Source organism: Mus caroli, unplaced genomic scaffold (assembly GCF_978045245.1).
Source record: "Mus caroli unplaced genomic scaffold, Mus_caroli_1 scaffold_1, whole genome shotgun sequence".
NCBI lineage: Eukaryota > Metazoa > Chordata > Mammalia > Rodentia > Muridae > Mus > Mus caroli.
In genome coordinates this window covers 36,587,309-36,725,177 of record NW_028227256.1, presented here as the reverse complement: position 1 = coordinate 36,725,177, position 137,869 = coordinate 36,587,309, and the positions used below count along the sequence as shown (strand labels likewise).

The 137,869-nt window shown below is 46.2% G+C and overlaps 1 protein-coding gene across 1 annotated transcript; it reads left to right on the top strand.

Moving 5' to 3' along the window:
• Window positions 1-66,772: 66,772 nt before the first annotated feature.
• On the top strand, window positions 66,773-123,677 carry Rfx8 (regulatory factor X8). The gene is made up of 15 exons (XM_021168120.2): window positions 66,773-66,864; window positions 69,506-69,629; window positions 76,244-76,305; window positions 77,431-77,517; window positions 92,903-92,966; window positions 98,462-98,572; window positions 100,184-100,261; window positions 103,188-103,301; window positions 105,010-105,160; window positions 105,768-105,826; window positions 107,765-107,921; window positions 110,030-110,124; window positions 115,942-116,056; window positions 118,288-118,604; window positions 123,362-123,677. The coding sequence occupies exons 1-15, from the start codon at window positions 66,800-66,802 to the stop codon at window positions 123,554-123,556; spliced, it is 1,794 nt and encodes a 597-aa protein (XP_021023779.1). The 5' UTR covers window positions 66,773-66,799; the 3' UTR covers window positions 123,557-123,677.
• Window positions 123,678-137,869: the final 14,192 nt, after the last annotated feature.

Sequence of the window (137,869 nt, the reverse complement as noted above, 5' to 3'; positions counted from 1 at the left end):
CTCACCATGTACAAAACTCAACTCCAAATGGATAAGGAACCATAACCTAAGACCTGATAGCCCAAATCTGATACAGCAGAAAGTGGGAGATTCAACATATAAGCACAGGAAATGAGTTTCTGAACAGAATCCCAGTAAGTACAGAAAGTAAGACCAACAGTTGACAAATGGCACCTCATGAGATTACAAAGCTTCTGTATAGCAAAGGACACTGCCTTAGTTAGGATTTTACTACTGTAACCAGACACCATGACCAAGGCAACTCTTATAAAGGACATTTAATGGGGGCTGGCTTACAGGTTCAGAGGTTCAATCCATTATCATAAAGGTGGGAGCACAGCAGCATCAAGGCAGGCAGGGTCCAGGCAGAGCTAAGAGTTCTACATCTTGATCTGAAAGCTGCTAGCAGAATACTGACTTCCAGATAGCTAGGATGAGGGTCTTAAAGCCCATACCCACAGTGACACACCTACTCCAAAAAGGCCACACCTTCTAATAGCACCACTCCCTGGGCCGAGCATATACAAACCATCAGAGACAACATCATCTGAATGTAGAGTCAGCCCACAGAATGGGAAAAAAATCTTTACCAGCTATTCATGTAGGAAGCAGCCAATCTTGGTGGCCCAGACTCAGAATGACAGATTTGACAAGTCCTCCCTCATGTGGGTGCTAGCCTCGACTCTCACAGTATGTCACTAAATTGGAGTATCTATAAGAACCAGAGGAAGAAGCGCGGGGATGGAGGGGAGAGGAGGCAGGTAGTTAAGAGGGTAGGGTGGGCCGGGTCTGCACTGGGTCCCCTGTGTTCATATTATGGCTTCCAGTTCAGTGGTTTTTTGGGATTCCTGAGCACGTGGATAAGTGGGTATCTAACTCTTGTGCCTTCTCCTGGGTTCTTTTCCTTCTGTTGGCTTGTCTCACCCAAGTTTTATCTTACATTTTGTTTTGTTTTGTTTTTTAATGTATGAGTGAATGAAGGGTAAATGTTAACAACTGAACTGTCATTTATACCTGCTGGGAGAGGAGAAGTCAGTTTTTTCCAATAGTGACATTGGGTAGTTCAACCACTTCGGGGCAGACCTCATGTTCAGGAGTAGCTGACTAACATATAATGGCCTCCATGACTTTTGGGTGCTTTAATTTGGCTACAGTTTGGTGTTTTTGTTGTTTTCTTTTCCTTTTTGGGGTGTGTGTGTTATATTTTGTTTTCTGAGTTGGAAGGATTTTGTTGTTCTTTGGGCTTTTGGTTTGTTTGTTTTTGAGAAAAAACTTGAGGTTGGATGGGTAGGAAAGAGAAGAGAATCTGAAAGTACTTGGAGGGGAATATAAAAATATGTTTAAATTTAACAATTTTTCAAAACAATAAAATATATAAGTATAAGTATTAGGAAAAAAAGGAAGCAAGCCAAAACAGAGGGCTGGAGAGAAGGCTCAGAGGAGGAGAACTGGCTGTTCATCTAGATGACCCAGGTTCCGGTCCCACTACCCACGATGCAGCCAACTACCATCTGTAACTCCAGGTGTAGAGATCCAACACCCTCTCCTGGCTTCCATTTAGGCAACATGTGCACACAGTGTGCAGACATATATGCAGGCAAACTGATCCTACACATAAAATAAAAATAAGTCCTTAAAATTATTGAGTCCATACTCAAATTTACCTTCTCATAGTAAACCTGCCCGGCTGCTATCTCCTGTCAGTTCCCACAAATGTCAGAGTCGTTAATTTTACTGTTACAGCTTCGCCTCAGAATAAAAAGAAAAAGGAAAATTTTCTTTGCCTGTCAATGCTGAAACATTTGCTTGACTCCAAAGCATATCCTGGTTAGTTTGAGTAAAAAAATCACAGTGCTTTGCTTTGATACCAAATAGATACATGATCATCAATGAATTCAATCAATGTAATGTAAATAAAAAGAGGAGAAAAAAACATTTAGTTGGTAGTTCTCTCAGGCTGATACTTATTTTACATTTCCCAGAATAAACATTTAAAGTTAATTTCATTATGCTATTGATTCAGCCCTGGATTGTTGGTGCTGCACCATCAAGTCAGAGGGAAATAGGTGCACCAGCCTGGTGTAATGCAGATTACAAGTGGAAAGAATTGTTGTGTTAGGTCCCTGGGAGGCACGTTCTGGCGCAATCAATAGAGCTGTAAAAACAAGAAAGTCCTCTGTTCTTAAAGATACACTAAAGGCACCCAGCATCCAGGAGCATCAGAAGGCTTTGTGTGCTGCTATTTACTATGAAGTAACAGCCTGTGGTGAGGACAGCTCACTGTGTGAGCAGAGGGGAAAGACACTATCAGGTGTTCTGTTCCTACGCCTTTATCTGGGTCAAGGGTAATGTTTTTCCTCAAGGAAAACTGGTTTAATGGTTCCAATTTTGAAGCACACCCTGCTGTAAGCTACTCTAAAACAAAATATTTGGTTGATTGGTTGGTTGGTTGGTTGGTTTGTAACGAAGAAAAGTAAAAAGAGCATAAAGCCTTCTCTACTGTCTGTATTTAGCATGAAGGCTCTGATCTTCTCCTATGTCTAAGGTCAAGTCTCTTTCATCAGTGTTTATTATCTTCCTCACTTCAGACTGCATTTCCTGCCTAGAAACAGTGTGTCAGGAGTTACTGTTAAAACTGCACACTGAACTTTCAAAGCTGCATGCAGGAAATGAGAGCCTAGGACAGGAGCCCAGGTCAGGAGCCCAGGACAAGAGCCCAAGGTGGTGATGTCCCATTGATCATAGCTTCATCAGCGCTTATCCAAATTTCCCCTCCCCTGCTGTCCACCTTCTCTTCTCCGTGTCGCAGGTGTGTGATAGTGAGTAGCCTCCAGAAAATGAGCCAATTCTGAGAGTGCCTGTATTCATAACTTACTAAGCTCCCCAACACAGCCACATATTCACGTAGACGTACATGATCCCGCAATGTACATGATCCTTCTTTATCTGGTAATTGACACTCCCATCTGTCCAGGGCACACTTCTTTCCTTCTGAATCTGGACCTAGCTGAATAGCAAGTGATGGAACCAACCACATGGAAGTTGACGTGACAGCTTTTCTGATACAAGCTAGGTAGCATGGAGGAGCAGCCTTCATTGGCTCGGCAACACACTCTCCACTGTTTCTTCCTACATCCAAATCTAGATCAGAAATACCTAGAATAACTCCATGTATGCAAGGGCTGAATTAAAAGGAGAAGGTGAACAGAGCACTAGGTTCATCGCTCTGAGCTTCCTGGCTGCAGATACAATTTCACCAGCTGTCTCAGGTTGTTGCTTCTTGACCTCCCTGCCACGATACACTGCAACCTAGAACTGAGCGCCATCCTTCTCTGAGTTCCTTCTGTTGGGTATTCTATCACAGTAAGGACATAAATAACAAATACACAAAATTAGTACCAGAAGTGGGGTTGTTACTGTTGCTTGTTGTTCTTGTCCAGATCTGCATTGAGACCAAAGGGACATATTTTAAAAAGAAGAACTTTAGCAAGGAAATAAGTGACTGAGTTGAAAATTGTGAACAAAGAAAGTTCAGGTGACAATGCACCTGTAACTGTCACAGAAGCCCACTCTCCTCATTGAGATAAGGCGCCCGGAGGGCGAGACCTGTCCTATCTGAAGGACTCTAACTTGTCAAAATACAAATTCATTTTCAAGCAAAGGGCCTGAACTAAAACTGTCACAGAGGGACTTCCCTGCTCTAAAAACAACTGCCTAAGAAATGGTTGCTCCCGGTTTAGCCACAAAGGCACACAGAGAGTGTTACAGCTGTGGTCTGAGGGTGCCAGTGGCAGTGGAACTAGGCTGTACCATTCATGTGGTCCTGGATTGGTGGCTATGAAAGAGGCAACACTGAGGAGGTCATGGAGCCTTGTATCACAGTTCCAAAATACTGCTAGGTGTAGAAAAGTCAAAGCATCTAAAAGCAGGCCTTGAAAGGATCACCATGGAGGAGGTTTCTGGGAATACTTCTGAGGATTAATTATCTAGATCCATTAGCCTTGATGCATCCATGGGGGACTATCTTTGTTAAGTTAACTGAAGTGGGTGCACGCACCTTGACTGTAGACAGCACCATCCTATGGGCTGGGGTCCTGGGCTGGGTTTAAGGAAGAAACTGATCTAAGCCCTGAATTCACCTGTGCTTGCTGACTGTGGACACCACGGGACCAGCCACCATAAACCAGCATTTGCAGGACTTGCCCACCACAAAGCATGGTTACCTTAAACTGTGAGCAAAACCCAAAGCTTCCTTCCTTAAGCTGGTTTTGTGTTTTATCACAGCAATACAAGTAACTGATATATCGGGCACACAGAGAAGCAAGAAAATACGGCCCACAGAGAATAGTCAATAAGTAAATGGAAACCTATGTAGAAGTGGCATCGATGGCAGAATTACTACACCAACACATCAAAACACGTACAGTTGTGTTCTGTATGCTTTAAAACCTAGAGGGATGACCACACAGAGTAAGTGCAGGCAGAAGTGAAACCTCTAGAAACAGAGACTCCAGTATCTGAGATGAAAAACACACAAGATCAGATTAACCATGGTTAGACTCTGGAAACCATCAGTGAACTGATGACACAAGCACTGGAAACCATCCAATGGAAAAAAAAGGAGTCTCGAGACTGGAAAAGATTATGAATCCTAGGAAAATGTAAAACAACCTAACACACATGTGATTGCTCTAAATGTGATCCCAAGACAGGGAGGTTGTCTGAGATGGGGCTGGGGAGACCACCGTGGGCTAGGAGCACTGACTGCTCTTGCATGGGACTCAAGCTTGGTTCTTAGCACCCACGTGTTGGCTCAGTGCTGTCTGTAAGCTGTAGGATATCTATCTCTACTGGCCTTTGTGGGCACTGTGTGTGTGTGTGTGTGTGTAGACAGAACACACAAAAATAAAAAAGAATATTTGAAAAAACAATGAGCAAATATTTTGCATATGACACAGACTAAATCACATGTGAACCCCAAGCGCAAGAAACATTGACTAAGCTCCACCGGTTCTTGCCTTAATCTGATTGCTATCATCCATGGGTAGAGGAATAATATAAATCACACAGCAGAGAATATACTCTGTACAAAGAAATCAAGATAGACCTCGCCTGTTCTGTTGGAAATGAGGAAGTGGGAAAACAACAGAGACATCATGAGAAGGGAAAAAGTCAGTCTATAGAAGCTCCAACTCCACCGAGTATCTTACTAAGCAAAGCTGAAATAAAATGGTTTGCAGGCAAAGAAGCTGGAAAAAAACGGTCACCAGCAAGCCCACATTGCAAGCAACTATAAAATACATTCTTATGTAGAGGGGAAAGAGTATAGGCTGGAAACCTGGAAATATTAACTAAGTGGCTAAATAGTTGCCATTTTAATCTCCTTAGGAGATGATTGCCCTTATAGAGACAAAGTAACATGCTATGGAATCAATCATCTGTGTGAAAATATTTGACAGCAGAAGCCCAAGAACTGAGGAACAAAAGCACACTGTAGTTCTCACACTACAAATTAAATATCATAACACCCCTTGAAGTTAGAGCTTGATATGAGAAGTCATCAAGACTCGGCATGAAACAAGCCACAGCCAGTTAGCTAACGGTGGGATTTTAATTCTTTTAATTAAAAAGTGTGTTGTTGTTATTGCACATGTGAGCGTGTATGTGTGTATTGGAGAAGGGTGTGTCCGACGGTGTCTGTGAAGTCAGGGGATAACTGTGTGAAGTCCGTTCTTTATCCGTGTGGGCTCCAAGGAATAGAGTCGGGACTCCAGGCTTATACAGGAAGTACCATTACCCATCCTCTATGGCCTTACGTTGGAATTATTGTGAAATGTTGGATTGATCCAAAGAGAGGCAGAAACAATACCCAAAAACAGATGTTGTGAGTAAAAGCAGGTAGCCAAACTGTACACTTACACACATACAGGTCACCAATCCCACCACATGTGCATGATGTAAACAGTTCCCTTAAAAGACAAAGATTTTCAGACTGTACATTTAAAAACCAACTCTACCGCTCTGAAATGTGCTCTGAAATCTTTTAACCCTCAAAATCCCGACAGCGTCTTAGTAAGGTACGTTAAGTTACTTCCTCCTTGTCCAAAGTAGTTCCTTCTCTGTCCAGCGAGCTTACGTTGCCAGAAGCTGTCGCGGTGCTAGTTTTAAAGACGCTCTGGGTGGATTACTCAGAAATGACTCCTCCAACTGAGATGAGTGTTAGGTTAACATTTTCATCTAATTTGTTTCCACATTTTGACCTCTGACCCCTGACCCCTCTCCCAGCCCAGCTCTTATCCAATACATCATGAGAGTTGGGTGAAAGTTGAGGGGAACAAAGCACTGTAGTGTGGAGGACTTATGCTTCTTTGAACCCATCAGACTCAGTCCATGTACAGCTGCCTGTGTTTGCCAGCTAAGGCTCTTCTAAGAAAATTTACCAGTTGCTCAGAGTTAAGGATGTCTTGCCTGTGATCATGGACCCCTCTTCTGATAACGTCTTAAAATGCATTTACAGCTAGTACCCAGCTCTAAATAACCCTGAGCAACAGTAAATCATTGCCCGTTGGAGTCTGTGGAAACCTTAAGTTCCCCAAACATCACTACTCAGATGCCAAACGACAGCCATCAGGTCACAAGCAAAACAAAACATAAGCATAGTTTTTACCATCCATACACAACACTGCTGGCACCAAATGTGTTTTTGCTTACAATTCATGCAGTTCTATTTGTATTGGCACAGATCCAACAGGCGCAGGGATTAATCCCACCACACCGTTCATCCTTCCTTTAGATATCAGCTGCAAATTCATGTACCTAGGCTTCTGAATCACCAACTACAACTCATATTTGATATAACTTATATCGGATCACAGCTCCTCTCCATATTTGATAATTTGGTAGACTGGCCCACAGAGCAGAGGCAAACACCTTAACTGGAGTACTTGTTTGTTGTAAAAGGATCCAACCCAGGAGCCGACAGACGCAAGAGTTGCTTTCAGGAGGAAGAGGAAGAGGAAGAGGAAGAGGAGGCAGGTATGGAGCTTCATGCTGTCTCCAGGTACAGCCCCATCCTCATGACAAGTGAGGCGTTCCCTAACCCAACCTCATGACAAGTGAGGTGCTCCCTAACCCATCCTCATGACAAGTGAGGTGCTCCCTAACCCATTCTCATGACAAGTGAGGTGTTCCCTAACCCATCCTCATGACAAGTGAGGTGCTCCCTAACCTCTTGACCTAGAGATATTATATAAAACCTGCATTTTGTAGTCACTGACAATCCCTAAATCTTCAGCTTCTCTCCTGTTCCTGGAATGAGGCAGTGCTGAAAGTTCCAATCTTCAAATCATAGCTGAGACTATCTGGGGACCAGTCCCTCTATAAGAGACCACTAAGCATCACCTCGTTAGAACATATTCCTGTCACTTGGGAAATCCCAAGGGCTTTAGAGTCAGAAACACAGTCAAATCCAGAAAACCTTTGACATCTCTCATATCCACCTTGGACAACAGTTGTTTGGTTGGTCCAAACCCAGAAGAGTAATGTCAGGACAGAAGCCATTCACTCCTGTAGATGAAAAAAGATACTCACTGGTGTTTTTTCAGAGACCAAATACTAGAACAAAAGATACTTTATCACTTAGGGGAAAAGATGCCCTATATTGACCTTTGGCTTACACACACACACACACACACGTGCATACACACGTGTACATAGACACAGACAAACACACAGAGAGCAAGAAACTTAGGAAATTACAGAAGTTTTCAAAGCTCTATGCTAGAAACCAAATGATAGAGATTTGGATATTATACACACATGCATGTACACATAACATGTGTGTGTTGTTGGATCATAGCTTTTTGTGTTAGACAGGCCCTGAGCTAAACATAACTCCCTATACTCACCAGTACGGCCAGTAGTTGAAAGAGCCAAGTGTCAGGATCAGCTTGCCCAGGCCACCACAGCATCTTTCAAGTGTTGCCTGAATGTTGTGTTCTGCCTCCCTACTGGCCAGGTCCTTGTCCCTAAAATGGGCCTCTTATAACCATGGGAGCCTCAGTCCAACCAGCTTTTCTCAGACTGTTTCTGGAGCCTTCCTTCTCAAGGACACAGGACTGTTCCTGGTATGTCACAGTAACCTGTGTGCTCAAAGTGCTGGATACTGATGGGCGTTCACTACAGCAGCGAGTGCTTCTATCTTGCCTCTGTTCTTCCGTGTTTAGACTTAGAACTAAGTACCTGCTTTCCAAGACGAAACAAGAAAGGTCAAAGGCAGAGTGTGAGCAGGAATTGTCTTCTGATGTCTTTCTAACTTGTACACAATTAGTGTCAAACAGGCACCCATACTCTGTCCGTGTGTGACACAAGATGTGAAGGTCAGCCAGAGTGCTTCTCACTTATGAGAGATGGGGCAAAGCAGCCCATGACAATGTAAAAAGTCAGCTTTGGAAAAAGACTGCAGGTCAGAATTGTGGCTCTCATCTCACTGTGACCCTGGTACAGAAAATAGCAGAGAGAATCAAGAGTCATGTCCAGCCATCGCTTAGTGTTCGTGTATCTACACAGCTCCTGAAAAGCTTCCTCAACTCCGACACAGGGAGCGGTGTATACAAAGTGAAGTTACTTTAATACCCTATCTTCACCTCTGTCCACCCTCACAGTAAATTGATAAATAAGCAAAGAAACAGGAAGAAATTAATTGGAGTCAGAATGCTAAGTTTGCAATTTCAAATTCACAAATACCTAAAGCCAGTTTCAAGCTCATGAAGCAGAAACTGGTCTGACTGAAGTTGAAACAGACAACTCTGCAAACTCGTTTATATTTTACTATCTCCTCCCAAGAACTAGAAGGACTCACCACACAGGGGAGCTTAACTGACAAGTAGGTTACGCCATGGAATGTACATTCTCTTGAAAAGCATATGGAACATTCACTAATTAGACCAGTTGTTAGGCCATGAAACAAGTCCCCAAATATCAAAACAGAGAAACTGAATAAAGGGCATGTTCTGACCTCATCAGAACTAATAACCAATGAGAAGAAAGGAATCCGGGAAACCCCATTATATCTGAAAAATGTAAAAACCTACTTCCATATAGCCTATAGGTCAACGAAGAAACCAAAGGGGAAGTTAGAGAATGTGCCCCGAGCAGCCCACGTACGTCTGTGGAATGCAGACAAACAGCCCTCACATGAACCTTTCCACCACTACATAGCTATGCCAGGAAAAATGAAAACTCTCAGACAAATAAACCAAGCTTCCACATTAGAAGGATATAAGGTGATTAATATGAACCGAAAGAAAGTAAGAAAATCAAGGAATAGAGGCGAGAAGAGATATTAATACAACATGAAACAGAAGAACCACAGAGAAAGCCGGGCGTGGTGGCGCACGCCTTTAATCCCAGCACTCGGGAGGCAGAGGCAGGCGGATTTCTGAGTTCGAGGCCAGCCTGGTCTACAAAGTGAGTTCCAGGACAGCCAGAGCTACACAGAGAAACCCTGTCTCGAAAAACCACAAAAAAAAAAAAAAAAGAACCACAGAGAAACGTAGTCAAGGAAACTACAATTGGTTTATTGGTGTTTTGGGGGGAAAAAAAAACCTAAATTCAGAAACCTTAGCAAGACTGATGGATAAAAAGAGAGAAAGAACAAATTTCCAAAATCATGAATCAAAAAGAGAATGTCATCACTAATATTATAGAAATTAGAAGGATAGGGAGGGCTATGAATGATTTTATATCAGTTAACTGAATGACTTAAATAAATGGAGGAATTCTCATAAAGACAAGAGTACAATTTAACTTAGATATAGGGCTTCTTCAGACAGAGCAAAGGGCTGATATGTTCAATCCATGACCAAAGGGGCTTGGCGAGCTAGGACAACTGATAATGTTTACAACCTTCCAAAAAGAAATCTCATTATCTAATGGTCTCGCTGTAGAATTATATTAATTAAAGGAATATCTATGTTTCACACACTCTTCAGAAAATATCAGGGACATACCTCCCAATTCATTCTATGAGGTCAATCTTACCCCAACAAAGATGTTTCAAGAAAATGTCTAACACTCTAAAGTACATAGACACATAGATCTTTAACATTGACAAACTGAATCCAGAAATGTATAAAAGAGTTGAAACACTAAGCCCAAATGGGATTTATTTGGGGATGAAGGTTTAATATCTGAAAATCATAACTCTAGTATAATGCAAAATAAAGGACAAGCTCTAAATGATTACCTCAAAAGTTGGTGAAGAAAAATAACACAAAATCTCTCATTTGACCAAAATAATCTTCTCTCAATAAATTAAAAAATTGCTGCGGATCCTCAACAATTACCTAACGACCACCTGAGACTAGTCCAAAGCCTGTGAAAACATGACTATCTACCTCCTAAAATCAAGAGCAGGGCAAGACAGTCCAACTTGCTACTTACTCAGGAGGCAGAGATGATCAGATCTCTGAGTTTGAGGCCAGCCTGGTCTACAGAGAGTGTTCCAGGATAGCCAGGGCTACACAGAGAAACCATGTATCAAATAGCTAATTATAAACAAAGAAGCAAAGAAACAAATAAAATCGTGCTTTAGGATGCTTGGGGGTTAGGAGTATTTGCTCTGCAAGCATGAGGACTTAGGTTTGAATCCCCAGTGGCCATCTAAGAAGCTGATCATGGCTGCACATGCCTGTGGGCTGAGCATTTGGGGAGATGGAGATGAACTGGCAAGCTCTCAGTTGGTGAAAGACCCTGACTTCACACAATAAGTAGAAGGACAGAGGAAGACAACTGACCTCTCCCTCCAGCCTCCATATGCTCATGATGTGTTGGCCCATCTGCACACTCCTGTGCATGCACGCCCCCACCCCCACCCCACACAATCACGTTTTAGTCACTAGAATGGGAAGAGCCAAACAATATCAACAAAAAGTTACATTCATCTAGATTCTTATATGCAGAGGATGGATCACAAACCAAAGGAAAACACCTGATAGAACCCATGCCATAGATGTATCTCAGCAATTGTGTGCTAAAACAGAGTGAAAGAAACCAGACACAAATGGCCATATTTTACACAATTTAACAATTCGTGCCAGGTTTCCAGAAAATGTGAGCGCATATGTGGAGTTCCCGGGGTTGGGGAACATAAGTTACAGTAAGGAGGGACTATCAGGTTAGCGGGCATATTCTCAAACTGAGCTGGGCTGGTAGCCACACGACTCCATGTATTCATTTTTAAAAAGTTATTGAACAGAACCTTTGCGTTGAGTCCATTTAAAGCTCTGGAGCTGTTTAACAATAGGAATATGGAAACCTAAAATTTAATGAAAACTTATTTGGCCCTACATTGCTGTTGCAGAAGGTGGTTGAGTTGGAAAGATCATGGGATCTTGGTGGGCAGCTGGCCTTGAAGTTTGGTCTTCTGTACCTGATGGTATTTAAAGAAATGAATATGCAGGGGGTGCTGCTTATAGCAAGTCACTTCTTGCTCTGCTTTCTCCTGCACACGCCACTTCTCCTTTCAGAAAGTCTCTTGACTCAAGAGAGCAGTCATTAATTGGCTCAGCCCAGGTAAAAGGAGCAGGCAGAAGGAGCAAACAGTAGACAGATGCCCCCTGAATAAGTCTGGTTTTCTTTGTCAGCAAACAACAAAGGGAAAAGTAAAACACTAACACCTTTTGACTCTTACACACTGGCTACTGAAATGCGTAGGTAAAACATCATGCAGGACTGAGGGAGGGGCTAGCAGGCAGGGTCTGCAGGAGAAGAGGGCAGGTTTTCCTTTTTCCCATCAGATCTCTACTTATGTTGGAGTCTCAGTAAACTTAAAGTCAGTGTTAGCATTGAGAGACGTGACTAGGCCGACTTAAGCAGAGTAAACATTCTATAGTAGTAAGATAAGAACATGCACCATGTTGTGTTCAGAAGAAAGGCTTCTACCGAACAGCAAAGATGCAAGGGAAACTGATGGAGGAGACAGTCTACAGCAATGCCAGCAAATGTTTCTGTGTGAATAGGCAGACGGCTAATGGCTTAGGTCCTACAGGCCAAGTGCATCCCTGTGCCCAAGACACCTATGAACTAATAAACTGTAGAAACACTCAGCTCTGGTGGAATGAGTTCAGACTGAACAAAAAATAGCCCAAGGACCAGGGCCAGCATTTATAAGATAGTACTGGAGAAAATAGTTTAAAGTAGTGTCAATTGTAGAGGGTTGGTAAGTAGAGTAACAACCCTAAATGATCAATAAATTAGCATGAATACAGGTAATACAACAGTGTGGGGATCATGTGGCATGAATAGGAGATGAGCTTGGTAGTTCTTAAAGAGGAGGAAAATACAAGAGAAATATGAACAATATGATACTGCACACTCTTTAGCTTGCAAACAAAGCACAAAGCAAAAAACAAAAAAACAAAAAAACAAAAAAACAAAAAAAAAAGATTAGTTTGAAAAAAATGTCTCAGAGGTGATGGATCAAGTTCAACTGATCTGCAACCACTATATTAAGTTCTTAAGCACAAGAAACCAAACTTTGCATCCATAAGGAGGAAATGTAAGAGAACGATTGTGTCAGTATGCAAATCATGTGCTTATATAAAAGCACAGCATGAACCATAAGAGAAAGTGACTAATTAGGCTCTATTAATGTGGCAATATTTCTTCATTAAAAGATGCCACAGGAATGAAGGAGCCTGTCACAAGCCTAAAGCAAACATGTGCAGATAGATACACAGTCATCAAGGACTTACAGTCAGGAACCAGTGTATAAAGAATTCATACAACAGAAAATAAGATAGGCCTAATAGAGAAGAGGACAGTGGATAACACAGCCTGTTCACAGAAAAGGAGACGAAGTGACCAAAATAATAATAATAATAATAACAACAACAACAATAATAATAGGAGGAGGGAGAGGAAGAAGAGGAAGAGGAAGAAAAGAGGAAGAAGAGGAGGAAGAGGGGAAAGAAGTGGAAGAAGAGAAGGAGGAGGAAGAAGAAGACAGGAAGAAGAGGGGGAGAGGGGGAGAAGAGGAAGAAGACAATAGGAAGAGGAGAGAAGGAGGAAGATGAGGAAAGGAGAAGGAGGAGGAGGAGGAGAAGGGAAAATAACGATGACCACCTTCATTATTTATCCCACAAATAGTAGAAATTTGGGTCATAGCAAGATGACAACGTGGTTCCAGTCGTCTGGTGACCTAGGTTTGGTTTCTCTTGCTATGAGAAACATAATAACCAAAAGCAGCTTGGGAATAAGAGAGTTTATTCCATTTTATACTTCTAGGTGGAACTTGAGTCAGGAGCATGAAGAAGCCACGGAGTGGAGGGGCTAACTGGTTTTCTCACTGGCATGCTGTGATGGTTTGTATATCCTTGGACCAGGGAGTGGCACCATCTGTAGGTGTGGCCTTGTTGGAATAGGTGTGACCTGGTTGGAATGGGTGTGTCACTGTGGGTGTGAGCATAAGATCCTCACCCTAGTTGCCTGGAAGTCAGTCTTCCACTAGCAGCCTTTGGATGAAGATGTAGAACTCTCAGCTCTGACTGTGCCTTGCCTGCCTATACTGCCATGCTCCCACCTTGAAGATAATGGACTGAACCTCTGAACCTGTAAGCCAGCCCCAATTAAATGTTGTTTTTTATAAGACTTGCCTTGGTCATGGTGTCTGTTCACAGCAGTAAAACCCTAAGACACATGCTTCCAGGCTTGTGCTCTGCTGGCTTTCCTATACAACCCAGATCCACCTGCTAGGCAGGCATAGTGCAGGTGCTGCCCACAGTGGGCCGAGCCCTCCTGTACCAATTAGGGATCAAGGCAAAGCTCCACAGACAGAGAAGGGACTGAGCTAATTGAAGCAATTTCTCAGCTGAGGTTCCCTCTGCCTCGGTAATTCTACGTTGTATCAAGTTGACAACAGGAAGTAGCCGCTAGAATGTGGAGCGCTCAGAACACATGCAGGCTGCTCTGAGCTCCCGTGAGGAGATAAACTGGTAGAGTCTTTTGAAAGAAAAAAACCCAACTATGACAAAGACCCTCAAATCCCATGCTTGGGTATTGGCTACAGAAACATTTGGAGGTACCAGATTGGTTAGTTTCCCTGTCAATCAGCAAAACAAGTCACAAGAGCTCAAGAGGAGGAAGGGTCTCTGTAGTTCACGGTCTTGTAGGGTGGTTCAGCCTGTTGATCACTTGGTCCCACATGATGCTTGATGCATCGTGGGAGGTTGTAGCATGTGGGAGAGTTGTTGAGAAAATGGCTGACCACGAAGCAAAGAACAAGGCAGTGGCTAGGAACCCCATGACCTACTTCCTTCAGCTAGGACCCATCTCCTTAAGTTCCTACAAATAGCGCCGCCAGCCGAGGAACTACTTGTTCAAAACCTGAGCCTCTGTTGGGTATTCAATATCTACTCCATGGTACACTTGCAAACTTCTCAGTGGAAAGATACAATAACGATTTTAACAGCAATGTCTACAGCAGCAAACACTTAGAACCACCGAAATATCCTTTGTCCATACAAGATTTGGGATGTTACCCCAATGGAACACTATTCAGCAGTAAAAGCAGCTTATTGAAGGATTGAACAGGGTAAATAGGATATATCATTATAAGACAGGACTGTCTTAGTTAGGGTTTCTATTGCTGTGATGAAACACCATGGACTAAAAGCAAGCAGGGGAGAAAAGGGTTCATTTGGCTTATACTTCTTTCTATATTGCTGTTCATGATCGAAGGAAATCAAGACAGGAACTCAAACTGGGCAGGATTCTGCAGGCAGGACATGATGTAAAGGCCGTGGAGGGGTGCTGCTCACTGGCTTGCTCCCCCTGCTTTCTTATAGAACCCATGAACACCAGCAATGGGCTGGCCCCATCAATCATTGATTAAGAAAATGCCCTCCAGCTGGGTCTTATTGAGGCATGTTTTCAATTAAGGTTCCTTTCTTTATGATAACTCTAGCTTGTGTGTCAAATTGACACAAACTAGCTATCACAGAGGACAAATACATTTCCACAGCAAGGATATATGACAGTCTGCAAGCGTGGTGACCCAGAAACTGGTCTCAGTCCAAGAGACTGGATCCCTTAGAACCTAAGGGATCAATGTTAGAGGCAAAGGGCTTGGATTCTCCCGGGACAGTCACTAGTTCATGCCCACGTGCAAAGGCTCAAGACTCTAGAGTCAGATGTCCATGTCTTGCATGCAACAGCAGCAAGCAACAAGAAGCCTACCCTGCACCTGTGGGGTGTGCACATGTAGAAAGGACACCTGGCAAGGGAGCAGAGGCTGCTCATGGGTCACATGAGGCCACTGGGAAGGGTGCAGATGAACAGTTTGAAAGCGATTCACTGGGTGCTGGGCACATGAGTGTGTGCTTTCTTAATAGTTGAGGTCTGGGCGCATGGCGTAGCATCTGCGTCCACTCATCCAACTGAGAGTAAGTACTATGGGGAAATGTGTTCATGTTGAACATGCACCCACCTGTTCTTCCTGTCATTCTTTAATAACGCAGTACAACAATGACATGGAGCTTCTGCCGTATCTGTTCATATAAGTCATCCAAAGATGACCTACAGTTTACAGGATGGTGAACTCAGGCTATGTATCACATGATACAAAGGACTTTAGCATCTGTGCATTTCAATATCTGCAAGAGACCTAAAAGTGACTCTTTATGGGACTGTGGTAAGGTTATAGATTATGTATAACATATGTAGTATTTACATCAATGATATTTTATGTTTTAAATCAAAGTATTGAGCAGAAGGAATGCAGTAAGATTTTTATCTTACTTAATGCAGTTAAGTAAGATAAAAATGTTACTTAAATGCAGTAAGAAATTTAAGTAACTCTCCAAAGTGTGGGCACACACACACAACATGCACAACACACACACACAACACATGCACAAACCATGCACAACAGATACACACACAAAACAATACACATATATACAAATATATATGTGGCCTCCCTTCCCCCAGCCTGGAACCTGCTTGCTCAAGGGTGGAGCTACAGGCTCATTCGTCCTGCCACGCCCACTGCTGGAACCTGCCTTTGCTGCCTGGAGGCACACACGTGTTCGTCCTGCTACTGGACCCTGAGTTACTTGGCGGGATATTGGGTTCCCTCCCCCTTCTTTTATAACTGAGTGTCTGGAAATAGTAAAATTGAGCTTTGATCAGGATGTTGTCTTAGCTCCATTGTTTCTTCCACCCCGTCTAGATTCCTCTCTTTTCAGCGAACTGCCATTCTCAGTTGAACCGTTCGTGTTGTGGACTGCGGTCAGGCCGCAACAGTTGGCGCCAGAACTGGGACCTGAAGAATGGCAGAGGGATGCTAAGAGAAACGACTGCTGTGTGGAGCTCCACAAGAAAGGAAAGGATCTTCATATCGGAGGAGCATCGGAGCAACGGACAGGTACACATGCTAGCGCTAGCCTAAAATTTCAGTTTTGTAAAGTGTTGCTGAGGATGCGGTAGGATACGAATCAAGTTTGAATCAGTGCTGACCCAACACTGTTTCTGCTTGGGGTCAGTAGTTCGTTAATCGGAACTAGATACGGAGACAGGCAGTGTGCCGCAGCTTTTTAGAAAGCTGCTTAGGTGGAAGAAGGAAGGGTTCAAAGTAAGAAATCTTTTAGATAAGATAGATAGCTGTTGTCCATGGTTCAAAGAAGAAGAAACGATAGATTGTGGAACCTGGGAGAAAGTTGGTGAGGCCCTGAAGCGAGTTAGAGTTTGAGATTAAGCTTCAGAGGCTGAGTCTCTTAAGATATTTCTAGTTTAGATAATGATTAATGTGGTTCCTATCCTAAATAGTAAAATTTAAGATAAGATATAAAGCAATGCCTCTTTATTAAAGCATTAAAGCTTGCTTTAATAGGTATTCATAGGTATTAATTGATATCCAAACTTTGTAATATGATAGTAATGCTTCTAATATTGATTTTAACAGTGATAAATTGTTTTAAACATAGGTTTTGCTTTCCCAAAGTTGTAGGTATTATCCTAACCTTGCACAAAAACTTAAAAATTATGGTTAAAACTGCCATTGTTCCATTGACTGCAGCTTGCAGTTTGATTGCAAATTTAAGATTAATGCTCAGATTAAAAAGTATTTTACCTTTGAGTCAATACAGGGCTCTGGGCAACCCCAGAGCGGCTTGTGGCCTTTTCTTTTGTTTTGCAAACAATGCCTAAAAAAGTTTTTCCCTGTGTTCAAGAAAATTTCTTTTTAACAGTGTTACAGATTTATTCAGATGTTTAAAATAATGCTTAAATTCAAAGATTTTTGCTTCTAGTAAACTGGTAATCACTAGAAAATTTTGCCTCTATGTATGGCTAATATAGCTTTACATTATGTAAGAAAAATGTTTATTGTTTCTGCTTCTTTACAAGAAGCCAAAAGTTTTAATCTTTCAGTATATATTGTTTCCTAAGTGGAAAGTATTTTATTAACTAATACTTCTCAAGGGAAGTTTACCTTAAATCCTTGCTTGTCATTTTTCCAGTTTAGACTAGCTTCTAGCCTTTTAACTTTATGGCAATAGTACATCAGAGACTGTATATTCAGACTTAGTAAAATTAGTCATTTAATAGAGTCATAATGATTTTTCACTCTTCTTCAGTGTGACCAGCCATTCTAACTCAATCTTAGACTGGTCTAATATTCAGTTCAATTATTAGAGATTCCTATATTCTAAATTACCTAGCAAAGTTAATTCAGAGCATTTCCCCCAAGGTCACCAAAGGCTCATCTTGCCTTCACCTTATTTGTCCTAAACTTTTTGCAAACTGACATTAAAGGTCAGTCTGCAGCGAAACGCCGCTGGCACCCAGTTACTTCTAATTTGAGATTAGCTTTAGTTTTACAATTTGCATCTAAATAAAGTACCTTGACTTCTCCAAACAGAAAATTTACATTGCTACACTCTTATTGTTTAGAATTCTTCCTTTTCTCAAGCAGGTCAATCTACATTCTCCGGTTCTCCGCCCCTAAGAGCAAACAGGTAGTACTGCTAATCTCCCTTCCAAGGACATCCCAGCATGTGGCTTTTCAGTCTAAGATAAGATTTAGATTTACCAGGAGAGCTAGGGAAGTAGAAATTTCATATATATTTACAGAGATTAGTTCTTATTTTGATAGAGATGGGCTTAGTCCCTTAGCTGGCCTCTGGCTTTTCACCCTTGCTGTTACTGCAAGGTGTCCTTAGTTCCTCAGGCTAGGGAATAACAGAGATGAAGAGGAAAGACCTTCAGCTCCTATTTTAACCAAATTAGTGATGTTAATACTGACATAATTTTTGTCTAGGCCTTGCTAAATCTGAGGTTGACAAGTCTCATATAGAGACCGCGCATAAACTCAGAACTGCGCTACTGATTCATAATCATATGAATACAGTATGGGTACCGCTTGGCGCAGGAGATTACTGCGGAGGGAAGGTCCAGCTTGACCGTTTCTGAGTTCCCTGTGCGACACACCTGATTTGAAAGAGGTTGGTATCTGACTCCAGCTAAAAACCAAAAATACTTAAGGCTCTGCCTCCCCTCCCCAAAAGATACCAAGAGCCACAGATGTGAGTTGTTATAATGCTCATGGGAGGAATCAGGTCAATGTCCACCCAAGTCAAGGTTAAAGGCCCACTCATCTATGGATGAAAAGAATCATTTGATCACCTCTGTTAAGCATTGCCTATTTAAACTTAATTAATAGGGGGGAGAGAGGTTGGAGACCTTGCTGTCGTAAGGGCAGGCCCTTCACTGCCTCCCACCCAAATAAAAAAAAGCCAACTGGCCTTGTACTAAAGAGCTGGTCTTGCCCCTTCTCACTGTTTCCCCTGCCTGTCACCCAAAAATTGCAGAGGATTATCAGCTCAGTGTTATTCTAAATTTGTTTAGTTAAACTCAGCCAAGGTTCCAACGCCCTACTTAAAATGCAAACAGGTAGCTACCTATTCAGCACTAATTAGCATTATAAAGTCAGAGCCTACAGCCCAGCGCTGCTATTCCATCAGTGCTTTAAAGACAGTCTTAGCCAGATACAGTTTACCATTAGAAAAGTTAGGGAATCCCACGGAAACAGGTTTTTTCTTTAGCCCTAAGAACTCAGGCAGAACTATTGAACATAGATAATTTTTCTGCCTCAGGCCACCCCCTTTTTTATTTTTGTTTTGTTAACTAATGGGAGGAAATGTGGCCTCCCTTCCCCCAGCCTGGAACCTGCTTGCTCAAGGGTGGAGCTACCGGCTCATTCGTCCTGCCACGCCCACTGCTGGAACCTGCCTTTGCTGCCTGGAGGCACACACGTGTTCGTCCTGCTACTGGACCCTGAGTTACTTGGCGGGATATTGGGTTCCCTCCCCCTTCCTTTATAACTGAGTGTCTGGAAATAGTAAAATTGAGCTTTGATCAGGATGTTGTCTTAGCTCCATTGTTTCTTCCGCCCCGTCTAGATTCCTCTCTTTTCAGTGAACTGCCATTCTCAGTTGAACCATTCGTGTTGTGGACTGCGGGCAGGCCGCAACATATATATACATACAACACACACAACATACACACAACACACATAACACATACAACATACATACAACACACATATATACACATATAATACACATAACATACACACATACAACATACATACAACACACATATACACACATAATACACATAACATACACACTATATATATATATACACATACACACACACATACAACACATACATGTACACGCATATGTCTTAGAATATCTTGGTGAAGTGAATTTCAGACAAAGCACAGATAATTTAAAAATGATGATTTTGATATGGACCCGTCCTTTGGGACATATTGACTAAGCTATACCTTTCAACTCTCAGTTATATGTCTCTATATGGAAATAGCCTAAAAGAACAATGTCTTGGCTGGGAAGTTGCTTGGATTAAGGTGATTGCTATGCAAGCCTGAGGACTGGAGTTCAGGTCCCTAGACACTCTCAGGTACGCTGGTTGCGGTGTGGCAGTTGCCTCCAATCCCAGCCTTTCGAGCAAGCTGGTCAGCGAGAAAAAACTTCCAGATTTGACTGAGAGATCCTGCCTCAGTAAATGAGGAGAAGAATGGTCATCCACAACATATGTGTACACTCCGTACATTGTATCTCCTTTAATCCCTACATCTCTGGAGTCTTGGGGCAGCTCTTCAGTCTTGTAGTTCTGATACTTTCCCCAAACTCAGACAATTGCTAGGATCACACACTAGTGAGTGCTCTCAAAGCCTTGTTCCTCCCCAGTCATTGCCTACCTGACATCTGCCCCACCCCCAGTCTCCACCCAGCCTTTCTAGGTGCCCCCACCTATATACTGCTACAGCCATTCAGTAGGCTTCCTGAGTGTATACTAGCTGTGTACTTGCTGTGCTCCTAGACACACACAATGCTAACCAAGCAGATGGTACATTTCTTCCCATCTCTTCCCAGCTCCAGCCTCAAATCTCTGCTTCTGAGCTCTTGTGGTAAGACACTCAAGAAACACTTGTGGCAGCGCATTGGTCAGCGTTTTCCAAGGGTGCTCTAGAAGGCAGCGATGAACCTGGCTCCTTGTACCATGTGTATTTCAAACACAATGTCCTGTGACTTCCATTGTTCACATTCAAATATTCCAGTTCCTTTTGGCAGAGAGAGAGAGAGAGAGAGAGAGAGATTGAGAGAGAGAGAGAGAATAGATATAAATCTCCCAGCATGGATACCATCTTGGCAGCCTTTGCTCCGGAGCCTCTGCGCATGAACAGCCCAAGTCCATGCAATAGTGTATTTGTAAGTGTTCTACACACAGACCCCTCTTTGTCTCTTAGAAGAGCAGCAAAAGTTCTTTCTGTCCTACAGAATGACAAAAAGACCCACTGACTTCCTTTCAAATGCGTTAACTGCCCAGCTCCCGAGTTTCAGTTCAAGGCCCATGTTTGTGCCTTTAAGCATAAAGTCTCACCGCTAAAGTCTCATACTAACTGGTGTGAACGAATAGCAATTCCAGGAAAGAAGGGATGGAGGTAGCCTGGCACGTCGTGCAGCTCCCCCTCCCCCTCCCCTTCTCCCTCCCACCATGGAACCATCTGTTGACAGGTGGCAGCCTCAGCTGGGACCACACTTGAGATTGGGGGGGGGGGGCAAGCCTAATTTTTTTCCTTGTCTCTGAGGACATGAGATCCTTTTCCTTCTGTCGATATGAAAGTGTAATTAACAGCCAATCATGTTTCCAGACAGGGGCACGGAGGGTACAGCTCCTTCTGAAATTCCAGATAATGGATATGGTGGTACATTTGGTTTTGAGAACCAGCCAGGTACCGCGGTGTGCAGTTCCCATGTCCTTGGCTGCTCCCTCTTTGAAGGACACTTGTGAAGCATTTAAGGTGACAGCCACCCATGGGCAGCCTTGCCGGCCACCTGAGGTGACTAGCTGAATTTAGGAAGCCTACCTTTTCTAGGGGACACACCTAGGTGAGAGTTTAAATGGAATGATTTAGACTATCGACTAGCCATAAAACTGTGGGCCAGTTGTAACTCCAAGAGGCTCGGTTTATCTCCAAAATATCGTGAAAGCCATACCTTGTTATAGGAGAGACTGTACACGCATGTACATAACCATGTATGCAAATATCTACATACAGATGTCCCTGGGTATCCATGACGGATTGGTGTCAGATGACTCACGACACCAGAATTCACAGATGACTGGGTCTTCTCTATAGAACAGAGCAGTGTTTGAATATCGCCCTACCTTGCACATCTGCCTGGATAATTATGTCCAGCTGATGCACAATACCTGCTGTGACATAAATGCTATGGAATCGCTGTCACGCTGACAGGGGCAAGAATGGCAAGGATGTGTCTGTTCAGTACAGGCAAAATGTTTTTCCTCGGTTTTTTGTTGTTTTTAATCAGGGTTGACTGAAGTTGAGGATGCAGAGACTGGATCCGAACACACGTCAGTTTCTAAGGTTAAAGATGGGTTTCCTGGCATCATCAGAGAGTACTCTGGCCAGCTCAGTGTCCCCATGACAGAGTGGTTTTTTGGTTTTTGTTTTTGTTTTGTTTTTTTACTTCACAAAGTCACAGTAGGAGCTGGAGAGTCCACTCTAGGGTAGGGTTCCAGGGACAATTCCCAGCAGAAAGCCATCTGTCAACAGTAACCAAAGAGCTCCTCCTCCCAGGAGCTCCCAGCTGGCAAAGTAACCGCCTGGCCCTCTCCAGACCCAAGGGTCCTGCTTGTGTCGTTTACTGGTGTAGCTTGAACAGTCCATACACCAGAGCCCTGTTACAAGAAAGCCTGGGAAGTGTAGTTTGGGGTAGGTATCAAGGACAGTCCATACACCATCCTCCACATTGAGCTATACAGGCTCTCTGTGGGATAATCCAGCAGTCAGGATCTCAGCCAGTGTAAGGGGCTGGGGGAGAGGGGTACTCAGGGACAAGGAGGGGTGAGCAGGGGCGAGTCCTGGGCTGTGGATGAGGACAGAGCAGCAGGAGATACAAATGGAAAGCAGGCAGTCTCAGGGCAGCTGTAGACAGGGACTACAGGGCCTGGCCCAGAGCTGACTGCTCTCTGGCCTCCTGGGGTCATATAAACAGATAGGCTTTCTCTGCTTGCCAGTCTGCACAGTCATCCCTGGCCTGGCTCTCAATCTGGATCCCAAGCTGCAACTGGTTCCCCCAAACTCTAGCACAGTGGAAAACCTGGACCAGACTCTTGGATCAGATCACAATTCATCCATAGTAAAGTGTATTCCTCCTAGGCTCCTTGGGAGTGTTTTGGTAGTGAGTTTCCAGACCCCAGAAAGTAAGCACCTTCCAGCAAGGATGCTAGCAAGATGGCCTCTAAGACCATTCCTGGCACAGCAAATCCAGGCACTGCTATAAGACCCCAAGTCTTAGGCTCCCAAAAGGGAGGCCCTGGCAGACAGGAAGATGGAAGCCAGAGCAAGGGCGGCCTGTACTCAGGGCCCTGTGGATGAGGCTTGGGCATTGGAGTGAGGAGCATTGCCACCTTCATAGTGAAGTTATGAGGACAGGGAAGTTGCCCTCCCTCTTAGATGACTGGAGCATCATTGCAAATGTGGTTAATGTTCTGAAGCAGCGAATGGTTTCCCGGAGTCACATGACTTAGGCACTGATGGGAGTTGGGGGAATATGTCCACTTTCATATAGGATTTGATTTTCCTATAGGATTAGATACTTTGAAAATTATGAGTCAGGCTCAAAACTGGTTGAGACCTTAAAAGCAAGCTGTGATGGTTTATATGGGCTTGGCCCAGAGAGTGTCACTATTAGAAGGTGTAGCCTTGTTGGAGTAGGTGTGGCCTTGTTGCTCTAGGTGTGTCACTGTGGGCCTGGGCTTTGAGACCCTCGTCCTAGCTGCCTGGAAGTCAGTATTCCTCTAGCAGCCTTCAAATGAAGATGTAGAACTCTCAGCTCCTCCTGCACCATGCCGGCCTGGATGCTGCTGTGTTCCCATCTTGATGATAATGAACTGAACCTCTGAACCTGTAAGCCAGTCCCAATTAAATATTGTCCTTATAAGAGTTGCCTAGGGAGGAAAAAAAATCCATCTGAAAAGCATACCTATACTAAACAGCGGTGGGGATCCTAGCACCTCTGCTTGGCTTCTGTGTCCGTTGTTTTTTCAATACCAAGGAAGAAAGTCAAAATGGATGAACATTGTTTCTGGGCACTGAAAATGGAATTGGGAGGTGTACTGGCTGGATTTTTGTGTCAATTTGACACAGGCTGGAGTTATCACAGAGAAAGGAGCTTCAGTTGGGGAAATGCCTCCATGAGATCCAGCTGTGGGGCCTTTTCTCAATTAGTGATCAAGTGGGGGATCAATAAGGTATCAAGTGATACCTTATGGGTGGTATCATCCCTGGGCTGGTAGTCTTGTGTTCTATAAGAGAGCAGGCTGAGCAAGCCAGGGGAAGCAAGCCATTAAGAAACATCCCTCCATGGCCTCTGCATCAGCTCCTGCTTCCTGACCTGCTTGAGTGCCAGTCCTGACTTCCTTTAGTAATGAACAGCGTTTTGGAAATGTAAGCTGAATAAAGCCTTTCCTCCCCAACCTGCTTCTTGGTCATTATGTTTTGTCCAGGAGTAGAAACCCTGACTAAGACAGGATGGACACCATGGTTAAATCAGGCCTCAGACAGCAGGACTATAGGGGAATGCTGGACCACAGGTACATCCCTGCAGGCCCACGGCGATAAATCAATTTCCTGAATCCTGTTTGTTCACCTTCTCTGCCCTTCCATACAAGGGATCCTTTCCCAAGCTACACGGAGAAAGCAACTCCATTTTAAGTCTTCCAGCGCCAATCATGACTCTTGGCCTGCAAAACTGTAAACACCACAGCTTGCATCTGAGTTTTCCAAGTTTGCAGTTCCAATTGGCCTCGACTGAATCTAAATTTCTTTGTCCTCAACTAAGTTGAGACCATCCTCCGTGCATGAGTGTTTTGTGTGGTGTTAGGGTTGTCTGGGCGTTGTAAGTCATCTACAAATAATCTCAAGCAGACAGCAAGCGTACTGATGAAAACATGCTTGTCATTTCTAAGATAGAGCCAAGAAGAGGTCAGGGAAAAGGCTCAAGTCCAAAGAGTGTCAGAGAAAATGCCCTGCTGGGCCAATGCAGACAAGCAGTCAGCCTTAATAGTTTTCTTCTCTTGTCTTGTCTTTTCTTTGCTTTTTTTTTCTTCTTTTCTTTCTTGAGCCACTGACTACAGAACTGCCAAGTTGGACCGGATGGCTGGCTTTCCATAATAGCTCCATGTTCCCCAGTAAGACCTTGGAAGACACTCTTAAAACCACCTCAGCCTCTTCTCTCCTAGTTCACACCCTAGATGCTTCTTCATTTTCCGGACATACCAGAGCTCGCTTTAGCTCATACACTCATCCAGGTCTACACTCTTATTCCTTTAAGTAATTTACATTTAGTTTTTTTTTTTTAAGATTTATTTATTGATTATATGTAAGTACACTGTAGCTGTCTTCAGACACTCCAGAAGAGGGAGCCAGATCTCGTTACAGATGGTTATGAGCCACCATGTGGTTGCTGGGATTTGAACTCTGGACCTTCGGAAGAGCAGTCGGGTGCTCTTACCCACTGAGCCATCTCACCAGCCCACATTTAGTTTTTTTATTCACTGTGTTTATATGTGTGCACATGTGTCATGCTGTGCATGTGAGGGGCAGAAGACAACTTGCAAGAGCCCGCTTTGTCTTTCCACAAGTGCCTTTACCCTCTGAACCATATTGTAGACCCTTAGTTTCATTTGAGAATAACAGCTAAGAGCCCTGAATGCCTTCTCTGTGTACTCCCGCTTGCTAGGCATTGGTATATTTTAGGCAATAGCCACAGACGATTGCCTGCAACCGCTCTTGGTCTTTGTTCTCAAATTGAAGTTCCATTATTAAAAATTCTTTTCTTGGGACTGGGGAGATTGCTTGGTGGTCAAAAGCACTGGCTGCTCTTCCAGAAAACCTAGGTTCAGTTCCCATCTCCCCATATGTTCACAACCATCTGTAACTCCAGTTGTAGAAGATTTGAGAATGACTCCCATGGAATGAATATATATATATATATATATATACACACACACATATATATACTCATCCATACGCACCAGGCATTGTGGTGTAAGGTACATGTCTTTAATCCCAGCACTTGGGAGGCAGAACCAGATGTCTGGGAGTCTGAGGCCAGTCTAGTCTACATAGTTCCAGGTCGGCCAGAACTACAGAGTGAGACCCTGTCTCAAAAAACAAAAGCAAACCAACCAAACAACTATCAAAACACTGCCTCCCCCACATAAGTAAAATATTCTTTTGAGAAAAAGATTATCTCAGTTTTCCACTGACAAAATATAGGGGATATATATTTGTGGATTATATGCAAAGACTTCAGCATTTTATATAAGGAACTTCAGCACCCTCCAAATTCAGGCCCTGGAGCCAGTTCCCTGTGAGGATCAAGGGATGAAGACAGTTCCAAGTATGTGCTCCAAAGCCTAAGACTCTGTAGTTGGCCACCTGTGTGGGTTGCTTGGGCTCTACACAGCTAGGTGGGACACCTTGATCTAGGGTGTTGATACATCATAACTAAGGGAACAAAACTTACTATAGTTTCTCCCGAAACCCACCATGCTATGGTAAACAGACGATATGAGGGGATAAAAGACAGAACAACAAGGCTTTAGAATCTGGGCATCAAGTGACAGTCCAGTCTGGTAGTGTAGCTTCCAAATACAGCGTCCTTAAATAGAAAGTGGCTGCCCTGGGCACCACTGGAAGAGTGGCTTATGGAAGGGACCTGAAAAGTGCTTGAGTGCAGTGGATTCTGCCTCCCCCAGCTCTGCCAGGAGGCTGGAAGTTCAGCCTCTGGAGAAGACAGTGCCAAGACTGCAACACCAGGCCCAGCAAGGAGCTAGAGCTCTAACGGCATAGGAATCTCGGGAGTGGGAATTAGAGCACCTCCTCTCAGCTTGTACACCAGGCAGTCTTCACTTTCTCGGTGGGATGCTGGAAGCTCTGCAGATGGCCCAAGAAGAATGATCTGAAAGTGTTGATGTCAGGTTCTGTAGCTGGCTTTTACTACTTTGAGGGTTCTTTTCCCCACCCTTTATCCCCCCCCCCCCCGTTTCACCCCTATCACCAAAGAGGAGAGAATGAAGGATAGAGGGGAAAGAGAAATCCCTGGATCTAATTTGTTTCCTTTTGTTTCTTCTTTGAGTGTGACTACTAACAAACCACAACCAACACCCCTGAATAACCAATAACCACTCACCTTGTCTCTCCCAGCCCTAACACTTACAGACCCTCTGCAAAGTTCCCAGCATTCCAAATGTCACAGAATCGCAGAAACTATCTGCAGCTGGCAAAAACCACGCCTCTGCTAAGCACGAGGCAAATCATAGTCAGCTGCTGAGGTCAGCCTGAAGCAGGTCCATATCTCACACCTGGGATTAAAATGAAAACACTTTCTTATATTTCTGTGATTTTTTAAAAGAAACCAAAACTCCACAATTGTTACTTCATTTCCCTTTTTCTGTTTTAGGCCACTGATGGTGCTGTGCATAGCAGGAAATTAGAAACAGACATTTTCTTTCAGGTCAGTGGCCAAGGTTTTCAGGAGACCCCTCCTGTTCTTTCTGCCGGAGCAGCTTTGCCTGTGGTGTAGGGAAACAGCAACAGCTGAGCAATCCCACTACCTGTGTTAACTTGCATCTCTCTTTTTACATAAGCCATAATTTGAACTTATCCTTTGAAATCTTCATTTATAGTTTCTGGATGCAAGTTAATCCATCTCTTCCCAAGACCATCCCTGCCGTCTCTGAGGGCAAAGGACCACAAACTCCAGTAGTTATTTTATAGCATTGAGTTTTGGGGGATTAGAGTAAGATGTTACCCATGGTCGATGGCTTGTAATTTTTGCTATGACTCAGGTCCCCAAAGTTGTTTCCTATGGTAAGAAAATACTGTGACTATCTCTTCTGAATCTGCACTCCTGAACCCAATGGAGGCCTTTGCCAAGTCACATACACACCATAGGAAGCCTAGGCACTCTTTCTGTTTGAGATTTAGGAAAACCATAGCTCCTAGAAATGACTTGTTTACTTTTTGGCACAAAGTATTGTATTTCTCAAAGTTAATACTGGGCATTTTGATGAGGGTTTGGTTTGGCCACAATCTCTTTGCAATTGACTGTATTTCCCACAATTGAAGCACCAGGCATTTTGGTATTGGAAATCTCTAGCTATAGCGTTGAGATTTTTTTTTTTTTTTTGATATTTAGCCTGGTATATTAGAACTGATATAGGTCGTTTCCCTTATCCACTCGTCCATAGGTGCTGCCCTGCCTTTAATGGTCCAATGTCATTTTTACATTTAGCATTTGTCTTTTCAGAGGCCAAGGTATCTATCAACAGTTTCCTTGTGTTGGGGTCTAATGTGGCTTTGTTCACAGCAGAGATAAACCTTGTTTCCATCTTCAATGTCACTTTGCCAAAGGTGTGGATTCAAGGGCTTGTTTGTCATCCCAGGTCAACTGAGAGGTGGAGGAACCATTAAGGGCTGCAGCCTATTGGAAGACAGTTAAATCGCTGGAAGTGTGCCCTTGGCCGGGAACATTGGGACCTTGCTTATTCACTCAGCCTAGCCACCATGAAGCATGCAGCTACCCCTACCATGATGTTCTGCCTGCCTAGGTCCAATTGGAACTAGCCAACTATCAACAAACATCAAAACATGCCTTTCTACCTTGTAAGTGGCTTGTTAATGGTTTTGTTTGTTTGGTGTGGTTCTGGGTATTGCACTTAAGGCTTAAGCCTCACATATGCCCAGAAAATGCCCTACCATGAAAAACATGGACTCATTTTTTTCTCTTGTAAGTAAAGTCTTACTAAGTTAGCCAGGCTCCTCTAGCTGTGCGTGTGTGTGTGTGTGTGTGTGTGTGTGTGTGTGTTTGTGCACGCGCGTTCTTGCTGAACCCAGAGCTAGTCTGATGGCCACCTAGCCCAACTCAGCTCTGAGATCACAAACAACCACACCCAGCTTATGCAGGTCCTAGAATTTAAAGCAGCAGGTGCTTTATTCACTGAGCCATCGTTCAAGGTGCAGCTAGGTTAGTCTTGGATCTCTTCGAAGCCCAGGCAGGCCCTGAAATTCCAATCCTCCTGTCAAAGCCTCTAGAATAGCCACCACAACCTAACGCCACATGTGCCTTCACAATCATGGCATTTTGTCACAGCTCAGGAGCTACCCCAGCCTTTTACATAGAACATTGCAACCTCAGACTCTCAGATTTCTTAGAGCTGTTCCTGGCTTTCTCCGCTATACCAACTTCCCCCACTCAATTCAATGAGTTTTTTTTAACCACTGTGCCCACTCTTCCTGGTGGCTCTGACTCTTAGATGTGGTCTCTAACTCACACACCTCTCTCTCTCTCTCTCTCTCTCTCTCTCTCTGCCAACATCATTTCAGGAGGCTATGGAGATACCAGTTCAGCCGAGTGTATCCAAATCCAAACTCACCATTTCCTCTCTAAGTTGTTCTTCCAAAGCCTCCCTGGTCAGTTGCCAACATCTGTAATCCTCAAATTAAACCATTCTCCCCGGTTCCCATGGCCGAGCCCTTGTTAAGTCCTGCTGCATCTCTTCTTAAAATAGCTCATGAGTTCATCTCCTGCTGTCTCCACACCCACTCACAGTCAAGCCCACCCCCATCATCCCTTGCTTCCCGTCCAATTGACCACAGCTTTAGACCCTCCTGTGATTTTTTCATTTTCTAGGATTTCCTTAATTTGGCCTCGAAAGTGTGAACAACCCAGTGCCCCCAGCTTCCACGCACTCGGATGATCCTTCATTCCCTGCCCCTGGGCCTTCACATCCACCACCATCCTCTGCACACAGGTGACCTCTCTTTATCCTTCAGACCTCCCTGTGAAGCACAACCACTCTGACCCCTTGCTCTCGCAGGGCATTCCCACTGGCTAGGCACCACTGATGTTAACTTTATAATCCTCTTCGTAACACCCGTAGCAGTCACTGGGTCGGTATTGACGGACGCCTATCCTGTGTATTGATGCTTCTTCAATACCTGCCCGCTGTCACTTAGACATAGCTTCAGCGTGTCACTGAAAGCTTAGTGTCCCAGTATAGAGATAGTAACAGGTAGACACACAGTTAAGAGGTGGAGCCTAGAGAGACAGTGACAGGCCACGCAGCTGCCATCTGCAGGGTAAATGTGTTTCTCAAAGGACTGCTGTTAGTTCCTTCCAGGGCCCGTTCACTCCCAGCCTCACCCTCAAATCTCTTTGGTTTGGTCTTTGCCCACAACTCTTCTTTTTTGAGTTCTTTCCCCCACTACGATGCTGTCCCTTGTAATGCAGTCAGAAGGCCAGCCTGATGGGACCACATGATATTGGACAGATGTGAGCTGAATAAACCTCTCCTTGTGTTCCTTAAGCAGCCCCAGTCATTTTTTATAGCAACAGTAAATGGGCTAATGCACTACCACAGGGTACAGAACATAACACGTGGTTGGTAAATGCTTCTGGTATGACGTTATGTTAATAATCTTACGTTGTATGCGTGTGTGTGTGTGTGTGTGTGTGTGTGTGTGTGTGTGTGTGTCTTCGAGAGGTCAACATCAGGTTACTATTTCTCAGGTGCTGATTTGTTTTTGAGACAGTCTCACACTGGGCCTGGTACTCATCCATTAGGTTCAGCTGGCTGACCAGCAAACCTTGGACATCTCCCGACTCTACCTTCTCTGGTGCTGAAATCACAAGTGCACAATATCACATCTGGTTTTGTGGGTTGGGGGGAAGAGGTTTGAAGTCATGTCCTCTTACTTGCCAGGCAAGCATCAACAACTGAGCTATCTTCTCAGCCCTCATAAATGTGTATATGTTTTCTATGTTGCTTTCTATGTTCTTATTTTCATTCATGTCTTAGAGGAGAAAGAGAAACCGTCTAGGCTGCATTACCCTTAAGTGCAATACTTGGGAATCCTCAAAATGTCATAGTAACCAGGCCTCTACTGTCTTCTACCATTCAGGGCTCAGTGGAGGTGCTGAGAAAGTCGCCTTAATAAGAACCAGCCATTCAATCAGATGGTGCCTTGCCACATGACTTTGTCTCTTTGATTAAACTGTTAAATGAGTTCAAATTAGGGGTTCCCAGAAGACTCCCCAAGACAGTACACACTATTGCTGTCGCTTTTGGCTGCCCATCAGAACTTGACGGTGTTCATAACTGGCTGAGAACACCTCATACTTCCATACGAGGACATGGCAAAACCAAGACTGTACTAAGCAGCAGGCGTCCACTCCCCCTGGCTTTCACAGTACAGGAGCCTGCTGTGTAGGCTTCAGGGGGTTGAAGGATGGCTATCAAACAATTTTGCCCAGTTGAGAAAACTGTGAGAATGTTTCAGAAGAAACCAACCACTTTCTGCTCCACAAGGAAGAAACACTTGTTCAGCACTTTAAACACGCCAAGAACCCATGCTGGGGCGCTCATAGGCCCCAGGGATGAGTCTATTATTCTGCTGAGTGGCAGGAAATCAAACAGCCCTCTAAATCTATGTCTCTGTACCCACCGAGTAAAGCGGGGCTCAGACTTGATGGTTAACAGAGAAACTCACAACTGGTCGAAGTGCAGAGGAAAAATGTCAGTGGAGTGCTCAGCCACAGATGGGACATCTATTGCGCAGCCCCGTCCCCACACACAAAAAAAAGACGTGGTAGAAAGGTTGTCAGAGACAGGGGTCAGGGAGCCAAACTGTGTCCTCTGGGCATAAAGAACACAGAACATCTATGACTGTTCGCCTAAGAATTGCATGACATCAAGCTAGTTGACAATCCATCTCAGACATGTGGGGTATAAGTCCCCTAACAGAGGCAGTTGGTGGCTTCTGGAGAAGGGAAAGTCAGTGTTTTCATTAAGGGTGTGGCCCCTAGTAGGCCACCCATGCTGCAGTATGTGGCCCCATGCCCACAAGTAAATAGAAGTACAGATTGGATTTGATAGGTTACTAAAACATGGCCGGGCATGGTTGCACACCTTTAATCCCAGCACTCAGGAAACAGAGGCAGGTGAATCTTTGAGTTCCAGGCCAGCCTGGTCTAGAGAGTAGGCCCAGGACAGCCAGGGCTACATTGAGAGACTGTCTCAAAACAAACAAACAAACAAACAAACAAAAAACAAAAAAACCCAAAAACATGACATTGAGAGGGGTGGATCTGGGAAGAGTTATAAAGAAAAGAAGGTAAATATGATCAATTATATTGAATGAAATTCTCAAAGAACTAGTTACATATATTTATAAAACAACAACAACAACAACAAAACAAAGCAAGACAGCTACTAGTTCAGAGTAATGGTACCCTAGGAGTTAGACAGGACAGGTCAGTGTAGAATCTTGTAACAGCCTGATTTTAGGTTCAAATGCTGCGGCTAAATGTAAAGCGCATGACTGACAGTTAGTGCTAGCATGAGCAGACAGTAATTTACCCCAGCATGTATGGGCTAGTCTACGGGAGCTCAGCCTTCCCCATCAGAGCCTTAGCCACTCCTGATGAGACACAGGGAAAGTGGGTTAGGGTTTCTCTCTGACCGGGGTATTTGGGGAGGGGGGGCACCTAGCATGCCAATGGAAACGTCCCTTTTAATGGAGTGAACGTTTGCATCCCTCTCTCCATCACTGCAGGTCAAACCTTCATCTCTCATGGCATAGATTCTTCATCTGTCTTGTGAGGCTGTGGCGGAGTCCATGAGGCTAGAGAATTTATCAATTTAGGAAGGTCCTTCTCAACCATTCAGGAGGAGCCCAAGAACAAGCAGTTTCTGCCTGACAGTCTTTGCCCAGCAGAGGTGATGACACAGAGAAGACAGGAAGAGAAGAAAAGCAGGCTCTGACCCATCCTCTTGTTAGCCGACTCCTATGATACTTGATGGCCTCCGGAACTCCAAGCTTTTCTGAACTCTGCCAGTCTGTGGCATTTTGTGACAGGAAGCCAGACCGACTATAATACCCCTCACTCGGCTCCTGAAAATCTACTCTAGAATCAGCTCCTCCAACAGACGGTGGCTGTTGAGTTTAATGTGTGTGTATTCACAAAGTAGCCCAGGTTGGCTTAGAACTCATGATCCTCTCTGCCTCCTGATCCTTAGCCTCCTGAGCTGGATTTGGGGATCCAGCACAGCTGGTTTGGGTTGTCTTCATGTGTGGTGTAACAATCATGGTCTGTGTAAGAGTTTACGCGGACACAAGCAGTCTGCTCTTACTTTCATCCCCAAACTCGCAAATCTACATTTAACCAGAGAAACTAGCCACTCACCATGACTTCCTGTATCCAGGGGCGGGGGGCGGAGAGGGGGGGCGCTCCACGCGGTCCATCTTCTCCACTGCGCATTGGCTGAGTCAGCTCCCTACAGTCAGTCCCTGGGCTTCTTTCCAAGTTTCCTTCCTTTACTGCAAGTAGCAGAGACGAACGTTTTTTTTTCATACTGACTGCTTTTCTCTAGCTTTAGGAATCTTCAAAGTTTCCCGGTCAAAGAGTTCAAACTATCTTTGGCTTTTCCAACTAAGGGCAAAAGCCACAACTACATGTGTGGCGATGCCCCGTGCCTACCCCCAAAGTGCCGTGGAGCTTGAATTACCCCGGCCCCACCAGTACAAGGTCTTGTCGTTTCTCTTTATTCAAACTAGCTTGTGTAGCAGGCCTTATTTTATTACTTCTTTCTCTGCAGTACTGTCCGTGCTGTGACTCAGAAATCGCTTGACTTGCTGTGTTTCCAGTCAGAGCTCTTCCACTAAAGAGTCTCAACACTCACCCCTCAGCTCGTTGCCTATTGTCTAACGTGAAGTTTGTTGAGGGGTTAGTATGGTCACACTGCAGGAGATTTGCCTGGACAAATTGTGAAGAAGAAGCAAATAGCTAAGCAGGAAGGCTAAGAAGCAGTCCTTCCCCCTCCAGGCACGCTCCGGAAAGGTGGTGTTCATCGCAGGCCATCTAGTGGATCCTCCTGGGAAAAGTGCCCAGGGGGAGTCAAGAAAACCATTTCCCAGTGCAGAAGGATGGAGCCCAGCTCAGAGATTGGAGTTCTCACTGGAGGAAGAGCTTCAGTTCCCCCAACTCCTGGGGGCAGGCTATCCCTTCCCTCTTCCTGGCGTGGGTGTGTGGGAACTGGCACGAATGAAGGCGGTCGCGCAGTTACTAAGCTGCTGGGAGTTGGGGCCTTAACTTTGACTTGGCATGAATTCTGGCCCAGAACCTCGCCCTGCCCCCCACCTCTCCTCAGCGAGGGCCCCACATTACAGGATGTTATTCATCCGACGTCTGTTAGCTGCGGCCCCAGTGTGCCATGCAGAAAGACTGAGTCAGATTCTGGAGGGAAGAGATTTTGCCAGGAAGACCTGGGCGTGGCGCAGGTAGGTGGGATCTGAGGTCGCAAGGGCATGAGAAATATAGAATCAGGGATGTTTTCACGAGATCGGTAGGATTTGGCTTTCCACACCCACTATTCCTTATATTTAAACAAAACACGCTTAGGCAGTTAAAAAAAACACACACACACTTTAAGAAATATACACTGACCGGGTAGTGGTGGCACACACCTTTAATCCCAGCACTGGGAAGGCAGAGGCAGGCGGATTTCTGAGTTCGAGGCCAGCCGGGTCTACAGAGTGAGTTCCAGGACAGCCAGAGCTACACAGAGAAACCCTGTCTCGAAAAAAAAAAAAAAAAAAAAGAAAGAAAGAAAGAAAAAAGAAAAGGAATAGATACTGTATGAAATTGCCAGTATATAATGTATATGTGACGTGTAATTATATAATATTCAACCTAATATAGTGCCATATATAGCAGATATATAAAGTGGAACTAACAATGAAACAAATATGGAATAAACAAGAAGTGTGTGTTTTCTGTGCACATGTGTGGTCCACTTCTGAGCAGCCGCCAGTGTGTGATTTGGTTCCTGGAGGTGGACTCTGAGGCAGACTTAGAAGATGAGAGCATTTTGTCGGTGGGAGCTTTGAGGAATGAGCAGCATGAACTCCAGATGGAGCCCGCCACCATTATCCCTGCAGACACCTCTGTCCTAACAGTCTTCTCTCTGAGTCTGCAGGGAGGCCCTCACAGCCAGGACCCCTGCTCCCTTACAGGGTCCCTTAGAGAGCATAGAACCAGCCTGCATCCTTCTGATGCTTCATACATCCCTAGATGCCTTAGATTCTTGGTACCTGGGAACAGCATGCCCTGGGGAAGCAGGGCAAGAGGAGATCCCTGCATCTCCAGTCCTGAAGTCCTTTCCAGAGATGTTTGTTCCATACTTGCCGAAACTGTCTGTGTGGAAATTCCAGACATGGAGGTTTGATGATTAAGACCAGTTCTAGTTGTATTCCTCATAATTAGAAGGACAGAGAGGAGAGGAGAGAGAGAGAGCGAGTAAGAAGAAGGGAGAGAGGGAAAGGAAGGGAGAGTTAATTCACTCCAGATACCTGGCTCCCTGGTAGTATTTTTTTTTTTTACTTGACCACGGGGTGAACCCAGGGGCTGTGAATCATAAGTCTCGCTCCACGAACACTCTGTTCCAAGACCCTGAACTCTGAGAACTTTTCATGTTGTGTTCAGATCTTCAGGCAACTCGGTATTTCTCTGTGCTTGCCAGCCCTGAAAGGAAGGCTTGTGCTTATCTGTAGTTGTGGGGGGTGGGAGGGATGTTTAAGTGCAGAAGCAGGCCCCTAAGGCCTGGTTCAGTGACTAGTCGCTTCATTCTGTTTAGAGTTCCTGGACCAGTGATGTGCCCTTCTTCCTGACCGCGTGCATTTAACAACCCCCGTTGTACAGGGCTGCCAGCTATCTGGCCATCTGCCACTCACACTGCCCAGGAGACACGGGTGCTCACTGTGGGCAGACTCAGCGCCCAGGAATGCAGATAGTTGTAGAAGGAAGGTACAAATGAGCACTGTCCCCAAAGAAACTCCGTCCTGTGTGAGTGGCTTCAGAGCCTTCGCCTTTCGACATGTGTGCTCAGAGGTAACTCACAGCTGAACCTTACTCCCCATACAGCAAGTCTGGGTTATACCAACTTTGCTGAGAGCCAACCCATTCTGGGAGGGGACTGAGCTGTCTCTGAGGTCAAGCTGCTCAGGCACAGCAAACATTCCTTCTTGCGATTTTTTTTTTTCTGTCTTCCCCTTCCCTGCCACTTGTGACTAACAGTCAGCACACACCACAAAACCATCCTAGCTGGGGGTCACTCTCTGGCTGTGGTGACCCACTTTATCCTGAACACTCAAAAGAAAGTACCAAGTCTGCTGTGGGCCTTGGACTCCCTCCCATCTGGCCTCTCACCTGCCTCGGGTTCTCTGTGTCAGTCAGAAAAGGAAAGGCCCTGTGTCAGGAAAATGCTACCCCCCAGGCCTTGGTGACTTGATACAGGAATAGTTTCCGTCTTCCTGGTGCTATGTGTTCAGTTCGTGTGAGGGGGGAATTTCTACCATGAGGTAGGAACCTAAGTAGATGGGCCTCCTCTGCCCAAAACACCATAGTCACAGTGACACAGGGAGGAGACAACGTGGAAAATTGCACAGACTCCCACAACTCCTGCTCAAGTTTCAACAGCCCCAGCGAACTTTGCAGCCATGTCTGACTACCATGGGCACAGAAAAGGACATTCCTCCATCTACCAGAGGGACAGAGACTAAAATATTCGAGGATGACTTTTTAAAACTACTAGACTAGGCTGGTGAGATGGCTCAGCGATTAAGAGCACTGACTGCTCTTCTGAAGGTCCGGAGTTCAAATCCCAGCAACCACATGGTGGCTCACAACCATCCGTAATGAGATCTGATGCCCTCTTCTGGAGTGTCTGAAGACAGCTACAGGTTATTTACATATAATAAATAAATTAAATTTAAAAAACAAAACAGAAAACTACCAGACTATCTTTAAATCAATGCATTTGAACTTGGACTCGTGTATCAGCCACATGGACCTGAACAGACCTCTCAGACTCTCAGCTCTGCTCGCTCCTTCCATGACAATACACTCACAGTCACAAGGGGAAGAATTCCTGACTGTGGAAGCCAACCGCCACTTCCTGCCAAAGGAAGGACCGGCTCATCATCCCGGGAGATCAGAGAGTCACATGGTTAAACAAGACTTCCAGAGAATTCCCAAACACCCTCTTAACTCAGCAGGTTCATTGGCCAGCCAAGAAGCATGTCTTAGACCCAGATCATAGGCCGAAGACCCTGAGAGGTACCGAGGTCACTGATCGCCACACACTGTCTCCGAGTGAAAGAACTCTGGTGGGGACATACAGACAGACATGTTTGAAGCATCCATCTAAATAAAACCTCCCCTACTGTACAATCTCAATACCTCTGGAATCCCAAAGGCACCGCTGGGAGACATTGACAGTGAGCCGGGGAACTCAGCGGGAATGTACTGAACTGAAGCCCAGGAGCAGGGCTGCCAATAAGGGAAAGGCGTCAGTCTATGCTGTTCTCACGAACTCCCAGCAGTCATGGCTGCCTTTATGAGACCCACACAACATCAAGTCGGTCAACATTCTAGCGTGGATGGGGGTGGAAGGAGTCCCTAGCCCAGCTGAAGAGATATTGTTCGTTTTGGGCTGCTAGGAGAAGGAGATTATTTTTAGGCTGTGGACCCCTGAAAGGTTAACCATGCTCCAATGTATAGCCCCCCCCCCCATGCATATATGGGTAGCAAAAATTGGACTCGATGGGTTACTTAAAAGAAAAGACATGAAGTTGGGAGGGAGTCCAGGGGTTCAGGGCAGAGATCAGCCCTTTATATCTGAATGCAGAGTTCAAACGTGGGAAATCAGAGATTGAAGGCTTGAGAAGAATTAAGCTCACACGGCTACTTAGAAGATGACGGAGCCAGCGAGGTTAGGAACCTGATGTTGGAAGCGCTGCAGATAGGCCTTGGCTGACAGTCATCAAGGGAGGGAGATCCCAGTCCTGTGACAAGAACAGAACTGAATTAGGAATAGGAACTTTCCAGGGCCTCTAGATGAGGACCCTGTATTCCAGTGTGGGGCTTTACAGAGCCACACTGTGCTGGCCTCCGACCTGCAGACCTGTGAGCTGGCCGTTGGAAGCCGCTGAGTTTGGAACAACTTACTATAATGCCACCAATAATCTATACAGTGATAAGTGATAAGCGACATAGCATGCTAAGGTGGCCGCAAAGGCAGCCATTGCTTAGAATTTAAACAATAGAAGCATGAAGTATAAGGGCAGGAGGATTTCATCACTGACTTGTTCTGGCCTGCCCAGAGCACCCAGGTAGACGTATGGACTTTTGCTTGATTGCTATTGCTTTATGTTTTCACATTTTCATGTACAGGCACGTGCACACATGTGTTCCTGGGTATGTGCAGGTGAGTGCATGCCACCATGCGTGTGTGGAAGTCGGAGGACAACCTGGCATGTCAGTGCATACAGGATCTCTATTGCTCGCCACTGCAAATGCCAGGCTCGCTGGCTCACAAGCCTGTGTCTGCTTCCCATGTCACTGGAGAGCTGTGGAGTTACAGACAGACGCTATTTCAACTGGCTTTGTGTGGCTTGGAGGGTGCAAACTCAAGCCCCCCTGTTCACACAGCAAGCCCTTCACCCCCTGAGCTATCTCCCTGGCCTCTGCTTTCAGAGTCTTTACCAATGGTTCTCAACTTTCCTAATGCTGAGACACTTTAATATAGTTCCTCATGTTGTGATGATTCCCCCAACCATAAAATTATTTTGTTGCTACTTCATAACTATAAATTTTCTACTGTTATGAGTCTTAATGTAAGTATCAGATGGCAGGATATCGGATATGCGACCCCCCCCCCCCTCCAAGGGGGTCACGACCCAACCGCTGCTCTAAACAGTCTCTACTGACTGCAGCTGGGGGCTGCTCCCTTTCTGCCTTGCTCCTGGTGAGCTTCTAGGACTCGGAATGCGCACACATGAGACTGTTCCTGATCAGGCAGCTACAGAGCGACAGAGCGGAGACCTGACCCCAGGGGCTTCCACTCCAGTCTTCCTCCTTGTTGGGCAGCCTCCCGTCAGGTTAAGGCTTCACACTCGCTAAGGCAAGCTGGTTGGCTCAAGCCTTCTGAAAGTTTTGTGGCAAAACTCTTGGGAAGCCAGCTACGATCAACCACTAGCAAAAGGCTGCCAAGTCTGGTCCAAAGCAAAAGCCAAGTTGATCTGACATCACAGCTACCACAGGAGGCTTCTTAGGCCCCTTCTGCCTCAGTCTGAGCAGGCTGCTAAAACACAGCACAGCACAGCACAGCACAGCACAGCACAGCACAGCACAGCACAGCACAGCACAGCGCTGCATAGGTAGCTTGAGCAAGACTGTGTCTGCTGCTGCTTTGGTTTCTTCCCTGGCTTACGGACAGACACCTCAGTGTGCCCTCTGTAAAGAAGAGACGGCAAACATTGCTCTTTCAAACTTTTAATATGGACATTAACTTGATCGTGTGCGCCTTACTTTCCAGGACCTACTACTACCATACAGGCAGGGATTAAATCTGCTCCTTATGAACTGGGTGTGAACATCCAACCTACAGCACCATCACATGTGTGCCCCTGTGCTGTGATCAGACTTCAGGTCTGCTGGAGGATAGACTGTGTCAAAACGGCATAGTTGGAAAGGATCTTAGAGATCTAACACTAACAGAGATATAACTCAATACTAGCATATTTGCCTAGCAAGCATGAGAGGCCCTGAGTTCAGTTCCCAGTGAACACACATGTACATACACATGCACACACACACATACACGTGCACACACACAGACACACATGTACACACAGGGGACACAGAGATTGCATCCTAAGCATATGTGCCCACCCACATACACCATGGTACACATGAGTTCAGAGGAAAACCTTCAGGACTCAGTTCTCTCCTTCCACTGTGTGGGTCTTAGGGATCAAACTTGGTCATTTATCAGGCATAGTGGCAAACCCCTTCACCTGCTGAGCCATTCCGAGGTCCCACACTCTGTTTCCCATTCTTCCTCACCCTGTTTCCGGTTAACAAAATCAGTACTCACACTGGTCATGTGACACTTGCTTCAGGGGCCGTAGAATGGCAGGCCAGCTGGGCAGTCTGGCCACCACATACATTGCCCAATGCCACATCAGCAGTCAGAGACACCGCAGCGGCAACAACACTTACTGGCATGTACATCACAGCTTATCTTCACGGGCTGCTGCTGTGGCTTGTTAGTCTTACGCAAGTGAACACATTGCTCATTTGTAGATAGCTGCATTTCTCAACCCTGGAGCCTGGTAAGGCATGGGAACAAGTCCCTCGACGATTACTTTAAGGACCTGTTTGCTGAAAGTAGAGCCATAGGCCAGTAATAATTGTATTAACATTTGCCGGTGTGTTCATTCTCCAGTCCCTGGGACAAATTCTTGACAAGGAGCCACTTGAGGAGGAAGGATTTAGGTTTGGGAGAGAACAGTGCTTTGAGGAAGAGAAGCCATATTGGCTGAAGCCAGCTGGGTGGTGCTGATAGGAGAGTTTCCTATCTGTTTGTGGGAACACAAGACAGCTCTCTCACATCCGAGGGGCAGAGCAGGAGGCAGAGACCTCAGGCAAACCTGTAGACTCTAACCCATAAGCTCCATCCCTGACTCAGCTTCTGAGTCTGTCAGTGTCTGTGTCTGTCCTAATGTCACAAAACAAGGGCACCAGCTAGGGACCAAGTGTTTAGGTCCAGGGGCCCACGAGGATCATTCCACATTCAAACCATAAGGTCCAGTAATAGGAAAACAGAGACAGAATCTGAAACCTCTGGGCAAAATTTGTTTTCCCAGATACCAGATATGCATTAATAATAATAATACAGTTGCCCCGAAGTGTTCTCGGCATCCATTACCCATAATGCAGCCAAGCAGATTTTAAAAGACTTACGTCAATACTGAACACTCACAGATTATTTTCTCTTCCTTCCTCTGTAAAGAGCTCAGGATAAAAGCTCCTTACCTGGTGTGAACACTGTACTATATTGAGGAGTTTGATAAATCGTGTCGGGTCTATAGGAGTCTATGCATCAGATGCAAGTACTACACTATTTTATATTGAGATTCAAACATCCAGGTACTTGAACCAGAACACTGTGGGCACCCAGGTATTACAGTTTGGATCTAGAATGTCCCCAAAAGGTCTATGTGTTAAAGACTTGTTCTCAGCTTCGCCCTATGGGGAAGTAGTAGCAACGTCATGGGGTGGACCTAGTGGGCAGTCTTCTGTCATTGTAGATATTCCTTTTAAGGGGGTGGTGGGGCATTTAAAACTGTGAGCCAAGGTAAACTTCTTGTCTCTCCAAGTTGATTATCTGAGGCTTGATACAGTAGCAGATGGCTGACCAATGCTCCAGAGAGATCTTTGGGTAGATAATGAATTGCTGTGGCTGATCAAGAATAGCACACATGACTTTGCTCATTAGATCCCTCAAAAATTAGGAAAAGAAGGTTTATAACCTATACCAGCTATCAATCTCTTAGTTTTGTCCTCCTAAAATTATCATGGGGCTCAAGTGTGTACAGTGGTTACTTTCCTGTTGCTGTAATAGGACACCATGACCAAGGCAACTTAGAGAAGAAAGAGTTGATTTGAACTTACAGTTCCAGAGGGGTAAGCTCACCATGGTGGGGAATCATGGCAGCAGGCAGCTAAAGCAGGAAGCTCAAAGCAGGGTACAGGGTGGTGAGTACAGGGGAGGGGGAAAGAATAAAAGTAGCAAGAGTTGGGGTCTGGTGAGATGGTTCAGTGGTTAGGAGCACCCACTGATCTTCTGAAGGTCCTGAGTTCAATTCCCGGCACCCACATGGCAGCTCATAGCCAATGCCATCTTCTGGTGTGCAGATGGACATGAAGACCCATATACTTAAAATACATAAATAAATGAATATTTTAAAAAAACAAGAATTTTTATACTCTCAGAGCCCACCCCAGTGACACTTTTACTCCAATAAGGCCACATCTAAACCTTGCCAAATAGCATGACTCGTTGAGAACCAAATGTTCAAATATTGCTGGAGGCAGTGTCATATACCTTTGATATCAGTACTTAGGCAGGCAGAGGCAGAGGCAGAGGCAGAGGCAGAGGCAGAGGCAGAGGCAGAGGCAGAGGCAGAGGCAGAGGCAGAGGCAGAGGCAGAGGCAGAGGCAGAGGCAGAGGCAGAGGCAGAGGCAGAGGCAGAGGCAGAGGCAGAGGCAGAGGCAGAGGCAGAGGGAGTTCTGCCTCTCTGCCAGAGGAGAGACAGTGAGTTCACTACCAGCCTGGTCTACATAGTGAGTTCTAGGCCAACCAGGGTAACATTAGAGTCTTCTCAAAAGACAAAAACAAATAACACACATGAACATGAACACACACACACACAAATACATGAGGCTATTCAAGGCATTTCTCATTCAAACTACTTGTGCACATGTGTTTTCTATTGATATTAACTTTTTAGCACTGGGATTTTTTTTTTAAATACCTTTATTAATTGACTCTTTTTTGTTTATTTGGGTTTTTTTTTTTTGAGACAGGGTTTCTTTGTGTATTTCTGTCTGTTCTGGAACTCACTCTGTAGAACAGGCTAGCCTCGAACTCAAAGATCTGCTTGCCTCTGCCTCCCATGTCCTGGGATTAAAGACATACACCACCACACCCAGCATTAATTTACTCTCAAAACAACAACAAGGGCTAGCGAGAGACATACTCCTCTTATAGAGATCCAGAGCTCGACTCCCAGCACCCACACTGGGGAGCTCACAACTGTAGCTCCAGCTCCAGGGAATCCTACATCCTTTTCTAGACTCTGAGCACCTTCGCACAGATATTTGTTGTGCATATTTCCCAACACATGTACACATAATTTAAAAATAAAATTTTAAAACAATAGATCTATGACTTAGGAAATACATGACTATGAAAAACCCAAGGTGTGTCGGGAAAATGTTAACAGGGGTTGAGGCTTTAGCTCAGTTGGTAGAGCACACAAGGCTCTGGGTTTGAGCCCCAGCATTGCAAAACAGCCATGATGGCATAGTCCTGTAATCCGAGCATTCAGAGAGTAGAGAAAGGAAAATCTGAAGTCTGAGGACTTTCTCAGCTGCATAGCTGGTTCACAGATACCTTGGGACACGTGACCCTATCTAAAAGGGAAAAGAAAAACATAGTCAAGTTGTTTTACACTCTCCACATCTGTTAGTGTCAGTCTTACCAGAAGGCAGCTGGACCCCTCATATCTGGTTTTGTACCTAGCCTGGGGTAGGGGTATCATGCATTATACGGCTCCTAGCGTTTGTCACTGGATGGAGAGATGAGGTGAAAGGCAGGCAGGGCTCCATGATTACTATAAGAATACCTTGGCAGCACGCCCTGCAGGGGACCATATCCCCAGAGGGTCTCAGAGACAGAACCCCAGCACCCTTCTTGAAACCCACTGGCTGGCACACTGGCACTCAAAGGGCTTCAGCGCTCTTCTCGGATTCCTTCACGGACATCCCGAGACTCTCCTGGGAGTCTCATTTAAGACCAGACTTCTGCCAGAATCAGTAGCAGCCAATGTGCAGATGCTTCCTGGGTCCTCACATCCTCCATGGAGGAGGTGGGGGGGAGGGGCGGGTGTTCAGGGGCGGGGCCCACGTGCAGATCTCCTGAGTTTTCATCTGGGGGTCTTCCAAGAGCCAGCCCCAGAATTCCCTATTCCCTTTGGTTTCTGTGTCCCCTCATTCTTCCTGGGTCTAATCTAGGCACTGGACAGAAAAGGCATTCTGACTTCACGAGAGGAGAGAGCATGCACTCAGTAGAAAAGGGGGAAAAATGTCAAATTTTCTTTCGGGAGAAAAAGCTGAAAAGCAGTGAGGTCTATTTGCTGTCATCAGGCTAAGCCCTAAGCAGGTTAATCCTAGCAAAATGCTGCCTTCTCTAAACCTTCCTGCTGGGGTCCCTGCATGGCATCCCATGGGCTTTCATCAGATCCTGTCCAGAGAAGCCTCATTGTGCTTACCTGGTGAGCCCAGTAGGGCTGACTGTCATATGGATCTCTTGTGGACATTGCATCAGAACTGGGGGGGGGGGGGGAGAGTAAAACCCGAAAAAGAGTGAATAAATAAAATTGAATGTCAAACATGGTTTCTCTACTGTTCTTATGATGTTAATTTCCGCCCCCTCCCAATCAGGGTCCCATTTTCAGCTCACTGAGCTGAAGACCCAGGTCTTACCACTGTCCCACACAGTGCCCAGTGGCTCATCAGTAATTAAGGAATATGTCTTGCACAATGATGAACAAATAAGGTCTCAGCTCCACATTGTCTTGCCCCATCAGTTAGCAGCTTCATGTTTCCCTTGGCTGCTATTATCATTTAAACGCCCCCCCACGAAAGTTCCTATATTGGAAAATTTAAGCCCCAAAGTCATGTTACTGTTACTTGAGGTGAGTTTGGAGGGAATTAAGAAGTAGATATGATACCCCATGATGACACTTATGTCTTCGGGTGCCCCTCCAGAGACCCTCTGCTGGTCCATGCTCTTAGACCTCCCTGTCTCCAGAATTGCAAGTCAATCAAACGTCTACTCTGTATTAATTGCCCATCTACTCTGTATTAATTGCCCATCTCCACCATTTTGTTATAGCAGCAGGGAATAGATGAAAACAGATGCCCACTAAGATAGTAACAGGAATTTTCAATCTCTGTGCTCAACAATGGGCTGCTGTGCTCAACAGTGGGCTCCTGGCTTAGAACTCAAAGATGAATTCTTTGCAGCCTGGTGCCATCCCTTTGATCTCTGAAGCTGATTGTCTGACAGTCAGCCCATTCCTACAAGTGGGACAACAGTCAGTACTTAAGGGAAAATAATACAAAAAGATCCTGCATTGTTATATAACAAACATTTGAGAAGCACAGAGGATTGGTTTAGGAAAGATCAGTAGCCCTAAGCAAGAGAACATTCCAGCTCCTTTATGTTTTCCACGTCCCTCTCCCTTCTTGCACATGTCAGAAACCCAAGGTTTAATCAAGCAGCATCCGGGGCCCAGCCACAATGGACAGGAAATGGTGTCTCTCAGTCTGCAGTTGGGGTGGGGGGGACATTGCAGTCTTTGATTGCTTTTCTGCAGCTGTCCCTTTAGGGAGAGCCAGCAGAGGCTGGCTCCAAGCTGTATACAGCCTCCCTCTCAGTAGGCCAAGCAGAGGAAGCGCCACAAGGGAGGACTCCTGAACCTTTCCGCTTCGCCTTCACAACTGCCATTTACTCACCCAGTGAAACAAAGGCCACAAAATCAAAAGCCATCTTTTGGAGTCTCAATAAGTTGAAAGATGTTAGTTTTGACTCCCCTCTGCACCTTTGCAGAAGGTGCCAGCTGAGTTAACCAGACAGTGTTTTCTCCCTCTGTGAGGCAGTAAACATCCAGATTCCGGAAGTGAGCTCTGCTCTCCCCACTTTCCCACAAGCAAAATAGCAGATATCATCCACCTAATGGATGAATGGAGACTGCTGGCATTAAACAGCCAAGTGTCAGTCCCCTCCCTTCTTTATGGGTCTAAATGGACAAGAACAACTTTGGTCTTTATCTCATTTTGTTGACCTAAGAGAGCCATTAAGAGCTATAAATATCAAGGGAGATCAGGGCCACATTTATGTTTGCTTCTCTAGTTGGCGGCATGGCCCTGAAAGAACAGGACCAAAAATTGAGGCAGACTCAAGTCTCATGCAATTGTCACCTTTATTCAGGCAACTTATACTCTGAGGGTTAAGCAGTCCATTCTCAAGGACAAACTGCAGGCGCGGCAAGACCAGGTTTTCCCTTAGATGTAAACAGATAACACTAACCAGCTGTAATAAATAATCTGAAGTAGATCACTTCTCTCCGATACACCTGGGAGGGGCATGAAACACATTCGAGGAACAATTCCGTGTTTTGAAGAAAAATGAGGTGACACGACTCTCGTCTGGTTTTCTTGGCGTTCTCTCACAAGTACTAGTTGTGATGATATGTGCAACAGTGTTTCTTCAGCCACAAAGAATGCAACAATGTTACTGTCAGGAAAGCAGGTGCAACAGGAGGTCATTCATTATCGGTGAGCCCAGGGCTTAGCCATCCTCAGAGGAGCTCCTGCAGTGGATGGTAATTAATAGATCCATAACCCGACAGTGTGCAGAGACTGAGAGACCTGGAACATACAGTCCTAGATGGAATGTCTCCATCAAACCCTCCCCTCGGGGCTCAGGGATCTCTTCAGCAGAGGAAGTGCAAGGACTCTAAGAACCAGAAGAGATGGATAACTCCAAGGAAACTGTCCTACAGACACAATGGGACGGATGTACACATAAACTCACAGAGACTGCAGGCTCTGCAGAGGTTCTAACTGAACAGGGTCCCAGCGCTGAGAGGGGAAGAGGACACTGGCTCCCACCCCTAACCAAGAAGCGATCTACAATTAATAGCCCTGGTAGAGTGAACGTTTTCACAATGGAGCTTCACTGGGTATATAGCAAGCACACTCCAGGTAAACCCCATACCCAGGAGTAGTTGGCCAACGCAAAACAAACTCAATGGTGTTTTCGTCTCATATTGCTTTGTTTGGGCATCATTTGTCTTGTTGGTCTCTTGCTTAAACATTCTAGTTTTTGATTTTGATGTTGTGTGTGTGTGTTTCTTGTTTTTTGTTTTTGTTTTGTTTTTGTTTTCTTTTGTTTTTGCTTTTGTTTGTCTAGTTTTAGTATTGTTTTTGTGTGTGTTCTTTTTAAAAGGGAACATTGTTTGGTGAGTGGAAAGGTAGAGAGAACCTGGAGGAGTTGGGGGAGGTGAAAGCATGGTCAAAATATATCGAATAAAAATGTTTGTATTAAAAATAAACAAGGCTGGGCAGTGGTGGCACATGCCTTTGATCCCAGCACTGGAGAGACAGAGGCAGGTGGATCTCTGTGAGTTCATGGCCAGCCTGGTTTAATAGAGTGAAAGGACAGCCTGGACTACACAGAGAAACCTTGTCTCAAAAACCAACCAACCAAACAAACAATCAAATAAAAGTAAAAAAAAAATTTTTTTTTAAAGAGTTTACCCAGATCAATAAATACCAAGCAGCCATCATAAACCCAAACACAGAAAAACATTCCTTTGAAAATTATGGTCAGAGTCAGAGAAATGGTTCGTTCTGTGAGAGTTGTTGGGGCCAAGCCTCATGAACTGAGTTTGATCCTCAGGACCTACATGGTGGAAGAGAGCCAACTCCTTCAAGTTGCACTGTGACCTTCAGGTGTGCGGTTGGTTGTGCCTGCGGGAGCACACACATGCACACTAAATGAAGAAAAATGTAATAAAACAAAAGTGTGTTTGTTTTTGTTTTTAGAAGGAAGATGAGAGGGTTTGGCGAGGCCTGTTGAGTTGCTCTCAGAGAGGGTCTATGTGTGATACCAGCATCTATGTTGGGTGGTCCCCAGCCACCTGTGACGTCAGCTCCAGCAATCTGCTGCTGATCTATGAGGGAAACTGCACTTACACACACAGACAATTAAAAATCAAATAACATCTTTTTTTTTCTTAAGGGAGGAAGGGAGGGAGGGACAAAGACAAGGAGAGAGAGAGAGAGAGAGAGAGAGAGAGGGAGGGAGGGAGGGAGAGAGGGAAGGGAGGGAGGGAAAGCATCTTAGTCAAAGGACCAAATGGCATTCACCAGAAGTGGAGAAAGCCTGGAAGAGAAACGCCATGTCTGTTCTTTGTCTAAAACACAGGAAACAAAGCAGGACTGGTGTCCAGGCTAACACCAGCTTTTCTGCCCTGACATCATGGTGAATGAAACTGGAATCAGCAGGATTTCAGGCTGGAAGCTGCATCTGAACACCTGTTGTTTGAGAAGCCTCTAGAATTTTCCAGTGGCTCTTAGAAAATGCAAAGGCAATAGTGACAAGAGAGTTTACCTCTTTGGTCTTTCTGAATTTCAAGACCACAAAAAAACTCACACCCCACACGTTTATCTGCTAGCTTAACCTTTCCTTTTATGGTTCATGTTTGTCACTCGAGTTTTTCTTGGCTCTGAGCTCAGGCTTCTTTGAGCCCTTGTTCTCATCCCACGCTGAGGGGACCCAGATAACTCTTGATCACCACAGCTGCCGCCTGTGGTTGTGAAGGGGCTCCTGGAAAACAGCTGGGAAGTTGCTGGAATTCTCCTTTGAACATTTTTACTTTGTTTCATGACATAAGACCTTAAGCTTTGTTCTTGTGGCTAAATCTCAATTCCTGGCATCTCCCCCAAACAGGCCATTATTATCAAAGGGCTTCATGCATTTTTAAACAAAATTAACCCACTTTCCCAAGCCTTTCTTTTTCCAGAAACTTCAGCTTTTCAAGATCAATTATATTGGCAGGAAGGTCCAGAATGAACCAACTGCTGCTCTCATCATCTCCCGTTTCTTTACAGTTTTCTTTATGTACATCCTTGGAAATTTTTCAGTCTTCTGTTTTTCTCTCAGACATCTTTTTTCTTAACTTGACACTAGTTATTGCTATGTAATCGATTTTTGGTTTTGTATTTAAATTTATTGTTTCACCATTACTCAACTTCCAGAATATTATAAAGGAGATGCCTGCATCCCTATAAGAAATTACTTTGAAATATATACTTATTTTAGCATGATGCCAAGTGATACACACACATAGATATATATACATATACACACATATATATACATATACACATATGTATGTGTATATATACATACATATATACACATATGCACATATGTATATACATACACACATACACATATGTATGTATGTATACAAATATATGCATACATATATACATATATGCAACATACACATATATACACATGTATGTATACACATACATATATACATATGTATATGCATGTGTGCAACATACACACATATATGCATATATGCAACAGCATTTTATTATATATGTATATGGTATATACATATATATGTGTGTATATATATATACATATACATATATATATATATATATATGTATGCATTTGACTCATACATGGCAAGAACTCATCAAAACCAAATTAATCAGTCCATCAATCAAAAGAAAAACTAGGAGGAAATAGTTTCTAACTGAAACAGTTACTATACAAATTACAGTCCTTACATAGGAAAGTCCTTTTCGAATCACTACAAGATCAATCACTGATAGGAAGTGAGTTAACAGATTTAGTCAATTAATAAAAGAGCATACAAATGCCAAGCAACAGAACCAGGCAGAACAGTGCACACCTATAATCCTGCGCTAGAGAGGACCCAATCTCCAGCTTGAAGGCAGGGTGGGGCTACAAGGCCAGACACTATCTGAGAAGCAGAGGGAAATCGAGGCACATGTGAATAGTACCAGGGGCGGGGTTTGCTGATCATTAACGTCCAGTAGAATGGGGTTGAGTAGGGCATTTGGAAGCAGGCAAGCATCTGAATGGTGTATGGCAGGAAAAGTTATAATAGCCTTTTATTAGATCAATCTGACATATCATTAAACTTTAAACATGGGCTGATCTTACAGAGTCCTGAGTTCTGTTCCCACCACCAGGGTTAAAATGGCTCGAAACCTCCTATAACTCCAGCTCCAGGGGATCTCAGCTCTCTTCTAACCTTGATGGGCTCCTGTGCTCATAAGCAAGCACACTCACACAGACACTTATACATAAAGAAAACAAAAATTAAAAATAATAATTTAAACACACACGCTACTTAACCCAACAATTCCACTTCCAGAAAAAATTAGTAATTCACGCAGTGTGTAGCCATAGACTTTCACCCATTGCTTATTGTTTCCAGTGAGGTAGCATAACACCTGCTGCTCATTAAGCAGGGAGTACACATTGCGTTTAGAGTGTATCAAGAAGCCCAAGTCTATGGAAGGCAAGACAAAAGTGTGTGATTGGCAAAAAAGTATGTGATGTTCCAAAATGGATGGTAAAATATTTCCACTTTATAAACCATGGAGAAAGAACTTGAAGACTGGATATGACTGAATGCTGAAGGTGTCACCAAAGCCAGTTTCAGCCAGCATAACGGTAGTAGGGAAGGCAGGTTCTGAGAATCTACTATCCTGAAAGATGGAAAGAATTATTATTGGGCACACAAAAGTGAAAAGAACTCTTGTTGAAATAAACGTAATTATTTGGGGAAAAATAGAGTCCGTTTCTTAAGTACCTTTACACATGCAGTGCTGTTGAGCCTGTGACTAAGCAAGTAAATGAATACCTAGAGTTTTACAGGGACTTTTTAAAGATTTAATTAATTTATTTATGTACTTATTTACTCTCTGTGTGTGTGTGTGTGTGTGAGCTGCCAAGCATGTGCTATTGACGAGCTATCTCTCAGCCTGTAACTTTTAAATCTACAAATAAGTTGAAGCAACCAACAAAACAGTTCAGTGTTAGTAAGTGGATTTTTGCAAATCCACTGGAGGGTTGCACTGAGGGAGAGCGGTCAAGGCTCGTGACCATGCAGTGTACATGTGAATCATGTGTTCTCCCAGCCTCTGGCCTCGTCATTCCGGTGTTTTTACCACTTTGTTGGTTTTGTTATATTTGCAAAAGTAGGAAATAGGATCAAAGAGTGACTGCATTTCCTCTTAGAGTCATTGGAGGATAGAGTCACTGGCGGATATTGTTGAACTGGCTCAGACCGGTTCCAGGGATGTACCTTTCCTGGAGTTATTGATGACAGTTGATGGTCCAGGGCTTCTTTTACTTTTGTCCAGTAGAGTTGCAAATGGTTTGAATCTATTTTAAGACATGTAATTTCAGGAATAGAGAAATGACTCAGTGGTTAAGAGTTCTTGCTGCTCTTCCAGAGGACTGCAATTTTGTTCCCAGTACCAGGATGGCTCACAACTACCTGAAACTCTAGCACTAGGGTGTCTTGCCCTTTTCTGGCCTCCACAGGCACTACATTCATCTGCACATACCCCCCCCACACACACACAGAGGAATAATTAAAATAAAAATACTTTTTAAATGTCAAAGATAGTGTTTTTCTTTCCACCTTAGGCCATTAGACAGCTTTGTTCACTGCTTATTGTTAGAGGGTGAACTGTGGGTTGTGCCCCAGAATTCATAAGTTAAAGCCTTGATCCACATTCCTCAGAATGATTAGGAACTGGGTCCTTTCAGAGCTGATCAAGTTAAAATAAAGTCACTGGGGTGAGCCCTATGTGACCTATGTCCTCATTAAAAAGACAAGCTGGGCAGTGGTGGCGCATGCCTTTAATCCCAGCACTTGGGAGGCAGAGGCAGGCAGAATTCTGTGTTCCAGGCCAGCCTGGTCTACAGAGTGAGTTCCAGGATAGCCAGGACTACAGAGAAACCCTGTCTCGAAAAACAAAAACAACAAAAAAAAAGACGAACACAGATACAGAGGGAGGAGTGTGTGCCCAAGAGGGGGAGGAGGGACCCACAAGTCCAACAGGGATGCCGAGGAGGGGCCAGCCTTGCCAAAACAGAGCTTAGACTGTGTGAAAATATATTTCTGATGTTTAAACCATCCTGCGGCTAGCATTTTGTTACAGCTTCACAGGAAAACTAATACACTGAGGTCATCTCAGCATGCCTCTCCTGGCTGATGAAGGTCATCTCAGCATGCCTTTCCTGGCTGATGAAAGGTTTGGGTTTTGCAGTATTGAGATGGAAGGATGCTTGCAAGTTCTCTGCACTGAAGTATTAATGTGTCACCAGCCCTTGAATAAAGAATTGGAATGAAATAAAAAATAGGAATGGCCTTGTTGGAGTGAGCATGGCCTTGCTGGAGGAAGTGTGTCACTGTATAGGAGGGCTTTGAGGTGTTCTAAGCTGAAGCTCCACCCAGTCCAAAAGAGAGCCTCCCCTGGCGACTTGAAGAAGACCATCTCTTCCTGGCTGCCTTCGAATCAAGTTGTAGAACTTACAGCTCCTTCTCCAGCACCCTGCCTGCCTGGATGCTGCCATGCTTCCTGCCATGATGATAATGGACTGAACCTCTGAAACTGTAAGCCAGCTCCGATTAAATGTTTGCCTTTATCAGAGCTGCCTTGGTCAAGGTGTCTCTTCACAGCACTAAAACCCTAACTAAGACAGCTTCTTCTTCTTCTTCTTTTTTTTTTAAGATAAGGTTTAATGATGTGTTAAATAAATCTGTGTTTTTCCCCTCTGAACATTGTAATTTGACATGGTTGATCCCCACACTTGCATGTATGTTTTCAGGGCCAACCATTTGACATTGGGTTTGTGTGCTCTTCCCTGGGGAAGACTATTTCTCCTGGTCTCAGCATGCCTTAGTTCCCTGTGGTTCTTTGTGTTTTTTTTCTCCATCCACTTTGGCATGATTGATGTCATCTTTAGGCATGTGTAGGCAGTCATGCTGGTGAGACTTCATGGGCGTAACTTCATAGGAGACATAGTCACACAGCAAACTCTTTTGGTTTTGATCTTTTGGCTCTGAGAATCTTTCACAACATGCCAGAGCTGTAGGTGAAGAGCTGTTTTGTAAACATATCAGAGCTCCGCAGCTCTGCATTTTGATGAAGGGTGGATTTCTGGGGTAGCCTCATCTGTTGCAAAGAGACATCTCTTTGGTGAAGGGTGAGGACTACACTTATCTGTGAACCTAAGGACAGATGTTTAGAATATAGTTAAGGATTATGTTGTTTCAGTAAAGTGGAGGTTACAGGTTCTCCTCCAAGATCCAAGACTTCACTAGTCCTGGGGCTAGGTTTCCGGTTAGGATTTCCTGAATGACTAATCCTGGAGCATACATACAAGTAACATTATAGAGACTAAACAGCTTGTATTTATGTATTAAAGAGTATACAGCACACACACACACGTGCGCATGTACACAAATGCATGCACACATACATGATAGTAAACTATTAGGACAAGACTGCTTATACCTTTATTCCCAGTACTTGGGAGGCTGACACAGGAGAATCAAGAGTTCAAGGCCAGCCTAGACTACCAAGTGAGGCCCTACCTAGTTCCTCCCCATTTAAAACAACAACAACAACAAAAATAAAAGCAAATGTGGGGAAAAGAAAAAACAAAATAAAAATATTGCCCACGAAAATCCTCCCTTTGGCTGCCTCCTGTTTGGCACTGTGCCTTCAGGATTCATTTCTGAATGTGTTATTGTTGATGCCCCTGCTATCTGGGGTAGTGATCAGCATTCTCAGCAGATTTTTCTTTGGCTTTGAGCCTCCCAGTGGGACCTGAGCTAGCCTGCTGCCCGGACAGTCCTCCAATTCATACTTGGTGTTATCCTAGGTCAAGCAAACCTGAGAGGTTTTCAGTATCCAAAGGGCCAGCCACAAGAGACTTTCAGATCATCAAATGAAGCCAGGTCCAGGGAGTACCAGGGGAAGTGGAGGTATGTCCAGGCTGTAGAAGCTGTGTGTTATGTCACCGGGGCTCTGAAGGAGGGTGACATTGAGTGTTCTGTATCAGAATGGCTCCGTGATGTTAGTAGACATAAAATCTGACACTAGCCCTTGGCAGTTCACCTGGGACAAATGATCTCAAAACCAGAATCGGATGCTCTGCTCACACCAAGGCCTCCCTCTGTGTGCAGTCATCTGATGCTCTGCTCACAGCAAGGCCTCCCTCTGTGTGCAGTCAAACAGCTGCTCACCAGGGCCGATTACTTCTCTCACATTGCCAAAGCAGAGAGAACAGGCCCTGTCTCCACAGTGAAAAGGAAGGGAAATACACCAGATAACTTAGAAAAACACGGATTTGTCTATGGTCATACCATCCTGACCTTGCCTGAGACTGTCTAAAGCAGTGTCAGGCTAGTTAGCACTTGTATGGCAGGAGAAGTAGGCTCTGTCCCTTCGTGGTGGCAGGGGCCGATACAGGAAGCACTTTAGCCCGATGCAGAAAATTAATGGTGTGAGGGCATTTGCAATAATTATGTAATAATTAATTTTAAATGAAGCCATTAACTAAGATAATTAATTAATAACTGGCAGACACTGACTCAGAGTCCGAGTTCAGGCTACCCTAGAAAGAGATGCAGAAAAGGGGACTCAGTAGGACACTAGAAACCCCTTGGGAGGGACTTGGGACAGAAAATGAAATATGACCCCATTTTCCTTAGTGCCCAAGAAGGAATGAGCAATATATATTTTTAAATGTCTGTGTTTGGAAGGTGTGAGCTGTGTGTTCTCTGGGGAAAGAGTGACGTGCCATGTCACTGTTTAGCATCACTTCACACAGAGTGAAGAATTCTGTCTGCAGTCCCCTAGTGCCTACCCTGGACACCGAAGGTCACAGTAGCATCCAGCACCTAATGAGAGTCACCGAAAGGACACCGTGTGGCCTGGAATCAAGAACTTTCCTTAGCTGTTTAATGCATTGCATAAGCAATACGCTAATAACAGTCATGTAGCATTTTTAAAGATATATTTTGTTTTAAATGGTGTGTATCTGGAGGGTTGGCATGCACACAGGAGGGTGCAGGAGAGCCCAAGGCTAAAGGCAACCCTGGTGGTGGAGGTGCAGGCAGTTGTGTGTCCCAGTGTTGAGACTGGAAGATGAACTTGGATCCTTGGCAAGAACAGTGAGTGCTCCTAACCACTGAGTCATCTCTGCAGCCCCTTTGTGGTGGCCAGCAAGGTAGCTCAGTAGGTAAAGTTTGCAACATAAGCCTCAAGACCCAAGTTCAATCCCCAGAATCCACTCGAAGGTGGAAGGAGAGGATTGGCTCAAAGAAGTTTTATAATTCTGACCCTCACTTACTTGCTGTGGCACATGCACCACACACCACACCATATGTGCACACACACACACACACACAACGTGCCCCACAGCACATATGCACATACACACACAAACATGCATGAACCCCACAGCACATATGCACATACACACACACAAACATGCATGAACCCCACAGCATATATGCACATACTCACACACACACCACAACACTATGCAGGCACGTTCACATACAAACACACACATACCACACACCACACCATATGTGCACACACAAACAAACGTGCCCCACAGCATGCATGCACATACATACACACACACACACACACAGACACACACCCCCTACAGAGCATGAATGCAGACACATACAAATACACCCCACAGTATGTATGAACACACACACTCTCTCACATACACTCACACACACACATACACAGCACACGACACCATGCATGCACATACAATGATAATTTTTCAAATAGCTCAAAACAGTAAGATTTGGAAAATAAAAAAAAAGGGGGGGTCTGGAAAAAGATAAAGATTAGTTTCCTCAAAATATAAAATAATTTTTTAAAAGAATAGAAAATAAAAGATTAAGAATAAACAAACATTCATGTGGCAAGAACTCTTGAGAAAAAAAAAGAAAAAGACAGACAGATAATAACAAGAAAGATAAAGGATGTCATTGCAGATAACAAAATGGCAAGAGAGAAAAAAAAATCCCAGGAAAGTCCAGTTTGCCAATTTGGTGCCAAGGGGGGGAAAATGAAAAAGATACTTCACAGACCCTGTAGGCGGTTTACTGTTGGAACCACGACAGCAACCTTCAGCGGCGTCCCAGATCCACGTGATCCCTCCCAGGTAGGTAGTACCCAACCTGGTCAGAGAAGACAGAAGGAAGAGTCCTGACTCACAGGTGGGTGGAGGCGTTCTCTTCACATTCATGACTAAGCTCCCCTCCCATCGTTGGTCACTGTTCCTGTTGCTATGACAAAACACCCCAACAAAGGCAAAGTAAAAGGAAGCCTTGTTTGTTTTGTCTCACAGTTTGAGGGCTCAGTCCATCCTGCTGGGAATGCCAGGATGTCAAGCAGCAGTCACAGTCAGGACGCAAAGAGAGATGCCACAGGCTGGCTCCTTTGGCTCTCTCCTTTTTATTCAGCCCAGGATTGCAGCCTATGGACTGGGTCACCCAAATTTAGTGTGTGTCTTCCAGCCTCACTTAGCCTAGACTAGAAAATCCCCCATAGACACCGTCCGACGTGTCTGAAGTGATTCTAAATTCTGTCAAACTGACAGCCTAAGTTATCCATTAGATCCTAACTCAAAATCTTATCACATTGAGGAGTCAGTCTCAGTGTCCAAGCCTGGATGGGAGACGAACACAGTCAGTAGTATCAACAATATCAATAAACAAATGTATTAACAGTGTGATTTATCAGATTGAGTTGGGTTTAGTCCAAAAAGGACAACTAGAATAATTTGCTCTGCCTTAGTTACTTTTCCATTGCTGTGATAAAAACACCATAACCAAGGCAACAGAAAAAGGGTTTATCTCAGCTTATAGTTACAAAGGGCTAAAAGCCCACCACCAATGGTGGGGAAGCATGGCATCAGGCAGGTATGGCAACTGGAACGGCAGCTAGGGACCAAGTATTCAAATGGCAGCGAGTTACAGGGGACACCTCCTTCTACTGCCACATGCGTCCAATGTAAAGGCGAAGCATCATGTGATTCTCTCAATAAATGCAGAAAGATAGTATTCTTACTCAAAGTCAATAAAGGCTAACATATGGGATGTTTTTTAAATATATATTAAAGCAGCACAGAACTGACAAGATTCTAAGTGGGCAAGAGGAATTCTAACACCTGCGTTTTGAAGGCATCAACCATGGGCCTCACAGGACGGTAGATAAAAATCAACACTGGACATCATCAGAGTGGCCTGGTCTCAGGGGACCCTCCCTCCATCAAGCTAAAATCAACAAATTTTAAGTTGATCCTTAAGTAAACTTGCAGCAAAAAGACTTTAAGGAATATTCAATCAATACCGAGCAAGGCAAAGACAATCGCGCTTTCCCTACAGAATCATGACCACAAGCAGATTTTCTGTGTGGTCCAAAAAGTTCGTATTCTGAATTTATACTTCTGTACTCATAAGGTCCTGCCACACCTAAGGAAGCAAGCACAGACTCTCTCCAGGAGAGAAGTGCCTTCCTCTGTCTAAGTCCCCAAAGATAAATTGTCAAGTGACCAAAACACAGCCGGATCTGTGCAAGAACCTGTGGCACGGTAATTAGAGGCACCCAGCTGCCAAAGCCTCTAAGTTCAGCTCTCTGGCAGATTCTAAAACAGTATGTGCTGCAATTCAAAACAAAACAAAACAATAAAGTTAAAATCCACATGTTAACCAAAATAAAAGAAAATATATAAAAGCAGATTTTAAAAGTGGCAATCTATTGTCACTTGGTAACAGCCCCAAAAGGACAGGAGAGACGTTTGGAGACAGTGGTTGAGTTTCTCACAACTCTAAGCTGTAAGACTGAAGAGACCTAACCATTTCCAAACTAGACCAAGTTTAAGAAATGTGCCCCGAATTTCATTATTGTGAAACTGGAGGGCAATGCATACAGACCACACTATTAGAGGAGCAAAAGGGTTAAAAACAACAAGACACATCACTTGTAAACAGATACCAAACTTCCCAGTGGCTCATGGGAGAGAGAAGATGGTGGAGCCCTCGTCTATGTGCCAAAGGCAGCAAGCGCCATCAAGGATTTTTAGACCAGTGTAAACACAGTTCAAGAAAGTGGGAAGATAAGACATATTTAGAAACAAAAACTAGGCTTTCCAAGAATGGATTATCAACTAGGTTAATCCTAAAGGATGGATTTTAGGTAGAAGGAGAGCGATGGTAGATGGAGCCACCATAAAGGAAACAACAGAATAGACTAGGTAGGTAGGTAACTGGGCCACAGCTTTACGGTTGACAGTGGGGCTGGAGAAATGTGGAAACTGATGGCGTCTCAGGCTAGGCGGGTGTGGAAAGGCAAACGGAGCGAAAGGGAGCGTTTATGCGTTTCCATCGTCAGTGTGAGGCTGCTGGACCAATTTAGACTCCAAGAGAATAACTGTGCCATACTTTCTGTAATTATTATTAACAGCAGAAGAACAGTTACTGCTGCCATTTTTCAAGGACTTTTCGAAGGACTTTTTCAAAATGAAGTGATGAAAATATTAAATTAATCCAAAAAGAGGTAAGAAAGGGGAGGAAGGTTCTTAAGGCTTTGTAATGAGATCCAGATGGTTAACCAACTGCACTAGACAGCCTTAAGAAGGGCCAATGGGTGGGATTGTGGGTGGAGCCACAAAGTGCACTCTTTACTGACTATAGGAGAGGGAGGGGCAAACAAGATAGGGCAGAAGTTAATCTCCGCTGACTCAGGTCCTGGGGCTTCTGGCTTCCTCCTAAACACTTGATGGCCTCACTATGTTTTCAAACACTTGGATTAGCCAGAGAAGTCGTAATTCATTGTTGCTGTCCTCCGGTGGCCCCAGTAAAATGGCTCAGTTCCCCAGGGGACCCTAACTGCCTTCCTTCCTTGACTGGCCTGTGGGTTCACAGAGCCACTGAACCATCAGCCGCCTCCGCGTGAATGTCTCCCAGCCACTGGCAGAGCTGCTTTCTCCAGGAAGAAAAGTGGCCTTTGTTGGATTTGAGGAGCTCTCTTCCCGGGCTGAGACAGCTTTCCCAAGTGAGGGAGCTTGGGGTCTATTGTGCAAGCTTTCCTGTGCTGGGTCCCATGATAAATTGAGACTTTTGTTTTGTTTTGTTTTTCTTCCTCACAGAGGAAATCAAACGCAAAGGCCCCTGCATGCCTGGCAGAGCCAACAAAGTCAGGAAGTTCAAGTGACAAGTGTCAGCTCCTGGTGGCTCCAAACAAAAGCACCACCCCCACCCTGAAAAACTGAAGCTTCAATGTTACAGCAAAAGGTACCAAAAACCCAAACCAACAGTGCCTTAAAAACACACAGCTTTTGGTTCTACCACCTCTGGGTAGAAGACTTTTTTCCTCAGCCATGCTATGGAACCTTACTTGGCCCACATGGACATATGCTGGGTATCAGTTTATATCTGGACGACCACCAGACTAGTCCTTGTCACTGGCAAAGAGTGAAGCACAGGGTGTGTGTTAGAGTCTTATCTGTGCAATGCTATGACACACATGAGCCACAGGCAGGGCAAGGCTGAAACTGGGAGCCCCTTGGGAGGGCTTTCAGCACAAAGGGAGATTAGCTGAAGCAGTGTGGACACCAGTAAACCAGGAGAAAGAGAAGTGGACTGGGCGCAAAGGGAAGTTCATGTAAAGGACAGAACCTGTGTTTGTGATCCCAGACTTAGTTACTATTGAAATGATGAAAATGATACATTGTGAGCAAACTGCTTACATTCGCAGGGATCCCATTTATAAAACAATAGATACATCCAAGCCCAGGGGCATGGGTGTGCATACCTATAATCATATCACTGAAGGCTGGGGCAGAGGACTTTGAGTTTGAGGTCAGCCTGGGCTACAAAGTTAGAGCCTGTCCAACAATAAATAAATAAATAAATAAATAAATAAATAAATAAATAAAATACTTATTCTATAGACTAGTAGACATGAAAGTTTTTTTAATGAGTTTCTGTTTGTCTTGGGGCTAAGGATGGGACCAGGTCACCACGTAGGTGCTCTGCAGTGTGCGAGGAGGACAGGCATCCCAGCCTTAATGCTAGATGGGTGCTTTGAGCCACCGTGACAGGGTGACATCACAGAGCACTTCAGTCAGGTTTTACATTAATTTCACTCTGATCTTCATCATCCCAACCCTAGGAGTATGAGAGATGGAAAGTGTGGAATAGAGAAGAATGGAGACGGAAAGAGTGGGCACACAGAACTCCAGCCTCCCGAGCCTCTGAGGGACCACTGAGGAAAGCCTGCCTGGACAGTGGGAAGGGGTGAGGTCCTTGCCGGGGCTACAAGAGGTGACAAGGCAGAGAAGTTGGTCCATTGCGTGATGAGTAGAGGAGTAAAATGTCTTTAAATGCAGCCTGCGATTCAGCCCGAACAGGTGGGACTCACTGCAAAGTTAGCATCTTATTCTGAAGCAAAAGGCCCAATAAACGTCTGGGAGCAGGGAAATCCCGTGCCAAGAGTGTTGGAACTTCTGGGCATTCTTCAGTCCACCGAAATTCGAGTTCCTGTGCGAGCTGAGAGGAAAACCAGAGGATGTGTATGTGTATGATGGTGACTCAGGATGCGAGGCAGGAAGCGAGGCCCGAGAGAAACCACTGCAGCCATCTGTTTCCTAGCCCGCTCGGGACAAACGAATATTTATCTCTGTGTGGGCACAGTCTGACACAAGTGGGAGGGCAAATGTCACTAACACTTCTCAGACACAGGTGGCTGAAGGCCCTTGGAGGTGGCATCCATTTCTGATTCCAGCCCCAAAGCGTTCTACATCCTATCCACTAGGATTGGGGAGGTTAACTTGTGTTTCGTTTCCCCTGAACATCCTTGAGCATGTTGGTTAGATCGGCTAGTGTGGAGGGCAACTGTGACTCCCAGATCAAGTCCCAACACCCTCCAGAGTGGGTAAGAGACACAGGACGAACTGTAGGGAGGTGACAGACATACGCAGGCACCGTCCCAGGCAGTTTCCGACTGTATGGATCTCTTCCAAGGCGTTGTCGTCTTCATTAAGCCCTTGTACTTTGGGGTAATGATTGCTCTGGTGACGGCCATGGCCACATGGGACTGGGCGTGACTGGACCTCAGCCCCCACCTTCCTCTCATCTCAGATGTATCCCTGTGGCGTTCCGGCCCCTGTGGTCCAGGTGTTCCCTGCAGGATCTGTGGTTTGGGCACGTGACCTCTCAGGTCTCTAGCTATTATCCAATATAGTCTATTTTGGAGGCATGTTGGGAGTAGCCATATTTTATTTTTGCTTATCTATGAAGCATGGCAATTATCATAGGTGCATAAACAGACAGTGCAACATGCCTTTACCGGGGTCTCCAAGCCCCAGCGTAAAACTGGACACAGGGGTTTCCTGGATATTTGCTGTGTGAATGAATGACCGAGTGCCGCCCTTACTCTGGTTGGTTTTGTGGGTCAACTTGAAACAAGCTAGAGTCATCAGAGAAGAAGGAGCTTCAGTTGAGGCAATGCCTCCATAAGATCCAACTGTAAGGCCTTTTCTCAGTTAGTGATCAATAGGGGTCGGGGGAAGTGCAGCCCATGGTGTGTGGTGCCATCCCTGGGCTGGTGGTCCCAAGTTCTATAAGAAAGTAGGCTAAGCAAGCTTTGCAGAGCAAGCCAGTAAGCAGCACCCCTCCATGGCTTCTGTATCAGCTCCTGCCTCTGTATTCCAGCCCCGCAGGAGTTCCTGTCCTGACTTCCTCAGTGAGGACTGTGATCTGTGAAGTGTGAGCTGAATTAACCCTTTCCTCTCCAACTTGCTTTTTTTAAAAAGGTCCTGGTGAGCTGGGCGTGGTGGCGCACGCCTTTAATCCCAGCACTCGGGAGGCAGAGGCAGGCGGATTTCTGAGTTCGAGGCCAGCCTGGTCTACAAAGTGAGCTCCAGGACAGCCAGAGCTATAAAGAGAAACCCTGTCTCGAAAAACCAAAAAAAAAAAAAAAAAAAAAGGTCCTGGTGTTTTATCACAGCAATAGCAACCCTTACTAAGACAGCACCTCTGGGCTGGTATAAGAGCATCTCAGGGTTTCCTCTGTAGAGGAGAAACAACAGATATTAGAAGTCCATCTGTTCAAAAAGGAGAGCAAGCTTGCTCAAGTGGAATGTCAGTCTGCCAGGGAACACAGAAAACCCATGCAGTCCTTCGCTTTAGGAGGGATAGTTGGGTTACATGGAGCCAGAGACCTCTTAGGCATCTGTCCTTTCTGGTCCCTCAACTGGGTTTCTGTGGCCTCTCCCCCCAGCTTCCCTGGGCATAGTTTTGAGAACCATGACCACGCTGAGTGGTCAGGCAGTGTAATCAGAGGGAGGGGGAGAGGTCTCGCTGCGTCTGCTTGGCAGAGGCTCTGAACACAGTGTCAGGAGTCTGGCACAGCTATGATGTATGAAAACTTTATTTAAGAAGTTGACCTTGGCTGGGCAGGGGTGGTGCATGCCTTTAATTCAGAGGCAGGCAGATTTCTGAGTTCGAGGCCAGCCTGGTCTACAGAGTGAGTTCCAGGACAGCCAGGGCTACACAGAGAAACCCTTTCTTGAAAAACCAAAAAGAACAAAAAAAAAAGAAGTTGCCCTTGACAACGCAAGCTAAGCATACCTAATCCAGACATCACAAATCTGAAAGGGGCCACAAGCTAAACCTTTCTGATCGGTCACATGATGCCAGGAGTGGAGACCTTTCACACACCAGGGTGTGACCACTTACAATCAACCCAGCGGTGTATGTGGAACATAAATAAATTTTGTGGTTAGACTGGACTCCTGTCCCCAAGATATTTCATTATGGGGCTGGTGAGATGGCTCAGTGGGTAAGAGCACCCGACTGCTCTTCCGAAGGTCCAGAGTTCAAATCCCAGCAACCACATGGTGGCTCACAACCATCCACAACGAGATCTGGCGCCCTCTTCTGGAGTGTTTGCAGACAGCTACAGTGTACTTATATATAATAAATAAATAAATCTTTAAAAAAAAAACAACAACATGAAATTAGGAGGGAGATGTGTTTGGAGGAAGGCTTCCAAAGGCAGTTAGAAAGAATAAGAGAGAATTATAAGGTGAATATGATCAATATATATGCATGAACTTGTCAAAAAATAAAAATTATTAAAAAGAAAGATATTTCATTATGTCTATGCAAATGTTCCAAATATAATACATAAATCTGAGATCAGAGACCCTTCTGGATCCACCATTCAATTCAGAGACTCGGCCTCTATTTACTACTTGGGCTGGCCTTGTGAGGGTCTTACTGCTGGCAGCATTTATGAAGACAGGCTTGTTTACGAAGGTGGGGATTACAAAACCCACTCTGTTGTAACCATCTGCAGACATCCACTGGGATGCGTGTACCTTTGTTCTCCAGCGGAGTTCAGGCAGATGCCCTTGTAAACGATGCCTCCTTCCGGCTTCCTTCTGTGGAGGAATCCCAATGGGTAATTAGTGGGAGCATCCTATGACCAACAGGAAGCTATCTCAAACACATGTGCGGTTTGAAGATGCCTCAGTAAAACTCATTTCACAGTGGGGTCGGCACAGGGAGATGATTCCATGCAAGACGACAGGAGCCAGCAGCTGTTTGTCTGTGTTCGTACCAGAGAGTGACCCACAGCATAAGGCAAGAGGAAGACGAAGAACTGTGCCCCACTTTTACAAAATAACCCCTTCACCCTTAAAATGCTTAAAAATATTTCCACACATCTAAAGTAACGATTTAGGGTGGGTTTTCACCCATTCTTTTAAAAAATTGCTCAACAAAGTAGACAAAGGCTTACACTTTTGTGGGCAGTTACAATTTGAGACGGTGCCTAACTGTCCACCCCACACACCCTTATTTGACAGCTTTTACGCAACAGCGCATTAAGCCCCTGCCAGCCCTGTGCTTCCCGTTTTCTCTTGCCTGATCTTCTATTAGCCTTCCGGAGAAGTCTGCTTCCGGTGTGCCAGAGTTCAAATACATTACTCTCTGAGTTGCAATGGGCTCCACTTTCTGTGACAAATGAGGGCAGTTTCTTCTCATTCCTCGAATTCTCTGAGTTCCTCCGAAGATAATGTTGTTTGTTACACCACATAGCTAGCTTTCCGTACAGCCTTGGGGAACAGGAGAAAGGAAAGAGACTTCTGTGACAAGTGGGTGTCTCTATGGTGCCCCAGATTACTACCTTGTAGTCCTAAGTAGTCCTAGCTACTTAGGAGACTGAAGCAAAGAGATCACTTGAGCCCAGGGGTTCCAGGATAGCCTACGCAACATAGTAAGACCTGCTGGGGAGGAGGGGATATTGTTAGTTTCAATGTTCCTATTGATCTCAATTGGGGCAACACCCAACTAGTCAAAAGCTAAGTGCAGAGTATGAAAACAGTGCTACGTAGGAATGATTTTGACTCTCTCCAGTGAGAGTTTTAACGCACTATAATTTGAAAGTCTGCAGCCTACCAGTTTAAATAGTGTCTTGCAGGCCCAGACGGGCAGTCCAAGCTGGCTGTTCTCTGCAATGGCCCCTTTGCTCAATTGCCTGCTACACTGTGAGATTCTGACCCGATGCATTCCTTGTGCTCATTAGGTTTATTTAAAAACCTATCATTGCCTGGGGGCACCTGGGTCCATCCACTGAAGGTGGATAATTGCAAGAATTGGACAAAATTAAGCATCCAGAATCATCAGAGGTGGCTTTGTGCACAGATAAAGCCCAGCTGCTGCCCTCTTAGAAGGTGAATCGAGACTAATTGGATAATCTAGAGACCAATTAGCCTGAAGGGGGAAAAAGAAGTCGCTGTAGCTGTAAGAGATGCATTCTCCGTCAGAGGAGTGTTGTGTGCCTAAGATGCAGCTTAAAGAACTGAAATTCTACGTGATAGAAATATTCAAACCTATTTTCCTTGCATCGGTGTAAGACAGCAGAGATGCTGAGTCAGAATCAGACAGCGATGGGGCTTTTCTGGGCTGGGAGAGTTCTAGGCATGGGTCAGGCTGGCCCTTCAGCTACAAGTAAAAGTTTTCATTATGTCAGTTGCTGTGGATCCTTTGAAATGAAAATAGTCTCTAAGTGTACTTTTACATAGCATTTAGGTAGTTTTACAAATATTATGCTGGTAAAAAGTCATGTGCCCTTTGCATACTTAGCTCATCTTAATGAGCTAAGGCTTGGGCTGGGGAGGGAGGGGTGAACCTTCTAAGAATGTCACTGCATTGGCATGTAACCAATCAAAGTTTGAATCTGTCACACGCTTGATCACATGACGTGGGTGGCCCTTGAGGCATAGAAGGTGTGAAATTGACCCTGTTTCGACCTGCAGCCTCACTTCCTGAGCCCTCTAATCAACAGGCATCAATAGCTTTGGGCTAAAATGAGGTGATGCTTGCACTGTGTAGCATCAACCATTGGAAGTAACAACTCGCAGAAACCAGTAGTCAACCCAAGAGTCACAGTGTCACGTGGATTTCTGATGTCCAACAATAAGCCAGGAACTCGTTGGTGCTCGCCCCACACACAAACATTACACAATCCAAGTGGGGTAACAAGATCTGGAATGACAGACAGGCACTCGCCTTGGTTCTGTCTAGTCTCTGGGGACAGGAGCTGGTATCTTGCACCACTACCTGAGTGGCAGGGGGCTGGGCTGATGATGAATCAGCCTCCAGGATGAGAGGAGCCATGGCCTCTGTTGCCCTGAACCAGTGAGCAGGAGCCCCCTGTTCATGCAGGAAGCCCAGGATCTGAGCCCTTGGGTAAAGCGCGTGAGAGGGTCTCCGCACTCCTCTGGGAGCAGGAAAGGACCTAGCACCACTTGGAGATACAACTGAAGAAAGAGAGCTGACTGGGAGAGGGCTGGCTGGAGGACAGCTGCTGTGGGGGTCCTTCCCAGCCTTCTTCCCCTTCTTTCTTCTCTTGCTGCTAATTCTCCAATGAAGTCGCCATTTTGCTCTCCTGTCTCCCTGCAGCTGTTTCTCCTGCATGAGCCTGGGACCAGCATTCAGACCTGCTTCTCACCTACACCTACCCCTGGCCTTCCCTGCCCTGAAGTGTACTCTCCAGAAGAAAATACCTCTCAACCTGGAACTCTGAGAGCATTAGGCAAGGTCACTGGTCCCTATCAGGTGGCTTTTTAAACAGCCTTTTTCGAACAAAGAGACTGAACTGAGAAAATTCAGTCAAAAAACTGGTGCCACTTGTTAACTGAATCAGCTCCCGGACCCGACCCTCACTCCAGCCCTGAACATTCTCTGCTCCAGGACAAGGTTGAAGTCACCCCGGAGTAGTGCCGTGTCCCCAGGAAAGCCCAGACACCATCCTCTATCAGCTCCAGTGACCTAGTCACACCTCAGGGTAAGGTTCCCTCTGTAATTATTCCTTTGGAGCCTCCTTGGAAGCTTACCCCTGATGATGCTGTTCCCCGGGAAGGGAGGCTGCCACAATGGGATGTACCCAAATGTGGGAGGCAGTTGGCTTAATGAATCTCTCTGCCCTGCTTTTGCAAGTGGCTTTCAAATAGGTATGTTTTGTTTCAAAAAGTGATAAGTGTATATCACATAAATCATTTTTCCATTTATTCAGCAGCATCAGGTATATTCACACTGCTGGTAACGATAATCTATCGTTAGAGGATTTCATCGTGCAAGACCAGTGGTCCAATGCTGCAACCCTTTAATAAGAAAAAGTTATTTTTGCCTTTACTTTGTAATTTTGCTACCATTATGAATCGTAAAGATCTGTGTTCTCTTCTGGTGTCTGAAGAGAGGTGACAGTGTACGCATATACACTAGATAGATAGATAGATAGATAGATAGATAGATAGATAGATAGATAAGTAAATAAATCTTTTTAAAAAAAAACAAAACAAAACAAAAAAGTCATTCCAAGGGGTTCAGCCTGGGCTTGCGTCTCCTTGTCGTCTAGAATCGAGCAGGTACTTGGTGGACAGCTGTGTGTCTTCTCTGGAGAAAGACCTATTCATGCCCTTCACTAGTTTATAAGTTGAACTTTGATGTTGTATTATTATGATTGGCAAGTATTTTTTTCTCATTGAGATTGAGACATCCTTCTGAGACTTGTAACCAGTGAGCAGCCAATGTCATGTCCCTATGGTTGGAGTCTTAAAGTGTGCCACGCCTGTCCAGTAGCACTGGATACAATAGCCTATTTACCCATGAAAGGTGTGAGCTTCGGAAACAGCTGTCCCTGCAGGCTTGGAGGAATCGGTCTGCAGCAGCAGCCACCGGAAGCTGCACGTTGGCCCCTCTCCCTGGGATTCTATTTTCACCATCTAGGCCACCTGGAACACAGCCTCTTGTCCAGAGAAGGGCTTTTCCCCGGGCCAACTCCCCTTCCCATGTCCCACCCCCACCCGGGCCCGTTATACTGAACCCCTTGGGAAAGGAGGTGTTAGCTGGACATCAGTATTTTTCAAAGTGCCAAAATAATAAAATAATTCTCAAGTGCTGTCCAGTTACAGACCCTTGATGATCAAACACTGCCAGCCACCTGGCCGGAAGCTTATGCCTGAGTTTTTCTCTGTTCCCTGGTTTGATCCGTTGGCCCAACGTTGGCCAGAGAGGGGAAGGGCGGCAGCATGGGGGATGAGGAACGACATGGGAGGTGCCTCTCCGACCTTTGGTGGCAGTGGGCGAGGAAGAGACCCCAACCCGCACCTCTGGGTGCAGGGCGTGGGCCCAGCATCCCCCCTCCCACCTTCTGGCTGCACGCGCCCCCCGCGCGCCCCCGCTCTAAAGTAAACACGGCGGAGAGGACCGGTGCCCCGCTCGCTGCCCGCTGGGCGAGGCATGGCGGAGGCGGTGCCGGCCTCTCCTGCGAGTGGCCTGGGCCTGCACCGGGGTATCATTCAATGGTGAGTGTCAGGACAGGGAGATACGGGCGCTGCTGGCAGGTGGGGAGCCCCGGAGGACGGGAGAGGAGCACCCCTGGTTCAGGAGACCCTGGCGGAGAACGAGGGAACACACACACAAGGTCCCCATATCTGCACCCGGTGTGGCGCTGGTTTTCCACCTAGCTGTCCTGGTGGGTCCCACTTCCCGTGGGGAAGCAATCCAGCCTGTTCCAACCAGAGCTGAGCCCTGTTACTGGAACACTGGCAGGCCTTGGCCGTGGAGGAAGCGTGTTGTTGTTGTTGTATTCCTCCTGGCATGAGCTCTAGAATGGAAGTGTCTTAACTTAAACGTTTAGTATAGGTGGAACAACATTATAAACTAACCAGTACCCCGGAGCTCTTGACTCTAGCTGCATATGTATCAAAAGATGGCCTAGTCGGCCATCACTGGAAAGAGAGGCCCATTGGACTTGCAAACTGTATATGCTCCAGTACAGGGAAACGCCAGGGCCAAAAAGTGGGAGTGGGTGGGTAGGTGAGTGGGGGGGGAGGGTATGGGGAACTTTTGGGATAGCATTGGAAATGTAAATGAGGAAAATACCTAATTTTAAAAAATCCTCAAAATATAAACAAACAAACAAACAAAAAAACAACGTTTAGCTTCAACAATGCACTCCGTATTACTTGTGAAACTCATTTCTTGGCTATTTCAATAGAGGGGAGGAAAACTATATATAAAAAAAAAATACCCTCAGCTCATGGGCCTGAACTCAAAAGAGTCCGCGGCTCTTTATAAATAGGAAAATAATTAAAGCCAGTCCTCAGACTGTAGCTTTATAAGGTGACTATTATATATCAGCATACATTTTTCTTTGTGTGAGCTTTAAGAAATATTTCTCAGGGAAACTTTTTTTTAAGAGTCACCTGAGGAAGAAGTAGTTTTTAAAAAAGAGAAGAGTATGTTTATGATTATAGTTACTACTTTGTTCCAAAAGAGAATTTATTGCCCATCTTATCTTGCGAGAGGAAAAAAAAAATGTAATCAGACCCCCTTGCCTGCCTTCTTAGCAAAAGAGTCAGTTCAGTCGGTGCCTTAATTAGCTACTTCAGCTCACCGCTGTTTCTGGGTGTTGACTTTTGCTACAGAGGTGTGAAAGGATGATTACAAAGTTTAAACTACTTGGGCATCCTCTTTAGGTCAGGTACTATGCCCAGATTTCCTTTTGCCATAGGTTCTTCAGGACTGAGAAAACCAGAAGACTTCAATTCTCCTAACACTGGCATTCAAACCATCACCCCAGTGTCTAAGATAGAATCCTGGAACAAAGATATCAGGCTGCCCAGAAGGGGGGCAGCAGTAACTAGAGCTGGAGGAGCCCTAGGAGGCAGCTCAAGAGAGAGTAGGGAGAGGCCCCAGATGTTGTCCTGTGGAAGAAGGGCCCTGTTTATGGATTATATCACTCCCTGTTTTCCAGTCAGTGCCCTGTTAGAAGGGACAACGATCAGTCAGGTGGGGTCCTATCTGGGACATGAGTACCACTGTCACCTGAACATGATAAATTGTCCCTGGGAGAAAGGTCAGGATGTTGGCCAGTCTGGGAGAACAGAAGTAAGGTCTCCAAGTTAGAGACAGAAAGAGACATGGTCAGACGAGGGAGCATAAGACTGGACACAATAGTGTAGACACAGACCCCGGGTCAGGCCTTGGCATCTAATCTCAGGTAAAACACAGGGGCATTTTGGTGGCACACTGGCAGCCCCTTAACCAGAGTCACCTGTGGTGGTCACCTGCCTCACACCCTCTCCTCAGAGCCGCATGCCATAGAGGTCAGGCTTACCAGAGCAGATTCTCCTTGGGACTGACTCCCTGGGGAACAGTGTGCTGCCGCCATGCCCGTGACTTTCTTGTTTCTGTTTACATTATGATGGGAGAGATAAAAATGGCAATCGCTGAAAGAAAAATCAGGTTAATAAAGAAAATGGTTTAACCCATAGCTCCTCCAGAATTTTCGGTCCTCAGCCCGCCCCATTCATTGTTCGTGTGTCTGTCTGCAGCAGGACAGAGCATTGTGGAGAATATCTTAGGCAGCAGTACTGCTAATGGCAGCCTTAAATCCGAGAGGAGGGGACCCCAGGTAGAATAATCCCCATCAAAGGCCCACTCCGAGTCGTTTACTTCCTTAACCAGTTCCACCTTCTAAAGTCTCTACCATAAGGAAGAGAAGTCAGGCTGTCAATCAGCCTGTGGGGCTCAGGGACCAGTCAACATCCACACCATCCTACCTGCTTGGACTCCTTCACAGTCCACTGTGGTATTATTTTAATTTACCAGGCAGATCATTCTCTACCCTGTGGTTAACCTAAATCTCGGCTGCAGCTCTGTAACGGTCCATCAGACAGTAGCTACATCTTTTTAGCATGCAAATTCTTCTCCAAGTGTTGACAACTGAAAACCCATAGTCTGTATTCCTAACCCTGACCCCAGGATAAAAGAGATCATTGTCTTCTGCCTGTGAGCTTCTACAGTTCCTTTCAGTCACCTAGACAGAGGTTGTTTGGTTGGACACACCCATGTCTAGTCATCGGTTCTGTCAGAACATCCTTACTTCGGAAAAATAGCCACCAATGTCCTGTTTCTGCCACCCCTCCGTCCCCCTTGCAGGCTGGTTGACAATTTCTGCATCTGTGAAGGGTTCAGCGTGCCCCGATGTCTCATGTATGAGATTTATGTGGAGACCTGTGGGCAGAGTGCGCAGAACCAAGTCAACCCAGCGACATTTGGGAAGGTAAGTGTGAAGATGTAACAAGTCCATGCTCGCTGAGCTGCTTTGTTTCTCATTGGGTTTTTCAGGTTTTGTTTTTGTTTTTTCTTTCAATGTTACAGCCCCAGGTGGGACGGGTGAAGATACATGCTGAGTAATGCTAGCTTATGCCATTGGCCAAACACAGACTGAGCTACCTAGTGTCGCTGATGGTAAAGCCTTACGGACTGCTGACTCTCTGAGGAAAGTCTAAAATGTGTTTGGGTCTAATGAGGTCTCAGTAGGTATAGTGGCTTTGTCCTCAGGAGCAGCTAGTTGTTTGTATTGAAAATCCACTTTGCCTTTCCACACTTTACAGTGGGTTGGGGTCCCCACACTTTATAGTGGGTTGGGGGGGGGTCTCCACACTTTACAGTGGTTCAGGGAAAGCTCAGTATTGTTTCCATGGCAACCCCAACACTCTCCTCAAAGACCTGGTTTGCTGGACCCTTACTTCTGCACAGAACTGCCAAAGCTCTCAGAACACAGTTCTGAGATGATACCCAAGGATTGATACTCTCTGCAGCTCATTGGGATTTAGAGATCTCATTGGTTTCGGAAGTTGTCACTCACATCTGAGAACTTCACCTGAGAACACTTAATACACAACCAAGTGACAGTCTGAGACCCTCTTGGTTCAACAGCTCCTAGGAGCAGCTCCTTAATGGTAGGCCCTGCTTTAGCTGCTGGGGTCCAGCCCTCTCTGAAGCTGGATTCTTAACTGTCCCGGCTGCCAGGCTGAGGCGGATAGCATTGTGTTGTTTTATGCTTAGCAAAATAAACCCAGAATTATTAAAGCCAAGGGTCCCATGGCTGGCCACGACGCATGGTTAGCAGAGCTAACCTCCTGAACCAGGTGCAGAGTTACAGCCACTTGTTGACTCCACCAAAATAAAACAAAACAGAATTAAAAACAAAAACAAAACACAGTGTACAGAGACACTGGAGGTCACCTGGTCTGAGTGATGCCCATCGGGCACAAGCGCCTTCTAAGCACCTTACCTTGGCTGTAAACTTCATAAGAGAGCTGTGTGCCCTGTCTGAAGCTAAGTGAGGAACAAGCAAGCACGTTGGTGCCAAGGGGGCGTGGTGTTGCCTCTGGACAGACACAGCCCATGCCAGGTCTGTAGTCCAACCACAGAATGCAGGCTGATGAAAATTGCCTAGGTCCTCCCTGGGGTGGGGGTGGGGGGGGGCTCAGCACAGGTGACAACCCACATCATGTATCCTAGCTAATCTTAAATGGCAGGTGAAGGGACTCTAGCTAGCTCAAATCTAATAAGCACACCTCTGACAGACCTTTCCCTTTTCCCTCATTCCTTCTGCCTTGCTAAAAACTGTTAAATGACATTCCTAACAGCTCTATTCCCTTATTTGGCCACTTCCTCCTCCTGAGGCTGAACTGACTTCCAAGGTCCAGCTGTCAAAGTATTTTAGTCCAGCAATCAGCAGCCCCCACTGGCTCACCCAATTAACATACCCAATTAAAATTAAATACCTCATCCATCCTAACACTGGGTTTTCCTTTGTCCCTTTACAAGCCACCATTTGTCAATGGGCCATGGCTGACTCCTCTCTATCCAGAGGCAGCCCTTGGGACAAATACCCCTCCTCCCTCTCTCTTGTTCCCTTCCCCTTCTCTTTTGTCTTTTATCTCCTGTGTTCATCTTTTATTGTGCCCTTTGTCTCTCTAGATCAAATAAATCGCTTTTGTGCTGAGAATTTGGTCTTGTGGGTCCTGAGCCAATACCTACCTATCTCTTACAACTACAGTGACAAGAAGCCTGCTCAGGGGGTCATAACACTGACCAGTCACCCCCACCCCCATCTTTGCAAGGGTCCTTGTGTATACAGAATTGGGTTGTTTTAGGATGTTATTTGATCACTGGTAAATGTATGGCCTGATTGTTAAGCTTCCTCTTCCTCCTCCTCCTCCTCTTTCTCTACCTCCTTGTTGTTGTCTGGATAGTAAGACCAAAGAGTTTGATGAAGACAAAAGATCTACTTTAACGGAGGAGATAATTCAGGGGAAGGCGTTGCTAGCAAGCATGAGGACCTGAGTTCAGGTCCCCAGCGTCCCTGGGAGAAGCTGTGTGTGGTGATGTAAGTCTGTGATCTCAACACTAAGGAGACAGAGACAGGCAGATCCAGGGTCTTAACAGCCTCCAGCCAACTGGTGAGCTTTTTGCCATCAAATACTATGTGTGACATCCCGCTTTGTGAAACCCTCCACGGTGGCAGGCATCAGGACTGTTTCCTGACATTGCTGTTGGGACCAAGACTGTGCCTGTGCCAGGGCAAAGCAAGTGAGGATCTTCTATCAGGCGTCAACCTGAAGAGTGACAAGGGAGAGTCACAAGGTGTCTGATCACACACACACACACACACACACACACACACACACACACACACACACACACAGAGACCAAACTATTCGCAAAGCGGCTTCTCCTTATCTTCCAGCAGCAATCCTGGGGGTGCTGGCGTGTTTTCCCAAACACTGAACTGTTTAGACCCTTTCTTCCAACTCAGTCCTTGAGGCTGACGTGTCCAGCCACTGACGGCCATCTGTGCTTCTGAAGCGTGGTTGAATCTTCCAACACGTCCTCTGCTTTAATATAGGGAGCAATTACTTTCATCGCCGAGCCTCGGTCACGGCTGCTCCTGATTGCTTTCCTGCAGACCCATTTTAGTTTGTGGGCTTCAGTTTGTGGATGCCGCCTAGGCCTCTCCTCTCCGGTGTGTGCAGGCCCAGGATTGCTTTCCCCTTTGCTCCATTCATTTGTTTTCCTTTTGTTTTTATCTTCTTTGGGGCTTTTATCCTTCCGGTCATTCTCTCTGTTTCAATTTAAATGTGTCACCAACAAGAATAAATACTCCCCAACCCCCAAAACACACACACACACTAGTCAAATTAAGCTAGGTCTCCCAAGACTGGCTTATAAGCTGTAAATACTCTAACATAAGTAGATAGAAACTAAAGAGGGAAACTACATTTAAGGTCTCTTTTATCACTGTGTTGTACAGGGTGACTCAGAAAGGTTTTCCGACCCACTGGGAGTTCCCAGCTGTTACCCTGCAGCCCAAACAGTTGTCATTCTGACACTCAGGATTTTAGGAAATGTCATCAAAGGCTCTGATGAGCCCTAGGTAGCCTGGCACAGCAGCCTTTTCTTAGCTGCCCACTTGCGGGCCTCCTCAGAGGGAAGGAGGTAACTTCAACGGGGGTCCAATCTTTGCTAAGGTTACAGAGATTTTTCTTTCTCCATCTCTCTTAATGGTGTCATTAGAGGTTGTTCACTTCTAGAAGAAAATTCTCTTTCCCCTTCTTTTTAAGATCTAGGGTCCAGGAATATATAGCTCAGTGGTAGAGCTCTTGCTTAGCCACATGGAGCCCCCTTGTCCAGTCTCTGCACTGAACAACAGGAAAAAGTTCTTGTCAGGAGGCTGTTTCACACTGTAGAGCATTCCAAAGGAAAGAAATGAGACCTCAGTGTCTGACCCCTCTGTTTATTTTGAATTCTTTGTCTTAATGTTTCCCTTAGAATCCACTCCAGAGATGCCAAGGTTCTAACATTAAGTTTGGCTGGCAAGTTGCCTAGAGAATAGGCCAGTGGAAGGGACCGATTGTTGGGAATGTATCCTGTGTGCCAAAGCTGCGCTAAACGGGGAAGGGATAGGAAGGGGAAAGGATATGACCACAAACCATGTTTACAAGAGAAACAACAAAATATCCAATTCTCACTTCCTCCCTCCTCCCCCGGGGACTGAGTTGATTCCCAAGGAGTTCCTGCACAGATGATTCGGGATGGGTGTGCTATGTGTGGTGCTCATTCTGGCCGCAAACCATATCTTCCACAGATTGGGGAGTTTCCGGAGGTTGGCTTCCTCTGCTAAAATAACATCAACGACTGTGTCTCTGATTGGAATCAGATTGCGTCTCCTTTGTGAGCAGTGTGGAAATCGAAAAGTGTTAAGAAGGGAAAAAAAATAAAGGCTGACTGAGGCCCCACCCCCAAAGGTGTACTTGCTCCCATGGCCCATTTGTACACGTGTGCACACACACACTAGTGTGAACAGCAAGCTGGGAGCTGCACAGGAAGCTGGGAGGAAGCACAGCCTTCATATCCTGCCCTTGTCCCTGCGTCCTGCCATTCATCTCCTTCTGTCCTGACAAGCTGGTGAGCAAGCAGCAGTCCTCCCTGGAAGCCCTGGGTGAGGCGAACGTCTCTTGTCCTCCTAATCCACTCAACCACAGCAGCTTACTTCTTGAAACCCCAGCCTCTTAGAGTATACAAATTCTTTGTTTTGTTTGCTTTGCTTTGCTTTGTTAGGGCTGCGCAAGAGACCTATCTATCCTGGAACTTGCCTTGTAGACCAGGCTAGCCCTAAACTCACAGAGATCTGCCTGCCTCTGCCTCTCAAGTGCTGGGATTAACCACACTCGACTAGTGGCCAGACTCAACACAACTTTCAAGTGGTGTGGTCTCCCCTTCTCCTCCAGCACTGTGGCATGCCACAAAGCAGGTGTAGAGGCTCATTTCCTGCCTCTGCTTCTGACCGTGCTGCCAGCTGTTGGTCGAACCTTCCTGGGAAGAAGGAAGAAGGAAGGAAAGTGAGAGAGGCTTTACTCTGTAAGAGCAAGTTGGACCCTTTGGTGTGGTGGGCTCTTTAGTACCTGCCTTGGGCACTTTCCAGTATGTGTCCCTTGGCGTGGTGGCCGGTGTTCTGGAGGAGCCTGCTGGTATCTGCCTGCTTTCTGCATGTTCAAGAGCAACCCAGGGCAAGCCCATCTTTCTCCTGCCCTGCTGACTGCAGAAGGTGCCTGATGGTTCTTGGCCTGAACAGACTGTGGATGGTGCTCACAGTGTCCTTTCTGTTCCGCTACCGAGGCCCTCCTCGTCCTACCCGCATGAATTCTGGGTTGTCAGAAGATGGCAACTGCAGTGGCCTCCCAGAAAACATTTGAGTGACTGGAATAACCTTCCCACACTCCCTCACAGCCAGGAAGGGGGCCTCTGTGCAAGAAGCCATTCACACCTCCTCATCTTGCTTCACTGCAGATGCCCACAGATGCAAGCCCCTTGAGTGTGTTGTTAGGCAGCTTGTTCTTTCATCCATCCATCCATCCATCCATCCATCCATCCATCCATCCACCTGTTCATCCATCTGCCACCTATCCATCTGCCCATCTGTCTGTCCATTGTCCGTCTGTCCATCCATCCTTCTGTCCTATCCCTCCATTTGATCATCCATTCATCCATCTGTCTGTCTGTCCATCCATTCTTTCATCCATCCGTCATCTCTTTGCTCCATCCTGTTGTGTAGATACTGCAAGGGTAAGTAGATTAAAGATGGACTCATGGATGGATGGAGGCCTGATGGGTAGGCAGACAGGTAGATGGATAGATGGATAGATGATAGGTGCATAGGTAGACAGACAGACAGACAGACAGATATGGACAAGAGAAAGATGAGAAGTCAGATAAGGGGAAGCCCGTCTCACTTCTCTCAAATGCTGCTCCTGGGAGCTCATACAAAGGGAGGCTGCCGCACACAGCCAAGCAGGAGCTGGGCGGAGCAGCTCTGCAGAGGAACAACAGAAGTCATTGGCAGGCCTGTGGCTTTCCCTGCTCTGGCTTCTAAACTGTCCCTACATGCAGGGTTTCCCCTTCCAGTAGGTGTGAGCCTAGATACCCTACCTGTAGTTAATCCCTGGATATGGCCACCGGGATAGAGTCCGGTTGATAAATGGAACACGAGTAGTGTCCCTGAATATAAAACACATCAAGGTAACTCAGCCGGGAGATGAGAATCGGAATCCAAGTGACTGTTATTCTACAGCTGAGTACCATCCACTCATTAAATCCTCTGAAATTAGAAGACCCATGGTGAACTGTGAAAGTAGCTATGATACCAGAGAAAGAGGAAAACAGCAGAAGAGCAACAGCAGCCATAGGCTAGACCCAGCAACCACAAGCTAGACCCAGCAGCCACAGGCTAGACCCAACAGCTGTCAATAATCCAATTTCCAGAGAGTCTTCGTGATGCCAGTCATCAATGTAACATTGAAGAGAGCAGAAAGCAAGACCAAACGGAGTTCGATGCCAGCAATTCAGTCTGGAGAGCCTGACCGTTGGGACAGTACACAGAGGCTCTCAACCTCCCTACACTGCGACCCTTTAATACAATTCCTCCTACTGTGGTGACCCCCCAACCATAACATTATTTTCAATGATAGTTCACAACTGTAATTTTGCTACTGTTATGAATCGTAATATAAATATCTGTGTTTCCTCATAGTCTTAGGCGACCCTGTGAAAGGTCTGACCTCCCCGACAGAGGTTGAGACCCCCAGGTTGAGAACTGCTGCCTTAGAGTTTTGGTACTGGGAACCTAAGCCAGGACATTACCCGCCCCAGATGGGACACCAGGATTTCACTCTGTGACTTTGCCTATCTGGTGTGTTCTAATTTCCTTTGTATGTATCCCTTTTGTAACCAGCTGGGATCATTTGTATGGCTCCTCGGTAAGTGTAGATAAAGTGAGTTTGTTTTCAGTTTTCAAACTGCATCTTTAAATCTGTCTTATTCCCACAGCTTGTGCGCTTGGTTTTCCCTGACCTGGGCACCCGGAGACTGGGCACACGAGGAAGTGCCAGGTAGGGTTTTAATGTTTGTTTTGTGTTAAATGAAGAAAATGACAATGCAGGGAAATCACAATAATCAATAAAATGTGTGACACAGGGTAAGCTGTACTCGGCAGCTCTCACCAAAGGGTGCCGTGGCTCAGACTGCCCCCCCCAATCGTCTGGAGACTCCAGGCAGCACTGCACTCACGTGATTCAAAATCTTGTTAAAATATAAAGATTACCACATATACTTTAGATTTAAGAAACGTGCCCAATTATTAAAATGTTCAAATGATTGCACACATAGAATAATACCAATTGCTTTTAATTACTCTTTGGACTGAAATGACTTAAGCATTTGGCCAATTAGCCTATCAGTTGTATTCAGGAGGCTGGGGCCTGTTGTGATAGTTTTAACAGGGACGGAAGCTCCAGTGTCATCAAGCGTGTCCTTATAATAATTGCCACACAGTTGTCATTGTCCTTTGCCATTTGTTTAAAATCAAGACAGGAAATCAGTGAGCAGGGACAGAAGCCAATTAGAGGAAAGGCCAGCAGCCCATAAAGAAACTGAAGACAGTGGCAAGTTTGCCAAATCTAACTTTGGGCAGGAAGTAAGCTGAAGAAACCTGGTTCTTAGCCCGGGCACACACTGTAGTTTCCTGGATGCCACAGAGGAGATGAGACTGTGTGTGGGGAGTCTGGCTTCCTGCAGGCTGAGTCCTCTGAAAGGTCAGGCGTCAGGACAGGAGGCCTGTCCCAGGACATTTCTCTGAGATGAGAAACTGAGAAAACAGAAGCAAGCACCCAACAGTGCTTTTGTAGGCTGTCACAACGAAACGCGTGTAATGGGCTGTGTCTTATGATGGGTCGAGGATGTAGTGGGTTCGCCTAGCCTGCCTGCCATTTTCAGTGAGAGGTGCCGCACTGTGGGGTGTGGGGCACACTGCTGCTGTCCAAGGTTGTGACTATCATCCTACAGATACTAGCCAGTGAAAAGATGCACATTCAAAATTCTCCATACAATATGCACATATGGGTGTATATGTGCACAGTACATACGTATGGCACCAAGCCACTGCAGAGGCAGGCAAGAAGTTGGACTATCTGCAATGGCGTACGTGGAGGTAAGTTACAGGACGCCTCTGTTTTCAGGTACCATTATGACGGGATCTACATCAAGAAGAGCTCCTTCTTCTACGCTCATTACTGCTACCTGCTGGGTAAAAAGAGCTGTCACAGGTTAGTCTGTCCTTGGGTTCCTTGGTCATGGGACACGGCCTGGTTTCTTTGAAAACCACTCGGATCTTAGTTGTAGCTAACTGATTTGTAGGCTGTTCTACCACAGGTCCTTATGAAGAGCAGAAAAGCACAGGCCAGCATGTGGCTAATGCCCCGGGTAAACCTCTGGCAATGTTACTGGCCAGAGAAACCCATTTCTACCTGACTTCCTCAGATAACTGATTCTAACCATCTTCTCAGTCACCTAAGCCATTGCTGATCCAGTCTGCCCAGACACGTCATTGACCTCATGATCCCACTGTTCCATTGCAGGGCTAACCTTACTTTAAGCTTTCCCCTTCTCAGTAAGTGCAGACTTTCACTCCGGTCGGCCCAGGAGCCTCTCGCGCTCTGCCTGTTACCGTCCCTTCCCTCCCTCCAGAAGGGTGCTTTCTATCATCACCTCTGGTCCATCCTTGCCCCACTCACTCCCTAGGAATTCCCCTCTGGCTATTTCTGGACAGTCCCACTGAGATGACCCATGGGAGCCTCACCCTCGGGACGTGGAAGCTTTGGCTCAGAACCTCCCTAGAAATCGTCTTCACCTTGATTTTCCTTGATGCTCACCCTGAGCCACCCCTGAATTCACTGGGCTGCAAAACCCTCTTCACTCTCCCCTTTTGAGGTGGTAAGAGTTCACATAAATTCTTGTCACCCTACTCAGAGAACAGCTATGTTACGGCTTCATATTTGCAGATGGAGCTACACTGAAGGCCAGCATCTTCAGATGCAACCAAACTTAGACCTGGGTGCTTGGTAGTTAGGCCTAAGCACGCACATACATCATGACCACATCCTAAATAAGAGTTTTCAGTATTAAGTAATCTAGAGATGGCTTATAGCATAATCAGGGAGTCAGTTATGCTCTTTGCAGAAACTCCTTTTTATAGAAGGGACTTGAGCACTGGAGGAACTCCAGGGCCAGTCCCCTATGGATGCTGAGGGACCTCAGTCCCCTATGGAGGCTGAGGGACCCCGCCCCCCCATGGATGTTGAGGGACAGCTGGACTCCATGAACCTCATACAGCTGCTCTCGTCTCAGCCTCTTCCTATTCTAAACACAGCCACTCGACTAAGCTTCCTCAAATGCTAGTTTGCCTTCCTCTTTCTTTCCCAGAAGCACCTGGGGTGAAGGCCGCACCCCCCACCCCCAGGCATTGCTGGCAGGCTGTCTGTCTTGCTTGGTGTTTCTGCATGCCCCCAGCCATTCTCACCTTCCTGTGACTCAGGAGCACATGGCTCCATTTTGTGTCCTCCCCCCAACCCTGCTCCGGCCTTCCACAATCCCTCCTTCTGGTGTCCTCTTGGATCTACCATTTGTGTTGACAGCCCTCCAGGGAGACCATCTTCAACAGTGCCAGCTCCAGGATAGCCCTCTTGCCTCACATTTCCACGCTGCTCATGGACTCTGCACTCATCCAGCATTTCCGCCCTGTCTATTAGCTGTCCACTGGGCCTTCATTTGCCGTAAATAGGTGGTTGTGTGCCTGAGAAACCAAGGGTGATTTCACTTGTACCACAGCATCTCCATCATCACCATCACCATCACCATCACCATCACCATCAACACCCCGCCCCCCGTCACTCTCTAAGCTTTCCAGCTTTGACAATAGCAAGTTGGTATGAGGGGCCCTCCGTAGAGAGTGGCTGCTGAGGCCCAAAGTTAGGAAGCCTGTTGTGTGGATGAGACGTGGCCCCTCCCTCTGCTTGCTTAGTAGTAGAGCTAAGATGTGCATTTAATGTGGTGCATGTGTGACAGAAGGTCGGAAATGCGCAAGGCCTCCGCGAGGATAGCAGGCCTCTTGACAGAGGTCAGAAGGAATGAGGAGTGAGTTGTGTTCCAGCCGAGCCATGAAGGGCAGACAGGATGGGATTCTGACGGGTGGGGTGGGAGAGAGCAGCAGGCAGGGCTTGGGTGGAGAAGAGGAAGGGATGGGAAAGTGTGGGCTCCCAGCTGTCCATCTGTGCAGTGTGGCAGAAGACTATGTTGGAAGGCACTTGAGAGGCCATGGCCTGCGAGGCTGGGGCGGGACAGTCCAGGAGCCCCTTGAGACACTGGGTAGGCTCCTGAATAGACTCTTCACAGCACAGAGCTACAGAACTTCTGTAGAAGTTTGTTTCTGTAGAAGTTAATTTGTTTCTACCATGCTGTGGTTTAGATACGTGTACGTCCCACCAAGATCCAAGATGAACTAAAACCTCAATGTATAGTCTTAGGAGCTGGAGCCTATGTGCATGCATGTGCACGTATGTGCACATACACACTGTGGGACACAGCCTTTTTGAGCAATAAAAACCATAAGAATGGTACCCAAATGAGTGACATTCTACCCTCATGAAACTGCTTGGCCCTTTTGTTTCTTCTGCTTCGTGAGAATATAGCGTAGGGAATGGAGAATAGGCCCTTTTCTCTGCCGTCTTTCTAGCGAGATACAGGGCACTGTGCCATCTTAGTGTGCCAGAGGGAAGAGCTGTCTTCCTCCTCTTGAGGTGTACCGGCCATAGTCCATCGTTTTGACAAAGACCTGCGCCCCACACAGAGATGCATTAAAGTAAGGAAGGTAAATGGGCCTAAATGGAGAGAGGTTTCCACACTTCGTATGAGGGGGTGAAGCACAGGAACATCGGGCTGTGGGTTCAGATGCGAACACTGTGATTAACACTCAGGCAACTGCCACGAGAGTGACGTTGACGTGTGCCAAAAGATGCCGTAATTAGAGCAAGATGGAATCCTGTGCTTAAAGTAGCTCTGATAAACACAAGACGCAGAAACAGAACAGAGAACCCAAGGAAACGATTGCAAACAAGGCGCATAAAAGGGAAGTAAGAGCTGGCATACCAACAATTACCGTAATTATAAATTATTTACAAGCACCAACGGAAAGATGAAACTGGCAGAGTGGATTTAAAAAGAAGAAAATAACTCAGGTTTGTATTGCCAACAAGAAACATATGTCAAATTTGAAGGCCTAGGTATGCTGAAAGGTATTTTTAAATTTTTAATGGAAATAATATAGCACTGGGGGCTGGAGAGGTGGCTTAGCAGTTAAGGGCATGTACTGCTCTTTTAGAGGGTCCCAGATCAATTCCCAACACCCACATCATGTGGCTCACAACTGCCTATAACTCTAGCTCCAGGGGGATCTGACACCTCTGGCCTCTGTAAGCACCTGCACTCATGTACTAGTGTGTGTGTGTGTGTGTGTGTGTGTGTGTAGAGACAGAGAGATACACAGAGATACATATACAGAGACACAACACACATACACAGACATACACACAGAGAGACAGAGACAAAGAAACATACACATAGACACACAGAGAGACATACACACATAGACATAAACAGAGAGAGATACGTAGAGATACATACAGAGACACACACATACACAGACATACACACATGTACAGAGACAAACAGACACATATAGACACATACAGAAACATACACACAGAGACACAGAGAGGGAGATACATAGAGATACATACACAGACATACACACATATACAGACACACACACACATACACAGACATACACAATCACACACAGACATATACAGTGACATACAGACATACACATATACACATATAGAGACAGACACACACAGACACAGAGAGACACACATACACATAGAAATACACAGAGATATATAGACAGAAACACACACATACACAAACATACACATACAGAGACATACAGACACACACACACACAGACAGACATACACAGACAAAACACACACACAGAGACACGGACATGCACACACATAGAAACAGTGAAAGTGGAGAGAACATCTATGAGGTCTCCCTAGGCTGTCTCCATGCTCAGTCCTGCAGAGCCCATTCCTCAGCAAACAAAATGTAGCAGCGGGTGAGTCACGGCTTTTACTTGGGGAAGCATGTCTATTAGATACCGGATATTCAGAGTTCCTATCGGGCGTTTGTCATGCAGTCCCCTCTGCCCAGCACACGTCTAAGTAACAAAGCAAGGCAGGTGTTCTGCATAACTACACTACTTGTGTAGTCTGCACTCTGAGAGCCACTCTTACCAGCGAACTTCGAATGGGAACTCTCTGCAAGCCAAGTTCCCAGATTCCAGCCAAGGGCTGACCTTGCACAGGCCTTCCCAAGGCTCCCTGTTGCTGACCTGAGGGTTACCTTTCATCTAAGCAGCCACACAAGTCTGGGAATATACTAAGAAAGCATTGAATCTCTCTCTTTCTCTCTCTAAATGATTGAGTTGTGTCTCTTACTGAAGTTGTTTTTGGAAAAAAAAAAATCCCAGCAAGATTTTTCTCTTGACATAAAAGCTTATTCAAAGGTTGTATGGGAAAGCGGAGAGCTCAAAGGCCTTAACAAGGCAGAATAACTGGAAACACTCCATCTTACCAAGCGCTTTGTGTAGCTGCAACAACCAAAGTCTTGTGCTTCCAGTGGTGACACGGGAACCCAGGCAGGGGAGGGATGCTAGATATATGACCAACTTATTTTTAATTAAAATATTATATGCTATTTATTATGTGTGCATGCACACACATACTACATAGTACACAAGGATCGGAGGGATCAGAGGACAGCTTGTGGGAATGGGGTCTCCTTCCACAGTGTGGGTCCCAGGGATCAGATGTGTGTTATCAGGCCTGGCAGAAAGCACTGAGCCATCTTGCCAGCCCTCAGGTGAAGGCACAGGTACACAAGTAATGTAATAGAAGAGGGGAGCTTAGAGAAGAAAACTGCATGTCCAAAAGAAAAATGAACTTCAACAAAAAACCCAACAACTTTTATGAACATTAGCTCGATAGATCCAAGGCTTAAACTGAAAACATAAGGGCCATAATAAACCTGAGCCAAGTATGGCCATGCACGCCTTTAATCCTGGCACTTGGGAGGCAGAGGCTGGAGGATTTCTGAGTTCAAGGACAGCCTGGTCTACAAAGTGAGTTCCAGGACAGCCAAGGCTATACAGAGGAAACCCTGTCTTGAAAAAGCAAAAAACAAACAAACAAACAAAAGAATATCAAAACTTAAAAGTAGAATAAGCTTAATGGGACCTATGGCTAGACAGAAAGTTCCCAGACTGGCTACCAAATGCAGGAGCCATAAAATGAAAAACTTTAGGGTTTTTCAAAAGTCCTGCAGAGGAGATGAAAAAGACACAGACTTAAGGAGAATATATGCAGCCTGCACTGTTGTCAGATTCTAGAATCTAGAAAGAGTCTGTAAAACCCAACAGTATGAAAACGCAAAACAATCCTATTAGAAAATGGACAAGAGACAAACCTGTCACAAAGCCAGCCCTTTCCGAGGTGCACTGTGCCTACGTACCTGTGAGACTGGCAAAAATAAATCACCAAATCCTGGTGAGGATGCTGAGAACCAGTTCCACTCCTCTGGTGGGAATGGAAAATGATGCATCACCCTAGACAATGGTTTAGCCGTTTTTAATAAAAACAGACATGAGCCCCGTCCAACCATCTGTTGATCTAGACATTTGTCCCTGAGAAATGAAAGCTAGCACCCGCGTGCAGACCCTCACAAGAATGTCCTCAGTGGCTGTAGCTAGCATCCGCATGCAGACCTTCACAAGAATGTCCTCAGTGGCTGTAGTAGTGGCAGCTCAGACTGGAGGCAGCCCAGGTGTTTTTCAGCAGGTGACTGGTTAACCTAACGGTGATACATCTGTACCACAGAAAACTACCAGCAGTATAGAGAACTAGACCGTTGATGTGCATGGGAACTCAGAGATCTCTGTGGGACTCGGCTAAATGAAAATAGCCCCAACCCTAAATGATTCTGTTTATACAACAAGTTCAAACAAGGAAATGAGGGACAGGTTAGAGGTTGGCAGAGGTGAATGGTCTAGGGGTGAGGAGAGCAAGAAATGAGCATGGTTATCAAAGCACCATCCCTCCGGGCAGCTTTCTTTCTGCAAGTCTGATTTATTGTCCTCTATTTCACATACTATCCATCTTTTGTTTATGTGCTTTGCAAATATTTTCTTGAATTCTGTATCTTGTCTTTTCATCTTTATCCCATGAATTTCCCTAGAACAATATCTTGGCTATGGTGAGAGACACATGAACATAGGAAGATGATAAGATTTTTTACACACACATATACGACACATACACACACACACACGTGCGCGCACACAACATGCATATGCACATGCACACAACACATACATGCACACACATAGGTACATACATATATGCTCACACAACACACACACATGCACACATGCACACAACACTCAGAGTCATGCACATAGCACACATGCACACGCACACACACATGCATACACGCATTTGCACACATACACAAGTGTAAGTAAAACAGAAACTGTAAGGAAGATGGTGAGGCTGTACCAATGGCAGCATCTGGGCTATGATATGATACAGCTGGACCCCTGTCGCTGAAGCTTCTGTTCTCTCAGATTCAACTAACCATGGGTGGGGATTATTTGGAAAAAAAATTGACTGAACATAGGAACTGGTTTTGTTTGTGTTTTTAGCATTATTTCCTAAACAATATGGTGTCCCGGCTTTTTACATAGGATTTCCATTGTTCTAGGTACTGAGTCAGATGGGGCTGATTTTGAGTGTGCAGGGGTGTGCACAACAAGGTCTCTACAAATACTGTACATTTCATATGGAGACCTGGGGCCTGGCAGCCTTGGAGGTAGACTTCCTCAGAGATTTAGAGGATTCTGGAGGCAGTGCCTCTGGATCTGAATGGAGGATTGTACCACAGTTTGTGAACAGTGTTGGCAGTGGGTGGAACTGAGCCGAGCATAAAAGGGGCCTCTCCCTTAATTATTTCTTACAGCTACATAGAAATCTATAATTACATCAGTAAAAAAATGCAGTTAAAAATAATAAAGCAAGCATAACTCCATAATCCTGGAGAAAGGGCGTGTGGTAGGCCCCGTGCTGTCTCCCAGCGGGATCCTCAGGGCTCTCAAAGCTTTGTAAACCACTTCCATTCCAATCCTTGCTCCCCTTCAAAGCTCTCTTTGCCCTTCTTCTCACCTGAGAGGTGAGAGATGATAGTGTCTGTCTCTAACAGATCTGAAATGCCCGGGACCTTAGCAAGGGGAAGCCAGCAAGGCAGAGCCTGGCTGTGCACACCTGGAAGCCATCAGCCCCAGGGAAGGCAGCTGGGTCTGCTTGCCCTTGCTTCTCCAGGTTCAAAACCCAAGGGAGAGCCTTCAGATGAGAGCGTTTGAGGTTTCCCCCAAAACTGTCTGCCTCCCTGAGGCCAGAGGTTCTTTATGAGTTGAGATGAAGGCTAATGTATAACAGCTCTGGTATTTACCGAAGAGCTCGAGGTGGAGAGTCCACTGGGGAGGTAGCCTTGGGCTGGGGGTGTAGCTCAGTGTCGGAGCTCTTCTGTGAAGTCCTGAGTTACAGCCTCACCACGGAAAGAAAGATAAGTGGAGCATGCAAGCTCTTTAAAGCCACCGGCTGGAACACTAACCTGCGCCTAGGCTGCCCAGAGTCTGGTTTAACCCCCTCCCCCACCCACACACACCACACACACTTTCTGGGCTTTGTGTTAGGGGAAAGAAATGGAAACACCCAGCCACACATCCCCACAAAAGCATTAGCACAGAGATTCTTCCAAGAGCAGGAAAGGTGGCTTTCAGCATTATGCCACTGTCCCCAAACACTCCAAATAAGCACATAGCCTAGCTAAAATACATTCAAGGTCCAGACAAGCCTGTCTTGTTTGCTCCCTACCGCTTCAATCTAGCTACCTCAAAGAACAGTCTCCACGCCCCTCCCTCCATATCCCGTGCTGGGAAGGAGAAATGTGCCAAGATGCAGCAGGAGGCCTGGTCCCATCGAAGAGACCAGGACCCAGATGTCTGCTGACTGCCTACAGAGGTGACAGGCATAGATAGCAGCCTTATTTATAATAGCCAGAAGCTGGAAAGAACCCAGATGCCCCTCAACAGAGGAATGGATACAAAAAATGTGGTACATTTACACAATTGAGTACTTCTCAGCTATTAAAAAGAATGAATTTATGAAATTCCTAGGCAAATGGATGGGCCTGGAGGGCATCATCCTGAGTGAGGTAACACAATCACAAAAGAACTCAAATGATATGTACTCACTAATAAGTGGATATTAGCCCAGAAACTTAGTATACCCGAGATATAAGAGACAATTTGTAAAACACATGAAACTGAAGAAGAACGAAGACCAAAGTGTGGACACTTTGCCCCTGCTTAGAATTGGAAACAATCACCCATGGAAGGAGTTACAGAGACAAAGTTTGGAGCTGAGACAAAAGGATGGACCATCTAGAGACTGCCACATCCAGGGATCCATCCCATAATTAGCCTCCAAACAATGACATCATTGCATACACTAGCAAGCCTTTGCTGAAAGGACCCTTATATAGCTGTCTCTTGTGAGACTAGGCCGGGGCCTAGCAAACACAGAAGTGGATGCTCACAGTCAGCTATTGGATGGATCACAGGGCCCCCAATGGAGGAGCTAGAGAAAGTATCCAAGGAGCTAAAGAGATCTGCAACCCTGTAGGTGCAACAACATTATGAACTAACCAGTACCCCGGAGCTCTTGACTCTAGCTGCATATGTATCAAAAGATGGCCTAGTCGGCCATCACTAGAAAGAGAGGCCCATTGGACATGCAAACTTTATATGCCCCAGTACAGGGGAACGCCAGGGACAAAGAATGGGAATGGGTAGGTAGGGAAGTAGCAGGGAGGGTATGGGGGACTTTTGGGATAGCATTGGAAATGTAATTGAGGAAAATACATAATAAAAAAAATTTTTAAAAAACTGTAACTTCTTTTCTCATATCATAGTATTACTAGAATCTAGACCTATACAACTTGAAGTCAAGAAAATGTAAAATAATGTTTGTGTTGTATAATGAAACAAAATGAATATGTTTTGGATAATGAAAAAAAAAAAGAAGTCTCTGTGAGAGAGATGGATGGATGTAGTGATTCTCACCTTTGACCCAGGAGAGGCCAAGATCTGAGAAAAACATGAGATTTTTGTTTGCTTCTTCATCAAAATGACTGTAAAATGAAATGTCCATATGAAAAAGAAGCCCAGAGCCGTCTCTCCTCTGCTAGGTCTCCAGGGTCGCACGAGTTTTCAGGGAACAGGGCTCCCAAGATCCCACTTTGTTTCTTGGGCAACCAGACTGAGCTGTGGACCCAGAAACTCACAGTCTGGGGCCAAGGAGCAAAATGTTTGCCTCTTTTGTAGGAGTGTGTGATTGTGTGTGCGTGTGCACCTGTACATGTGCATACATGTGCATACATGCCTAATCAAACGCAGGGAAGCAATGCTTCAGCTTAAATCCCCAAGTTAACACAATTTAAAGGAAATGTCTGTCCTTTCCCATCCTCTTCAATATAAACTCCGAAAAGCATTGTGTGTGATCCCGTTTCTCTTCAGGATGTCATGGAGCTAACTTTTGCCTTCCTCCCTGCCACCACACATACAGACACACACAAAGATACATGTATCCATAGACACACACACACAGATACGTATACACACGGGCACACATAAGCATATACACACATATTCATATGCATACACACAGCCACACAGATACATATGTACAGAGACATACATGCACACATCATATCCACACATATGCACACACACACATGCACACACTGCTTTCCCAGCTTAGCAACTGTCTAATCCGTCCCTCCCTCACATGCTGAGCCTTTGTGCTTGCTTGTCTTTGTTCCCCTGCCAGCGCATGAGCTCAGGGGGCTGCCTTGGGGTGGCAGCCGGAGCCTGTGGAATGCAGCTGTGGGTCCACAGCTGGATCCATGTACCAACAAAGCACCATGGGCAGGCAGGCCGAGTGCTCATCTTCCAGCCCCTCCCACGTTGGGGAAAGCAGGCTCACGACGGACGAGCCAGCTGCAGCCTGGCAGTTGTGGCCACCACCACGGGAGGATGCCAGAGGGTCCCCTGCCTGGCCTAGCAAGGGCCTCTCTTCCTTGTTTAGTCAGCCAGGGTATAAGAAGGAATAAGATGAGACAGAGCCTTTGGGGCCAGGACCCCCCAGCGAGACTGCTGATGAGTCTCCCTCCTAATGAGGTGTCCAAGTTACAACCAGCCTTTTGGCCCTGTCCACCCTGTGGTTTCCAGGGCTGGTTAAAACTTGTTAAAGTTGAATCCATGCATTACCCGCTTGTTCTCTAGCAGCCTAAAACAAAACAAAACAAAACAAAAAACAAAAACAAAACAAAACAAAACAAAAAAAAACCAAGCCCTGGGCAACACCCTGGCTCTGTAAAGGCTTTGGAAGCAGAGGCCACCCCTACCCCCACCCTCCCACCCTGACATCCTTAGGAACTTATCCTTGGCTCCAAGCACCCCTCCCTGGCCCTCCTCTGTGGGAAGCCACCCGATGCAGTGCCTGGTGTTTTTTGCTGGCTGCCTGTGAAACTTGATCCCCTCACTCCCAGAGGCTGAAGTTTGCATAAGAAAGCAAACGTGGACCCCTTACACTTTCAATGCTTCCCTCAGGTATTCATTTTGCAATTAAGTTGTTCATTAAATCTAATGGGTCTGGAGATGGTTAAATACTTGAATAGCAACCTCCCTTCATGCAGAAGTTGACTGTGCTGCAGTGCAAGGCTTCGTGTCTGCTAGCCTCTCCCAGTAGCACAATTCTTGCACATTTTTAGTTTCAAAACATGTTTGTACTGTGTTGTGTGTGTGTGTTTCAGTGACTGTGTGAATGTCTAGGTCTGTGTTCTGGCAGGGATGGAGCATGTGTGTGTGTGCATGTCTGTATCTGTGTTCTGGCAGGGATAGAGCCAGTGTGTGTGTGTGTGTGTGTGTGTGTACACATATCTGTATCTGTGTGTTGGCAGAGATGGAGCCTGTGTGTGTGTGTGTGTGTGTGTGTGTGTGTGTGTGTGTCTGTATCTGTGTTCTGGCAGGGATGGAGCCAGTGTGTGTGTGTGCGTGTGTGTGTGTGTGTGTGTGTGTGTGTGTGTTTGAATGTCTGTGTTGGTGCTGGGAATGGAGCCCTGTGCCCATGTGTGGTAGGTAAGCTTCTACAACTCAGCTACATCCTCGGCCCCTATATTATTCTGACTCCATGCCTTTCCTGTCCAGGGCCATCAGAGCCCAAGGGTCTTACTGGAGGAAGTGCAGCCACCAGCTGCTGCAGCAGGATGTCACCTCTGTCCTCCCTTGTCTCCTGCCTCCCCCTGGTCTGGCTGACCTTGCCTCTGCCCCATATATGTACCCTGACAGAACAGAACAATAGGTAATCGCTCTGAACTCGGATTAGAATGTCCTCAGGATTCTCTGTCTCTTGCCAGATCTGAGAAATGGGACAACAGTTCTCAACTGCCAGTATCTGCAGGGTGGTCTGAGGGTTAGGCCAATGAAGTAAAGCACCAAAGAAATAAGGGATTGCTGCATCTTACAGGTGCCTGCAAGCAATGCAACAACATTGCACAAGTTTTTATAATCATTATGTAACTATGTGTCCCCAGATGAATCTATGTTTACATTTTAACTTCATATCCAAAACTACCTGTGAAGAGTCACTTCTGATCAGAACCAAAATAATTCTTTCAGATGTGGTAAGAGAGCCCTGGAGGTGGACCCTGGGGACTGGAGGATAGTGCTCTGCCCCAGTGCTCGGGCTAGACAGCATGATCTGGGAGTAGGATTTTATTACATTACTATCTCCTTATCTTTGTAATTGCTTTAAATTGTTTTCCCTGATGCTGAGTGATGTGCAGGGGAGATTGGGGTGCCAGCGTGATGTAATGGGAGTCTGGATTAATGACAGTGATGTCAAAGCCCGAGAATGTGGAAGCAAACCAGAGTTAGAGCTAACACCATGCTTGGAAGACTTGTTGGGATGTCTGTCTGTCTATTTGTCTGTCTGCCTGCCTACCTATCTACCTGCCTATTTATTTAAGATCACAGTGTGTCCTGGAAGTATATTTTGGTCTCCTTAGTGCCAAGTGATTATGAAAACAGGTTAAACTAATGTGATTCTCATGCTACATAAAGCAAGCAGCCACTTGCTGGTCCCCAAAGAAACAAGAGTTCCCTGGGTTTCCTCCATGGGGGACTCAGAATCTAAGTATAGGTGAGTCTGAAGGAAGTCTGAGTCTATATGTTACCAAATATTTAGAAACTCTGGGACTTAAATAGTACTTAGAGTCATCTGACCTCATGCCTTTCCAGTCCAGGGTCACCAGAGCCCAAGGGTCTTTCTTACTGGAGGAAGTGCAGCCACTAGCTGCTGCAGCGGGATGTCACCTCTGCCCTCCTTGGTCTCCTGCCTCCCCCTGATCTGGCTGACCTTGCCCCTGCCCCATTGTTTATGAAATTCTAACAATCTAGGTTAGGATACAGCAGTTTAGGGGGTGGCCGATGAGGACCACAGTTCTTCAAAGCACAGACTAACCACAGGACCACTGCTGGCCCGTAGGCTTGCTCTCTATTCTGCTCTGGTGATTAGAAACTGCTAGAGGCTTGGGACAGCCCGGGAGGACCTGGACCCTCCTTCTCTGCATGACCAGCTCTGATATTGTGTGTGGCTTCCCTGTGGCCATAGTTTAGCAACAACTGTGCTTTGGCTCAAGGCCTAATAAATGTCCCCATTGTCTAAATCAGAACCGCACTGGGGAAATGACGCAGGGGCCAGTGAGCCCAGAGACACACAGCCCTCTTGTCTGGCACCCTGGACTCCTCCCCCTCTGACCCCCTCTGACCTTACTCTCACTGTGCTGAGCCTGGGTGGCAGTAGACTCCAGTGCAGGGAAGGTGGAACTCAGATCTACCACAGCCTTAACTCGCTAGCCCAACTCTCCAGGTTCAAGCACAGCCAATGTCTGCAATGTTCCCTGTGTCCAGTCTTCCAGGTCCTCTGTGTACCAGCATTTTTGACTGAGACTTATGGCCAGACCTCAGGAGTCCTCTGTTCCCTCTGTTGACTCTCTCTCTCTCTCTCTCTCTCTCTCTCTCTCTCTCTCTCTCTAATTTTTAGCTGGATGGTGGTGGCACACACCTTTAATCCCAGCACTCGGGAGAAAGAGGCAGGTGGATTTCTTTGAGTTGGAGGCCAGCCTGGTCTACAGAGCAAGTTCCAGGACAGCCAGGGCTACACAGAAACACCCTGCCTTGAAAAAGCAAAAAGCAATATCAGACTATTAGTGATGCTGATGCTGCTGGTGATAGTGGTAATTACGATGATGATGATAAAGGCTCTTGTTATATCTTGATCACAACTACGCACCCCCTACAAAATGCTGGCAAAGAGCTAACAAAATGCCTGTCCTGTGATAGACACGTAACATGCATAGTGTGACCGGATGAGAAACAGATGGACAGTTGAATGGATGAATGGTGAGTGGGTGGATGGATGGGCCAGAAGATGAATAGATAAATGGACAGACTGGATGAAGAGAGGGAAGGGGTGGTGGGTGGATAAATGGACCTGAATATCATCTTAGATGTGTTCTTGTATTCATTTCTGCACAGAAAAGATCCAGGAATTCTGTGTTGGCACAATGTAGAATTGTAGAGAAATCGTATTTCCTCCTGTTTCACTGGAAAAAAGCCTAGAGGCAGGTGTGCTGGCCCAGAGTTTGGAGTGATACGCTCCCTCGTGGAGGGGGAGGTGCTGCAGCAGGAAGCTTGTCTTAGGTGCTGGCCAGGAAGCAGAGAATGGAGAAAGCCTAATGCTCGCATGGCTTTCTGCCTTCCCCTCTCTTGATTCAGTTCAAGACTCCATCCCAGGAGATGGTGGTGCCACGTTCAGGCTTGGTCTTCCCTCCTAAGTCCCCTAAGGGGTTCTGGATGCATTCATAGGCACATCCAAAGCTGTGTCTCATTAAGGCCCAGGTGTTCCTAAAGCTAGTCAAGTTGGCGATCGATCCAAGTTCACCATCACAAGCCCACCCTCTTCAACTGGATAGCTGACCACTTTGAAACCATAAAATTCTACCCTTGACCCCATGGGCTCATGGCTGCCCCATAATTCGAAGTGCATTCATTCCAAACCTTCATAGTTTCAACACTGTTCAAAAGTTTAGTCTTCTTTCAGGCTTCAAGTGTGAAGCATACAAGTGCGCTCTCTCTCTCTCTCTCTCTCTCTCACACACACACACACACACACACACACACGCACACAATTCTGTCTCCAACTATAGCTACAGTGAGGCTAACACTGCAATCTATGAAGAGGGGTACAGTTTAGTCCAAAATACAAGCCCTAAATGAAATTCCTAAAACATTCAAATTCTCCTTTTTTCTAGCACTTGTGCAGAATCCACCCTTCTATATCTCTGGGATATGGAGCCCATATCCCATGAGCTATTTGGAATGTCCAAAGTAACATGGATGTTTCAATAACAGTTCTCACCACAGGATGAAGGGTGTGCCTCTCTGAAGGGCTTGTATTCAGGTAGTCTACCACACTTGGGGTTAGAATACTGTGCAGAAACATTATCATTCACATTTATGTATATGTATATATCAAATACTCAGGAGGGAGGACAGACTGGCACCATGACACAAACTTTTAGAAGAGGCTTCTGGGAGGCAGTGAAGCCAGTGCTGGCCAACGCTCCTAGGTGACCTCCTGACCATGGCTCCATGCTCTGAGGAGAGAGACACAATCTAGTCTACAGCTCTGCACTCTCGGGCAAGAGGACTATGCTGACTTGGGTAGATGAAACTTCTAAGCCACGCCTCCTCCTCAGCTCAGCCTTAGCCCTGGGGCAGACAGGGAAGAAAATACCCGCCTCTCTCACACCCAGAGAGGGCACATTTCCTGGTGCAACTGGGACTAAGTCTGTTGTCTACTGTATATGTCTCTTAACACACACGACAGCCCCACAGACATGACAAATGGAGCTTACAGATCTACCATCAACCCCCCAGTTCCTGTGTTCTGTGGAAGCGCGTCCCACTGCATTTATCACCTAACGGCACTCTCGTGTCTGGGTCACTAGTGGGAAACAGCAAATCAGAAAGCAGCAAGACTCCATTTTCACAGTGGGTTTTCTTTTCCCACAGGAATGAAGTTGTGACCTTAATGATGTCAGACCCTTGCTTTTGAAGGGAACAAAGCATTTAAAATTAAACTCCAAGGTTGTCCCAGATACAGAAATAAACTTTTAAAAAAATTCCCAAGCACGTGACAATCACCATATGTACACAGGAACCTGGAGGATGAGTTTTTGATAAAGAGTTTTACCCCAAACAAATAAGCTTGCTGCAGAGGAAATTATGTTCTTGTGTTCTGGGACGGGTATCTTAGTCATACGGTTTCTCTGTTGTCTGTTCTTACACAGTGGCAATCTTATTGCCTTCGGAAAATTTCCCGACTATAGCAACGTTCTCCAGCAGGAAGAAACAGTGAGTATAAAATAGCCGCATTCTAACAAACCCACCAGTATTGGGGATTACATGTCAGCTGTGTCCTTATTCCATCACCCTTTTGGTTTCGCCGTTGAGTGTCCAGCATACATCACTCTCAGCTAGGACAGACCTGGCCCCTGCCCTAGGGGACCACATTGCTCAGCTGCAGTCACTGCAGAGCTGTACTTCTTGAGGGTGCACAGGTGGTTAGTGACTGATTTGCTGCAACATGCCTCTATGGTATTCTCTCAACTCTTAGAATCAGGACATCGGAGCTATTAATAGCCAATCTCTGACACTGTGCGTTAAACCTTACTTTAGTTGGCTAAGACATCATGACAGGACTTTGATCCCATTTCAGCTCAGTTTGCTAAAGCAAATTACTCTAAACTGAGCAGTTTAAACACACTGATGTCTCCTAGTTCCAGGTGGTTCTGGCGAGGGCGCCTGCAGAGCTGTAGACAGCAGGCTGCTTTTGCCGATCCTGGGTAGCAGAGCCTTCTCTGACCTCATATTTGTGAGTGAACCAGTTAATGAATATCCCAGGGTTCCACTTCTAAAGTCTGTTCACAGGTTGATTACAATATCAACATAGGGATTAGAAGGAACACGAATATTGTTGCTAGCAGATACGATCTCACTGACAAGAACCACTTTTTAAAACATTGGGGGGGGGGGTAACTAGTACCCAAAAGTTATAAAGACAAAATCTCATGGCCTTGTGCTGGAAAAGTATTGTCTGTAGTCAGAAAGAAACTGGGGCTGTGTTGAGGGACAGAGAGTCCAGAACTGCAGAAGGGGCTGTGGTGGGTCAGATGTTACCCACGAGGGCTGGTTCCTCCTTTTGAATCCCCTCCAAGTGCCCTGGCAGTCTCTATACTGCCAGGAATTCACTCCAGGACACAGGTCGGCAGAGCAGGCCAGCATCGTGGATGCTCAGCACCTTGGATGCTCAGCAGCTGGCTAAGCATCAGCCATGCTGTGGAAGCAGACTGAGCTGACTGCAGACCCATGGCGTCTGGACTTCTTAGTCTCTGGGTGCTCTTTCTCCTCCCCCAAGTGCTCTGCAGTCATCTCCTTCCTGGTATTGGCAGAAGCTTTCCTAGGAGCCAAGCCATCCTTAGCCACAATTCAGAATGTCTGTTAAAGTCAGATGCAAGAATGCATCAAAAAGTGTAACCATCCAGGGGTCCGGAGAGGTGGCTCAGCAGTTAGAGCACTGGCTGCTCCTCTACAGAACCCAGGTTCCCAGCACTCACATGGCAGCTCACAGCTGTCTGTAACTCCAATTCCTGGGGATCCATGACACGAAGCATGTATATAGTGCTCATACCTGTGCAAGCAGACAAAATACCTATACACAGAAAATAAGATACTATTTATCCGTAAAACTGAGAAGCTAGCCAGAGGAAAGAAGGGGCAAGGTGCTTTATGACTTTTTAAATTTTATTTTATTTTTGGTTTTTTGAGACAGGGCTTCTCTGTGTAGCCCTATGGCTGTCCTGGAACTCACTCTGTAGACCAGGCTGGTCTCAAACTCCGAGATCCTCCAGCCTCTGCCTCCCAAGTGCTGGGATTAAAGGCGTGTGCCACCACTGGCCGGCCTGGCTTGACTTACTTTAATTGGATCCTGTCCTTCCTCTTATCCAGTTAGCTTGACTATTTCACACCCAGCAGCAAGCCTCTTATTTGTCTTCCCTATAGTACCAGGCTCCTGCCTGAGTGCTTTAGCCTGACATTCATTTTAGCTATGACAGCCAGCCAGGGAGAACCTCACAGGTGAGGTGGCCGCTCTAAGACATCAACACAAAGTCAGTGCTCTGAACAACACAGAATGATTGTCTTGTGTCCTGTGGGGCGTGAGTCCCCCCATCAGTTCTCATCAGGCTAAGGTCAAGGTGTCTGTAGAGCAGGTTTCTAACTGCAGGCTGGGGGAATTTTCCAGCATCTAAAGGCCACCTATATTCCTGGGTTTATAGCCCCATACTCTGTCTTCAAAGCCAGCACAGGGTAAGCCAAGTCCTTCTCTGAGCTGAGTTCAGCCATCTGTTTCAAGAACTCTTGTGATTGTTTGACATTCAAGAGAAGATCTCCCTGTGTCAAGATCCTCCGGCCTCGTAAGGTGACAGAGTCACAGTATCTGGAGATTAGAGCGAGGGCGTTCTGGGTCACCGTAGTTCTGCCCGGTACAAAGGGATGCACAGAATCCTTGTTGGGAGAGGATTCACCTTGGGGTGTAGCTTGCATCTGACCTGAGAGGAAGAACTAACAGTGTGGAAGCCTCGAGGACTGGTCTTGACAGATGCCAAGTGTGAAGTGCATGCTAATGCCAGCCTTCGGGATTTGGATTTGATTCAGGAGTGTATGGAACACTATCAAACCTCTTCAGAAGAAGGACAGGACATACTGGGAGGGGTGACAGAATATGTAGAAAGGACAAAAGGCAAGCCAGCAAACTTTCCTGAGAGATGTAACTCAGAACTGGCGCGTAGTGCCTGGGGATTTGGCCACAGTAAGGAGGCATCCCATTGTATCCTCAGGGGTGGACACATACGTTTCTCACTAGTCAGCTCTCTGTTACTGTAACAAAATACCTGCTTTGATCAACTTAAAAGTTGAGAAGGTTTACCTTGGCTCACATTTTGGAACTTTTATAAACGTTTGTGGTTTTGCCCCGCTGCCTCTGGGGCTGTGGTGAAGCAGAGTGTCCTGATATGGAGTGTGTGCTGGGGAAAAGCTGTTCACTTCATGGCTGTGACAGGAAAAAGAAAGAGGAAGAAACCAATTGTTCTACGTTTCAGGCACTCAGGAATTTTCCGATGATGTCTCATGACAATGTACTTTTATATTCTTATAGTCATTTGTATCTCTATACAATTTATCCTTTGAGAATTTCATAATGTATATATTACATTTTCATCATATCTACCCTGCTCCCTCCAGATAGCCTCCAAACACCCTCCTCTTAAGTCCAGTGTGTTCTCTCCATATGCACCCAAGTGAGGACCATTCCCGGTAGCACAAGCAACCTGTCAGTGGCCACATCCCCAGAAAAACGGTGACTCTTCCTCCTCTGGCAGCCATCAAATGCCAATAGCTCCTAAGCTAGGGATAGGGCCTGGTGAGCCCCTCCTGCATCCACACTGGATGCTTGGACGGCTCCATCTTTTGTGTGTTTGTGTAGCTGTGAGCTCATGAGCCCAACGGCCACGTTACATTCAGAAGACAGCAGTTCATGGCGCTCCTCCCTACCCTCTGGCTCTTACTTTTTTTTTTTCCTCACCCCTTTCTGAGATGTTCCCTGAGCCTTGCAGGGGGTAACTGATTGATAGAGAAGTCCGGTCTGGCACTGAAAAGCCATCAGTGTCCTGACACTACACTATAGCGTGACATCTGGGTGGCAATACAGTCATTTGTCATGTTGAAATAGAGAACATGGATGGTCTCTGAATAAAAGGAGAGAGGGAAAGGAAGGGAGGAGAAAGGAAGAAAAGAAAAGAAGGAGGGAGGAAAAGAAAATAGAGAGCCTACCTAGGGTGTCTAGGTGGTGAGAGTTGGGTCTGAAATTGTATCTCAGGCACGCACAGAAACAGCCAGGCACAGCTGTGCATGTCTGTAAAACCAGCATTAAGGAGCAGAGACAGGAGGATTTGGCTGGCTCATTGGCCATCAAGCCTAGACAAAACATAGAGCTTCCAGTTCAGTGAGAGACCCTGTTTTGAGGCAAGAAGCTGGACAACAGAGGAAGATGCCTGGCATCCCACCTTCTCCTCCACACGGGAGCTCATGTGTGCAACACACATGCATATGTGCACACACACACACCTGCCTACATTTATAGCTGTCGCCCAGTGTGTTCTTAGAAAAGTGTTTGAAGCGCTAGATTTCTGGCCTCCTCCAAGTCATCCAGGGACGAGGAATCTGGCTCCCTAGCACCAGGACGTGGTTTCAGAACTGCACTTTGAGAAACCACACTTTGCTTTGGGAACGGCAGCAGCAGCGGCAGCCAGAGAGCAGATATATCCAGGTCAGTCTGGACTTTGGAGCAGGTGGCCTAACTGGGCTGTCACCGTGAGAAGCTGCTCAGGGCTAGAACGGATGGTCGAGTACCTCAGCACCCCCCACAGACCAGACAACAGTGTACACTGGGGTGGGGCACAGGCAGCATCCGTGGAAGGAAGTCTTGAGCATCACCCTCAACACTCCTGCCCCGTGTGTGTCACAGAGTCCTCCAGGAGGGGTGTGGATGCAGCACGCTGGAAACACGGAACTCACAGCACGCATTTCGCGAAGTTCAGGGTCAGGTGCTCAGAGTTCAGGAGCAATGGCTGCTGGGCAGTATCCCCAACTCTCTAATCCTCAGGGTAGGTCTCGGTAATAACCAGGGGCATCACAAAGAGCTCACTTTGATGATGATGGGATGATGGCTGAGCACAACCATCTGCCCTGAGGAAGGGTGCCTGGGAGTTCAAAGAAGCTGCTGACCCCCAGGAGCCAAAACCCTGAGAGACCAGCAAGTAGCTGAGCTCAGCCAGATGCATGTAGGAACTGAGGAAGCCACTGCTGGGGTGTGAAATGCTGACCCTGAAGCTGCCAGAATTCCACAGCAGAAGTGAGCAGATGGTAAAAGGAGAGAGATTAAAAAGTCTCAGTTCTGTGTGGCTGACTTTGCATCAAAGCACCATCAGTGGGACTCATGGCAGCCCTTTGTATTCCAAGGAAATCTTTCAAAAGTCCTCGAGAAATCATTTCAAATAGAATTGGTGTGGTCAGGCCCTAGCGGGTCCCTCCCCTGCCGGTCAGCGCTGTGAGGAGGGCCCGAGATCCTTTACCCTTCTGGGTTTTTTTTGGGGGGGGGGGTTTAGTCTGAAATTTGTCATTCAGAAATGAAGTCAGTAACTTGCATTTTCCTGTCAGCCCAGGGTTCCTGACAGGACAGGACTCCATTTTATTTCAGGGAGCAACGATTCAACAGATGAAGGTTCTAGAAATACCTAGCAACATCAGGCTGCTCATATTTGTATTGAGCATGATGATTCTTTTAGCTCTTGACTGTAACTCAGAACTTTCCACCACCACCACCGAGAGTGATATGCTTGGACAACATATTAAAGCCTAAAGCCCTCCCTTTGTAGTGAACAGTATTTTTGTTTTGTTTTGTTTGTTTGTTTGTTTTCTCGAGACAGGGTTTCTCTGTATAGCTCTGGCTGTCCTGGAACTCACTCTGTAGACCAGGCTGGCCTTGAACTCAGAAATCCACCTGCCTCTGCCTCCCGAGTGCTGGGATTAAAGGCGTGCACCACCACACCCGGCTGTAGTGAACTGTATTATAGGAGCCATTATCACTGTAACAAAATATGAGGGGAAGTTGCAGAAACACCACATTCAAGACTGTGTGGTAACTTCGAGTAACCTGTGACTGCAACTTCATTTATGTGGCCAGGGGATGCATTTTATTTTAAAGAAACAATCATGGTATAAATGACTTCCAGTGTGAAAATCATTCACCAATAAAGACGGACCCGATGGGCTCACCTGTGTCTCCATTCAGAAGATGTCCAGTCTGGGAACAAGAGCTGGCAAACAAGTACTCCTGTAAGCTGGTAGGTCTGCGCCCCAAGGGGTGTGGGTCTCACATCAGTGCCCTCTTATTTTGCCTGTGGTGTGGTCATCGCCCCGGAGAACTGCCTCCTTACTCTCAGACTCAGGAGGGCCAGCATTCCTCCGGGGCCTGAAAATGGATGTCTTCCCTCAGAGCTGGTGGCAGGCCCCCTGGGACTGCTGTCATTCCTCCTCTGAAGTGAGGGCTTCCCCCATGAAAGAAGGGACTAGAAAAGGGAAGCAGATCCCTGGCTCCTCTAAGAACTGGAGCTGGGAAGTAATACGGGTGCCAGCGTTCAGGAACCCGGGTGTCAGCCGTCGGGGTCTTTGGAACACTGGTGCAATCACAAGCAGGCGCTTCGCCAGCTTGAGGGTCAGGACTCAGAACCTGTCAGCCAGGCAACGTTGAGCACAGAGGTACAGGTCTAAAATCTCAGCGCCACAGTGAATCGCTGTTCACTTGCCAGCTAGCCTAGCCACAGTGGTCCCAGGTTCAGTGCTACCCTGTCTCAAGGAATGAGGTGAAAGTGATAGAGGGGACACTTAGTGCCCTCCTTGGGTCTATGTAAGCACACACAGGCATAACACACACACACACACACACACACACACACACACCACCACCACCACCAACAACAACAACAATCCTCAAAAAGAGGAAGTCCACAAGCTGGCTCAGCAGACTTACCACCAAGCCTGACAGCCTAGGCTCAATCCCTAGGACTCACACAGTAGGAGAGAGCCTCCTCTGCCTCACACATGTGCTGTGTCATGCATGTTCCCATATATACCCACATGCATGAATATGACCTCACACATGTGCTATGCCATGCATGTTCCCATATATACCCACATGCATGAATATGACCTCACACATGTGCTATGCAATGCATGTTCCCATATATGCCCACACCCATGAATATGACCTCACACATGTGCTGTGCCATGCATGTTCCCATATATATCTACACACATGAATATGACCTCGAATAACTGCCATAAAGGTTCCCATATATATCCACATGCACGAATATGACCTCACACGTGTGCTGTGCCATGCATGTTCCCATATACGCTCACACCCATAACTATGACCTCACATATGTACTGTGCCATGCATGTTCCCATATATATTCACATTCATGAATGTGACCTTACACATGTGCTGTGCCATGCATGTTCCCATATACACCCACATGCATGGATAAATGCATACAAAAATCCTTTAAAGATTTTAAGGGTGGAACATTATAGATGAAGACACTAGATGTCTGCCTCTGGCCTCTGCACATGCATGTACATGTTCACGACATACAAGTACACATACACACAAAACACATACAAAAAACCATATTACACACCCTCAAAAGTTAAAGTGCTAGAACTGACCCTGTCAGTGTGTGAGTTGCCACCGCAAACCTGAAGTGCCATGAGCTGTCAGGAGGTTGTGCTGACTCCATGCACACAGCACAGGCCGGGTGAAAAGCCTGGCTACTGTCACTGTCACGCCAGAGCTGTGACAAGATTGGCCCTAGAGAACAGACCCCCTGGGTCTCTCAGGATGATTGTTTGTGAAGGCCCAACAGAGGAGCTAACACTCATTGCCTTCCTAGGTGGTCTTTCTTGCTGATGAATACTGCAACTACTGTCGAGACATTTTACAGAATGTGAGGAACCAAGAACTGGAGAAGGTAGGCTTTTATCTATGAAATACAGGCGCTTATGACCGGCTGTCAACCACTTAACTTGATAGGACCCCTCCAGGGACAGCAAGAGCTAGCCCATTGCATCAAAATAGCTCATTGAGCTGGTCTGGTCACCGGTGAGTTCTGGAAAGTGGTCTTGTCTCGGCTTAGTCATTTGGAAATTCTCAGAGGTTCTGTCACGATGCTTGAAGAACAGATTCAGCTCTGCCTGAGTAGAATGTAGGTAGTAATACCGACCTCTTCCCCAGTGATGCCTGCCACATCGTATCAAGATGTGGCAAAAGAAAGGGACTCTGAGGCAGGTGATCGATCTGGCACGGATGGGTGTTGCAGATTTTATTGTAGAACTAGTGACAGCTCAGTGACATATCACCTTCCTATAGGGTGAAGCTCTGAGGTCTCCCCATTACACAAGGAGGGGTGTAAACTGAATGTGGGAAACACATTTTAAAATTAGAGTTTATCTAGCCTGTTGTGAGCCTGACTCAGTGCAGTCAGTGGACAGTGTTCAGGACTCAGCTCTGTCCTGCCAGCATGTGGGAATCAGGGATGGAACTCAAGAACCCACGCTCGGCAGGACACACTGAGCCATTCCGACTGCCTGGACTTTACTCCTCTATGTATGAGATAAGAATCCAGAGAAGCAAGGGCACATTCAAATGGGAGCTTTCCTGATGCTTCCGGTATCTAAGCATTTCAGCTTTGAGCGACAAGGCTCTCAGCGTGAGCACACACGCCGTGGAGCCAGAGTGAAGCATTGCAGAGTGGGAGACACCAGTGTGCCCCTCTCTGTCTCTGCAGCATTGTGATGCCAAGCCTCTCACAGCTTCCTTCTGCTCAGCAGATACTTGCTTAAATCATGTCCTGTGACAGCTCTGTTTCTGGGACTAGAAAGGCATTTTCCACAAGGCTTGAGGAATGTGTAATTTGGTAATGAGGGGAACAACGTTACACAGTAAGGCTGACGAGTCCTGCTCTTGTCCGTTAGTCACCCCTTCCCGACTGATGTGTTAGTCAGCAACTGTTAACTCCCACAGAATACCCAAGATAAGAAACTTAAAACGCAGGGATACTGGCTTTAATTTATGGTCTGGGGAATTTCGGCCCATGTCTGCTTGGCACTGCCCACCGGTTTGCATCTGTGAAGAGGCAGGGAGCAAGCATCAGAACAGCATGTTCCTCCTGGGCGAGACACCGAGAAAGAGGAAGAGCCCGAGGTCTCATCATCCTCTGAAAGCTCACAGCCCCGGTGGCCGGGATGCTGCCTACTAGGCCTAACTCCTAAATGTGCCACCACCTCCGATTAGCACATCAGCCAAGGACCACGCCTTTAAGCAGTGGGCCATGGGGAAACACTGTAGATTCAAACTATAACAATTATTATAAACAAAATGCCTAGGAAGGGCTTCTTTATAAAGAGAAAGTTTATTTTGGGTCACAGTTTTAAAGGTTGAAGGTCTAAGGATGATAGCTTTCTTGTTGGCAGCCTAGAGCAACACAGCAGCTCGTGTGTGTGTGTGTGTGTGTGTGCATGTGTGTCTGTCCATCTGTCTGTCTCATCTTCTGATGGAGTCATGAGCATCCAGTCATCAGACCTCTACCTCGATGGCCTTCTGTAATGCAAGGCAGTTCAGTCCAGGCAATCACAGGATCAGGTAGAGGGAATACACTGGAGGAAACACTTGTGTTTCTTACTCACTAATGAGCAGGAGCAGGGAGCTTGGAACATAGGTAGCCAACCAGGCTATGAGTGGACAGCTTTCCTGAATCTACCTGGACAAGTCTGTCAGCGTTCCTGACACAGATCCCAAGTCATGGTCCTCCTGGTGGCTCTCACTACCTGGCCAGGAATCACTTCTGGCCTGGGGTTCCTGGATACGTTAGGATGTCCCTGCCCATGGAAATCCCACAGGACAGGAGCCTTATCTAGAGAAATGGCTCAGTGGTTAAGAGCACTAGCTGCTTTTGTGGAAGACCTGAGTCCACTTCCCAGCACCAGCATGGTGGCTCACAGCTGTAACTCCTGCTCTGGGGGCTCAGAGGCCTTCTTCTGACTCTGTAGGCATGCACACAAATATATGTGTGTGTGCGCACACACACACAGAATTAATAATAAACCTTTAAAGGAGGTGGGTGGTTTTTATCAGCTGGCAGCTGCCAATCTAGTTCAAAAATTGGAATCTGGAAACAGGCAAATAAAACAGAAAAAGAAGGAACCTGACTTTTGGCCCCTTGATGTGTCCCCTACTTGATCTCTGAGAGGGGCTCCTGTGGCTTCACAGCTGGTGCTGAGGAGTTAGGCACGAGGAGCAGTACTCTTACCTTTTTTTTTTTTTTTTTTTTTTTTTGAGCTGGAAAAAGAGCGAAGTGATCAGTCAGTCAGTGAGCTTTTCTTCTCAACCCTAGATAAGGCCCCTGTAGCCTTCATCTTATGGTAATCAACCAGGGCCCCCTGGTGGCCAGAAACAGCTTTCCCTGTAGGAGGTTTCCTAGTGGAGGGCCAAGGCAGAGGGGTCTGCTTTGGTTGCTAAAGAGAGGTGTTTCCTCTGGAGAGATGGCCCAGAGGTTAAGAGAGGTGACTACTCTTCCAGAAGACTCAGGTTCAATTCCCAGCACCCACATGGTGGCTCACCACTGTCTATAACTCCAGTTCCAGGAGATCTGACACCTCATACAAACGTAAGTGCAGGCAAAACGCCAGTGCCCACCAACTAAGAAGAGTAGTTTCCAAGCACAGCCTGTGAAGCCGATAGCATAGCTTTGCATGCGCTGGTGTGAGGCCTTGCCATGGCCTGTGGGGCCACTGACTATGTAGGGGTGAGGCCCACAAGGCCCTGCAGGGTCACTGACTATGGGGCTGAGGCCCACAAGGCACAGCCTGGGTTTCTGATGATATGTTCTGTCACATCAGGTGGAGGATTTAATCACATCCTTCTGGAAATCTCGGCAGCAAGACACAGTCATGCTCATGTCTCTGCCTGACGTGCGCCAGCTCTTAGGATGCTATGACATGCAGCTGTATAAGGTGGGTGGACCCTTGACTCCCCTGGGCATCCCTTCTAGAAACAAATTCCAGTAGTCAGGTGAGAACAGCACCCCCAATACACACTAGCCCACAACAGCACCCCCAATACACACCAGCACAGAACAGCACCCCCAATACACACCAGCACAGAACAACACCCTAATACACACCAGCACAGAACACACCCCATAAACATACCAGCCCAGATCAGCATATCCCAATACATATGCCAGCCCAGAGCAGCACCCCCTAATACATACTAACCCAGAACAGCACACCCCAATATACATACCATACCAGAACAGCACCTCCAATACCCACCAGCCCAGAATAGCACCTCCAAGACACACCAGCCCAGAACAGCACCTCCAAGACATACCAGCCCAGAACAGCATACCACAATACACACAAACCTGTGTACAATGGACGGGGCCTTTTACCTTTTGCTCTTTTAAATTTCCTCACACACAGAACATAATGACCCATGATTCAGATTTTAGCCCATTTTTTTTTCTGAACATTTCAACCAAAGATGTGTTCTCTCCCCCCACCCCTCTCTCTGCATATATATAATTTGTTGGAAACAGGACCCCTTGATGTAATCAAAGCTGGCTTTGAACTTACAATCCTCCTGCCTCAGTCTCTGGAGTACTGGGATTATAGGTGTTCCCAGGCCAGTCTTTTTAAAAGGCATTTTCAGCCGGGCGTGGTGGCGCACGCCTTTAATCCCAGCACTCGGGAGGCAGAGGCAGGCGGATTTCTGAGTTCGAGGCCAGCCTGGTCTACAAAGTGAGTGCCAGGACAGCCAGGGCTACACAGAGAAACCCTGTCTCGAAAAAACCAAAAAAAATAAAAAATAAAAAAAAAAAAAATAAAAGGCATTTTCAGGGGGCTGGAGAGATGACTCAGAGGCTAGGAGCACTGACTGCTCTTCCAAAAGACTCAGGATCGATTCCCAGCACCCACATGGCGGTTCACAACCTTCTGTAGTTCTAGTTCCAGGGAATTTATGCCATCTTCTAAGTCTCCTCAGGCACTGCACACATGCATTCAGGCTAACACTAATACACATAAAACAAATAACATCCAGAAAAGAAGATGTTTCAGAATGCAGAGCCATGGCTGATCACTCTGAGGCAGCGCCGCTGCCAGGCTGGCTCTGCTCAGGAACGCCAGGCTCTGGAGCACTTAGAAGGTCAGGTGGACATCGGTTCTGAGGTGGAATTGTCCTTGCTCATCAAAGTCCCACTGGTTAGGACTTAGGGAGCTCCTGCTTCTAGTTTGTCACCACAGATGTAGAATAAACGGGCTGACTGACTCAGCTCTTAAAAATGTTGGTCCTGACCCTCTGCATTCGCCAGAGTGGGCGTGGTGTTGTTGCTTGCTTTGTTTTGGCTCTGGGTTTTGTTTGCTTACTTTAATGGAATCAGGGCCTACACTGAGGGTATGCCCCAGTGGCATATGCACAAGGCCTTGGGTTCCATCCACAGAATGTGGGGTGAGGGTGGGGGAGATTCCATACTGAAATACTGAGCTGCCAGATCCAGCACACACCAGGTGGCAGGGTGTCCTGTGCTGGAAGCAGTGGCTGCATTAGGTCATTAGTGACCTCTCTCAGACCTGCCATGACCTAGCCTGTCTCTGGGTCGCTTGTCGAAAGCCCCTGCCCTCACAGGCCAAGCCACTCTGTTCGCTTCTTTCTCTGTAGGGCCTGGAAGACATGCTGCTCCCCGACTTCCTGGAGGACGTTAGTATCCAGTACCTGAAATCTGTCCGGCTGTTTAGTAAGAGATTTAAACTGTGGCTTCTCGGTGCTCTGGAAGGGTTTCCTGCCATCTTACAGATCTCTAAGCTCAAAGGTAGAGTTCCACACAAAGCGTGAATTCTGTACGGCGAGGATAAATGTACCGCATCATGTCCCGAGCAGCTCACAAACAGCTGAGATGCATTCCTCGCTTGCTTCTGAGCAATGGATAACATACAGGCCACAAGTCCAGCATAGGGCAGTGGCAGATCTCATCTAGTCAGGGCTTGTTCTCTGGTTCAGAGACAGTCTGTCAGCTTTGCCCTCATATTAAGGGAGAGGCAAGGACTCTTTCTGAGGTCTCCTCTTTTAGGAGCACCAATCTCTTCAGGAGAGTTCTGAGTTTGCGAAGAGTTTGCTTTATCGGGCAGCTCCTCTCAGTACTGTCACTGTGGGGTGGTGCTTCACCTCATGAATAAGAGGAACACCAGGCAGATAATAGGATTCTACATGTCTCTGCCACACAGGCTTATATTGGGCATGCTGCCCCTAGCAGAATCCCTAAGCCACTGGGAAAGGTGCTGGCGGATGGGCGAGGAAGAGCAGGCACAGACTGAGGCCAGACAGCTTTGCTGCTTAGCCTCGGGGCCCTGCCCTACCACCTGCACAGAGGAGCTAGAGTGGGCAGCACCAGTAATGGCCCTGTGTGTTATCCTTCACAGAAGTCACTGGATTCGTCAAAAGACTCAGGAGAAAGACGTACCTTTCCAACATGGCGAAGGTATGTTGCAGCTCCCTGAAGGTTCCTGAGGCAAGCCTCGAAGGTCAACACACTGCAGTCCCTGCAGGCAGGCAGGAAGCCCTTTCACCCCACCCACAGGCAGAGGGCAGACAGGAGAACCCATGGTGCAATGCTGGAAGCCCACCCTTGCCCTGAAAGGCTCCAGTCATCTCTGATCTCTACACAGGAGAGAATACAAGGCAGGCAGCATCTAGTAAACATGGGAGAGATGCGCCTAGGGATGCTGGCCTGGGCTGGCTGGTGTCAGAGGTAAAAAGGTATCATAGCAGGCCCCTGACAGACAGGTGGACAGACAGACAGATTCCTTCCCCTCTACACGTGTCCCTCTGAACTCCGCATGTCTGGGGTTCCAGTCTCCTCAGTGCTGAGCCTTTGTCTACAGCGTTGACTTTGTAGCTGACATGTCAGACACCATGTCTCTCAACCTGTGGGTTTCGAACCCTTTGAGGTCACGTATCAGCTATTTACATTACAGTTCACAATAGTAGAAAAAGTACAGTTTTGAGATAATAATGAAAATAATGTTGTGGTTGGGGGTCACCACAACATGAGGAACTGTATTAAAGGGTTGCAGCATTAGGAAGGGTGAGAACCACCGTGCTAGAGGATGGTGACATGATTCTGTCCTCCTGGATGTTTAAGTTGTTCTCCATGGGCTCAACCTACCTCTCACTGAAAATGGTTCCAAGGTCTTTGACAGTTGCATCTGTACTGTGTGTGGACAGTCATCCCTTGTCATTGTCCCCTGGACAATACCATGCAATAGCTATGCACACAGGGTGTACTGTACCAGGTGCCCCAAGTCCTCCAGAGATGGTCTAAGCTGTCTGTACAAAAGACTGTTTGGACTGTGAGCAAACACTACGTAGGTAAGGGACCTGAGCATCCACAAAACTTGGCATCCATTTCATCCCGCCCACAAGCAGAAGGGACCCCAGGCCTCATGGCACTCAGCAAGATCCCACCCTGTCCCTTGCCCTGAAAAGTTCCAGTCTCCTCAGTTCTCTCTGTACACTGGCATCAAGGAAAAATCCCCAAATTGGTGCCAAGGGGCAGTGGTATGATGCCAGACCCTGGATGTGGGCCTAAGTCCATCAGAGCTGGAGAGGAGCTTACCAGATCCTCTGTGAACCAGCCCATCCATTAGCACCCAGCATTTCTTGGGCTCTTGGCTGGTCCTCAAGCCATCCCGGGCTGCATACACTTACATGGGCCCATCTGGCAGTGACTATGGTCCTTGATCTTACCCCACCAGAGTTGCGCGTTTGAGCTCTAAAGTGAACCCACTCTGGGCCAGTCTCTGCTCTTATGAGTCCTTGAGGACATTTACTTACGTCCCCAATGCTGTTTCCTCCTCTGGAACATGGAGATTGCTGTAGTTTAGGGATGACCAAGTGCCTATTCTATGAAGTCACAAAATGAAAAGGTTTCTGTCATCCCCCCTTGACTGCTCAGTAAATCAGCTCCAGAAGGCTAAATTCATGCTTGAAGATTCCCAACAGAAAGCAGAGAGACAGAGCAGGGATGCAGCTCAGAGACGGTGAATGTTTGTGGTGTGCAGGACCCAGAGGGTGACTTCAGAGCAAGGAAAAGAGGTAGAGAGGAGAGAAGGCAGGCTTCTGACCCCACAGCTGCCTGCTTAGGGTCAAGGACAATGTTATAAGATACTGACCAGTTACCCCTCACTTTCCTTCCTAGAGTAACCTGGGCCTGGGTGTGGGTACTGGGGAAGAGGAAGCTTAGCAGCCCCACATGGGGAGCTAGAAGGTGTCATGTCATTTGAGGTTGGATGTTAGTCCCCACAGCCACTGTTCCTACCTACCCCCTCAACAATAACAGGATGCTCTGTGATGTCCAGGTGGGATCAGCAATGGGAATGCGACACAAATTGATCATTACCCTTCTCTTCATCCTTAGACAATGAAAATGGTCCTGAAGAACAGCAGGAGAATCGGCCTCTTGAAGTCAGACCTTCGTGCCATCATCAGAGAAGGCACTCTGGATATTTCGAAGAAGGTCCTGGAAGGTGACTCAGACCATGAAGAGGAGCCAGAGAGCCACACAGAGATGAAATGTAAGCCTCCTTCACACTCTCCATTTGGGGTGTCACTGGGAAGGTGTCCCGACATCACTACAGCAGAATAGTTACCTAGTTGAAGGTGCTCACACTTGTCTTCCTGTAGAGGGCGACAGGCAACCCAGGAACTCCCCAAGAGCAGTGGTTCTCAACCTTCCTAATGCTGTGACTCTTTAGTACAGTTTATACTGTAGTGACTCCCCAATCATAAAATTATTGCATTGCTACTTCATAACTGTAATTTCACTACTGTTTTGAATCATAGTGTAAATATCTGATACGCAGCTCTTGTGAAAGGGTCGGGCATCCCACAAGAGGATCGTGATCCACAGGTTGGGAACCACTGCTCTATAGCATCTGCTCCCAGGACCTTCCTGAGTGTCACATAGGATGTCAGTGCCAGTGCATGTTTGAGGGGCAAGCACACAGAGAGATGAGACCTCAGGGTTGCTGCTTGACAGTATTTCTTTGCAGACACCCCACCCCCAGCCCAGGGGCATGACGGGAGATCATTTCTGCATCTGTCTCGCGCACACACACAAACCCCAGTGTCTCCTCCACACTGTGTGATTGGATGGAGTTAGCTCCATGAGTTAACAGGGTTCTGCTGACCTGCAGTTAGCCGTGTAGACGTCTAACACTGAGCAGCGGAGGGGTCGAGCCACCCACCATGGCGGTGCTCCACAAACAACTGATGCAGAGATCCTCTTGATATTCAGTCGTTGTAATCGTTTTCCAAGGAAGGGAACTCTCTCTTCTACAGATAGGCCCAGTTGCTGGCAACACATTGTGCTTGAGGGACGAGGCAGGGACCTTCCCAGAGTGACTTTCTGGAGAGGAGTTGGGAGTTACCAGAAGTTGGCCATGGGTTCCAGGCTCCTCAGCTCCCCCTGCAGGCATAATCTCTCGCCAGTCTGCACAGCCCTGGCTAACAGGGCTGCCTGTAAAAATGCAGGCTTCTCGAGATGTCAGCTGTGCCTCTCTTAGGCTTCTACACAACAACACTGCAGTTTCTGTGACCCCATTGGACACATGGATTCTGTAGCAAATGCCACCTGCAAAATAATCTTTTCTCTGACCTTGAAGTAGAGTTGACCTGCCTACAGCTGTTCTAGTTATTAAGGTACTGAGAGACATCCCTGCTTTCATAAGAGTGCCTGGTAAGCCCTTTTCACTTGTGTGTCCCTTGTCCATAAGACCCTGGCTCTCCCCAATCTACATGCCCCCTGTGATGTCCCAATTCCTCAGCAGAGCAAGTTTCAGGGCTCTGGGCATCAATTCCCAATGATAGGAGCCTCACAGTCTCCCCTCCCAGGGCACTGACTTCCCCGGGAAACCGAGGTGGGAGTCCAGTCACCGCTCCTGCCCCCAGCCCTGACCTACCTACAGAGCCCTAGATATCTACAAACTTCCTCTTGGCCTGCTTAGAGCATGTGACTGCCCACTGTCAGCCCTGTGTGTCTCGAAGAGGATGCAGAGTCCGGCCAGCATATTACCAGCTGCTCTTGGTGCCTGCAGGCCCGGTGTTTCTAAAGCCAGGGACCACAGGGAAGGCCTGCTGTTTTTGTAAACTCCACTTTCTGGGCATCGGCCCTTGGGAGGGAAGGCTGATGCTTATTGTTCATCCTCCAGCAGTGCTACCTGGGACACCCAGACCTCATGACACACACGGGCTCACACACAGGCTAGGGGTTCCACCTGTGTGTGTACATAACCCCAGGCAAGGTGCTCATAGCCTTTGATGCCCCCATCATTTAAGTGACATGAACAAGCCAGCTCATTTGCAAACCTGTCAAGGATAGGTGAGGTCACGTCTGCACATTGCAGTGAGCTCATCTGAAGCCAGACTCCATGTAATTGCAAGGTGGGGCTATTGTCTCAGGACACGTCTTCCCATCGCAACAAGTGATGGAGACAGGACTGTGATTTCCAAGAAGGCGTCCCCAGGAGCTCCAGCCAGAGAACTGATCCCTTGTGTTCAAGATGAATGTGGGGTCCCGGGACACCCTCCCCGCCCCTGCACATTCTTCAGGTCTGTGCCCTAGGTGTCTGATGAGAGCATCTAGCTCACACAATTCTGTTTATTTCACTCTGTCTCCTTGCAGGCTTAGGCTGTTTAATTTCTTTGCTGGAAACTTCAACAGATCTTGCTGAACTCCTGAACTGTGTGTCTTCAAACCTCCAAGTGCTTGTCTTCCAGGTACGAAACTGGATTTTTACAGGAAAGAAGTGGGCGTTGATCCTTCTAGCTAAATTACAGCCTCAGGTACCCAGCACTTACCTGTATGACTCTGGCCTTGATGACCATAGAGGCAGCATACTCAGCTCAGAATTCATCCTTTGTTTCCAAAGAGTGTAGGCCTTGGGAGGAACCCTTTGAAGTTCTGTCTGTCCCTGGGGGCATGAGAAAGAGGTTCTCTGGGGGCCACAAGGAAGTCAGGGTAGTATGGGTGTTAATGTAGGAACATTGGCTCTCACCTCTGTAACAAGGCACAAAATGAGGTGGCATAGCACTGGGTACATGCACACATGTGTATGTGTGCCTGTGCACAAGTGTGTGTATGTGTGCATGTGTAGTATTTGAGTAAATGTGGGTTTCATACACATGTGTGAGTGTAAGTGTGAAATGGGAGGAAACAGGGAACACGGTTGTGCATGTATATGTGTTTGGGTAAGCAGGCGTATGTTAGAATAGGGGATGTGTGTACAGATGAGCACAGGTAGGTGTACACATGAGGATTTGAAAGACAGGGAGAACATGTGCTGAGTGTGTGCACCACGCAGAGTGTTGAGGAGGAGCGATGCTCTGCCTTTGGGAACAGCAGTGTCCATCCAGGTGTTTCACAGTCATGTCCCAATGAAATGGCTTGGAAAAACCTCAAAGAGTGGGCGTGGTGTTTCATGCTTTCAATTCCTGTGCAGAGTCAGGAGGATCTCCATGAATCTGAAGCCACTCTGGTCTATAGAGCAAGCTCCAGCACAGCCATGACTACATAGAGAGACCCTGTCTTAAAAAGAGAGAGAGAGAGAAGAGAAGGAGGGAAAGAGCAAGGGAAGGAGGGAGGGAATGAGAGAGGGAGGGAAGGAGAGGGGGGAGGGAGGGAAGAGGGAAGGAAAGATGGAAAGGTGGTCTGCAGCTGTGTGTGGATCCATGGTTACAGCACCTGCGTATGATTGAGGTTGAGGATTCCACTCCCAGGACCACAAAAAAACAAACAAAAAGGTGGATTGAGTTGTCAGTGGATGTGAGGCGATTGCTTCCTGGCAGGTATGCCTCTAGGGACTCCTTTAACTGGGGTTCCAGGCTTGACCTCGATCACTGTCCAAGTGGACAGCAAGCTGTGAAGAGCCAAGGGCAGCTATGGAGAAGCTGTAGCCACACACCCGAGGTCCCTGTTGAGCCCCTGCTCAATAGGGCAGGGGCAGCTCTGAGCTTTGAGCTGGAACTGAGATGGGATCCAGATACCTTCAAGGTGACACAGAGGGCTTGGAGAAAGCATGGGACTTGAAGTGGCTTGTGAGAGGCACACAGCATATGTCTTAGCTGAGAGAGAAGGGCAAAGGTGTGGGGACCGAACCACAGTCAGAGATGAGCCTATGGAGAAAGAGGAATAGACATGGCAGGCCAGAACCTGACCCTGGGCCGGAGACCTGGAAAGGGGCTTCAGACAGCACCTCCCGGCCCTCCCTGTCTAACCTGCTTAGTAGCTCCAACCAGGATCTGCATCTCCAAGGGATGAGCTGGAAAATGCCTAAGGTAAGAGCCAGGAAAAGCCGTTCCCAACTCTTCCTCCCACTCTTTGCTTCTCAAAAGATAACCACCCAAGCTAGTGAGGAGGGTGCACAATGCTTAGAAACTGAAGCAGGGGCATCATGAATTCAAGATTAGCCTGCACTACACAGCTGGACCCAGTGCAAAAAAATAAAAGTAATAATAATAATACTTGTTCCAGATTCTAAACTGGACAGTGATTGACTTGGCATGTCATTGACACATGCTTTCAAGGGTCTGATCTTGTTTCTGCATAGTCACTCAGCCACCGTCTTTAACCATGAAATCTTTAATGCCAGTCTGGCCTCAAAGCAGCTAGACTGACTTGTTCACGTTGCAAGCCATGTGACACCATCATGTGTTGCTGGCCCACCACCCTCTCTGCAGCCTTCACCAGTGAGGCATGTTAAGAAAAGTGATGTTTTTTTTTTTAAAGCACATGCTTTGGAAGGGGTTGTTACTATAAAATAGCTTAACTGATTTTTTAAAAATACAGATGATTGTCAATAAAACAGCCAGTGTGGAGCTTTGGACTTGTCAGAGATGACTAATGGCTTTGGTTGTCAGCATCTGGCAGGATGCTAGCGGAGGAAAATGTCCAACTTTGTTTTTGCCTTATGCAATTTGGATCCAAGAATACTTTCTAAATGTAGAAGCAAGAAGTGCCTGCTGGCAGTGGGGCAAATTCTCACTGGTACTTATGGCCCCCAGAGCTCCCACCGGATTGCCTCTAGAAAGCACCCACACTGGACTGAGGATGTGGCGCAGGTGGTAGAGTTCTCGCCAAGCATAGATAAGGTCTAACCCCCAGCGCCTTATAAAACTGTACATAGTGATGCTTGCCTGTTACCCCAAGCTTCAGAGGTGTGGCAGGAAAAATCAGAAATTCATCACCAAGCTTGAGGCCAGTCAGGCTTATATGAGACCCTGCTTCAAAAATAAATAAATGATAGATAGATAGATAGATAGATAGATAGATAGAAAATAGATGTATGGATAGATGATAGGTAGATAGGTAGGTAGGTAGAATTATAGATAGATAATACATACATACCTACAGAGATACATAGATACATAGAAGGATAGAGATTGGATTGGTAGATGATAGGTAATGGATAGATGGATAGATAGATGACAGATGGATAGATGGATGGATGGATGATGGATGGATGATGAATGGGTGATGGATGGATGGACATACAGATAGATGATGAATAGATACATACACACATACATAATACACATATACATACATACATACACACACACATGCTCCTGTATTTTCACAATGTCCCTCAAACCCACTCTCCCTCCACACTGTGGGTCACCAGGGGGAGCCCCCTTGGAGGTGAGAAGTGTGGTAAGAAAGATGGTAACCCACAGAGAAGGCCTTTGGTTTTCTATGGGGGTGTGAAGAAAAGCAGTTAAGAAGAAAAGACAGTTGCCTGTTTCCAGCCACACTTTCCCTCTTGCCTTCAAAGGCATACAGTTGTCCATCATGCCTGAACCACGTGGCCTGTGACAGAGACTCGGTCTTGGAGACACAGGTTGAGTATACACATTTAAAAGTCACAGCTTTTCATGGATGTAGTTCACGTGTAACTGAATGCTGCTCTCATTCTCCACAGAGAGCATATTAATTACATATGGCAGCATCCTACTGACAGCCAGGTTAATACAAACCTTGGCCATCAGATGGCCAGAGCTCTGCTGGGCACAAGGGCTCACCAATCCTACATGCTCACACCCTAGCAGCCAGAGCTGAGTTTCCCACACAGACACCCTCAGGTTCAGTGCTGTGGGTTCTGTGGCCCTCAGTCAGTCACACATGGCGTGCAGCAGAGCTAGTCTGCAGTAGTCACCAACCCTGCCAGCAGAGCCTCCCCAGGGCACTTCAGTGAGGCTGCTGCAATGTTTCTTTCTGATACCAACTAAAGAAACACTTTGGGAAAAATTAATTGAACCAAGTTAATTTAAGCAAAGAATGTTTCCTGCATTGGGCAACCCTCAAAGCCAGAGAAGGCCCTCTCTGTCATACGGGCAGTGTTTGTTGACAGGAATAGGCTGAAGAAATGAGGATAAAGAGTCAACTGTCCATTAAGGTTCAAGCAAAGCTACACCTTGCCAAGAATTACGGGCTGAGACTTTAGCTAGCTCCCCTTCTCCCCCCAACCCCCTTCTCTTTTCTATACCCTTCTCTCTTGATCTCTCAGGCCAGATAAAAACCTTAGTTTCCTCTCTGTGACTATCTTAGTTTGGGTTTTATTGCTGTGAAGAGACACCATGGTCAAGGCAGCTCTCACAAAGGAAAACCTTTCATGGGGGCTGTCTTACAGTTTCAGAGTCCCATTCACCATGGTGGGAAGCATAGCAGCATGCAGGTCGACTTAGAGGAGCCAAGAGTTATACATCTTGAACTGAAGGCAGCCGAAAGGACAGACAGCTAGGAAGAGGGTCCCTTCTGCCCTGGGCAGAGATTAGGCATAGGACCCCAAAGCCCACCCTCACACTGACACACTTCCTCCAACAAGGCCATACCTTCTACTAGTGCCACTTCCCATGGGTCAAGCATACTCAAACTACCACAGTGACAGCTTAAGTCTGAGTGAATCCATATGGACCTGTTGGGACCCAGTGCAGGAACTCAGTTCAAATCAATATCCTCCCATAATGTTTGCTTACTACATTTCACAATAGACTTCATTTTAAATATTGTGTGGGGACTGAAAATAAAACAGACCAATCGCCCTCCTCCCTGCTTCTCTCTACCTACTTCAAAGGGCTCTGACCCAGAATGAGCCACAGGAAATGGAGCAAACTTGCTGCTAGACTGGCGGCCTGAATCCAGTGATCCTGACAAATCAACTCTGGCCACTCATTCCTCAAAACAAATGGGAAACGTGGGCCCAAGGCCCGGAGAGACAGCTCAGTGGTTAAGAGCACTTTGCTGCTCTTCCTGAGGACCCAAGTTCAGTTCCCGGTACCCACATGGGACAACTCATGCCTGCAACTCTTGCTCCAATGAATCTAGTGCCCTCTAATGTCATTCCCAGGCCTCGTGTACACACACACACACACACACACACACACACAGCACTGGATAGGATATGAATATGGGGGGAAGGTTGTCTGGGGGGATGGTTAAGTGTGCATAGATTTGGTCAGGATTAGCCCAGGAGGGGTTGTCAGTCACATGACAGTTGCTCTGTCTGTGGGAAGAGGATGAGTCTTGTCACATGAGGCTTATCCACCCTGAAATCAAAGGGGACCTCCTTAAAAGGTGACTCCGAGAAAAGGAGACAAATGGCAGCAGGGAAGGAGGGAGGGAATGAGAGAGGGAGGGAAGGAGAGGGGGAGTCTTATCTGTGGAGGAACAGTGCATCCATCCCCATGTGTGCACAGGTCAAAGGTCAACCTTGGCACTGGGCCTCAGACCCCAGCCACCATTTTTTCTTGAGATAGAGACTCCTCCCACCTCCCTGCAAATGCTGTAAAGAAATAGCTGTAGGGCTGAAGTGTGGGCAGACAGTTGTGTGGAGGTCAGAGGTCACGTTTAGAGTTGGTTGTCCTATGTTGTGTGAGGCAGGGCCTCTCCTCTTTCTGCTGCTGCTGTCTGGCCCTAGACATCCCTGGCATCCTTTGAGACAGGCTCCTTCACTGGCTGAGAACTCACTGGTAGACAGGATGGATTCTTGTGTGTTCTGGAACCGAACTCGGGTCCTCTTGCTTATGAGGTGAACACTATGCCAACAGCTGTCTGCTGAGCCCAGCTTTAACCCTGACCTTAGGACTCAGCGGGTGTCTGTAGTCCAAGCAAAGAGTCCAGAATAAAAGCAAAAGCAGCCACTATGTTCTTACAAGACTAGAAATAGGGCCCCTGCTTGCCTTTGCCTTCTGCAAATAGATTCTTCCCTTGTACAATACACCCAGACCATGGTATCCCCTTTCTCCACTCCTCCCAGCTACACCCCTCTCTTCCCTGGACCCACTCCCTCTCTACCTCCCTTGAGAAAACAGCAGGCCTCCAAAAGACAGCAGCCAACCCAACAAAACAGAACTCAGTAAGAGTAGGCCGAGGCCCTCGCACAGAGCTGGCCTCAGGCAGATGCTCATCTCCCTCTCTGTCCTTTTCCTTTTTAAAGTGTCTGCTCATGACAAATATGGGCTTTTGAAAACATGAAGGTTTTTTTTCCTTGATTTTATCATAAATGCCATTTTTTCCTCTTACGCGGAAAATAATAATAGCCGAGCAAAAACAAAGAGGAGTTTATCAAGCTTGCTGCCAGCTTTCAACTGAAATGGAATTTTCTTCTCACCGCCGTGAGCAAAGCCATGACCCTGAGCCACAGAGACAGTTTCGGTGAGTCTGACACTCAGAGACACATTGTTACTACACTTGCTTATGGTGTACAAGTTCAAGCCCTAACACTGAAAAACAAAGAAATAATAAAACTGTAGGTAAGTAAATAACAGTGCTTTATTAGATAAATGCTAATAGACAAGATAAATAAATATATAATAAGAATGTTACCATAGCACAAGTTTTCATGTTGCTGTGTAGAATCTATTTATCTTTCTCTTAATATTTTATGTAGCTTGCAACACAAACACAGAAAACCATAGTTATCTGTCCACTAAATAAAGAGACTGTGTGACCTCCTCACTCCCTCACAGTAGGAGACTGCTGCTTTTGAGGCATAAACTGACATTTTGAGGACATCACCCAGGGATTGAGGTGTGGGTGTGGGTGGGGACATGTTCTTTGAAGCATTGAAGAGCTGTTTTCAACTGTTAGGAACAACAATTGATAAAGCTGTCACCGTGTGCAGATGACAGAGTTCCTGCCCAGTGACGGTCCTCCTCTGGAAGGACAACCAGGTCACGGGAGGGAACTTTTTTTTTTTTTTTGTAGTTTCCTGAGATGAATCAGTCAATGAAAAGGCTTTTCTCCCCCTAACCTCCATGTCCCCACCGGTAATGTCCCAGGTGCTGTCATGGCCACTGGGCAGACAGCACATCAACTCTCCTGGATTTAGAATGCCGTAGGAGACTGGTGAGGCACGCCCCTAGGTGTATCTGTGAAGACATCACCAGAGAGGATTACTTGAAGAAGGAGGAGCTGCCTTCTGTGTGTGGTGCATCCCATCTTTAGGGCCTGAATAAAAGAAGGCACGTGCGCACATTATGGTCTTAGCTGCTTTGCTGCCAGTCCCTTCACCACCACGATGGGCTGAACCCTCTGAAACAGTGAGCAAAGCTGGCCCTCCCTCAGGGTGCTTCTGTCGGACCCAGTGATGATAACAACCCCAGAGATGAAGTGTACAGCAAAGGGAAAACAAAGCCTCCACTCCCACAGTCTACGCACTAGTCAGGCAGGATCAGCCTCCCCCCACAGGCTGCCGCACACCCTCACTCTGCATAGACAGAGCAGGAAGAAGGTAAGCTAGCCTTAGTCTAGGTGAGTTTGCAAACACCTTGTAGCTCTCGGGAAGATTGCTGCTAGAGAGAGCCATGTGAGTGACACCCATTTTTAATGGAGCACTCCCTTCTCATCCAAACTTTACACTAACACCCGTCCTAAGCAAAGAAATAGAGCAAGACCATGTGTGAGCACAGAAGATGTCCAGGACTGAGGGTGTCATTCCACCGCCCCGCCCCCCTGCCCCCGACTGCACACCACTCAACGTGAGAGCGTTCATGTGGGCAGGTTTCCCCCTTCCTGGAAACTGTGGTTTTCACAAGGTTTAGCAGGCTGAGTATTGTTGACCAAGTTTACTGTAGACAAGTCTCACAAGCAGGGTCCATGTCCCTGCATCCATAGACATCAGCGAACACTGGGTAAGGAAAATGGTGGGAGCTTTGAAATGGACAAAGCCATCATGGTTTTAAGAAGATGGAGTCCACACTTCTGGAATATGCTTTTGTTGCTTTACAAGTCTACCACCTGCAGCCAACCGAAAAACCCAAACCCCTCACACTCACACAAGTACACGTGGCTGTCGCCCTGGTGCAGCTGATTCTGCCCAGAGATCACACCTGTGTCAATTTGTAAACGACATGGCCACCGGTCCCCACTGCTGCCTGTGTTTAGTAACTCCAATTCTTCTATCCTTTTACAACATCTCCCCCAGCCTCTTTCTCATTAATAACTTACAAAGGTCACACAAGAGTCACAGTTTTGCTTTGTTTTAAAAGTATCTTTAAAGATTGCACCGGCTATGTCTCCTATTCTGTTTCCTGGGCAAACATCAAGGGCAGACCTCTCTCCGGAAGAGCAGAAGGGACTACACCCGTCTCCTATGTAGTGTACTTGCCTCCCGTCTCACACCAGATGGGTATTAGCTTCTCTCTTACCGAGTCAGCCCTAGCCTCTGGCCCTCTCTGTCAGTCTGTGGCTGACTCGCAGGGCTCCCTGAGTAGTAGATAGCTGCAGGGGTCAAAGTTCAAGTCCTAACCACCAACCACCGCAGCCATTGAGGCCATTCTCTGGTACCAAGTGAGTTAAAAGCCACCTGTTCCCTAAAGATTGACCTTTGCCTCTCTTTCTGCCACTTATCACACATGTTCACCTCGGATGTCATTTAAATATAGGCGCCTGGCATCTGTTTCATCTGCTGCTCTTGGAATATGTGATTCACATCCTGGAGTCATGCATAGAAGAGGAGGAGGAAGAGGAGGACCTGGGGAGCCTCCAGGACCTGCTGTCAGATGACCAGTTCCTCACCCAGCCAGACCAGGCCCTTTTCCACCCTCTGGATTCTTTGCCAACATCGGAATGTGCAAGCCGGAATGTGGAGTCACCTCAGGTGACACTGAAACACACGAGCCAGAGCTGCGGTCCCATGGGCGTGGGCAGCGTGGTTCTTCAGGTGCTGGGCTTCCTGGTGGACACCGCCACAGGCAATAAGGTAGAGAAACCCACACAGACAAGACAGACAGACACATGCACACAGAGAGACAGAGCCACACACACACAGAGGCAGAAAGACAGACACACACATACACACAGAGAGACAGAGACAAACAGAGAAAGGCAGACAGACAGACGCATACACACAGAGACAGAGACACAGAGAGAGGCAGAAAGACAGACAGACATATACACACAGAGACACAGGGAGACAGAAACAGAGAGAGCCAGACAGACAGACAGAACACACATACACAGAGGCAGAGACAGAGACAGACAGAGAAAGAGAGACATACATGGGGAGAGAGACATACAGACACAGAGACAGAGAAACAGAGAGAGACATACATAGGGATACAGACAGACAGACAGAGGGATACAGAGACAGACAGAGAGACATACACACAGAGGGAGAGAATTAATAACATGCAAAATAGTTATGAAACTCATGAAGAGCTCATGCATGGCCTGAAGAGTGGCAAGGGCCTCCAGAACCCTCTTGTTTGTAGTCACTTTGTCAAGGGCTGCTGTGATAGATTGCCTGCCCACTGCTGGTCTGTGTGTGTGTGTGTGTGTGTGTGTGTGTGTACATGTGCATGCATGTGTGTGCATGGGGGAGCATGTATGTGGATGTGTATGTCTGTGTGTGCACATGTAGGGAGTATGTGCATTTGTGCATGTGGGGGGGGCATGTGTATGCATGTATGTGCATGCCTGTGTGTCTGTTTATGCATCTGACTCTGTGTGTATGTGTGTGTGGTGTGTCCATCCTGGCTTTTTTGAGACAGAATCTCTTACTGCCCTAGAACTGGCCATTAAGCTAGGTTGGCTTAACTGAGTCACAGAGACCCAGCTGTCTCTGTCCCCACCTGGCCTTTCTCAGAAGCCTTTGCAATTGTGCTCATGCTTGCAAAGCAAGGTCTTTACTGAGCCCTTTCTGCGGCCCTGATTTCTTTAACCCCTTCCCACATTTGGGGTTTAGTCGCCATCCTTAGTTTTCCATTTGTGATCACAGATTTCCCCCTAGAGCAGGTGGACTACATAGAAGACGATGCATTGCCCATGACCACTGGGTTGTGGATATGAAAACTGTGCATACCCAGTATTCCCTGAAATACAGGGAACTGTATTTGCAAAACAAATTCTTAAGTGTTCAGAGTTCAAAGATTCTGTACAAGATGTTCAGAAAAGCATCAAATAATCTGTCTGTCTGTCTGTCTCTGCTTTAGACTTTGCTTTTTCATCTTGGAATAGTCAACTTGTCCATCCAGTTGTGTTAATAGCCTCTGTGCATCCCTGGTATGGGTATGGGCTGCTCATCCTCCCCATGGCCAACATTCAGATGGACACTAAGAAATCAGGCTTGTTCAGGGGCCTCTGTCTTGGGAAGACAGAGGAGCCAGTGACTCAAAGCTCTATCCTGAAGGGATTGGAGCGCTGAAACCTCTGGTAGGGAAGGAAGAGAGGAGCCAAGAGGGATGGCTCCATCCTAGGTACATCTTTACCATCTATGGTGTGCATCTCTGTTTCCCTTCTTGTCCAGAATACTGCAGTAGATCTTAGCCACCATGGCCTGGCTTTCGAACTTCTTTAGAGACAAATATCACTTTTTTCTCAGTAGACTCTTGTCAGTCTCCTGCTATGTGTTCATTGAGCATAGAAAACTAAAGATTACAGAGTATCGTACTTTCTAGTGTTTACCAGAGGTTGGGTTCTGTCAATCTAAGGGAAGATCAGTTAACATCTTAATTTAGGCAGGGCTTCTCTTTAGGGTTTAGAATGCCTAGAACTAGGATGGAGAAGGACTAGGGAGAGGAAACAACCTTGTAGATGGATAAACAGTAGTCCTTTCAAGGGTGACGACGCCAAAGGAGTCAGCCTGTTACAGTGTATGTCCCTATGAAGTCCCACAGACTTCTGCTGTGTGTGAGTGAGCCTAGTCAGTGAGCCAGGAACTAATAATGACTGTTGACCCCAAAGTGGACCTGACGACAGTGGGAGCTGGGCCTCCTCAGATGAGGAGGAGTTGGAACCAACATTCCAGGAGCGTTGACAGAAAGGGGCCCAGGCCCCTATGGAGAAGGCTAACAGGGAATGACTCTCCCCGGGTAGCGGCCTAGAAAATCTGTGTGGGCTAGCAGTAGGTGTAGCGGACCCATTTGAGCCTATTCTAGAGCATTCCATAGAACTCAATTGAACCACCTGCATTAGTGCTGGATTGTAGGATCCAGTAAGAGCATGAACTACAGCATGGGAATCTGTTGAAGAATAAAAAGTGTCATCCAGTGATGTTGGTTAGGACGTGACGGGGAACACTTTGTTCAAGACTACCCTGGCGGGTACAAAGACCACTGAACAGGGTCTCACTCAACTCTAAAAACAATGATGGCGAATAGTTGCCGATCAAGGAGCAGTCAGTGAGTAGAAATCACTAGGAGGAGACGTCAAACGTCAGGAAGATTCTGAGAAAATCAGCTTAATAGGATTATTTCTGACAGTGGACCGCGGTGCCCATACCTTTCCCAGGGAATGGTGAAGGCTGAGGAACCGTGTGTGGAGGATGTTGGAGTATCAGGGATGGTAGGGATCTTTCCAAATGGACTAGAGATCCCTTTAAGTGAATAGATAATTCTAGGAGAAGATAGATCTGGGGTTATGTTTAGCTAAATAGAGAATCTTGTCAAAGTTTGCCTGCTTTCAGTCAGGAAGGTGAGCAAGTGAACTTTGACCTCCCAAGCCGCAGTTGAACAGGATGGAGAGCAGGCAGGAGCATCAGTTCACCATGTGGGAAAGAGGATGTCACCAGATCTGTGTTACAGTGCCACACCTGAGGCATTCGGATGGTGGATTTTTCCCAAGATCACCTCACTGAGCACTCAGGGTTCACACCTGTACTGGTGCCTCAAGGCTTACCTTCCCAGCATCCTCTTTTCAGTGGGTCTTCCACCAATGGAATTACTTCTAAATTAATTCAGTGACTTGGTAAGTGTGCAGTTCTTGCACCCAAAATCTCACCTCTTCACATGTTACCTGAGAACCCAGAGCAAGCAGCTTAATTCCCTAGGTTTAAATAAGCCAATCACAGAGAAATGCTTTAAAACAACATCCAGCCATCCACTAGTCATCCTGGTGATTCCCCCTGGCAAGCTCCTTGCTCTGAGCACCTGCCCTAACGCCACCCAACTCCATAGTCCCGGAAACTCATTACAGTGAAGTCTGACTTATGTTTAATTGGCGGAAACAATAGAGAAGACATTAAAAACTTAATTGAACTTCGTAATAAAGCAGTACAACCAGATGAATGACAGATAATCCAAGGTAATATGCATTAGAGATTAATTAAAGCCGCTCTGTTTCTTCACGCCTGCTGACTTAGCTGTAATGACTTAAACAAGCGAACACTGAGAAGTCACACGCCTCTGATTTCCATGGCATTCATTATCCAGCATGTGTGCGCATCATCAATGAAAAAAGGCACACACACACGCGTGTGCACACGCGCACACACACGCCTGTGTCCCATCTGCACTCATCTGCTGAGAGTTAACACCCTGTGCACATCTGTACGACAGCCTCGTTCTCAGAACAATTTAGTTCTGCCCTGCACCCAGAATAACATCCGAAGTCAGCATTCCAGACCTGACACATCCATCTGCCAGTCTTGTGAACTGTGGCAACATCCCAAAGACTAAGATGCCAAGGCATGTTCAAGAAAAAAGTCACAGGTGTTGGTGACATCAGATAAGGAGAATAATGTTAAAAAACAAAGTGATTTTTACCTTCACATATTTAGAATTAGAGCAGAGAGAGAGACAGAGAGAGAGGGAGAGAGAGGCTTTGTATCCATGGTAGGGGTTGGTTGTATGCAGGAGAGCGCTCATGTGGAGGTCAGAGGACAACTCATGGGAGTTGATTCACTCCTTCCACCATGTATGTCCCCGGGATCAAACTCATCCATCTTGGTAGCAGCTTTACCAGCTGAGCCATCTCAATAGCCCAAAGACAGACTTTTGAGTTGTGCTTGAGGGTAGGGTGTTTATTATCGCAGTTGGAGAGAGAGATTTTTGTGAGTCCTGCACCTAACATTTGTCTTGCCCACATCTTTGAAAAATATATGCACTTACAGAAGACTTGTTGATGAGCTCAGACCAAGATGAGGGATACTCATCTCTAAAGTCCCTAAAGTCATGCTCAATGCTTTGCAGATCTCCCAAGTACCCTAGAGCTGAGGGGTTCACAGTCATCCCTCTCCATTCCCTGTCCTCCTGGTGTGAGCACGTCAGCAAGACAGACTATATGAGCTGTGTCAGAGCCCGTGAACCTCTGCAATCCTTTAGTGCCCAATCCAGTGTCCATTCAACCAGCGGAGGGCAACTGTCTTCACAGCCCCTCCCCCACTCTAAGTTTAACTTTGAGGAATGGTGGGGGAGGTTTTTATGGGACGTAATCAGCCCCAGGTGTCTCCCCAAAACTGCAGATCCTCACGCCCTTCCTAAAGGCGATCCACTTGACATGAATCATTTCTTTTGCCTCGTCTGCTGATTGGTGGGTCTTCCCAGGAAATCTCCACGAGGTGTGGACGATCCTGTGACAAATTAGGGTCCCCCAGCAGGAGCAAAGGAAATGCACTCACTCCCGTTAGGTCCCCAAGTGGGTGGCTCCTGCAACCAGGACTAAAATAATGGTATTCTTTTGTCTTTTCCCTTCAAATGCCACCCCCTGCCCCACCCCTCCACCCCTCCCCAACCCCTGCAGCTCGTCCAGGTATTGCTAGAGGACAAAACCACTGAGAGCGCTGTGAAGCTCAGCCTTCCCGTGGGACAAGAGGCCCTCATAACCCTAAGCAATGGACAGAGATTTGTGATTCACATATCAGATGTGCCCCAAAGCTCAGAAAACACGTATTGCAGGAAAAGCAACTCGAACGTGCAAGGTGGTTTGCTGGAGTAGGGTGTGAGGAAGCAGGCTTGAGTTCTCCAAACATGTGTGGAACCCTAAAGCTTTTGTATTGATCTCGGAGACTTTAATGTATATAATAGATGAAGCATTTTATGTTTGTATGTATTTTGAGGAATTGTATTTGATCAAACTATAAACTAATTTTGAGAATAATCCGTCTTGCCTCTCGCTGTTCCTTTGGATCTTTTTAGACAGTCCTCTCTGGGGACAGGGCAGAAGGCCAGCTTAAGAAATCTCACGTGGAGTAAGAAGTGGCTAGGTTTCCGGAGAAAGGTACAGTTTGAGAAATACAAGCCGGTGTTTCTCGTCCCCTTTGTTGTGCCCCCATCAAAACAGAACTTGTAGAAAAACCCATCAGTCATGAAGAGCAGGAGGAAGCCCACTGAGACCTGCCCTTCTGCCCATTCATGTGTGTGTGTGCTCTCTCTCTCTCTCTCTCTCTCTCTCTCTAGCACTCCCTGGTGTGGCTAACCACCCACTTCATTACCTCAGTTTTCAAAGCATGAGGTAGAATTATAATCCAAAAATGTCTACAACAGGACCCTTTTCTGAAGCACAATATTAAAAGTTGTTGAAAATTTGTGTATCCCTGCTGTACGGATACAATTTCTGCAACTGGTAGATAGATGATTAACACGATTCCTGGTGTAAATGAAATGACTTGAGAAATTACATATCATTTAGTTCCACATATGAGGGGAATTAGATTTGCCTGCAGAAATGAATTTAATTTCCTATATGCATAGAAGTTTGAAGAAAAGGAACTGGGTCACACCAGAATTTGTCATCTTTGGGGCTGGAGAGAGCACACAGCAGGTAAGAGTGCTTGATCCTGCTTCTCTGCTTCAGAGGAGTCAGGTTCAGTCCCCAGCTTGCAGCCACCTCTAGCTTAAGTTTTGGGGGACCCAACACCCTCTTGTGGCTTCTCTGTTCACTGCACTCACGTGCATAAGTCCACATCCATGTGTACACACACAGATTAAAATTCAAAATAAAAGTTGTTTTAAAATAAGCATCACCATGGTTTTGAGGCCAATCACATTTTAGATCCCACCCTAGCTACCTCCGCCCCAAGCTCTCTGCAAGTAAAGCGTCTCAGAGACAATACTCAGACACTGACAATACTCTCCTTCCCCCCAGAGGCTGTTTTGTTTATGTCTCTTGTTTGCTAACACATAAACAGACAGGCAGTTGGTTGCTGAGTCATGGGGGAAAAGCTACAACAGGGGCTGGTGAGACAGCTCAGCAGGTAAAGGCACTGGCTACCAAGCCTGATGATTTGAGTTCAGTCCTTGGGACCCGCATGGTGGAAGGAAAGACTTGATTCCAAATTCTCCCTCCAAACACCACCACATGCACAATTAATTAATCAACTGGAAAAGTCAAAAAATGTAATGAACTAAAATCTTAAAATAATAATAAACAAGAAATTGAGCACCAGGCATGTGACCAGTGGTACAGCGCTTGTTCAGCACATATAAGATCTTGGGCTCGGTCTCTGATATTGGAAATCGATGACTACTAAGATGAGTTGCTCACATGACAAGGCTTGGGCTGAGGTTTCCTGGAGAGAGCAGGGCTAAGAAGTACCCAGAAGATTCTAAGAAAAGTAAGCTGGCTTTGAAAAGCCAGAAGGGCTTGCGTGCCCTGGGGTGTGGACAGAGGTGCCCTGTGTGGACAAATGGACATGTCACAGAGGAGTGCCCTGCTTTAACTCCCAGTGTTCCTTCTGTTTAGCCAAGCAGGGGTCTGGGTGAGGTGCAATTTTATTAATCTACCTCTGCCTGCCCCAGGCCTGCAGCCATTCCCAGCAGGATAGAAGAGCCACTGTCTGTCAAGAAGGATGCGTTGGTCTCATGGAATACTGAGAGTCTCCTGTTGCTTGGTCACAAGTGGGCACAGGAAACCACTCTGCCATTCCTCGAGTTTGAATATTTACCCAGGGGCTAGAAATAGCCTGCAGAGAAGGCTGCAGCCTGTCTTCTTCTGCTGCTAGCTGCAGCTGCGTGCCGGCCCCTCCACATCCTGACATGGCCACTGTTCACTTAGCGTTTCCCTACAGTCCACAGGTTGCTTAGCTGCTCCTGAGCCTCGGAGGTGGCCTCTGACAGACCTGCTGAGGACTGATTGGGCCAGGAAAGCTTTAGCTGGGATGACTTGGCGGTCGTCTGGGAAGCATGCATTCTCTTTGCAGAGGGAGCCCTGAGGAGAGCAGAGGTGGAGATCCACAGCATGGTATCTTCGTTTTATTCATGTGCCATTGGCCCAAGCAAGTCATATTGCTGTGCTCAGAGCCAGAGAAGAAGTGGCACTAACAGAGGTGAGCACCAGGAGGTGTTCAGGGTCCGGAACTGCCTCGATCACTTTGCCACACAACTTGCGGACTTCAGCTCACTCCAACTAATGTCTAGGCCGTCGTCCCCGATTGTCTTGTTAGGACAGCCTGAACTGCTGCTCAATGACATCAGACAAGAGGGAGCACCTTCTGCAGACCCCATATCACTTCTGTGGCATTTCTAAATTAATGACGTAGCAGAAACACAGGCTCCCCAGGAATGCACACTAGCAATAGGACTTTTTCTGGAACAATAATTGGAAATAGGAATACTGATGAGACCCTGCACAGACAGGGATTGCCCCAAGGCATACCACTGTCAGTGTGGCGCTTACAGAAAGGGAGGCACATCACATCTCTCTCTGGGGTAATAATAGCTACACCCACAGACATCTCGGAACATAAATTTTCCCTCAGGATGATAAGTTAGAAACCCACTAACATTCTGGCAGCAGACAATTTCCCAGAAAGGGATATTTCATTTAAAATGTATAGCAGTATGTTCCAAAATTAAGTATTTGTCATAGATTTATTCTTTTCCCAGGTACCATGAGTAAAGAAGCAAGTCTCTAATGTTGGTGAAGCTTATGCACTGGGTAGAGAACCACAGATACTGACTCAATGAACAGATTAAAGCAGCAGAACATCTTACCTGGGGGTTAGCAGTAGAGAAGCACAGGGTACCAGAGATGACTGGAGGCTTCCTGAGGGGCACTGGAGCAGAGCCTCTCTCACAGCGTGGAATTTGAAATCAAATGTAAGGAGGTTAAAAGAAAGAGTGAGTTCCAGAAGGGCCAGAGAACGGAATGAAGTGTGTGGCCATACCTCACAGTCCAGGGTCATCCTTGAGATAGGAGCCATGAATTTAAAATGGTTCTGGATTTCTGATCAGTGTTGTCTTCTAAGGGAGAAGTAACTCAGTTGTAGAGCATTTGCCCTCTACACATGGAAGTATTCATTCATTCCCCAGGAAACAAAAACCCAAGGCTAAGACACCCATTTTACTATCAAGCTGTGATATCTGATATCACAGCATCCTGACAGACACACAACAGTACTGGCAGACACACAACAGCACTGACAGAGACACACAACAGCTCTGGCAGACACACAACAGCACTGACAGAGACACAACAGCACTGACAGACACACAACAGCACTGTCAGACATGCAACAGCACTGACAGATACACAAGAATTATTGACACATACACAACATGTATGCCTAGCAGTGGAACTCCTGGCTTATCTGTGTCTACCATAGTGATTTCCCAGTGGTGACATGCTAAACCATCAGCAATATAGGAAGGATCCAGTTCATCACCGTGCTCCTCCCATGGGTGCCCTCCCTGTTTGATTGCAGCCCCCCTGGGAAAGGACGGAGGAGCATTTCATGGTTCCAGTTGCCTACCCCTAATGACAAATGCTGAGCATCCTCTCATGTACTTGGAGGTCATTACTTCTCTCCTTGGGAAGACAACTGTTTAAATTCTTCCCCTATTTAGAATTTGGTTCTTTATTTTCTTTTTGTTGTGTTATAAAAGACCTTCGCATATTATGGATATAAATCTGTTATCAAATATATAATATGTAATTATTATAACAGTAAATATTTTAATGTTCTTATATAGCAGAATTTCTATCTAATCAAAAAATTGTAAAAGAAATATTATCTAATAAGCCTATATCAACTAAGAGAGAGGGAAAAGAGCAGAATGTTTAGAGATGAAAACATAGTAACTAAATTTTTTTTAAAAATGACCAGAGAAGTTAAGCATCAGATTTGATCGAGAAGGTAGAATCATAAGCAGACTTGAAACAAACAGAGGTGAAGAAAAGACAAATGAATAAAAAGAAAAAAAGAGGTGAGGGCTCATCAGACACCACTGAGGTACCAGTAATGTACTATAAGGACCCCAGAGAGAAAACAAAAAAGAGACACATGCAAAGCTTACTCAAAGCACGTGTGTGGACTCCTCACACGTGTGAAGGGAAATGATTACCCCAATTTAAGATGCCCAGTGGACTCTGACCACATGAACCTAAAGAAGTCCACTTCAGGACACATCACTGCTGAACTATTTTGGAAGAAGCAAAGGCAGTTGAACTAAACAAAAAATGCCTCATCTCATACAGGGGAGCTCTGCATAGCGATGGGAAGATCTCAGGAAGCATGGCCGGCCAGAAGGAAGAGGGAGTCTATGCAGAATCATAATAAGGGAGAAAAATGAACAGGGATGCCCTTCAATTATGAAAAGGAGAGATTCTCCCAGGTAAATCCCAAACCTGTCACCATCACATCTAGCTACAAGAAATGCTCAAGTGAGGTCTTTGAGTTCAAAGACACTGGACAGCCACGGAAAATCAGATGAAAGTCCAAAGCTGGATAGCCAAGTATGGATTCAAATAGGAATGGCCCCCATAGGCTTACATATTTCAATGCTTGGCCATTAGGGAGTGGCACTACTTGACAGGGACTGGGAGGTGTGGCCTTGTGGGAGGAAGTATGTCACTGAGAATGGGTGTTGGGGTTTCAAAAGCTCAAGCTAGCTCTCCCTCCCCACTACCTTCTGTCTCTCCCTTCCTCCTATCTCTGGATCAAGATGTGGAACTCTCAACTACTCCCCAGCACCATGTCTCCTACATGATTCCATGCTCCCAGTCATGATGATAATGGCCAAAAGCTGTGAACACATAGCCAGCCCCAATTAAATGCTTTCTTTTATAAGAGTTGCTGTGGTCATGGTGTCTCTTCACAGCCATAGGACACTGACTAAGACTAAAGTAAACACACAGACAACTACAAATAGTATTGATGCTGATATAGTGTAAAAAAAACACATTTAATTCTGTTATAGAAGTTAAGAGACGGGCTGGAAAATGGCTCAGTGGTTAAGAGCACTTGTTGCTCTTGCAGAAGACCTGCACCCACAGCAAGCAACAGTTAAATACCTGTAAACTCTGCCTTTTTATGGCCTCTACAGGCCCATGAACACACAGGGTGCATGTGAACTCCCAAAGGCACAAGTAAAATAACAATAAATCTTTTCAAAAAGCAAAGACAAGAGTAAATAACCACAACTGTAAGAACATATTAATGTATAAAATTATATTAATGTCTATACAATACTAAAAGATATATAGTATTATATATATATATGTATATATATATATACATATGACATTAATTACATAAGTCCAGAGGACTCAAAAGAGTAACATTTGTGTGTGCAATTAAAACAATATTTCATTGGTTTCAAGTGCATTGGCCTACAAACAAAACTGTAAAAAGAATCAAAGTGTGTCAGTACTGAGAACAAAGACAATCAGTGGATACAAATTGTCTTAGGGTTTCTATTCCTGCACAAACATCATGACCAAGAAGCAAGTTGGGGAGGAAACGGTTTATTCGGTTTACACTTCCATACTGCTGTTCATCACCAAGGAAGTCAGGACTGGAACTCAAGCAGGTCAGGAAGCAGGAGCTGATGCAAAGGCCATGGAGGGATGTTCCTTACTGGCTGGCTTCCCCTGGCTTGCTCAGCCTGCTCTCTTATAGAACCAAGACTACCAGCCCAGAGATGGTCCCACCCACAAGGGGCCTTTCCCCCTTGATCACTAATTGAGAAAATGCCTTACAGTTGGATCTCATGGAGGCATTTCCTCAACTGAAGCTCCTTTCTCTGTGATAACTCCAGCTGTGTCAAGTTGACACAAAATTAGACAGTACACAAATACAGCAGAAGGGGGAAGGGACAGAAGCTACTAGATCAAAACCAGCCAGATGGTGACCATGGGTTCTTCCCCATCAGTAACAGCCTTAAATGTTAGTTGGTTACACTGTTCAGTGGAAAGACAGAGCAAAGAAACACTTCTGGGGGCTTGTGGGGTCGGGAATCTAACTATACTGTTCACATAGCCTATGTTTAAACTTCAGGGCATGCACAAGCTTATAGAAAAATGGAGAGGGGGGTCTGCAGAGGTGGCTCAGTGGCTAAGAGCACCAACTGCTCTTTAAGAGGTTGGGAGTTCAATTCCCAGCAACCACCTGATGCCTCAAAACCATCTGTAATGGTGTCTGATGCCCTCTTCTGGTGTGTCTGAAGACAAAGACAGTGTATTCATGTGGGGTGGTGGACTGTGAGAGAGAGGAAACAGGGTAAAGTTGAACTGGGTTGGAGTGGTGGGGGGGTATGTGTGTGCATGTATCTATGGTGTGTGTGCATATATGTGCATTTATTTGTATTTGTGGGGTGTATATGTGTGTGTGTGCATATTTGCGTGTGTGTGTGTGTGTGTGTGTGTGCGTGTGAATAATTATAAAGAAAAGGAGACCATGAATATGAGATGAAGTGGGGAGAAACAGGAAGAGCTGGAAGGACGGAGGGAATGATGTAAATACAGCACACATACATGAAATTTTTAAAAATAAAGGAGAAATAAAACGTACTGAGAATTTTGGTTTCTCTAAAAATCCAGTTATGTTGTATGAATATATTTTTGTTTTAGTCCCAGGTGTGCAATAGGAGGCTGCTTTACAGCAGGTGATTGTGATTTGCCCTGTGCTCTAGCAGGGGCATGTTCTTGACAGCTGCAGATAGTATAACTTTGGGGACTCTGTAGAGGGTGTAAATGGGAGAGCCCTGAGAGGGCCTATGGTGGCTGCTGCTGCCCCTGCTGCTCCAAGTTGCTACTGTTGCATTTTGTCAAGTGGTCATGAGCAAAGAGAGGAGAAGAAGAAATTGGATATCCTGACAATGAAGATTGGACTTGCCCCCAGGAAGCTGAAATTATACTAAGTATTATTTGAGCATAATTACATGAAACTAGAATTAAAAAGCAGGGGGAAAAAGCCCTGGAAGATATGAAAATATGTGAAAATCATACTCCCTTGAATAACCAGGGGGTCAAACCAAAGAAAAATTTAGAGTGTACTTTAAAACAAACAAAAAGGAAATGAAGCACACACTATATTAGTTATATTTCTGCTACTGTGAGAAACACTGGCCAAAGGGCAACACAGGAGCAAAGGGTTTATTTCGTCTCACAGTTGCAATCCATCTCGAAGAGAGTCAGGACTGGAACCTGGAGGCAGGAATTGAAGTGGGGACCATGGAGGGGTACTCCGTACTAGTGTATTCCCTGTGTCCTGCTCATCCTGCTTTCTTACACCACCAAGGACCACCTGCCTATGAGGGTGGGGAGGAATCCCCCAGAGAGCTGGGCCCTCCCATACCAATCATTAATCAAGATGCATTACAGTGTGCCTGCAGGTCAATCTAAAGAAGGCATTTTCTCACCTGGGGTTCCTCTTCCCAGGATGTCATGTCAAGCCATTAAAAACAAAAAAACAAAGACACACACCAAAACTTAGGGGACACAGAAATAGCAGACATAAAGGAAATTCATAGCATCAGATACCTACATTTAGAATGAAGAAAGTTGTGTGCGCCTGTAATCCCAGAGGTTGACGGGGTAAGAGACATGTTGGGAATTTGAGACTAGCCTGGGCCATGTAGTGACTTCAAGGCCAGCCTGGAATACACACTGAAACAGTCTCAATAAAAAAATAAATAAACAAATAAATAAATAAATAACTCAAGATTATACCACAGCAAATTACCAAAAGAATAAATGAACCCCACAAGTAGTAGAAAGAAGACAATTAAAAGTATTTAATTAGAAATAAACACAAGGAAAAGAGAAAAAATTAGGTTGGCTTTTGACAGAGCCTGCTAATCTTCAGCAAGTTCCCTGAAACTACACAACATGGAGAAGAATAGTCTCCTCCACAAATGTTGTTTTAAAAGCTATATATCTGCATACTTTGATCTTATACCACATACAAAATTAACTCAAAATGGACTGAAGACTTGGATGTGAAATCCGGGGAAAGCTTGCAGAGAACACAGCAGGGGAGCTTCTCGGGTTGGTCTTGGCAGTGATGCATCAGAAATGACACCACATGTACAGGCAGAAAGTGCAAATCCAGACAAGTGGGGATGCATCCATTTATTAATAGGCCCAACAAGGTGAATGACACACCAGAAAGCTACGGAATGAGAAAATAGTTGTGAGCGACGTGTCGGACAAGGAGTGTGCTGGCTTGTTCTTACTGTCAACCTGACAGAAGTCACCTAAGAAGCAAGAATCTTGTCTGAAGCACTGCCTCCGTCAGGCTGGCCTGTGGCCATGTCTGTGAGAGACTGTCAGACTCATATGGAAAGGCCCAGCCCATTGTGGCTGGCACCACCACTGATAGGCAAGCTGGGCTATACAGACAAACCAGCTAGGCATGTGTCGGGGAGTGACCCAGCAACCCGAGATCTTCCATGGTATCTGCTTTAGTTCCTACCTTGAGATCCTCCAAAGGCAGTCCATACTGTATAGGTTGAAATAAACCCTCCCTTTCCTCCCCTGTACTGGCTAGTTTGTATCAATTTGTCACAAACTGGAGACACCTGGGAAGAGGAAACCGCAGTTGAGGAATTGCCGCCATCAGATTGTCTTGTGGGCTTGTCTGCTTTTACTTGATTAATAGACTAAGGCCTAGCCCACAGTGGGAGGTGCCACCCCTAGGTGGGTGGTCCTGAGTTGTGTAGAAGTGTCTGAATGTGACCTGAAAGCAGACCGGTAAACACTTTCCTGCATGGGCTCTGCTTCAGTTTCAGCCTCTAGGTTCCTGCCTTGGCTTCTCTCAGTGATGGATTGTGACATGGGAGTTTTGAGAACAAAATAGACCCTTTCTTCCCCAAGCTGCTTCTGGTCCACATTTTATCACAGCAACAGAAACTGAACTGATCTAGCCCTCAAGTTGCTTTTGGTCAAAGTGTTTTATCACATTAACAGAAAGCAAACTTGGTCAAAGTATTAACATCTAAAATACATACAGAAACCTCCTACAATTCAACAACAAAAATAAAATCCAGTTTTTAGATGAGCAAAGAACCTAAATAAACATCTCTACCAAGAAGCTGTGTCCATGGGCAGAGCACACACCAGAAGAGGCTGACATTAGTGGTCATCGGGGAAGGATGGACATAAGTTACAGTGATACATCACCTCACACCTGCTAGGACAGCCAATGCTTAAAAGCAAACACAAGGAAAACAAAAAAAAACCAGTGCTGCAGATAATATGAAAAAAATTAAATTGTAAGAGTCAAAGGACCAAGAAGCCCACTGTGAGATTGTGTCTGGGAGCAACAGGGAAGTTTCAGCCATGATAGCACAACAATAGATCTGTCCAGACAGGACCTGAAGAAGCACACCAGCTACCCTGGGTACTCTCACATGGAAGGGGAAATCTCATGGTGCCCCGCCCATAGACAAAGACTCCCGAAAGAGAGAGAATGAGTCTCCCTCAGAGGTGAGCCCCCTGATTGGTTTTGCAATACCAATTGCTCAGCCCTGAAATCATAGGCACACAGCAGCAACTCTAAATGGACTGAGCAGATTGCATGTTTGTATGTATGTATGTATGTATAGACAAAATAATCTTTAAAAACCAAGTCATGAGTTTGAGAGGGAGTGATTGGAAGACAGGGCAGGGATTGGGGGGAACTTTTTAAGGATCGGAGGAAGAAAGGGAAGGAGGTAAATGATGTAAATATATTTTCATTAACTATTTAATGTCAAAAGTGAAAAATAAACTAGAACAGTTAGGAATGTGTAGAAAGACCCTATCTCAAAAAAGAAAACAAAAACAGAACCACCATACGACCCATTAATCCCACTTCTGGGTATTTATCTGAGAGAATGAATACCACCCTGGAGGCATATGTTTTTCACAACCTACCTCGATAAGTTTTCAACCCCCCTCTAGCCCACCACCTACCAGTAATGGAAAAGAACGGTTATTAGGATGCAGGAGAAGTAGACCTCTTTAGAAATAGTTCTTAGGGACAATCCCAGTCTTCATTGTTCTCAGTCCAGTAGCAAAGACAAACATGAATCAGCAGCCGCTGTACAGCGCACTCAGCAGATACTATAATATCCAAAATGAGTTCAAGACCACCCAGTACCTTCCCCCTTCGAAAAGGACTTTCCAGACTGTCCTAGCAGGCCAAGTACAGAACCAGATAAGGAAGCTGGCTGACTAAACAAATGTAAAAACATAGTTTTAGTGGTCAAAATGATTAAGCCTACAGCTGCCAAAATATTATTAGCTGTTCTCAGAGAAATTACCATAACAAGATTAGCAATCCCCCTACCCTGCCCTACACTGAATTCTGAGGGGAAAAAAAAACCACACACACACACACAAAACCACCCTGACCTTGCTAGGATTCCCCTGACGTTAACAGCCATAATTTAATAGCTGATCCATAAGTTCAAAATGTACTACTGCTTTGCTAACCAAATCATAATAACCCACCATGAGGGCAAGCAAAGTGAGTCACTAGGCCAGAGGTAGTCACTATGCAAACCAACCAATACCTGGAAAGGTTACTTTCTACACCAATTAGAATAAGCCAGCTACCCTGATACCCAAATCTGCCCCTTACAAAGGTATAAAAAGTGTCTTTCTTTGTTCTGGGTCTCTCCTCTGGCCTGCATGCTGAGAGGGGGATCCTCAACATGTTGGATCAATAAAAATCCTCATGCAGTTTGCAGCGATGGCAATTTCTGTGGTCTTTGTGAGTGAGGATCTTTTGACAAACTCCAACAATACCACACATGAATCAGCAGCTGTGGTTCAACCCAAAAGAAACCTCTAGGCTCACCAATCAGCCTGAGTCCACAAAAGCAGCAAGAAGCCACAGGAACCTCACAAGAAGTTCTTTGTCGAGTTTCTCTCTATGAAGCCACCACAAGTTGAACTCAGCAACGCAATGTAAGGTGAACCAATACATGTGTATTGCCAGTGAAGACTAGAGAGACAGAGCAAAGTGAACCAATACTGGGGCTCCCACTGACGGTGGAGTCATTTGTATATTCCTTCTAAGCAGTACACATCCTTTTACATGTTTGCTATAGCAAAATATCCTTTCACCTGTGTCTCCTTCAGCAAAACATTCTTTCTTGGGTCTGTTTTAGCAAAACATTCTTTCACCTATCTGCCCAGCAAAGCATCGTTATAACCTAACTGAGTCTCCAAAAAAACCAGAATTTTCACTTTAACACCTCCACCATATATCTACACCCCTGAGTTAATGATAGTGAAAGAAAGATGAAATTTCAAGACCTGTAAGTCATATAAAGTACTCAGAAATTGCTGGTTGTTTGTGAGCTAGAGGCTGCCTGGGGCTGAGAAAAAAGAAAAACAAACCTGGGTATGCCCCGTAGTTAAAACATTCCTGGGAACAGTTTAACCTTAAAGATAAAGAGGAATGTGAGGACATAACAGGGCTATCTAAACTGAGTCAACAACTCACAGAACTCTGACACCCTGCACATATATGTAATTTTTCTGCTGATGTTTGAATAAGCCAATAGTATGTCGCTTTGCTGAATTCCACACCCCTAAGTCCCTTACTCCATAAAAACCCCTAGCTTCCGAGCCTCATGGCCGACATCCGTTATCTCCTGTGTGGGATGCATGTTGGTCTGGAGCTCCATCATTAAACTACCTCATGTAATTACATCAGGGTGGTCTATTCATGATTCTTTGGGTGCACGATGAATCGGGAATTGAGTGGGGGGTTTCCCCACTAGGTTCTATCAATAGCATACCTCATAATAGCCACCAAGTGGAAACAGCTGAAATGTTCACTGATAGACAAATGATAGAAATCAGTACACAAATAATGTGGAATATTACTCTTAAAAGAAGAAAAACCTGTCAGATGCCACAACATGGGTGGACCTTGAAAGAACCTTGAAGGAAATTAGCCAGTCCTCTTCGGGATTGAATTTGTCTGAGGCATGAAAATGATCAAATTCATCAAAAACAGAAGGCAATGTGATGCCTGTCAGAGGCTGAGCTAAGGAAACAGGAAGCTGATGTTTGGAGGATGGCAGGACACCAATGTTCTACAGATGCATGCGCAGCAAGGCGCATAGTATTGAGCTGAACTCTTACCCATGGTGAAGGGAAGAGCTTTGATGCTGTGCCTCTCGCCGTGGTGGGGTGAGGAGCCAATATTCTTAAACAGAAAACAACCTGTTCCAGTGATGTAGCCTCAATTATCAATCTGACTGGATGTAGAATCATCTAGAAGATGGCGAGGCACAGCTCTGCGTGTGTCTGAGGGAATAAATGGGGGAAAGGGTAACACTAGAATTCCCCTTTCTCTGCTTCCTGATGTGCCATGACATGAACCTCTCTGTGCCTTGTGCCCTTCTTGCCATGATGGGCCAAATCCTACTAATTCTGGAGCCAAGATAAACCTTTCCTCCTTTCACTGCTGTGTTGGGTAATTTGGTCATAGTGAAGAAAAGGCAGCTAATACAACTGGTAATCAAGTTAAAGCAAATAAATCAATGAGTACCTATCATTGCCCTGCTCCCAGCTATGGATAAGAGCCAATGACATCTCTTAATCTGACAATAATCTAAATAGATAAGAATGAAGAAAATAGGAACTCTCACACTCTGATAGTATAATTGGTGTTTAAGCCAGTTTGACATCCCATAATAATTATTTACACAGAATTAACTAGCAAAGTTAAATACACTCAAGCCCACGTCTTGACCGCTAACAGGTCCATGGGAGTGACGCGTGAATCTGTACAAATACACCCTCTCTAGCTTTTACAATACAACATCTTGATACCCATAGAAATGCAAGAGATCTGTGGGACTCCTACGAGGTTCTACAACTGAACTCATTCCACCAGAGGAGGCACATGCCTCTGCCATAGCTGGCCAACTCAGGCATGAGGAAAGAGAAGGTGGATTGATCCTGCCATGAGAGCCACAGAGGAAATGAGATTACCATCTGCAGGTCCTCTTCCCACACTGATATATCAGTTCAATCCCTTTTCCTTTCCTGAGGTTGAAACATTCATCATCTTTTTCCTCTGAGGATAAGCTCTCTCCTGACACTAGAGATGAGGCTTGACATCCAACCCCTGGTGGGGGAGATGTAACCGTCCCCATTTTGCAGAGGCAACAGTGACATGCCACTATCCCACAATCAGAACATGATAGAACAAGATCTGGATGGTTTTTAATTTGTATTTCAGGGAGGAGGAGTTGTTGGTTTTTATGGTGGATCTTGAGGTGGTGTCTCATGTAGTCTAGGCTGGTCTCAAATTTGCTTACCTAACTAAGGCTGACCTTGAACTCCTGATTCTCCTGCCTCCACCTGTCGAGTGCTGGGATAACAGGTGTGTGCCATCATGCCTGGCTGCAGTGTGTAGTATTTCCATGACTTCCCATTTTGCCTCTCAAGACCATGGAACACATCTTTCCCCCAAACAGGGGATAAGAGGGTCTGTGAAGCTGGGGAGAGAGCAGCAGCCGATACCAGCAGAAGCCATGAGAGTAAACAAGATGTCTTGGGGAGAAACTGAAGACACCATCAATGTTTCAAAGCAGACGGAGAGCAGAGAAGGGGTTGGGAGGAAAGAGAGAGAGAAAGAGCAGTCAGGGGCAGCCAGGGAGAGACAAGAAGTTCCCATGCAGAAGAGAAAGAGACCAGCTGTGTCCACATTGGCAGGGTACTCTGGCATCCAGGCATCCAGGAAGAGTCACAGGAGTTTCACAGCAGGGCACAGTGAAGACATGTAGGAAAAACTCAAATCCCATTTCAAGATACTGTCTTATAGAACCAGTTAGTGCAGGACTCTTGCATTTTAGGAATATGAGCTATAGAAAATATTCCACGGTGGGACAAAGACTGGATATCATAAGAATAGGTAAGAAATTATAATTACTTTGAAGTTATTTTGATATTTATTAAACTTCTTACTGGAACAAGATGGTTTCTAAAATGCGCTATTAAGCCGGGCAGAGGTGGCGCACACCTTTAATCCCAGCACTTGGGAGGCAGAGACAGGCAGATTTCTGAGTTCGAAGCTAGCCT

Coding starts and splice junctions, on each gene's coding strand:
- Rfx8 (XM_021168120.2), top strand. CDS start 66,800: ATGGCGGAGGCGGTGCCGGCCTCTCCTGCGAGTGGCCTGGGCCTGCAC. Junction 100,262..103,187: donor GGAACCAAGAACTGGAGAAG/GTAGGCTTTTAT, acceptor CTGTCACATCAG/GTGGAGGATTTAATCACATC. Junction 107,922..110,029: donor GAGCCACACAGAGATGAAAT/GTAAGCCTCCTT, acceptor GTCTCCTTGCAG/GCTTAGGCTGTTTAATTTCT.